This window comes from Enhydra lutris, unplaced genomic scaffold (genome assembly GCF_002288905.1).
Source record: "Enhydra lutris kenyoni isolate GAN:26980312 unplaced genomic scaffold, ASM228890v2 scaffoldscaffold7, whole genome shotgun sequence".
Classification (NCBI taxonomy): Eukaryota; Metazoa; Chordata; class Mammalia; order Carnivora; family Mustelidae; genus Enhydra; species Enhydra lutris.
In genome coordinates, this window is record NW_019154091.1 from 40,866,646 (window position 1) to 41,010,824 (window position 144,179).

At 39.1% G+C, this 144,179-nt stretch overlaps 2 protein-coding genes and 1 long non-coding RNA gene across 4 annotated transcripts; 1 reads left to right on the top strand and 2 right to left on the bottom strand.

The window, feature by feature from the left end:
* Positions 1-14,653: 14,653 nt before the first annotated feature.
* Positions 14,654-94,381, bottom strand: LOC111142267 (guanylate cyclase 2C). 2 transcript variants are annotated; one of them, XM_022495319.1, is made up of 28 exons: positions 93,421-94,381; positions 82,839-83,003; positions 76,986-77,098; positions 75,151-75,215; positions 72,254-72,469; positions 71,058-71,179; positions 68,918-69,014; positions 66,380-66,497; positions 64,825-64,960; positions 61,332-61,417; positions 59,092-59,203; positions 49,773-49,854; positions 46,777-46,882; positions 43,459-43,521; positions 42,839-42,910; positions 42,236-42,340; positions 37,498-37,584; positions 36,243-36,375; positions 33,676-33,813; positions 32,823-32,911; positions 31,116-31,207; positions 28,018-28,176; positions 24,793-24,985; positions 22,914-23,088; positions 20,353-20,451; positions 18,643-18,737; positions 16,487-16,563; positions 14,654-15,260 (listed from the first exon to the last, which is right to left on the bottom strand). In XM_022495319.1, the coding sequence occupies exons 1-28, from the start codon at positions 93,452-93,454 to the stop codon at positions 15,083-15,085; spliced, it is 3,207 nt and encodes a 1,068-aa protein (XP_022351027.1). In that variant the 5' UTR covers positions 93,455-94,381; the 3' UTR covers positions 14,654-15,082. The 2 variants fall into 2 exon arrangements, with proteins under 2 accessions (XP_022351027.1, XP_022351028.1); XM_022495320.1 differs by lacking the exon at positions 93,421-94,381 and having other exon boundaries at positions 82,839-83,174.
* Positions 32,444-34,453, top strand: LOC111142268. The gene is made up of 3 exons (XR_002640256.1): positions 32,444-32,508; positions 32,853-33,075; positions 34,383-34,453. It is a non-coding gene; the product is annotated as an uncharacterized LOC111142268 (long non-coding RNA).
* Positions 94,382-142,659: 48,278 nt separating the features above from the next.
* Positions 142,660-142,971, bottom strand: LOC111142192 (histone H4). The gene has a single exon (XM_022495204.1). It carries the CDS (start codon positions 142,969-142,971, stop codon positions 142,660-142,662), a length of 312 nt encoding a protein of 103 aa, XP_022350912.1.
* Positions 142,972-144,179: the final 1,208 nt, after the last annotated feature.

A 144,179-nucleotide genomic window follows, 5' to 3' on the forward strand; every position in this document is an offset into this window, starting at 1 on the left:
TACAGGCAGGCAACCTCAGTTTACTCAGATCTCATCAAGGAGGTCCTGCCTGGCCACCTTCCCCAAAATAGCACTCTTCTAGGGCATGTCAGCCCTTTTCTTCCTTCCTCCCTCCCTCCCTCTCTTCCTTTCTTCCTTCCTTCCTTTCTTTTTAAAGATTTATTTATTTGAGAGAGAGAGAGCACAGGGGCACAGAGGAAGGGCAGAGGGAGAGAATCTCAAGCTGACTCCATGCTAAGCACAGAGCCTGACATGGGGCTCGAACCCAGGACATTGAGATCATGACCTGAGTTGAAACCAAGAGCCAGATACTTAACCAACTGTGCCACTCAGGCTCTCCTCCCTGCTTTATTTTCTCTTCACTACTTAGCACCATCTGATAGATCATTTATACAGGCATGGATGTATTTTTTGTCTCCTTCACCTTTCCCTCCAGCATATAAACTCCCATAGAGCAGAGAAACTATCTTGTTCGTTTATTTGTTCTGTGCTTTATTTCCTCTGCTGTATCTCTAGTGCCTGTAATAGTGCTTGACTTATAATAAGTGCTCAGCAAACACTTATTGCATATACAAAAGAATGTATTTTCTCTCCTGATTGTCAGGGGTTCTGGCAGGAAATGGGTAGTACATGTAAATCAGTCAAAGAGATTACTGAAGGTGTGGGCATGATGTAGGGTAAATGCAAGGTCAAGGAACCCAGGATTAATCACAGCAGAGGCTCCATGATCGCCCCAGATCTGAAGGAATGAGAGGAGAAAGCTGTGTGGAGAGGAGACAGAAGCCGCAGTCTTGGCACTCCAAACTCCTCTAGGCTTGCCTACATGATTTCGGGACTTGATACAAAGTGAAAATTCAGGGCTACTAAACCCACAATGGGATTGTATTTAGAAACAGAGCTTTTAAAGAGGAAATTAAGGTTAAATGAGGTCATAAGCTTTTAAAGTTTAGAGATCAAACTGATGGTTTCCAGAGGGAAGGTGGGTGAAGGGGATGGGTTAAACAGGTGATGGTGATTAAGGAGGGCACTTGTTTCGATGAGCATGGGGTGTTGTCTCTAAGTGTCAAATCACTAAATTCCACATCTAAAACTAATATTACACTGTATGTTAACTAGCTGGAATTCAAATAAAAACTTGAAAAAAAAGAAAAGAAAATTAGGGCTCCTTTTTCAAAAATTATTAAAGATTTTAAGCCAGTGATGATAGAACATTAACCCAAGCATGAGGCTCTGGTAACAGGGGACCCTGTGTGATAACACAGGTTACATGGCCATGAAGTTGCCTCTACTCTTCTCCCTCCTTCCAATTTCCCATTGGCCAAATCCAACTCCGAATCCAGAATGCAAGGAAGCGTATTTGCTGAGTGCCTGATTCCTGGGGACACAGAGCTGAGTAAAAAAGGGTGAAATTTGGATTTGGGGAGCAGGCAAAAGATATCCAGCCCAGATAAGTATAGAAAATATGTACCTCTATAACCTTCTATGTCTGAGTGACAGAGGGTGAAGAAGGTATAAGACACTTTGGGATTAGTCAAGGATGATTACATATAGGCACATTTCCAGTATGACTAAGAAATAAATACAAATACCAAATAAGTAGTATTGAGAAGGAAAGTACGTAATAACCCCAAGGTTTCAATTGCATCATTGGCTTTGGGGTCTGGACAACCTCTGACCCAATACTGGCCTTGACTTTTAGTAACTATATAATCATAAGAAAAATCTCTCATTTTTATTGCTCCAGGGTCTGTAAGGCAGGGCTGACAATTACTTCAGAATTTATTGTGGACTAAATTAAAGGAGATGCCCAGCATCCAGTAGGTGTTCAGTAAATGTCAGAGAATAGAAGAAAGCTGGGGTCACAGACAGAAATGGATGAGTTGGGAAAAGGTCTTTCTAGTTTTGTGGATTTCTGGAAAAAGGGAAAAGTTTGAGAATCTGATGGTTAGGTGGTTTTCTGTAAAGACATCATAGATGGCCACTTTTGCCGAGTATAGCCATTTTTCAGAGAATGCTGTTTGATTTCCCTGCTGGGCTTGACAGAAAGGATAGAGACTTTGCAGGCAGGCAGATGTGATTTCAAATCCTGTCTCCACCAATGAACAGTGCCAAGTTGTGTTAAGTCTTCTGAGCGAGAGGTTTCTGTTACAAAATGAAGTATCACTATAAGGATTTATGAGATGATGTTGATAGTGTGCCAAATAAATGCTCAAATTTCTATCTGGTCTGCCACTCTTTTTTAGTTGAACTGGACTTAGGAATCATTTCTTTTGCCCTTTTCCTCTAGAGTTTAAGCAGTCCCCATCTCCAGCAGCCAGCTCTGTGGTCTTTTCTGTGGGCTTCACTCTTGTCCCCTGGGCCTTCCTGGTCACAGAAGTCTCAGCAGGAGAGTGGAGAGAGGAAGAAAAGAACAAGAATCTGCATTCACTTCTGTAGGAAAACTCTAGCTCCTCACTGGCTTTCACTCAGACTTTTGTTGAAACTTCTCTGCCCTGGGAATGAAGAGAGCAAAAGAGGAAGCTTTGTGCCTCCCTTCAGAGACTGTAAGAATTGAACAGAATGTGTCTGCAGTAGGTTGAACATTGCCCTCCCCCACTCTCCTCCCTGCAAGATATCCCCATAGCCTGCCAATGTGACCTTATTTGGCAAATGAACCTTGGCAGATATAATTAAATTAAAGATCTCTAGATGAGATCATTCTAGATACTCTGGGTGATCCCTAAATCCAATGGCAAGTGTCTTTATAAGAGACACAGAAGGGACAGACATACAGAGAAGAGAAGGCCATGGGCATATGGAGGCAGGGATTGAAGCCATGGAGGCCATCCACAGCTAGAAGAGATAGGAAGGATTTGAAAGAGGCATGACCAGACACCACCTTGACTTCATACTTCTGGATTCCAGAACTCCAAGAGAATAGATTTCTATTGTGTTAAGCCATTGAGTTTGTGGATATTTGTTACAAGCAGCTCTAGGAATCAGTACAGTATCCAATCAACACCAATCATAATGAGTACACATACTACTAACAATAGCTGCTCTGTATTGAGCATGAATGGAAGTTTCTGGAAGCTGCAAGTGAGAAGCTGGCTTCTCATGATATTCCTAACCTGTCCACTTTCAGCAAGCCTGACTGTGGTATGATTAAAAAATCTATTTTGTCTTTGGCCCTGTTCCTGGCTGAGAATTTCCTGAGGAAACCCTGAGAATTTTCTGAGTGGTAAGAGTGGTGTTTTTTTGTATGCTCATGAGTTGGCCTCTGAGTAGTGCTGGGATGAGGGCCAGATCTTACTGCTGAGAGATTAGTCCAATGGCTAAGGATTTGGTCAACCATGTCTACATAATGGAACCTCCACAAAAATCCCTAAACAAGGTCGGGGGCGGTTTGAGAGTTTCTGAGTGAAACTGAACCCATTAAAGTGCTGTGGGGTGGCACATCTGGAGAGGCAGGGAAGCTCTGCACCCCCCCCCCCACACACACCTTGCTTTACACCTCTCTTCATGGACTGTTCTTGAGTTGTTGCCTGTATAGTAAACTGGTAATCATTCAGTAAAACATCTTGCTGAATTCTGAGAGTTATTCTAGCAAATCATGGAAACTGAGGAAGGGGTTGTTGGGAGCCCTGATTTATGGTGTGTCTGTCAGAAGGATGAGTGGTCCTCTGGGACATGTGACTGGTGCCCAGAGTGGGGACAGTCCTGTGAGGACTGAGCTTTCACCCCATCAGGTCCGTGCTGACCCTGGGTACGTAGAGTCAGAAGGGAATTGAGTTGTTGGTCACGTAGTTGGTATCAGAGGATTGGTTGTTGGGGTTAGAAAAGACATCATATATCTGGTGTGGGGAAGACAAAACTCCCATGTTGACTTTTGTTTTATTTTTCTTTTTTGCTTTTAACAAAAGTATTATAACAATTTTTCCAGGGTATGGATAACTAATAGGTCATAGTTTTATTGGTCTTCTTTGATTTACTAGAAAACTGGGCATTCCTGCTTCACTTGAGCTGATCCTCAGCTTAGGATCCTTCTCTTAGGAACTTGTCACGGGAGGCGTGTCAGCTCTCTGTGCCTCCCTTGGAAAACCCAGCATTGCTGCCCCTTCTAGTTCACTGTTTCTGTGTTTTGGCTTTTAATATTGTGGAGGTCGGCTCCTGGTAAATCATCTATGTGCGCTTTTCTTCAGGCCTGCCCAGAGGCCATTACAAAGGCTCAGGGGAATGCTGCCCTCTCTACGCCAACCTGGGTGCCCGACCCGTGCACTGCATCGCTGGAGGGAGGTGGAGGCAAGGACCGGGCTGTCCTGTTCTTTGCCTACTATCATTCCTAGCCCTGGTGACTTCATTTCCAGGTATCTTGATCTGAGGCCTTGGCCAGAAGCCCTCCTCCAATGCCTCTGGGGAGGCCTCCTTACCTGCAGGAGGAGGAGAAAGAAGTCCTTAAGGTACTTTCCTCCACTCTAATTCAGTCCCCAGTACTTTTCCACTCCTGGTCATTCTCCCTCACCTCTGCTTGACCCTGAAGTCTGTAGAATGGCCAGAGCCTTTTTTCTGGGGCTCCTCAGCAGTGAGAAATCCCACATCTGTGGGGATCCACTGACCCTCAACTGGTATGCTGTTCCATGGGTGAAAATGGACAGGTGGGGTGGCAGAGTTTTCTCTGGTTTAGGACTTGTGCTCATACCATCGCTGGAAGTGGTCAGAGCTTTAATTCCTTCTCTTTTGGCTTGTTGCTCTAATCAGCCACCCCGGAAACAGGCAACTCAGCTGTCTTTTTCACCCCAGCCCAATTCCAGAGAAATCTCAATTCACTGTAATCCAAACGATAGTTAAAAATCAAATCTACTAACCCACGGTTTCCTTTCATCAAACATACGTGAAGTGCCTACTGTTTTCCAGGCACTGTGCTGGGCTCTGTGATGCAGTGATGACTGGACCATAGTCCCTGCCTTTGAGGAGGAGGAGTTCATGGTCCAAAGGGCCCTAAAAGATAAACAGTTCATTTCAACAGTGTGGTAAGTGCTTTAGGGGCACAGAGGATGGCAGGCAGATGTCGGCAGTGGGGGCAATTTCCACCTATCCCTAGTAATTAAAAGGACACAAATAAGGTGACAGGAGAAAAAACAAGTTTAGTTTAATTTTGTATGTATGGGGCCTCAAAGATATGACATTCAAGGTGTTTATATGCCTTTTATTTTTTTTTTTAAAGATTTTATTTATTTATTTGACAGAGAGAAATCACAAGTAGGCAGAGAGGCAGGCAGAGAGAGAGGAGGAAGCAGGCTCCCTGCTGAGCAGAAAGCCCGATGTGGGGCTTGAACCCAGGACCTGGGATCATGACCTGAGCCAAAGGCAGCAGCTCAACCCACTGAGCCACCCAGGCGCCCGTTTATATGCCTTTTACACAAAGAAACACTAAATTTGTTAAGTTGGTCAGACAAAGATCAATATCATATGATTTCACTCATATGTAGAATTTAAGAAACAAAACAGATGAACATGGGGAAGGGAGGGAAAAATAAAAAAAGATGAGATCAGAGAGGGAGACAAACCATAAGAGACTCTTAAGCATAGGAAACAAACTGGGGGCTGCTTGGAGGGGAGAGGGTTGGGGATAGGGTAACTGGGTGATGGGCATTAAGGAAGGCACGTGATGTAATGAGCACTGGGTGTTATATGCAACTGATGAATCACTAAATTCTACACCTGAAACTAATAATACGCTGTATGTTAGCTAACTTGAATTTAAGTTAAAGAGGAAAAAAGAAAAAGAAAAAAGAACCAGTAAATTTGTGGAGAACTATAAGACAAAAACCTCAGCTTGAGTAATAATGAAGAAACTAAGCAGATTTTGTTTACACACACTTTTCCGCTCCGAATTCCCTATCTCTGGTGATAAAAATGTTTCTCTCTACCTCCCAGGGCAGCGAGGCTTCCTTTCTCAGGAGACACTTATTTTCTGCTTTAAGGGGGACAGAGCAGGAGAGTCAGAGTGTCCTTGCACTGGCTGTTTCTCTATAACTTTCATTCAAAAGAACCAATTTGCCCAAGTGGCATATTCAGGGGTGGACTGCCCTGAACCCCAAAACACGGAAAGGAAGGGGAGGTGTCATAGAGCCCTGTAAGAGGAGGTCGTACATGAGGCAAATCTCAAAGGGTAAGTGAAGAATGTGGGAGAGATGTGAAAACAGAAGACCCCGCTAATTAGACAACAATGGCTAACAGACCAGAGGGTCCCCTCCCGTCAAGAGAAAAAAAAGTAAAATTTTAATCGGGCAGAATGACTGTGGGGACCAAAACCAGTCCGCACAGCTTGAGATGACAAATTTCACAAAATTCAGCAAAATTCCTGGAAGGACCCCCTACAACACATCTTATCATGCTCCCGGTGGCTGCCACATCCTGAGACCGCCCCCAGAAATAGCAGGCTGTGTCCTGCTCGTCACTGTGCTCCTCAAGTCTGGCACGTGAGTCTGACCAATGTCGTTAAATGGCACAGACTTTGTTGGTTTTGCTGTTTAATTCTGAGCCCAAACCTTCCCTTTTGGAGAATACCTTTTTTTTTTTTTTTTAAGATTTTATTTATTTATTTGACAGAGAGAGAGAGAGAGAGAGACAAGGAGAGAGGGAACACAAGCAGGGGGAACGGGAGAGGGAGAAGCAGGCTTCCCCTCAGAGCCAGGAGCCGGATGCAGGGCTCAATCCCAGGACCCTAGGATCATAACCCCAGCTGAAAGCAGACTCTTAGGACTGAGCCATGCAGGCGCCCCCTGTATACCTTTCGGTTTGCAGCTGAGGGCTGTGTCTTTCCACATTTGCAAACTCCATGGCAATAAAACTTGCCCTTGCTTCTGACCAAATCTGCATTTCAGGGAGTTTTGTTGGCAGGTCCCTGGGCAGTGGAATCAGCATAAGCAAAATCATTATCCATATCAGCAATGAAATCACCAACCTGTGTTACTGATTGCCTCCTACGAATCATTCATGGATGGGTTTTCTGTCTAGGTTTAGTTTTTTGTTTTTCTTGGAACACCATAGCTTCCTCCTCACTGGGACGCTCACAGCCCAGTGAGTGGTAATGTAGGGCACACACACAGGAAAATGAAACGGATAATCTTGGAGAACTTGGAGCAGTGTGAAGAGGCAGCCATGTTTAGGGAGATCATACTTCTGAGATGCCCACGACAGAGGCCTCTGGTCTGTCAGGGTGACTGGAATAGGGCTTCTGGCAAACACTCCTTAAAGGCATAGGCCCGGCAACCTGACACTGTGGTGTTTTGCTGAAACGGGTCTCTGTTGTGACAGTCCGGGAATCATTCTGCAGTCTCCTAGTTTGTGGCCTGTAAGCCCACTTTCTGTGCTCTTCCAGAGATGGGGGAAGTCCATCATGTGAGGAACCCTGCTCTCTATCCCTTTTGTTCCCAAGCTGAGTGGGTGACTGGGAAGTCTAGGATCTCTCTAGAAGCTGCAAAAGGTTTTCGTGCGATCCTACTCTTACAAAACATACCTTTTTCCACAAACCACAAGATCTGATTTATTCGTTTTCAAAGAAATATAGAACTCACAGTGATAACTCATGTTTTTGGTAATAAACATAAATTGTGAAGTCATGCATTGGCCCAACAAGAGGCCGTGAGCTCTAGCTACCCTGGGGTTGGGTTAATCCACCAAACAATTTGATATTGGAATAATCTCCACAAGGTTAAATTGCAAATATTTATAGGAACAGGATAAAATGTATTTTCACTGGGATAGGATTGTATGGTATATGTGTAAGCACGTGCATAAAGCCTTATATTCTATAGAAGTACAGAAAAAAGGTCATGGCATGTTGAAAACAACATGCCATGTAGATACAAAGTCATTCTCCATGAATTCTAGACTGGAAATTCTTACCTTTCTGGAATGGTTAACTTATCACCACGTAATGGAACAAGGTCATTTTCAGACCACATCATCCAACAACCGACTTATCATCTGCTGGCTGAATAAAAATGCATGGGACTCGGCACAAAAGTCTCAATTTCCCACATTAGTTTTGTAATTGTTTTTCTTTTCAGTTAACCAAAACAAAAGCTATATGGTCATTAAGAGATGCTCTCAGACAGGAATGTATTAGTACAATAACAGCTTTTTTCATAAAAGTGAAAATCCTCTTTGAATTTCCTTTGGTTGGCAAAAACAGGTGTGGATATAGGAAGTCTTTAGTAAAAGCAAATGGCATTAGCTCGAACTTTCAGAAAGCCGGGAATCCCTGTACTCTTGTTTCTTGTTTTTAACTCAGACATTATCTGACTTCCTACTAAGACAGATGGAAAGCTAGTTCGCCTACAAAACTGTCTTGTTCTCTTGCCTCCTCCTGTTATTAGTGGGATCGGGGCCTGTATTGGTCACCACTGTAACTTCCAATATATATCATTTCTGAGTCCTCCAACCTAAGAAAGAATTTCTTATAAGCTAATTTTCTTTGGGTTTCCCTCTTCCCTCTGACTTTTTTCATAGAATTGATGAAATATTTTGTAGAATGTCCCCCCATTTGATTTTGTCTAATGTTTTCTCATGATTAGCTTGAGTTTATATTTTAGGGAAGGATATCACAAGTGTGATGGGACCCTCTCAATGTATCATATCAGGGACATATGATGTTAATGTGTCTTAGTACTGGTGAAGTTAGTCATAATTATCTGGTTGAGGTGGTATCTGAGGCTTTTCTGCTTTAGATCCTAGTTTTTCCTTTGTACTAAATATTTGAGGGGAGATACCTTGCAACTATGCAAATATTGTTTTTCTTTAAATTTTCACCCATCAATTTTAGCAGTAATTGGTAGATGTTGCCTGAAACAATTATTACTCTGGTGTTCTAGTCATTCTCATTTTTCTTCATTTCTTCTACATTTATTAATTGGATTCTCCTCTAAGGAAAGATTGTCTCTTCTGCATAGTTTATTTAAACACATATTTATAGCAGTATGGAAACATGGATATTTACTTTATTCTTTAAGTTATAATCAAAACTTCTAATTTTTTAAATGTTAGATTTCTTCCAAGTTTGGCTATTGTGAGTTCCTTCAGGTTGGTTGCTATTTCATTTTGAGATGCCCACAACTACTTCTCCTCCTCCTTCTTCTCCTTCTCCTTCTTCTTTTATGTCCTCTGAGCACTTCATTACTTTCTGGCAACACAAAATCCTCCAGGCTTATTTTGTATTTTTCCTGCCCTTGCCGTGAAATCAATCACTTCTCCAAGGATCCCTGATCGCTTTTGTGAATGGGGTATACAATCTGTAATCTGGACACTAGTTATGTTCATTGCTGTCGGGACATCACCACTTCTAGGTCCTAGCAGTGGGTCAATATATAGACACATACATCTATCTTTATCTATCGTGGTCTCTCTGTCTTAAAAATCAACATGATTACTCATAGTGATACCTCTGATCTAATCTAACCCCTTAAGTTTACCTCTTTATTTGTAACTTTTTTATCTGAATGTGAAACCTGTTGTTCATGTCTAAAATATATTTCCTTATTTATCCAACTTTAATATCTGTTCAAAGGAGTTTCAAAATTTCTAACCCATGCTTTTCTAAGAAACAAACTGATCAACTAGACCACAATGTTTTGTACAGTTGTTTTGTTTTTAGCCTTACAACATCCACTTGCAACGCTGTTTTCCAAAGTTACTTCTGTCAGCATTTTTCTTTACCCCTTCTTTAGTGAGATTATGCCATTCTGTAGAACACATTCGTTTGTCACTGTCTGCATTCCATCTTGGGTTCAATCTGCATCTGGTTGCATTTTATAAAAAAATGCTCACAGTGAAAGTCTTTTCTTTGTACAATACAGTCCTAGCATTTTGATAAATGCACAGAATCATGTATTTACAACAGGACAGTTATATCACTCCCCTCAAACCCCCCCGCCACACCCCAGTTCATTTGTTCTATCCTTTTGTAGTCACATCTCCCCTCCACACAATTGGCAACCATTTTCTCTTTACCAGAATAGCATATGAATGAAATCTTATAATATAGCATCTTTTGGGTCTGGCTTCTTTCACTCAGGAAGTTGCATTTAAGATTCATCCATGTTGTCATGTGAAACAGTAGTTCATTATTTTTTTATTGCTGGGTAGTATTTCATTGAGTGGCTTTCTTGATCTGTCCACCTACTGAAAAAATCTCAGTTGTTTCCAGTTTTGGTGCTTATGAATAAAGCTAATATAAACATTCAGAAACATGTATTTATGTGAATGTAGTTTTCATTTCATTTGTATAATTACAAATCAGGAGTGGGATTGTTGGACCCTATGGTAAATGTTTAACTTTATAAAACCCACCAAACTATTTTCAAAAGTTTCTGTACCATTTTATGTTGCCAACAATGTGTGAGTTTCATTTGTTTTGCATCCTTGTCAGCACTTGATATTGTCAGATTTTTAATTTTAGCTATTTAAATAGTGTGTTGTATTATCTCATTGTGACTTTAATTATCTTTTACTAATGACTAATGATGTTTTACATCTTTTCATATACTTTTTGCATTTATATATCTCCTTTGGTGCAAAGTCAAAAAGCAAATCAGAATAAAGCTAAATCTACACTGTACAACAGGAAACTAAAAACATGAAGGTAAACACAAAAATGGTTTTAAAACAATTAAAAATAGGAAAAAAAGTATTTGACTTTTTTATATTGCATTTCCAGTATTCATCATTTCTTTTTAAAAATCCAAATTTCTATCTGGTACCATATGCATTTAACATGCATTGTAGAGTAGGTCTATTGGCAATAAATTCTCATGTTCTTTTTTTGAGAAAGTCTCTGTTCTTTATTCAGGTTTTTTTTTTTTTTTTTTGGGCTGGGTATAAAATTCTATTTTTCTTTCTTCAGCCCTTTAAAGATGTCATTTTGTTATCTTTTAGTTTGCAGAGTTTTAGAAGAGAAGTTGGCTATAATTTTTAACTCTGTTATTTTGTGTGTAATGTGTGTCTTCCTCCTCACCCCCTCACCCCCTCACCAATCCCAGACTACCTTTACATTTTTTTCTTCGTTCTCAGCAGTTTGAATATACAGGTAGATTAGGGCATTTATTCTATTTGGTGTTCTTTGTGATTTTTGGATCTGTGATTTGGTGTCTGCCATTACATTTGGTCCATTTTCAATCATTATTTTTTTCAAATGTTTCTTCTGTATAGTTCTATATTTAGGATTCCATTTACATACCTGAGGCCATTTAATATTATCTCACAGTTCTTAGTAGTTCTGTTGTGTTTATTTTTTCTCTTTGGCTAGTTTGCAGAATTTCTTTAGTGCTACCTTCAAGTACAACGATTCTTTCCTCAGCAAGTCTAGTAGCTTCATTAAAGACATTCTTTTTCTTTGTCACTATGCTTATTTGTAGTATTTCCATTTGATTCTTTCCTATTGCTTCCAACTGTGTGCTGAATTGCCCATCTGAACTTACATGTTGCCCATGTTTTCAGAGTTTTTACATACTAATTATAGTTGTCTAAAATTCCCCATTAGATAGTTTCAACTCCTATGTCATGTGTATATCTGGGTGTCTCTTGAGAGAGTGAATGGACCCTCTTGCTCTCTCACTTAATCTATAATTTCCTTTCTTTTCCCTGAAAAAGAATGTCACCCAGTTTTTGGCATTCTAAAGTGATGCTATCAAATTAGTAATGACTAGTGATTTGTGACTCTTAAGCACTCTAAAAATGAATTGAGATTTTCTATAACTGTAAAATATACACAAAGGCTTACCACAAAAAATGAAAAATATCTAATAATTTTATATTGATTTCATGCAGAAATGATAACACTTTGAATATACTGGTTTAATTAAATATATTATTAACGTAGGTTACGTGTTTCTTTTTAAAAAACGTGACCACTAGAACATTTAAATTGCATATGTAAAAGGAGATCTAGATAAATGGCAAGACATACCACGTTCATAAATTGGAAGACTCAACATAGCCAAGATGTCAATTCTCCCCAAACTGACATACTGGTTTGGTGCAAATGATATCAAAACCCTAGCAAGTCTTATTAGAGCTGTATATAAGTTTATACTAAAACTTACATGGAAAGGCAAAAAAAAAAAACTATAATAGCTGAAACAATTTTGCAAAAGAAGGATAAAGTGGGATGAAGCGCTTCACCTGATTTTAAGATTTATTATACAGCTACAATATCAAGACTATGTGGCATGGGAGGAGGGATAAATGTGTAGATTCATGGCATAACATAGAAAACCCAGAAACAGAAGCCCTCAAGTATATACAGCTGATTTTAATAAAGTTGTGAAGCAGTTTTCTTGACTGGTAAAAGTTGAAAAAGGCTGGGTCTGACTTGCCTTCTTTTGTAGAGTGGAGGGGAGTAAGAGACTCTGTTGCAATGTTGTTCTGTGGGTCTTGGGGTCCCTAACAAGTCTGTTTTCCTCTTCCCATGCTCTTTCGTTCTCCTTTGCTTGTGTCTTGTATTGCATCACGGACTTACAGTTGTACCAAGAGGGGAAGATCAGGGAGAAATGAGTCTATGCCATCTTGTCTGGACCAGAGGCCCTCCTGTACTCTTCTTCTAACTTCCTATGACTTTATTATTTTTTCAAAATAAAAAGCTAATAAATGTCCATATGAGGCTGACATAGTTCTATTGGGCTGCACTGAGTGGGTTCCATTGACTGGTTAATGTAACTCCCAGCTGAGTCCTTTAAAACTGCTATGGAAATTATTGTCTTCTCTCCCTCCTCTACTTCTGGCATCTTCTTTCAGTGGGATATTATGTCAAAGACCTTATGTCAACATAGTTTCTATTTTCTATTTCTATTTTCTCTGCCATTCTGAGGATTTAAAAATATTTACAAAGTCATTTCTTGCTTGATCATGGCCTAGATCTATCTGGTCACCTGACCTATAGATCAGCAGATCAGCCTTTTATGATGTGAGATTAACTTTGAGGGAAATCTTTTTCCTGCTTGAGGTCTGAGGAAGTAAGAGCTGCTCAAGTTTTTTCCTTTATTTTTATCCCAGATATCAGTTTTTGAACAGTTATGCGTGTATATATATATATTTTTTTTTTTTTAAAGATTTTATTTATTTATTTATTTGACAAACAGAGATCACAAGTAGGCAGAGAGGCAGGCAGAGGCGTTGGGGTGGGGGGAAGCAGGCTCCCTGATGAGCAGAGAGCCCCATGCGGGGCTCGATCCCAGGACCCTGGGATCATGACCTGAGCCAAAGGCAGAGGCTTAACCCACTGAGTCACCCAGGCGCCCTGCATCTATATTTTATATATTTAAAAATCACTCATATTTAATTGAAATTGAAGTTTAAAATCTTGAGTATTTGTTTCTTTAGTTGTCTCCTCTATAATTTGTTATGTTCACTGTTTTCTAGGGGATTATAAAAAAGGAAAATAAGGTAAAATTGCCTTTTTCATTTAAATCGTAATTCCTTTCTTGATACTGGATATTTGGTACTAAACAGGAAAAAACACATAGCTATTAATTTAGTTGTATTATTACTTCAATATATTTTTTGAAGATTTTATTTATTTATTTGACAGACAGAGATCACAAGTAGGCAGAGAGGCAGGCAGAGAGAGAGGGAAGCAGGCTCCCTGCTGAGCAGAAAGCCCAATGTGGGGCTCGATCCCAGGACTCTGGGATCAAGACTTGAGCCGAAGGTAGAGGCTTTAACCCACTGAGCCACCCAGGTGCCCCTACTTCAATATTTTTAAGTCAGATCTTGCATGTCTCAAGAGGAGTATATATCAAAGGTATAAAAAATTGATTCTAGGATTTCCTGTATTCCTCTTAAATTTAGTTCTTGTTTCTACCCAGTACTTCCCCTTGTACTTTTTTCACATAGAATTCTTGGGTCACAAACTTTCTGAGCTATCTTGCACGTATGCAAACAATTCTTGCTTTATAAGCCTATTTCTTTGGAATTGTGAAGCCACTGCAGAGACGCCAAGGCAGAAATCACAAACTTCCAGTTTCCAGGTAAGGACTCTTGCCGCATATGAAGGGCTAACCCTATACATCAGGAGATAATTTATTATTTTTGATTTTACCCTTTTCCAGGTGAAGGAGAAAATATTGCCTGTTTCCTGATCTCTGGTGTGGTTTTTGTGGTAGAGGCGGGGCAAGAGTTATGTGGTCAAAACAGTTTCCTTCAGATAAGCGACAGAAGTGTTACATGAGCCACAGAAGTGTTACATTCTTGCCTTTCTGATTCTAATCTACTTCACACCAGCTGCCCTTTGCCATTCCCCCTGAGATTTCAAGCAAATGAGTCATGCTGGGATGCCATAAGAAGGGGGGGCAGAAGATGGCCGCTGGATGGCAGGAAGGGGATATTTGCAGAGTTTCAAGTATTTGTCTTTTCTAGTAAATAAGATTTGACCTTTATGTTAGATTGGAGACAGATGTAGGCCCTGCCTCCCATAATAGAAGGCTAGACATAAAATCTTCTTGTGTGTAGCGGGCGATACTGAACATCCAGTTTCTTAGCCCTGAACGACACTGCTAGCTTTGCCTCGCCTCCGTGCTGGGGGCTGTCATCCATTGTCCAGTGAGCACAAGATGGTGGCCGGCGAAGATGGAAAATGGCTGGGTTGCTGGAAACACACACAGACTCGGTACCTTTTTAACTTTTATTCTTGCCTACCATAGAGCATATTTTCTGCAAAAATTATGAGTTAAATATAATTTAATGGAGATAGGGTATTTAAAATATAATCGTGACAATTTAAAAACGCTCATGAATACAGAAGGAAAAAGAGCCAGCCAGTAAACCAAACAAAACCAAAACCAAACAAATGGGAGTAAGAACACAATCTCTTCAGTTTAGAGACAGTCCATCTATTCTTCTTTCCCAGGGGGCAGCTCCCCAGAGCCACTGTTGAGATCAGACTTCAGAGTAAAAGGTAATTTTTGCACCGCGTGTGTACATCTGATTCACAGAAGCCAGTCTGTGTTCCCGCCCTGGCAGCCAAGGCCAAGCCAAGCGCATCACAGTCTGCCGCTGCTTGGAGGTCTCTGGGACACTTGAGGCCACCGCCTTAGTGCAGCTGTGCTTAATTCGCTTGGTTGCTCTCCTTGTCGGTCGTGTTCAGCTGCAAGTACTCCAGAGTGCCCCGTTTGTAGCTGGCCACCCGTGTGGGTTTTCGGCTTCTTATCCCCGCCGCCTGCCTTTTCTGTAAAGAGTTCGCGAGCATGTCGGAAAATTCGGCTTGCAAGCGCTGCTGATTCTCCCTGGGAAGAGAGTGGGGAGGGAAAACGGAACTTCTCAGCAATTCATACAGACTATTTCGTCCTTCCAGAACAATCAGTTCCGTTTACCAAATACTTATTTGAGTGCTTAGTCCGCACTAACCACGGGAAGCCCAGAGAATAGAGAAAGAGCCTTGCTTTTGATGGGCTTATAAGAGCTGTCATCCCTGCTCTGTGCATTTGTGGAAAAAGCAGGATACATTTCAAACAGAAAATTCTATTTCACCTTAGGTGAGCCTGGTGATGGGTACTAAGGAGGGCACGTATTGCAGGGAGCACTGGGTGTGGTGAATAAACAATGAATCTTAGAACACTGAAAAAATTAAAATTCTATTTCAATTTCAAAGTGGAATGACACGCTGCTCGGCTTTGGAAGAGCGGTTACGTTTCCACGTGCCACTGCAGGGAGGGCAAACAACGCCAGGACAATAGCGGTGGGGCCCTGCAACCCAACCCTGAGGACTTGGTCCCACACATTCTGGGGTGTGGATCTTGTCTGGGGAGGCCTCTGAAGGGATGGAGGGTTTTAAGAGTTTGGAGCGGACCTGGGGGCTCCAATAAGGGGCCAGCTCCCCTGTGGCCCGGGGAAGATCTGGCTTGTTTCGGCTTCCCTAGAGGCTTGCCATATCTGGGTCCAGCATCTGAGAATCTGCAAGCCAGGGTCTCTCGACCATATCAAGAGCCACCCCAACAGTCATGGGACTGATTGCAACAACCAAATGCGCAATGGGGTGACCCTCCTGGTCACCATGAAGAGAACTGAAACCTGTTCGTTAGACCTGAAACTTGCCCTTCCTCATCTGTGGGAGAACACAGCGTCCATGTAATCACCCAGAACCACAGGCCTGGCGGGGAGGCAGGGGAGGGAAGGTCCTGTTTCCATCAGGCAGCCTAGCAGAAAGCTGCCGGCAGGGGTCCAGTTGCAGAGTGCCTCTTGGCCACCAGAACGCCCTCCTCTGGTCTGAACCAGATCTGCGGGAGGTGAGCCGTCCGCTCTCCTCCATTCTGAGCGTGCCTGGAACACCCAACTTCTGGCAGCCAGAGAAGGGAGGTTTCTAGACTTCTCATGTAAGTAATCCCTGGCCGTGTATTTGATGTATCATTGCCACTGGCGGAGCACTTGCCACCAGTTATGGCTGTACACAGCAGGGATAATAAAGCCAAGACTTCCACTGCCCTGTCCCGCCCTGCCACACCCAGCAGCTTACACAGTAGGAGGGGTCGGCAGGTTGTACTCCTGGCCCTTCACCCCCGTCAGCCAGTAGGTAGTCTCAGTTCCTCTTCCCTGGGGAGACAAGAAAGGTGGGCGCCATGGAGGTCAGTGAGATAGGTCTGTTCTAGCCCACAGCGCTGACAAACATCCATTTCCAAGAGACCCCTCACTTCCCTGTTTCTCATGAGTGTCCACACTTCAGCGGAACCGTTCTTTTTTTTTTTTTTTTTTTAAAGATTTTATTTATTTATTTGACAGACAGAGATCACAAGTAGGCAGAGAGGCAGGCAGAGAGAGGAGGAAGGAAGCAGATTCCCTGCTGAGCAGAGAGCCCGATGTGGGGCTCGATCCCAGGACCCTGGGATCATGACCTGAGCCGAAGGCAGAGGCTTAACCCACTGAGCCACCCAGGTGCCCCCAGAACCCATGTTCTGATGAGATTTGCATTCCCTCCAGACACATCTTTCTTTCCAAGTGTCTTTTTAAAAATACATCTCTCGTTCCCCAGATGTATTTTTTTTTCAAAATACAGTTTTCTTTTTTCCCCCAAAAATATTTCAAAGTGTCGTTATAGCAACATCAAAAGAACTCTAAATGAAAAAAGAAGAAAATTTGTGTCCAATCCTGCTTCACTAAGACATCCAATTGGTTTTCATCACCCACTTTTTCTTTGAGCCCTTTTTGCCACAAGATTTCATGACAAACCTTCTGCCAATTTCCCCACCTTAAGCATGTAAATTACAAACACGTGTTCATCCTAAGACATGTTTATTAAGTGACATTTGCTGGACCCATCTGGAGACTATAAAATGAATGGAAATGTATTGGAAATCCTGTTTTCGCTAAAGCTTGTATTTGAAAAGGAGATGGGAAGGCTATATATTTAAAAAAATCACTCTTCTTTAAAGGTTTATTTGTTTGAGAGAGAATGAGAGTGCATGCACGGTAGGGAGAGGGAGAGAAAGAATCCCAAGCAGACTATAGCGTGGAATCTGATGGGGGAATTGATCTCACGACTCTGAGATCATGACCTAAGCCTAAACCAAGAGTCAGACACTCAACTGATTGAGCCACTCGGGTGCCCTTTAAAACCGGTAGTTGGCTGGCTGGGTTTGGACTGCAGTCATCCACACACCACTCTTATGCTGGGGGGAATGCTCTGTGCAGAAGTGTACTGATAGTGAGTGTGATATGAGGGCACGTCTACACGAAAGGAGGCTTTTCCAAGTTGTGGTCACATTGTAAAGGCCAGAAGCACTGTGGCTTCTGGAGACAGATCATCTTCCGATCAGTAGTTGGCTTCAGACCATTTGTGAAAGGACTCGAACGACCTTTGAAAAGCAGCCCAAGAGCCAACTGGAGAAACTTGGAGATCAACAGCCTGGGGAAGAGAGACTGTGATTCTCCATCCTTGGCATGCTTCCTGATCACCTCGAATACTCACTAAAAATCTAGTTTCCTGATCTACACCCACAGAGGGTCTTTCTCAGCAAGCGTGGGGCTGCAGGTGGCAATCACAGGTCCAAAGCTTCTGAATGGTAAAGCAACCCCTGGAGAGGTGGTTTTAGAGAGAAGCAGCAGTGATAATAAGGAAGTGAGGGAGGCATGGGAGCTTTGGCTTAAGTTAAATAAGTCCCCAGGCACCTAAGCGGTGCAGCGGGTTGAGCGTCCGACTCTTGGTTTCACCTCAGGTCATGATCTCAGGTGGTTGGGCTCGTGCTCAATGCAGAGTCTGCTTGAGTTTCTCTCTCCCTCTCCTTCTGCTCCTCACCCTCCTCCCCGGGCTCTCTCTCTCTCAAATAAATAAATAAATCTTAAATAAGTAAATAAATAAATAAGTTCCATCCCAGACCTTAGCTCTCGGCTTTGCGGGAAGACATGGAAGCAAAACTTGGAGGTATGTGAAAGAAATGGTGGTAGCATTTTATAACATATCAGTGTTAGTTCAAAATATGAAAAAAGCTCTGAGTTTGCATTCTTCTGGGGGTGGCTTCTCCTACAGGGGGTAATGGGCGATCACCACAGGGAGTGCAGAAAAGGATTCTTCATCTTTTTGCTCCTTGACATTATTGACCATGGGATGTCCCGTCTCCAAGGAGGGGACCCACAAGTGAGTGCTTTTTCTGGGTCCCCTCCCTGTGGACCCCTTACCTTTAAGTATGTTTCCCCTCTCACTTCGTACAGGAACTGGCATTCGGTTCTCTTCAGGATGGCTATTGTGGAGCCGCTCACATGAATTCTCAAGGCTGGAAATGCAAAACAGTCAATGAAAATCTCCATTTTGAAGTCTATTCTAGGAACACATTTGTTTCCACTTGATTCAGGACAGGTGTTACAGGAGTTCTTGACAGCTGAGATATTTTGGTGAAAGGGCCCTTAAAAATATGACCTGTGAGACAAATACTATCACACATGGGATGAAAGAGGACCTGGCATTGCTTTTTGGGGTCCTGAGTGAAGAGGCTCCCGCAGGTCATGCTCGAAAGATTCTCCCTCCTGCTCAGAGGGGTGCCTCCTGAGTCTTGGTTTGGATTTAGTTTGTGGTGCTGAGCTTGACAGCTGCAATTTGGTTTTGGGTCCCTGTTGTGAAAGTTCTAATTAGCAGCTTAAGTGTTGGCAGCAAGATGGAGATTCAGGAGAGAGTGACAGGGTCATGACTTTTTTAGGTGTTACTCTTTTGAGGTACTGCCATCCTTCTGACAAGCGGTTGGTGGAGTCACTGACATTCATGGCCCACCATCGGTATACCGCCGTTCCCACCGTGCGGGCCGCAAACAATGACAATAGTAAGGATAATGGCGGTCCTATATTACACGCCTGCCATGTATCTGAGGATTACTAAATGCTTAAAATACATCATGCCAACTCCTTCCGGAGACCCTTCCAGCAAGACTGGTATCCCATCCTCTATTTATTCCTTCTACCTTCTGATGCCTAGAAAGATGAGTAACTACTCCCCCACCCCCGGCTTATACAGAGAGTGATCTGTACAGTTATAATGGTAACCCAAATCTGTCCTTTCCTTTATACCATGACTTTCCTGTACAAACCAGTAAGAGCTTGTCAGTAGACTGCCAAGATACCACTCTCGCACCTGTGTTTTTGTTAGCCCCGCCTACCAAAGCTTGCTTTCTCTCTTATCTAGATCTCTGTTACTATCATGGTCTCCAATATTTATTGAGCATTGGGGCGCCTGGGTGGCTCAGTGGGTTAAGCCTCTGCCTTCCGCTCAGGTCATGATCCCAGAGTCCTGGGATCGAGCTCCACATCGGGCTCCTTTCCCATTTTCCCCTCTCTGTCTGCCTGCCTCTCTGCCTGCTTGTGATCTCTGTTAAATAAATAAAATCTTTTTTAAAAAAATTTATTGAGCATCTACTACATGGAGCTCATGGTGCCTCCACTCTGTCAGGTGAATGCAATAAAGGCTTCTGCATATAATAAATACTTATATTTTCCTTTACTAAAGCCAATTCTCAGGAAAACAAAAGAGGAATAGGAAAGCAAGCCAGTGTAAGCTCCATATCTAGTCCACTGAATTTTTTTTTAACTTACATGGATTTATGCTAAATATCATGACTATTCCAGGTAGAGCATGCCTGAATGCATTGCAAATGAACCAAAACGAACAGAAATAGTCTACTAATGAGCTAAAAAGGAAGAACACAGAAATTCTCAGGCAGTGGCAACAACGAAAGCAAATGTTGCAGGAACTGGACTGACTGAGGCCCATGTCTAGTCCATGTGGAAGGTGACTCTTCATCTCACTAGTTCTTTGTAGCTCCTTATTGTGCATTTTATGTTATAGTTCCCCTCTCCTGCAAGACACAATCCTCCTCTACGAAAAGTGATCTCCTTTCTTACGGAGGCCCGTGGATTCCATCCTCGAGGCTGTGTTGACGGTGTCTCCAAATAGGCAATAACGAGGCATCTTGATCCCCACGACTCCAGCGGCGCAGGGCCCTGAAATGCACAGAAAGCAGGAAGTGGCGGCAGAAGCAATCATGGTGTGGAGTTAAGGTGGGGAAGCCTTTTCTCAGCGTCACAGTGCTGAATCCTTCATTCTATGGGGTGTGAAAAGTGAGCTGTGACTTTTGTTAAATGGATATATTCAATGAGGAAAGCATTGTTACAGCAAGACAAGCTTCTAGAAGATATTTTGCTACAGACAGCACAGAAAACTACATTTGCACAAAATAGGAAGGCATCCAGAGCTCCAGGCTGCTAAGGTGGGAAGTCCTTCGTAATATGTTTAATAGGAGGTTCTCGGGGAGGATGAAAACTCTCCCGCGGCTGGCCTACTGTGCCAGGCCACACAGCTCTGAGCTCTTAACGGCTGGAGACCATGCTTCACTCAAAGGCTCAGGGGCCACATTTTGTTTAATTTACTCAGACTAGCATTCTCAGACTGGCGACACAATGATGGGAGACCCAGAAGACGAGGACTTGCATTATTGTCCCCGGGCACTTCATGCACCACGGTGTGAATGCAGACGGATTGCAGAGCCTGCGGCATAAGGGCTTTCTTACAAGAACCCAGAAACCAAGGCGAGACCGGGCCGAGCAGCATACTGGGTATGGAAGAAGGGTAGTTACCCAAGTATTTGTGTGGAGTGACCTAATGTGAGGAGTGACAGATTTTAGACGTTAAAGAGTAACTCAGAAATTGCAAAACCGGTTTTGGATAAAGGGAACTTGATTTTCTAGTTGGCTTATTGGGTTTTGACCTACATGAGTTTCTTTGTAGGTTTATCCTATAGATTCTCTGTGATTATGAACATTGAAAAAAAAAAATCAAAATACCGGATCTTCCTTTGAGTGTCGAGCCCTTTGTTAGGTTCAATGCAAAACAACACAAAACAACCGAACAAGAGCAACGAGAAACAAAAGCAACGGAAGCCTATGGAAGGGAAGGGGCAGGAGAGGCAGCGACTAATTCAAATCTCTGATCTATGCCTGAGGTCCGCTAGGTCCAATTACGCTGTCTCTTTACTCTAACATGGGAGTGAAGCCGGGAAGGGCCAGGTGGCAGAAGATTCCTGCAGAAGTCTTGCCTTCAACTATCAATATTTAACTGCCACCTCTTAATTTCTGAGGGCTAACCCCCTCCAGGTATGTGTGCCTAATATCTCTGCTCACTCCAGCTCAATGTGGTGAAACTGAGGCCCTGGTAGTCGCCTCACGGTTGCGTTGGTCACAGTGGGAAAGAAATGGGGCCAGAACCCAGAGCTCCGTCCTCCATGACTCGGCTCAGTCACTGAGCTGCTGGCCCTCCATCCAGGCCTGGCAATCTGTGATAGGTCAGAAAAGGGACAGCCTGCTTTTGCTGGCTGGGGAAATGACCAAGAAGTCCCCTCATGTATATATGGAGACATCTCTGATATATAGCTGTGGACATGATTGTGGCAGAAATTTTTAACTTCTATTTACTTTTACTTTGAGAATCTCCTGGATCATTATCAAATCAGTAAGTGTTTACTGCCAGGCTCTCTGCCAGGCATTGTAGACAGAGAATGACTTTTGCAATGCAGTTGTCTGGTCCTTGCCACACAGCCTGGAGTGATCTTGGGTTTTCTGTATTTTGAGTCTTCTGTGAGCCATGGAAGGCAGAAAAAAAGCAATGACAGGATAGTGTAGGGAGATGTGATTTAATTTAACACAAGGAAAGGCTGTCTAATAATTATCATTAGTAATGGAGTGAGTTGACTTTGGAAACAGTGAGTTTTCAGGGAATCCTGGGATTATTCCAAAGATAAGTATTACTTGTCTTGGAACCTCTAAAAATAAGTTGTGCCTTATAAAGGATTACTCTAGATGACTTCCGAGTTCCTTTCCAACTTCATTTTTCTATAACGTTTGTAGCTCATTTTCTCAAATCTCTACGTTCTAGGGTCAGTATCTTTCATGGCCTTTGAAGTGATCCGTGTATTTTCTGTACCATAGATGGGGGTAGGGAGGACATAAATGCCCTTTCATTGTAGGAATTTTACCCCCCTTTTTTTTTCCTTGTAGATAATCCAATCCGTGAAAGATACTATATTAGTGTAATGGGGAAAACAAAACAAAACAATAACAATAACAGACGTTGGGGGCAGGGGAGAGGGAAGGAGGGGAGAGGAAATAAATTAAATAGTAAATATAGGGACTTAAGTAGGAGGAAGTCTGGAGGCTGTCATTTTAGTCTGTGGTTGGTGTTTATCATTCCAGGAGCCAAAGGTTGCTACAGAATGTGTTGTTCCCTAGAACTCTGGAAGGAGGTTCGAATTATGTCAGGATGTGTAATGGGATGTCATATTTGGCAGGCAGATTCAAGAGGAAACTGCATGGGAAAATCGATCACATCTGGAGACCCTTTATCCTTTCTGATTTAGTTGGTTCACAGAGGTTCATATGATTCCCATTTGGTACCCTGTTTAACTCCGTACCAGAGTGAACTCCAATGCGAATCCATATGGGGAGGCCGGGAAGATGCTCCAGCTGGAAGGTCCCCATGAAGCTGAGGATGTCCAAGGCCATCTTGGCAATGTCGATTGCATGCCGGTTGCCATTCCTCTTGGGTAAACCACTGGCCACCATGTAGGCATCGCCAATGGTTTCCACCTGTGGAAATAGTTGCTCGTTAGTGGTCCTACCCCTTCGAAAGGCAGAAGAAATAAAAAACAAGCAGTTGATGGCACATCAAAACAAAAGCTTTTGAGAACTCAGTGTGAGCACAGCCCCATACTACTTTTCTGGGGACTAGCCCAAGAGCAGGTCTCTGCTAATTTCTTTATGGTTTTATAGTCTAGTTAAATGAATGGTAAAGCAGCTATAAAATATTTTGACCTATGAGAGTACTTCATAATAATATAAACCATCTAGATGTGGTGACACTTTTATAATGTTTACATAGTCTGAATGGTTGTATATAATTTCAGGAACATTTGTAAGTACCAGAAAAGTCACCTTTAACACTGAACATTTTTTCTCATGTCCTATTTGAATAATTGTAGGCTCCTTCAAGATGTAATGTACATTCTCTCTCTCTTTTTTAATTAATTATTTATTTATTTATTTTAAACATTTTATTTATTCATTTGACAGAGATCACAAGTAGGCAGAGAGGCAGGCAGAGAGAGAGAGAGCAGAATCAGGCTCCCTGCTGAGCAGAGAGCCCAATGTGGGGCTCAATCTCAGGATCCTGAGATCATGACCCGAGCTAAAGGCAGAGGCTTAATCCACTGAACCACCCAGGCGCCCCTGTAATGTATGTTCTTACAGTATAGCGATTTCAAGCCCTTTCATGGTAAGTAAATTTGTATCAACAGTATCCTATAAACGTTCTTTGATAAATGACCTCTCGTTTAAGTTTATTTTCATAATCATATAGTTCATGTTTGTTGGTAGTCAACTTCTCTCTGCCAACCATCTCTAAAACGCATAACCATTTCCTATCCAACAAGAACTATTGTTCATATGCCTTTCTGACCTACATAGGGCGAAGACAGTGCTAAGACAAACCCTAAAAGGGACATCTTCTCTGTGGGTAATAGGCATTATGACAGACTGTTACATGAGTGACCTCTAAACTTTACTTGAGCTTATAGTATTTCAGGCATATTGTTTATCTCAATAGCTTTCACAATAACCCACTGAGTTAGGTGTTATGATCATCCCATTCTACAGATAGGGAAGCTGAAACTTGACAAGGTTCAATGTATTTTATGAGGTCACACGGGTAGGGCCAGTTGGGATTTGAATGAATAGCGCTAAGTTACTTGTTCCACAAGCTCTGCTCCTTTTCCAACATGAAAACGTGGGAATTCAATTCTCCTTTACTCTTCTCAGACATTATGAGCTGAAAATGTGTCTGCACTCTAGTCAGAGTACTGAACTTACAGAACGTTCTCCCTGTTCTTCTTTAGTCTTCTATGAATGCTGCTTGCTATTTCAACAACAGATTCCTATTCTACTTTATAACTCCAGTGTCTTCTCTGCTTCCTTGGCAATCAGTCTACACACTGTCCATTTTTTTTAAAAAGATGATTTGGGAGAATGCCATCTTCTCTCTGTTTAGTACCCAAAGTTCATTCCTGATGAACTTTATGTTGTTTCTTTCAAACTGCTTCTTAAAATCACAAGGGCATTTTGACTTCTGACCCTTGTAACTCTTTTTTACTTCCATGCATCTTTAGCTTCAGATTCAACCATGAATTCATGAAATCTTAAATTAGGACAAGATCTGAATAATAATAGGAACCAACCAACTTTGGCTGTTGGCCAGGGGTAGTACAACCATTTCAGCCTGTTAGGTGAAGTGGTTACCTTGTACACATCATGGTGATCAAGAATGTGGTCAAAACTCTTGTAGATGTCATTGAGCATGTCCACCACTTCCATGGGTGTGCTGTATTTGCAGATGGTGGTGAAGCCTACAATGTCACTGAAGTAGATTGTCACTTCCTCATACAATTCAGGCTCCACAATTCCCTTCTCCTTCAGAGACTTTACCACTAGCCTAGATGAGAAAGGGGAAAAAATGACTTCGACTTCAGTAATTTTTTTTTTAATCTTACATAAATCTTTGAGACAGTAGTAACAACCCACAAGGAATTCTAGAATTGGGGTGGGGGTGACCAGGAAGCAAAGACTGGTTGCACATACTGACTGTGGCAATATATTACTTACACACACATATGATACGCGCATTTGAACTCAGAGGAATATATGCAGGTTTAGCATCAACTTGGTACTTGATTATTAACTCTAATAAGCATGTTAATATAACTCTAGCACAGATATAACCCTCATATGTATACACACTTGCCCACTTTTTGCCACTCTATTGACAGTCAGCTTCTTCTAGATGTAGCTCTACATTGAGAAGCTGAGGAGAGTGTGTCATTAATGTAAGAGTTTGAATTACTGCAGCTGTCAGACCTGACTTTTTTCTTTAAAAATTTTTAAAAAGATTTTATTTATTTGAGAGAGTGAGTGAGACAGAGCATGAGAGGGTGGAAGTTCAGAGGGAGAAGCAGACTCCCCATGGAGCTGGGATCCCGATGCGGGGCTTGATCCCGAGACTCTGGGATCATGGCCTGAGCCACCCAGGCACCCCAGACCTGACTTTTTTCATTAGAGCCAAGTTTTGCCTCCCAGGCATATTTTACATGGTACTGTTTAATATCACCATAAAGGAACAATGCATTTAAAAATTAACTTTGATATATTCTGAGCAAGAACTTATTTGATATATTTTTTGAGCTAGATTTGGGTCCTTTAAAAAGCAAAGTCAGTTACCATGTCAACAAGTTAAAATTATGGTAAAACTGCAGAGGTCAGATAAAAACAACTTAGAATATCTTTGTTGCAGAAATCAAAGGAGTAGTATATCAGACTCAGAATTCAGAGAGAACCACAAAGAAGGAATTCCACACCATACTTTTTTGACATGCCAAGTTGTCCTTTCATTGAGAAAATGGGTGGGGCCAACATGAGGCTTGCTGCTCCCTGTCTGCCCTTAGGATCTCTCTGTAAAGGATCCAAGTATGGAACCACTAGAATCAGAACATGGCTGCTGGGAGGTGCCATGGTCACTGAGATCACTGAGGCTTAAAAATAAAGTATGACGCTCACAAGGCCTCACAGCCACTAAGGGCAGAGCCAGTATTCAGTAACATCCCGCCTTTCGGTCTTTTTACTGCAGGGCATCTCCTCCACAACCCAGACCTTGGGTATTCATGGAGACAAGGAAGATCTGGAGGTATGCTGATTGTATTGAAGGAGGCATGTCTGCCATTCTCCCAGAAAACAGTTCATTAACTACAAGGACATGTAATACTCGTGGTGAGAACCTCCAAAGCATCGAGGGAAGTCTTTTCAATTGGTGCAATGATAAAGCCTGGGACCTTTGAGAAACATCCCTGTGATGTGGTTGGTTTGATTCTCAGGGCACTTCTGGGGTGGTGGTTCTTGACCTGCCCAGTATAAGGGTACAAATTTTTTGAAGGCTACATAAACGTTATGATAAAATTGGATATTTCACCTTCTTTACCCTTCCTATTACTGCTTATATCTGAAAAGTCATATGGCTTGGAAACTGGCACATTACCCAGAGAGAGAAACTAATGTTGGGGGATAAATGGAAGAGCAGTGACTCAACCTGGCGAGCTTTGGTAACAGGCTGTTGCTGATGTAAGCAGATTAGCGAACACAGTGGATGTCTTGGAGAGGCCCCCCCACAAGAAGAAAAAACTTCTATTTTACCATCTCAAAAGCCAAGGGGCACTGTTTAAATAAGTTAAATAAGTGTTTAAGTAGTATCTGGTTCCTACATCCTGTCTTTGTTTATTTGCAATTTTGCCATAAATATTTCTTTTTGATTCTTATAGTTACTGTTGGTGTATGTTTTAGTTTTCTTGTACAAATATACATGCTTTTTACATGTACATTTTTTACAAGTGACTTGCACTGGAGGCACAGCGTATTGCAGGTGTTGATGAGAAACGTGTTATATAACCTTTGACAATCCAATGAAAACATCTACCCACGGAGATGAAAAGTAGAACACAGGGAATACAGTTAGTACTGTGATAATACTGTTATATGGTGACAGACGGTAATTAAACTCACTGCAGTGAGCACTGAGAAATGTATAGAATCATCAAATTACTATGTTGTACACCTGAAACTAATAGAACAATGTCTGTCAACTGTACTCAATAATTAAAACAAATAAAACATCTACCATCTAGTAGTCGAAGTGGCACATTACACCAGGAGTAAGATTAAAAGTCTGAGGTGGCGAGCCAGCTGTTACGAATCCTTTGAGTATCATTATTGGTTAAGACCACTGAGGATGACACCCTGGGAAGGCAGCCAGATTATCTGGATGTTGTTTTTTGTCACCACTCAGCAGGAAAGGCCGGGCTAGGAATTCTGCATCATACAACTAGCATTTATGAAGCTCTGATAGAAACTGCCATCTCTGATGGGAATATTAAGGGCTCCAGCCTATGCTCCGGGTACCACTCCCAGCCTGCTCCTTGGCACTCTGGGGACACAAGGATTCTGCGATAGGCTCCCTTAGGGCACGGATGACTGAACAAAGCATGTGTGTGTCTCCTACTTCTTCACTCAGGTTTGCCAAAGAGAAACTGTCTCTTTATTTAGAAGACAGTTCCCATGGACTCAAAATCATTCCTTTTGTAACGCAGAGTTTGTATTCCAAATGAAGCATGGGTTCAGAATAAAATAATAATTAACACAAGTTAAATACAAAAGTCAGACATCTCACCAACTGAGCCACCCAGGTGTCCCTCTTCTAGATATTTAGAGTACAAACCAGACCAAGTTTTAACAAAGTATTTTTTTTTAAGCTCAGTAATTTGCTAAAACTTGGTCTGGTTTGTGGAAAAGGGAATGATCCTATATACATATAAAGGAAAAAACAATACTAGACAAAGATGCTGATGCTTTCTTTCTGCTGGAGGGAACAAGGCAGACCTGCGGAATCCTGTGAAACTTACCAGGCAGGAGGACTTGCCTTACCTTGGGAGCAACATAAAATTAAGTCTGTCAGCTCTGTCCCTCTCTGCCTTGTACAGCTGGGTCCTTTCCTCCACCAAGTGTTCCAGATTCCGAGAATAGAGCTGGAGACGTCGGATTAAAGTGTCCATATAACTTTCACTTTTCTGGTCGTGAAATAGGCTGTATACGGTAATAGATAAAGAGCATAAACATCCAGTAACAAAGTGGGAAAATATGATACGACAGTTAATGAAAGAAAAAAAATAAAAATGGCCAACACACATTTAACAAAATTAACCTCTGGAAAAATTAAATAGAAATAGATGTAAGTTTTTTTTTTTTTTTTTTTTTTTTTTTTAAAGAAAACCAAATGTTAGAACAATGGTAATCAATGGAGGTAAGGAGGTAAAACATACACTATGACCTTTCTGGAGGGACGGCCTGGCAAAATGTGTCATGAACTTAAAAAGGACACACACTGATCAGTCCACCAGTGCTACTTCTAGGAACTATCCAAAGGAAGCAACAGGAATGTGCTGAGAAGTAACTACAAGAGAAGCTGGAGCATTCTTTATAATAACAAACATATTAAGGAAAAAAGTTGATAAAATGGCAAAAATGATTGTTTTTAACTTCTGAAAACCAGTGGTCATCTACTGACAAATGGGTGATGTTTCTTCTTTCTTGTTTGCTTATACCTGTTTTCTGAAATTTTAATAATTTACAGTACAGGGAGAACATTTTTTTTTTTTTTTGAAGGTTCTAGCAGTGGTAAATGCAACGATAAGAGAAGGATCAAGAAAAGCAAAGCCGAGGGGTGCCTGGATGGCTCAGTCAGTTAAGCACCTGCCTCAGCTTGGGGTGTGATACTGGGGTCCTTGCATGGAGCCCTGCATTGGGCTCCCTGCCTCACCGGAAGCCTGCTGCTTCTCTCTCTCCTTCTGCTGTTCCTCCTGCTTATGCGCTCTCTCCCTCACTTCCTCTCTCCTTCTGTCAAGTAAATAAATAAAATATTTAGAAACAAAAACAACAACAACAACAACAACTCTGAGCCTTCTATTACCTCCTTAGAACAGAGAGCCGGGCTCCCACAGCGAAAAACCCAACTCGAATGATTTGTTAGGCCAAGGAGAAAGACCAGACGCCAGCTTTTGGCAACGCCCGGTGGGTCTCGGTGCAGGGCTTGTCAGGATGTACATTGAGCGCCCGCAGCATTGTTCAGGATCGAGATAATGTTTATAACATAAATGGTGCCATTGAATGGGCTGAATAAACCCTACCACTGACTATTACAGCAACAATTCTAAGTTACCACTTCCAAGCTCAAGGAGAAGATAGCCTCCGTCATAATCCCCTGGGTGGGGAGGGATGTTTGTTAAAAATTCGATGTTTCTGAGTCCTACCACAGACCTAAATGACTGGAAACCACTAAGCTTGGGATTGTGAAATGGTGTTTTTTAACAAGTTCCCCAGGGGTCCTTCCTTGAGGCCAGTATAGCATCTAGTTTGGTGAGGGAGCAGGTGTAAAGGATGAAGATAGATTACCATCCTTCGTGATGAATTGATTCAATTAAAACAGTTTTCTCAACCTTGACTGCATATTTTAATCACTGGAGGAGCTATTAATACTCCTGATGCCAGCCTGCTCCCCAGAGCAATGACATCAGACTCTCTGGGGCAGGACTCTGGCACTGGTTTCTCAACCCCCCCCCACCAACCCACCCCAGGCCATCTCGGTGTGCAGCCAGTTTTGAGAACCACCCTATTCAAGGCCAAGTACTGGGGGCCCAGTTTATCTTCATGAGTTTACATTTCATCTGTCACACATACAGTCCCATTTGATCTTAGTAAAAGGTCTGTGAAGAAATGAAAAATGGGCAAGAATTACATCATTTATTATTTTCTGCTCCTTTCACACAAATGAAAGATTAGATGTACCAATCAATGACCACCCTTCCATGATTTCACTCGACCTCATCTCAGACCTGGGCTTTTCGGCTCATTAAGTATCTGAATCATTGACTTAATGACAACTATGGAGAATTAGAGCTGGAAGGAATTGCCGAAATCGTCCTATTAAAATACAGTTTTACTAATAAGAAAACTGACATCCAGTTAGGGTAAGCATTTTGCTCAATGTCCCACAGTAAGCTACTACTAGATCCTAGTCTAGAAATCAGAACTACTCTTACTTCACAGTTATTTTTCTCACTCTGCACTGTATATAACTGAAACATGGAAAATCTAGAATTGAACCTTACTGGGTAACTGTGTGCTTTTTTGTTTTTGTTTTTGTTTTGGATCCTGAATTATAATCTGATTCAGGGCACAAGTCTTAAGTACCAAAGGCCAAAGTTGCTGATTTTAAGATCTTAAGAAACTTCTTGAGCTTAAGAATTATTCAATGGCTTTGCAGATTCATAGGACTCATGCCGGTCTTCTAAATACCAATTACCTGCAGAAGGGTCAGGGAACTTATTTACATTTAAAGATTTTACTTATTTATGAGAGAGAGCATGAGCACACGAGTAGGGGGGAGAGGCTAAAGGGAGAAGCAGACACATTTCTGAGCACAGAGCCAGACAGGTTGGGGGGAGGGGAGGGCTTTATCCCAGGCCCCTGGGATAAAGACCTGAGCCAAAGGCAGATGCCTAACCAATTGAGCCACCCAGGTGCCCCAGGGAACTATATTTTTAACAGACATATTTATGATCAGTCAGAATTTATTTTTTAATCAGGCAAGAGCTGCTCTCGAGTATTTAACTTTTCAAGTGATTATTCCATAAGAAAATGGTCTGTCTGTCCCCATCTCCTTGTATTTTTTTTTTAAGATTTTATTATTTATTTCACACAGAGAGAGAGAGAGAGAGCAAAAGAGGGAACACAAGCAGGGGGAGTGGGAGAGGGGGAAGCAGGGACTCAATCCCAGGACCCTGGAATCATGACCTGAGACACTTAATGACTGAGCCACTCAGGCGCCATCCTTTTTTTTTTTGAGCAGGTGTTGTGGCCTGAGACTTTTCATTAGAACAGGCATTCCAATCTAAGGTGCCACTGAATGCCAAATCTTATTAGAAAAATCTGAAATTAGTAAGGAAATGTGAAAGTTCCCGTAATACCCAAATATCTTGGCCAGTGTAGACTCAATTTTCTTGAAATCTGGTCTCTTCTCTGGATCTTCCTCCCAGCAGTTTTTTACAAGTAGATAGACCTGAAAGAAAGAAGGGGTGGACTGGCTTAGGGGGCAGCATCCAATCCTACTGTCTTCCCTCCATGGGAGTAGTTGATGCAGGGAATATTTGCAAAACAACTCAGCTCTGACAATGAGGATGAGATTTCTGAGTTCCCCTGAGTCTGTCTCTGTCCCGCCCCCCCCCCGCACCACCTTGCCTCACTGTTCTAATGGAACGAATGGAAGGAGGCATTTCCCCCCTGAAAGGACATGTGACAAAACTACAGATCTCTCAGCAAGAACTACAAAATGGCTATTTTCCCACTAGAGTGATCTAGTTCAGGTGTTAAACAGACACACATCCTAAATTAATGAAAAATGTGATTTGGACAAGGCTAGATTATTGGGAGAGACAAAATGCTTTACAGATGTTTGCAAGGTTTCTGTTGCCAAGGACAATAAATTGTTGGGGTTAGTGGGTACGTGGCAGTGATTCTTACAGGAGGCTCTTCCACAAGGGTTTCCAACCAGAGGTACCAGCGGAATCATGTGGGAAGGTTTCCAATTTCTTATGCCCAGACCCTGCCTCAGGAGATTCTGATTTCCAGTAGTTCTTCCGTGTCTGAGTCAACCATGGTCTGGAATCAGATGACCCTCTTTCTGACCTATCAGCAGGGTCAACAGTAACCTAACAATACCTCACCACGTCTGTGTCATTCACTTCACTCTGGCTCATCACGTGTCACTTTATCATCTCATGTCAACACAAGAAGGTTGAGTACAGTATAAAAGAATATTTTTGAGAGAGAGAGAGAGACCGTAGTCACATACCTTCTGTTTCACTATATTGTTACAATTATTCTATAATTATTGTTGTTAATCTCTTACTCTGCCTGATTTATAAACTAAACTTTAGCATAGGTATGTATTTGTAGGGAAAAAAAAGAACAGTATTTATAGGACTCAGTGTTATCTGTGGTTTCAGGCATCCACTGGGGGTCTTGGAATGTATCCTGTTTCTAGATGCTAACATACCATTTGTAAATCAGTAGGTAGGATTTACAAGCCTAATAAGGGTGTCACACGGACATCTTGATCTTTTAGGTCCTAAAAATTGAGAATGTGATACGGGCTTCAGGAGCCAGCTCTTTCTTGAGTTGGGAGAGGTGAGAAAGTACGTGGGGAGCGTGACAGGCTGATAATAATGGTACCCAAAGGGAATGTCCCAGATCTGGCTTCTGGAGCCTGAGAATGTCACCTTATTTGGAACAGGGATTTTTGAAGATCTGATGAAGTAATGGACCTTGAGATGGGAACCTTACTGTGGAGTATCTTGGGAGGTACGTGCAATCCCATGAATCCTTGTCCACGGGGGAAGTGGAGGGAGATTAGACCAAAGAAGAGATAAGATTGTAACCATGGAGGCAGAGATTGGAGTGTTGGGGCCACATACCAAGGAATGTCAGTAGCCCCCAGAAGCTCCTGAAAGAAGAAAGGAATGGAATCTCCTCTAGAACTTCTGGAGGAAGTATGACCCATTTCAGACCTCTGGTCTCCAGAACTATTAGGCAATAAATCTTGGTTGTTTTAACCCACTGAGTTGCTGGCAATTTATTAGAGCAGCCCAGAAACTCGTGTAGGGGGAGGCACTCACTTCCAGTTCTTTTTCCTCTGCCGTTTCTAGGAATAGATCTGGGCGGAAGGGCTTTCCTCCGTAGGCATTCTCCACTCTGAAAATCTTCTCTGATGGGATGAGAATAATTGAAATTACAAGAAAGAATGCAGCATGAAAACACTGTAGCAGCAGCCAGACTGAGTTGGTCCCAGCCCCACTCCACAGCCATGGGTGCCCAGGGTGAAGGTCACAGAGCCAAGGCCAGCACTCCAAAGGATGACTGTGCCACCAGGTAAAAGGGTGCGATGTCCACTTATACCTGGGAGGTTAGCTTAAGTTAAGGTTACTAAGCCGTTAAAATGTAACTCAGATACCACTACCTTTAGCAGTTTTCCTCTGAGACCCTAGCCCTCCCTCCCTCCATCCCTTAGACACCCGCCCTCCAGGAGTCAAGACCTGGGACGTAATTGCTCAGTAAGCAAGGACTGGATGAAAGCGAGGAAGCATTTGCCCCTGTGCTGAGAGGACACGTACAAAAACTATAGATCTCCTCTCAGTAGGAACTACAACACTTATGTCCCACTAGAGTGATCTAGTTCAGGTGTTAAACAGACACACGTCTTTTGTTAGACTCGGAAGGGAAGGGGGCGGGGACTATAAACAGAGCTTTAACTGACAATAATAATACTGCCGGTGACAACACCTGGCATGTTATGCTCTTCCGAGCGCTCTAACATTCACACTGTCAACCCCTCCGTAGCCCTGTGCCATGTGCAGGGCGGATATGCCATCAGTTCTGCAGATGAGGGGACTGAGCTGTGATCACAAAGAGGTGAGGTCAGCCTGGAATGCAGGCTCCCCGAGAGCACAGATGAATGAGTCTGACTCCTACCGTTCTGGTCCCGGCAGCTCAATGTGTAGAAGGTTTCTCTCCGCAGGATGATCTCCTGGGCAATGATCCCGTAGCTGTACACGTCTCCTTTCTGGGAGATGTTGGCTTGGCGGAGGTGCTCCGGGGCTGTCCACAGGTCTGTGCATTCAGCATTGAGATTGCAAAGTCGAGGGAGATCAGTGGCCCATAGGTCTCCAACCCGCTTTTGTTCTTGAAGTCTCTATAACATGTACCCTGAATCCGAGTGGCCTTGAATTTATATGTCCCAAACTTTGGAGGAGTTTATGCTAATGCTGGTGACAGTGGTGGGGCGGGGGACACACACCCTTGCCTTTTAAGTGAACTATGAAATGTCAGGATTTGGGTGAGGTCACGTAGCAACGTCTTCCCTAAAACTTCTGGGATCAAAGTGCTGAAAACCCTCCAGCCTACCTAGAGCAGCTCCTGGTGTACAGGAAGTGCTCGGGAAATATATGTAGAACGAGAGTGGTAGAATATGAGCAGCTGAGGATTTAATAGCTTTTGGGACGTATGGCATACATCTATGAAAACCTTCATAAATAAAAAATATATAAATTTATATATTTTTATTGTAAAATATAAAATGCATTTATATATTTTGTGTCAGGTAAAAATATTATGTTTAATATATATGAATGCATGTTTAAACACATTTAAATAAAGAGCCTATCACTGATATTTTGCAGATGGGACCTATTGGCAGCCTCTAAATCCGCCATTGCTCACAGATGTGTTTTTCTGGATTCCCAAGGTATCCTTTAAAAAATAATTCATGCAATTTGGGTGCCTGGGTGGCTCAGTTGGTTAAGTGTTTGCCTTCGGCTCAGATTATGATCCCAGGGTTCGGGAATCGAGACCCGAATCGGGCTCCCTGTTCAGCCAGGAGTCTGCTTCTCCCTCTGACCCCCTGCCCCACGCGTGCTCTCTCTTTTTCTCAGAAAAATAAAAAAAATTAAGACAAAATAATGCATACGATTTTCTCACATTTTGTGCCTGCTACTTCTGAACACTTCCCATGTAGTTTACTTCATACCAGTGAAGCGCTTCTTTGTTCCATGGTTGGTTCCTACAGACACTTGGGTTTTGAACCCTATTACATAGCTTATTTAGTAACAATAAGGGCATACCATTAACTTTCCTCCATCCCATGTAAATTTTTTAGGATCACCTAGCTAGCTCCTTCTAAACTTCTTGCGATTCCTGTCTTCAGCGGTTTCAGTGAAAAGAATCTATGGACCCATGTTGTGAGGTGCAGCGGCACGCCTGAGCTGAAGCAGGTTTTCCTCATTTGGTTTGCCATCTAAATGTTCATTACCTTTTTGAATTTATGTCTTCTTAATTTAGGTGACTTGTGATTCCTATACGATTGATCCTAATGGTTTGGGGTCATAGAAAAGGTAAGCAGATCTACGTGTTAAAATTTCAGGTAACCAACAGCACAGACAGGTAGGTATAACTGGTTGGTGTTCAAGAGAAGAGCATTTGACCAGCAATTCATCTGATTTTGTGTTGTGGTGAGTCCCTAATGAAGGAGATTTGCTCCTCCACATGTAGGTATTTATCAAGGATTTACTGGATTGAGTCCAATGTCATGCTTGATGTGACTGAAGAACTAGGAGAATTGTAATTTTTCTTTCATTTATTTGTTTTTTAAAATTAATTTATTTTCATTTATTTATTTTAAGTGGGCTCCATGCCCAATGTGGAGCCCAGTGTGGGGCTTGAACTCCCGACCCTGAGACCAAGAACTGAGCTGAGTTCAAGAGTTGTACGCTTAACCAACTGAGCCACCCAGGTGCCCCATGATTTTTCTTTTATGAAGAGAAAACTGAAGGATTGCCAAAGAAAATTAGAAACAGAATTTAAGTTTTGGATCTAGGTGGTATTTTAAGGCATTATATATGAGTGCTAGATTTCTGAGGCTATTTGAACCTGAGTTATAGTAAAAAATGGATAAATGTTCAACATGAAAGACCCTATAAACACTGCAAATCACTTTTCTTTGTGTTACTTTTTTTGATGCTTATTACAACCCAGAAAGGGATAGGTAAGAATAATTTTACTAGTAAGAGAGTTTTTCTCCTTATCATTATAATTTCTTATCATTATCACAGATAAATGAATGAGAGTTTGGAAATAGGTCTTCGGCCTTGAATTCTGTCTTCCTGGGCAAATATCTTGGGCTCTTGGAGCCTCAATTCTGTCTTCTACAAAGGAAGAGGGTTAGAGTGCTTGACTTCTATGTCTCTTAAGACTCTAACCTTGTCTATTTTTTCACCAAGTTCTGCTTCCACAGCCAGTAATTTCTTGGTGATTTCCTCCCTGATAATCAAGAACCACACAGATGAAGGAAACCCACAGAGAGGGTTTGCTCGACTCAAGAAGGACTTGTTGGAAACTGACAAGGGTGACGTGCTGGGGGACCAGCCAGCTCTTTCCTCCTGTGGCTCCAAGTCTTTATTTTCTGACCAGCATCACCACACCCTTACATGGACTTGTGAAAATTTTTTTCAGGGAAACCAGTAAAAATGTCATTCATTACAGACCTTTTTTGGGAGGCAAAATGGAATTGCAGCCAAAATCAGTGATCTTCACCACCATTCTACTGTCTACCACACAGTTGGTGGACTTCAGGCGGCCATGGACTTCGGTCTTACTAGAGTGCAGGTATGACATACCCTGTAATTTTTCGGATGACAGGGAGACAGATAGGACACTCTTCAGCTTCTTGATTATTTAAAGAAAGAAGTGACATTCTGAAACCATTTCAGCATGCCGATAGAATCACATGACCAGATTTTAAATTTAGTTCCATTAATTTTACTTTAAAAATACTAATTCCTTAATATTTGCCCCAGCATTGCATCTTAAGAGGCAACTGACTGTGGTTAAATGGTTACATCTAATATGAAACAAAGTGTTGATCCTAATTTTTTTTTTTTTTTAAGTGTTTCTGCTGACCACTTACTCCATCTGTGATCTTGGGTGTATCTCTGGTCTTCTACTTCAGTTAAAAAAATATGAATAATACAGCCTTGCCTTTCTGAAAGGATGAGCTAGGCTTGTTATGTTTTAAAATATAATTGGTCTCATTCTATTTTGAAAGAGTCTGTTTCCTTCAGTTATGAAAGGGGAAGGCCTCCCCTCCACCCCACCCTAGGTTTTCGGGCTGCAGTGTTTCCCTCTGGTGGCCAGATGTGTCCTTGCAGAAATTGGTTTTCAGCCTGGATCACAGGAATGAAAAGTGGCAAAGAGGGTGGGGATTCTATAATGTTTTAAAAAATGGATTCTGATCCTAGATGACTTTCAGGCGATTTAAGACTGTATCAAACAGGTCAATCTTGGGACGGATTTTTCTTCATTCTTGAATGAGGTCCTGGTCACTGCTATCCACTTTCTTTTTCATATCTTATCTGGGAATATTCATGTTCAAAGTCATTATTGCCTTATGCAAGAGGGTTGCCTGCCCTTAATAGATTTCTTGTAAAAAGTTGAAGATTGGTGTCTTGCATGTAGCTTAATATGATTTTGCTTTCTAGGAAGTCTAAGAAAATTTGTGCCCCAAACTCAGAGAAGAAAAAATATGAACATAAAAAGTAGAGCTTGTGTATAGAACATTTACTTGTAAATATGAAGCACATGCATTATTTACAAAATCCTCAAAACAACCCTCTGACATAGGTTCTATTTTTATTATCATTTTACAGGTTAAGAAACCAATGCTCAGAGAGTTTGAAAGCCCGCTAGATCTGTTTTCCTTTTTCATTTTCATAAATGCCTTCATGTTTGCAGGTCTCTTACCTTAGCAATATCATACAAGACCGAGATCTTAAACTCCCAATCCATGAATGTACCATCGGGGTACGAGATGGTGTCATTTAAAACTTCCTGAACGACAGAAAAAGAAAAGAAGTTGTCGCAAGGAGGGATACTGTGGAGAGACGATTAGAGGTTAATAATCTAATCACGGGGACCTGGGGCTCAGAAACAAACTGAAAAAACTCTGTCACCCTGGGTTTCTTAAAATGTATTTCTTTTCTTCCCTACGAAACATCGGGCAGCTCTCACAGCAATGAAATGAGCAGGAGATACCCCGAGTATCCCAAATCCTGGTTCTTCTACCTGCCAGGGGTAAAGGAATGAGCAGACACCTGCCTGGAACGTGGGTTGTTGGTCCAATTTGCAGGTGGCTGGGCTGCAGGGTCTTGCTCACTGAAATTCCACTAGTGTGTTTCAACCAGGAATTGCTATTCAGGAATCCCTTCCTTAGGCTTATGTTTTATGATCAGTTGCATCCATTAGCTTACAGCCCTAAGTTTTCTTTACATTTACCAGGTCCCCTGTCAATAAGAGTGAGATCTTATATTTTGCATGCATTGTTTCACCTAGAATTTTGCACTCACCATTTTAATATGATGACGGTTCTATCAAGATAAAGGGTTTTAGCAAAGCCAGTAACTATTCTTCACAGTAAAACTTGAACAGCTGAACAATAGCTCCATCTGACCTTTAGTTTTAACTCAGGCGTTGCACCAATAATTTCCAAAGAAGGGGCCAAAGTCATTAATCATGTCAGATAAGGCTGCCTTGGCTGTGGGTTCCAGGCCTGGCTAAGGGAGGGAAATTAGGAGCAGACAGACTCTAAAGTAATTCTTTCCCTTAGCACCTGACATATTTTGTATATTTATTTATTATCTCTTCTCCCTATGAAAATGTAAACTCTGTGATAATCTTTGCTCTGCAATATCTAGACCAACGTCTGGCATGAATAGATGGCTCATAACTATTTGTTGCCTAAATGAATCAATTGTTCCTAGCAAGGTTAGCCAACGTGTTGTTGTATATTTATGAGATGGGAAGCACATTGTCTAGGGAGAGACTGGTCCATTTGTTTTCTTATAAAAATAGGTTTGGATGGGATTTGCCATGGATGGAAGCCTAAAGGGATTATGTCAGGGAGGGAACTATAAAATTTGCATTGGCACAGCCTTTGCTTTGAGATTCAAGACACAAAGGAGTCACTTCCTAGAGAAGGGTCTGCTGTCTGCTCCCAACATGAGTTAGCAATGCCAGAAGGGGGCCTAGGACCGCTCAGGTAATAGTCGTTTCCTACTTTAGGGCAGAGTGCCGAAAAACACTACCTAAATATTGACTGGGCATTTTAGGGATTAAAAGGCCAAATGAAACCCTTGACTAAGCCCTGTGAATTGGTATTCTAAAATTTCATCTCACAGAAATCAAATGAATCAGTTTTGGTCTAGCCCTCCTATGAACATTTCTATAGATGGTCGCTGACTTACAATGGTTCAACTTAACAATTCTTCTAGTTCGTAACAGTGGTGTGAAAGTGATATGTATCCAGTAGAGAACATACTCCAGATTTTGAATCTGGATCATTTCCCCTGGGCTGGCGATTCATGATGCTGGGCAGTGCGCCCCCAGCCAGCCACTTGATCACGGGGTAAATAACTAATACACTTACAACCGTTCTCTGCTCATAAAGCCCTCCCGTTTCTCATTTTCAGTACAGTGTTCAGTACATTACATGAGATAGTCAACTCTTTATCATGAACAGGCTTTGTGTTAGAAGACTTTGCCCAGCTATAGGCTAATAATGTAAGCATTCTGAACACATTTAAGGTTGGCCAGGCTAAGCTACACTGTTTGTTTGTTTAGATGTATTAAATGCATTTTTGACTTGAGATATTTTCAACTTAGGATGGTTTTATGGGGATGTAACCCATTGTAAATCAAGGAAGCTCTATAATTTTGAAAGACTTGAAGCTGTTATTATTAGGAATGTATGTTTATTTTATATCAGCATCAACTTAAATAATAATTTTCAGCACTGATTAAAATCATCATATGAGTTTTCCATGACCTTTTGATAATGATGTATTATATTAATATTTTTTCTTTCATAGAATTAACCATATCTGACTATATTATGCTTTTTATACCCAACTGGCTTAGAGTTACTAGTATTTTATTTATAACTTTTCCACCTAATTTCATAAATGTGGTTAGTCTTTAATCATATTTTACCATCAACTTTATGTTAGCCTTGTTGAATATTAAATGAATTTAGAAGATGTTCATTTTTCATTTAACATTGGAATAGTATTTATGTGGACAACAAGAATTATTTTTTGAAGTTTTAAAGAATTAAGTTGAATCTGGTATTATCTATAATGGAAATTATAATTTCTTGTATCTTTTTTTTTTTTTTTTTTTTTTGGTTAAAGAGAGGTAGACTGTCATGTGCAGCGCTTCATTTGTTTGGAGGTTCTAGTAGGGAGTGCAGCTACTTGTAAACCCTTGGCCGGAGGATGGTCCTCTCCTCTATCGGGGAAGGTTGTCGTCCTCTCTGATGGAGCGTGCAGCTTTGGGGGGGATGCACATGGAGTGGTAAGGAAGGAAGGGGACAACTGTCTAGCCAGCCAGATCAGCTGAATCAACCCTGGTGATCAATGGGGTGACAGATGTCACAGCCAGATGGCCCTCACATCCTCTTGTATTATTATTGTCCTAAAGTTTTTAGTTTTTGAGTCAAATTTCCATGATTATTTATATTGCTTCTGAAATTTTTCTTTTTTTTAAAGATTTCATAATTTAATAGCCATGAAATAATCTTTCACAACTGAAAATACCTTTTTTTCATAGCTTTATTTTTTATTCCCATTTTCGTTTAAAAATTTTAATTAGAAGTAGGAGACGCTTTTATGGGCTTTTTTTCAAAGTTCTTATTTAAATTCCAATTAGTTAACAAATAGTGTAATATTAGTTTCAGGTATAGAATTTACTGATTCAACATTTACATATAACACCCAGTGCTCATCAAAACAAGTGCCTTCCTTAATCCACATCACCCATTTAACCCATCCCCACCCACCTCCCATCTGGTAACCATCAGCTGGTTCTCTACAAAGTCTTATTTTAAAAATAATCCATTTTTAAACTGGATTATTAGGTTTTTGGGTGTTGAGTTTTGTAAGTTCTTTATAGATTTTGGATACTAGCCCTTTATCGGAGATGTCATTTGTAAGTATCTTCTCCCATTCCATAGGTTGCCTTTAGTTTTGCTGCTTGCTCCCTTCACTGTGCAGAAGCTTTTTATTTTGATGAAGTCCCAATAGTTTATTTTTGCTTTTGATTCCCTTGCCTCAGGAGACGTGTCTATTAAGAAGTTGTTGGGGCCAATGTCAAAGCTTTTATGTTTTATATTTAAAAAACCTCATGAAAGTACTTTAAAATTCTTTTTAATAATAGTTAAACTTTGTAAGTTTCCTTTCCTTGGGCCATAGTTATTCTTCTAAATTTTGCATTGAATAGATTATTTTTTAAGGAGAAAATAGCATTTAGGGCTATTATTTTTTTTCTTGAGGGTAGTTTTGAGTTTATGCCACACATTTTGAAAGCTACTCTTCTTTTTTTTGAATTGAATCAAAGCTTATTTAAAAAAATTCTAAGTGACTAATTTTAAAATTTTATTATTTAAAAATTATATTGTATTGTGACTATTTGGACCTCTTTGAAGTTGCTGCTGCCCCGGTTCTTAGTATTTTGGCTTTGTTGTAGGGCAGACAATGAGGTTACTTTTAATTAAGACAATTAGGAAACTATGTCTGAATGTAGCTCAAAGGCAGTGACCACACATCCTTGCTTGCCTGGATCCAGTTACAGTTTTTATCTGCTGTTCCAACATAATTGCTATAGTATCCCTTTCCTTCTCAAAGTATTCTGATAAACTATATGGTCACCCTACTCAAAGGTATTTAGAAGGCTGAAAGCTCTTGTAACATATGCCTAGAATGTGCTCAAGGTGAGGTGCAAATATTTCCATGCTCTTTGATCCAATTATCCTGGATTCCTTTCTGCTCCTGCCCATTTCCCCATTCCAGTCCTGTTTCTGCTTGAAACCTGACTTTGTTTCTTGTATGTAAATGGTTCTCATGTATTCCTGCCCTTCTGAACTACCCAGCGATTTGATATTCCTAGCTTGAAGCTTTGTTCTTCCCAAGAACTTGGTTCAGCCCTGTCTTACTTGTTCTTTCTGCTTTGGACTTGCTCAGCCAGAACGCCTGACCACATCTGGCAACTGCTGGGCCACCCTTAATCCCTCCCAAAGGAGAGAAAGGTGGGAATTTAGACTGTAGCAGAACCAGGACTTATGGACAAGTCTCCAGTGCTTATCTGATGCTATCATAATGACTATCCATTTTTCTCTTAATATAAAAGCAAGTTTGCAAGTAAAATAAAATGAATTTAGAGGTACTCACTTTCCCACATCTATTCTCCGGCTTTTCAATCTACACTCCTATTTTTGGCTTGGTTTTTGTGTTTTGTATTTTGGTACAGATGTAATAAGACTGGTTGAGGAAGTCTAAGTGATCTAATTGGAAAGCATATGGACCTACCACTTTTTCCTAATAATTCTCTGATATTCTTTCACTGGGTAAACAATTTAACATTTCTACTCAATACTGTTTTTCCCATATGGCTGGCCAGTTAGGAAACAGGAAATGATCACGGTTCTTACCCGGAGGGATCCTCTCTCGCAGTATTCGATCACCCCGTAGATCATGGTATCAAGCTTCACTGTGCCGTAGAACTTGGTGAGGTTGTAATAGTCAATCTGAAGCAACTAAGGTAATGTGTTTAATTATAAAGCAAGTCAGCCAGAGAGCAGGGCCACGGTAAGAATTAATACACTAATAAGACATGCACGCCATGCTTCAGGTCTTTGGGAAGACATACTGTTCCTGGTATATTGGAATGTCAGCACATTCCTCATGGACACTATGTCTTCCTCAACAGTTTTTATTTTATCAGCAAGGAGACTGGAAGATAAACCTTTGACAACGCTCTAATAATATCAGGGCCATTTTCAAGGACATGCTAGTAGATTTCTAATATGTTTTACACCAGTAAACACCACTCTTCAACTTCTGTTGGCTGAATTTTCAACAAGGAGAAGTAGAGTCTCTTCCATTTCTTGGTCTGAGGGTTTTTTTTTTTTTTTTTTTTTTTTTTTTTTAAATTCCATCCCCCATAGCATCTGTATCCACCAGGGATTTGAGTGCTCGGGAAAGATGGAGTGAAGCTATTTCTCATTTAAGAATTTCAAGTAAGGGACACATACCTTGTTCAATTCTATCTTCTGTTTCTCAGTGAAATTGCCATCGTTGTGCTTGAAATCCTTTAGAATGACTCGCTGCAAAGATCATTTGAATTAAGGAGATAATGTTGTAGCATGACCACGTACATGCATATTATAGTAATTTGTTGTGCGTCTATCTTCCCCTCATACTGCAAGCTCTGGAGAGCAAGGACATGATTTTATTGATATTTACATCCTGGGTGCTTAGCCCCTGGCATAGGCTCAGGTCTGCATGTTTCTTTAAGAACAGGTAAATGAAGAAGGATGGCCCAGGGAGGAAGGAAGATACAAAACCCCCTTATAGGATTATATCCCCACTGTGGCAAGCCACGGTGTCATCCTATGGTGGTTTGGGCAATTCTCTTTTTCCTTCCTACTCTCTACCCCTCTTAAAAATTCTATTTGTCCTTCAGTTTGTCCAGGACTATGAGTTTTGTAACTGTGAAGCTCAGTCCTGCCCATCCCTGTGAAAAGTTCCAGGAACAACCCCGTGGGTCAACCTGCGCCATTACACGGTCAGTGTCAGGGACCAGGGCAACAATGAGCAGAAGGCCTGGAACACAGCCTGACTGAGAGTTTAGAGAAGCAGAGGAGACTGTCACCTTTTTGTCGTATTTGCACTGTCGGAGTCTCTGAATTGTATCTCGTCTCTTGTCATCATCGATCTGGCACAAGAAAAGACTGATTATTATACAAACTTCCTATCTTGTCCCATCTACTGCGAAGGCAGAGAAAGAGGCTCTGCTTGGTGGGTTGTTGGTTCACAGTGTGCTGGGCAGGCTCCCAGCATCACTGTGACAATTGCCTTGTGTTTCCCTGTCACTACTCACCTTCCCTCCCCACCAGGGTCTTCCCTCCAGATATCTACCTCTCCTGGCCCATTCTGCTGGGAATCATAGTCTGTGGCTACAGACAGGTGCTCCCAGGGGAGCCTGTTGAGCCCTTGAGTTTCAAACTTACACCTCAGGGCCCAATTAGCAATGCAAGTAAGGACACTGGTTGGGGTGCCTCAGGGGGCAGCCATCAGCTCTGGGTTTAGCCTAGAGTTGCCCGATCACCTGATTTGTCAAAAGAAGCTAGTAATATGGATTTTCCTATGCCATTTCCCAAATTTTTATATTTGGCAATTAATTTTAAAAGACGTTAAATAGTGACTGAAACAAGATACAGACACACACACACACACACACACACACGCACACACACACACATGCACACACACACATACACACACATACATGCACACACACATGCACACACACACGCACACACATGCACACACATGCGCACACACACATGCACACACACATGCACACACACATTGCGCGCACACACACATGCACACACACATGCGCGCACACACACATGCACACACACGCACACACACATGCACACACACATGCACACACACACATGCACACACACACATGCACACACACACACACATGCACACACACACATGCACACACACACACACACACACACACACACACCACTGCAGGCTAGATGTGGCTCTTGGTCTGCCAGACTTCTGGTGTCAAGGCAGAAAACAAGATTGAGAACTACTGCATCTTATAATTTGGTTCTCATAGAAACCTGTGATGTATTATGATATTGGTTCAAACTTACCCCGCGGGACCTTTTGAAACGGGAGCAAGATAAACTATATCAAATTCCAAGCATGTAGCCTGGCACAGTGCTGATTCATAAATGCCAGATGTCTTCTCTTCCTCGTCTCATTTTACTAATGGGCCACGTGCAGGTTAAATGACAGTGTCACATACGGGCACGTTAAAATCCCAGCTTGCTGCCTTGTCTCATATTCTTTTTTCTGGGCCCTCGATTAGGTCATTTAAACCATTTGAACCTCAGTACTTTCTCTGGGAAATTCTAACTGACATGGGTATTGGGCATCAAACACAACAACGTTTGTGAATTTTTTTGGCAAATTTCAGTATTTTATCCTCAAATGAGTTATCTTCATCATTGTTTTCATCTGTCACTCTTCCCTTTGACCTTCCTGACTTCTCTCTGTGTCTGGCTGCTTTGGTTTTCTGTCCCTTTCTGAACTCGTACAGGGATGTAGTCTTTCTCATCCCGTCCCTTGGTCTTGTTTCCTTATCTCTGCTTTCAGCGTGCACCTGGGACTTGAACCGCTTCCTGTCTGGTGGTGTGGCATTTCCCCTCTGGCTGACCTTCTTGGGCTTTCTCCCTGTTCCACTTGACTCACAGCACTGGAAAACCTCTCCTGACAGCTCGTCCTTGTCCACCTGCTTCCCATCTTGCCTGAAACTCAGAGTGACCGTGACTCCCCATGCCCCGAATCACCTCTTGGGTCTTAAGCTTATTGCCCCAAAGACTCTCTTAGGCAGGTGAGTGGCTAATCTGATGAATTAATGCATACAAGTTCTGTAATGTCTGATGAGGGATGGATGGGTTCTATGTCTAGGAATATCTACATTTGAAGAAAACAGAGACACAGTATTTTAGGCTTCATTGAAAAGAACAAATATGAAACGTGGGCTTTGAGGCAGCAGGGGAGGCTCGTGAGGAGGGGAGGCATGGCTGGATGTGTGCGGAGGTGGGCCACGTGGGAGCCCATCCTGGTCTCACACCAGAGGTGGAGGAGCACTCACTCCTTCTAGAGGTCTCCTTCCTGCTTCTGGGGGGTACTGCCAGTTCATCACTTAGGTCTAGAAATTCTCCCTCGGGGAGTCCAATAATGTTACGGTCATTTGTACCTTTCTATGAATTACTGCAGGATGGATTTTATCCTGATGCTTGCCTGAGGTAGAGGGGTCTTTGCAAATAGGAGTTTTATGTGTGAGGTTCCCAGCGCCACAGAGGGTCATTCAGAACAGAGCATTATTGGCGACAAGGGAGGTCTAGTCCAGGTACAGCATGAGGGGTTCCTAGTTCTTAGAGCATGACCTGTAGGGGACGGATGGAGTGCCAGGAGCTAAGCACACACTCGACCCAGGCTGCAATTTTACTTTTGCTGATTTTAGGCAGGGAGGCAACTCAAGTCACACTCTCCTGTTGACTTGGCCCTGGGCTGGGGAACCCCACTATGCCCTTCATGTGGAGGTTCTGGGTCTCCTTCTTCTCTTAGTGTGTTTTGGTATAAAAACTCTGTAAGAATATGGTGAATGGTAGGTTTTAGGATCTTAGACTTCACAGTTAGACACACTAGGTTCAAACTATGACCACGTTCCCCAGGTTCTAACCCTGTTACCTCACAGGGCTCGGGGGAAGACAAAACGGGCCTAAGAAGGGTTCAGTAAGTGTCCACTCTTATTATTTGCAGTAATCCTGTTCATAAGCTGTGTGTGACCCTGCACTGCTTTCTAACCCCACATCCTTTGGTTTCCTCATCAGCAAAGTCATGATAAAGTTTAACTCGTGAATTCCTTGCGGTAAGCACCGCAGGGCTCCAGCACTGGCTGCCCTGAAGGCGAGTGATTACTCCTGGCTGCTGTTGTATGTCCTGGCTGAGGGAGATGCAGGCAAATGTCAGCAGAGGCCTTTTTCTTCCACAGCCAGCAAGATAAGCCATACATCCTTAGCGTGGGCAGAGTCGCAGCCAAGGCTTAGGGGAGCGCAAAAGCTCTGTACGTTTCTACATTGCTTCCATGACAAATGCACACCATATGCATTTCCCTTCTGGGTCAGAGGCAAAGAGGAAGTAACACACCAAATCTCGGCCTCCATGAAGGGTTCATTGGATCCACCAGCTGACATTTAGGGCACTGGAGGATCAAAGGGAAGACGGGAAGTTGAGAATCAGAAAATGTCTAAGTCTTAGATTCTCAAGCAAATAATCCCTGCTTGGCCCATTTCTTACTGTGCTACCAGTCTTGTCAAATACCTGGCAAGTTGCACCAGCCCTAGAATTCCTCAACAGGTGAGGTTTGCCTTACCTTCAGGCTAATTTGGTTGGTCTCATTGGTCTCCAGAGGAAAGATATTTTCAGGAGGAATGTGGGACCATTTTTTCTGACGAAGTTCATGTTCTTTTTTATATTTTCTATGAAAGGAACAGAACCAGTCAATAGGTATTTATTAACATTCATGTCATTTAGCTTCTGGACACTAAGAGAAATTTAGAACCCTGATTTTCTCAGGTAGATATGTGGTGAGAGTTGTTAGCCCAATGGTATGACTCCATGTTCTCCAAACTGGTGAATGCGGACCATTAGGTCAGCTGTAAGGATTTCTGATGATGGTTTATTTTTTTCTTCCTTCCTTCCTTCCTTCCTTTCTTTTATTTCTTTTCTTTCCATTTCATTTCATTGTCTTAGTCCTTCACTAAGGCAGCCCTTCACTATTATAAAGAATCTGAACAGATGATATAGAAAGAGTAAGGAAAAAACAGACACAATTCAAGACTGGTAAGCTTGAAAAGCAAATATGTTAATTTTTAAGCCACCAGAGAATACACTAAATTCCTAAACAAGCCTGTTCTTTTTATGCATTTATGCCTTTAAAAAACAAGTATATGAAGAAAATAGAAAAGCACGGAGAAAATGTAACATGTATTTCAGTATTCAAAATGTCACTGTTTTACGTGTTTCCCCAGATAGTACAGATAAAGCAGAATTCTTGGGTTATAAGAAACACTTACAACTTTGCAGATATTGTCAAACTGTTTCCCAAAGTGGTTATACCACTTCCCAGCCTTTCAACATGAGAATTCCCATTTCTTCCAGATTCTTAACATTTGGTAATATCAAACTTTTTTTTTTTTTTTTTTACCATTATGATGTATGTGAGATGGTGTTTATTGTTTTGGGTTTCATTTTTTTTTTTTATTATAGAGAGATTCAATATCTTTTCAAATACTTTCTAGCTACTTTATAGAATATATAGTTATATAAATTCATTCAAAATTTTGCCCATATGTCATAATTTCATGAGTTCCCTATATATTCTACAAAACAGATCCTTAGTCCTTTTGAGTTGCAAGTATTTTCTTTTAGTTTATTGCTCATTTTAACTTTGTTGTATAGAACATTTAGTTTTTATTGTGGCCACATTTATTTTGTTTCATTTATGACTTTTATTTTTTATCTTAACTGAGAAACATTTTCCCACTTGAGATCATAAAGTCTTTTTCTATTAATGTCCTCTTAGTTTTGAAGTTTGAATTTCACCTTTAAGTCTTTATTCCATTTATAATCCATATGGAATGAATTCTATATTTGTGTATGGTTTCAGGTAGGATTTTAATTTCATTTTTTCCATGTTGCAGGCTTACTATGCCAACATCATTTCCCGATTGACTTGTAATGTCACCCCTAGCATATTCCAAATTCTCATGCTTGCTGTGTCTGCTTCTGGAATCTGAATTGGCCTGTTTGTCTTTGAGTTTATCTTTGCTTGTTTGCTTATCGTTATTTGACAAACTTCTACCTACTCACCTTCTTAGGTCATTCATGATGCCCTTCTTAATGGATTCTAAGCAGAAATGACTATTTTCTTTCTATGCTTCCATCTAACGCTGAGTATTCCTCTATTAATCACATATAAAACAGCATATCATTGACCAATGATTATGATCCTGGAGCCAAGAAGGCTTTTGGCCTTAAAGGCTCTCATCTCTTCATTCCAAGAGACTCCACATTCCAAGAGTCATGTGTCATTCATACTGGAACAGAGGTTGCCATAAATCATTCACTACTTTCCTTATTTAAGCAGTTGTAATGGAAAACTCTAAGGATAACATGTATCTACCAGATTTCCTTGTGGACACACCATTGGGAAGCCCTGTCTCTGCCTGTTTCCATCTGTTACTGTCTCTCACCTTTGATTTCCTCCCTACCTTAACCTGACACTCATTTGGACTTGGTTTCTGAAGGAAAACAGCTGCATCTCTGACCTTGCTCTTGACTGGCTTTATTCTCCTCAAATTTTGGTTTCTGGTTATCTTCAACTAAATGGCCATCATACACAGTATATGTGTATATACAGCTCAAATTTGGGGTAAGCAGTTACAGCAGTCAAGTTCTGCCTTCAGACTGAACAGAACAATCGACTTCCTTTCCTGGAGAAACCGTTACCTGACATATAATAGACTGGACTCTCTCGTGAGACAGTACAGTGCTACACAGATCAAAGTGTGTGATGCGAAGAGAAAAATTGTTGTCCGGTACAGTTAGGAAATGGAGGTGATCCTGACAATATAACAGGATGGAAAGTTTTATGAATTTAACATACACAGATTAGTGTAGTGTGGCATTCACTCATTCATTTATATGTTCAACAAATATTTCTGAGTATACACTATGCCTCTAACACTGTGCTGGGCATTTCCTCTGTCCAAATTGAGTAGAACAACCATGAAACTGAGGGTCAGAAGGCTTGAGTGCTAGTTTTGGTCCTACAGCTACCTGGTGATGTGATTCCAGACAAGCCATTTGGTTTTCTGGGTCTCTTTCCCCATGCTACAATGGGAGGTTTGAAGTAGATGATTTCTGGACTTTTCCAGCCTGAACACTAAATAATATAGAGATTGAAATTTCCCACAACATACCAATAAGACAGCAGAAGAGCTATTTCCACCTATAGGATGCCTATTGTATGGTAGTCACTATCCACAGCTTATTTCAAGTTCTCACAACAGTTCGGATGAGGATACTGAAGTTAAGTAACATGTGATAATACACTAAAACCCCACCACTAGTAAGTCACAGAACTGAGACAGATATGAGTTCAGGTGTCTCGAACTGATCCATTCAATACTACTTTGCCCTTGGTGTGGTCTTTGATGCAGAATGCCTTCATGATCTTAGATCTATCTAGACACCTTCTTGTGAATGTACATTATCCTTGAATGACATCAGACTTCTGCATCTCCCTGCCCTCCCCCACCCCAACCCACTCTCTGGACACAGCAAGACAAAGAGGGTGGTGGGTACCTCAGCACCAGAAGAGCAATGAGCAGGAGCAGAACCACAGCTCCTGTGAGAGTGAAGACTGCAATCAACAGGACTTGAGGGCCTGTGGCAGAAAAGACAGTGAAAAATGCATTAGTAAGGAAACACATTGAAAGGAATAAGGAAACACATAAGGAAACACATGAAAAACATTTCAAAGATTCTAGATGTATAATCTAATTTGAAGAAGGGAGAAGGAGAGAACTTCGAAAAAAAAAACCTCATCTTTTACAAATCTCTTCTTTGGTAATATAGGTCCTGTATCTGTGGTCTCTGAGGAAAACTACCTGGATTATGCTAGGGAAAGTGGTTTAATGTCAACAGTCTTTAGAGTCTGCACACTGTGTCTCTTATGGGAATCACCAAAGGTTACAAGAACATGAAATAGTTTCCAGTATGTAAATAATTTTGGTGGAAACCCACCTGATGTCCTTGAAACCAATATACCTAAGAAGAATTCACAGAGGAAGAAAGAGTCAACTATGTTTTTAAAAGATTTTATATATTTATTTGAGAGGGAGAGAGAGAGAGAGAGAGGAAGAGAGAGACTCTGCAAGCGGTGGGAGGGAGAAAGGAGAAAGGAGAAAGACAAGCAGACTCCACTTGCTGAGCGTGGAGACTGACGCAGGGCTTGATCTCACAATCCTGAGTCGTGAATCAATCTGTCTGAATCATGACCTGAGTCTGAATCATGACCTGAGTCGAAATCAAGAGTCGGACACTTAACTGACTGAGCCACCCGAGGCCCCAGAGTCAACTATTTTTTAATACCAAGCACAATCAGAGGAAAAGACAGTCACTGTGGAATATTAAAAGTCAGTGTTGCCTGCTGGTTCTTCCCAAGGGCTCCTGGGTCATTGACAGAAGTCAATGAAGGATGTAAGTGATTTAATTTATTAAAGCACACATATGCAGGTGGAGTTGTAAAGGTGAAGGAATTTAAGAGACTGACAGAAAGGCAAGTGGAATTCAGGAAAATGGGGATCCAACCCAAGGAAGCATTGAATCAGAAACTGAAAACGCAGAGGAAGAGGGCTAAACTGAGAAGGACAGCAACAGTAAAACTGTACAAGAAAGTCATGGTTCATATATGCCACAATGGATTCTGGTTAGAATAGGAAGTGAGTCCAAGAAGGAAAAATGGAATGGATTCTAAGCAATAGAGTCTTATTTCGCTTTATATAAATAATAATGATGAAAATGTTACTAATTTTCAACTTATAGAATCAACTTATAGGTAAATGACAGAGCGTTTATATGGTTACCAAATAAATATTATCGGCTATGACAAATTAAAGAAAAATACAGGAGAATCTGGGAGGTAGGAAGGACGTAGTAGGAAGGATAGAGATAGTAATACCTTCCTCTTACCAAACTGGGAAGCAAGAAGCTTTTATTTTATTTTTTAAAGATTTTATTTATTTATCTGAGAGAGAACAAGTGGAGGGAGAAGGGCAGAGGGAGAGGAACAAGCAGATTCCCCATTGAGCAGGGAGCCCAACATGGGGCTTGGTCCCAGGACCCTGGGATCATACCCTGAGCTGAAGGCAGATGCTTAACCGACTGAGCCACCCAGGAGCTCCATGAAGTTTTTTATATAGTTTGGTAGAACAATACTAGAAGCTTATGCATATTAACTAAAATTACAAAGGTACCCAACAAATGTACTGACAAATATAACTATATTGAGAAAAGGTTAGAAAAGAAGTAGGGCTGGTGAAGATGAACTAAATCTTTTATCAATACAAGAAATAAACAGATAAGATCCAAAGCTTATGAATCATGAATATATGCATATTATTTAGAAATATGCAATTATGAATATATGCATACTATTATGCATATGAATTATGAATATATGCATATTATTTAGAAATATGCAACAAACTAAAGGCAGAAGTGACTCAGAGACCGGATCTGACAAAGGAGGGACCAGGCACACTCACATTCCATTATGAACATTTTTTTTTTTTTTAAAGATTTTATTTATTTATTTGACAGAGAGAAATCACAAGTAGGCAGAGAGGCAGGCAGAGAGAGAGGAGGAAGCAGGCTCCCTGTTGAGCAGAAAGCCCGACGTGGGGCTTGAATCCAGGACCTGGGATCACGACCTGAGCCGAAGGCAGCGGCTTAACCCACTGAGCCACCCAGGCGCCCCCATTATGAACATTTTTACTATTGGATTTTAACAGCACATGTATGAATTTTCTTCACTAAAAATGTCTCCATGCTTTCTATAAGGGGTAACTTGGAAGGATTTATGCTTTGATAACTAACACAGCCCTTGGTCTCTGCTTCTTATCTTGTTTTCTGCTAAGGGGATTTTTTTTTTTTATTATTATTACCTTACGTTGGTCACCATACCAGTACATCGTTAGTTTTTGATGTAGTGTTCCAAGATTCATTGTTTACATATAACAACCAGTGCTCCATTCAATATGTGCCCTCCTTAATACCCCAACCAGGGTCACCCAGCTCCCCACCCACCTCCCCTCTAAAACCCTCAGTTTGTTTCTTGGAGTCCACAGTCTCTCACGGTTTGTCTCCCCCTCTGATTCCCCCCTTCACTTTTCCCTTCCTTCTCCTAATGTCCTTCATGCTATTCCTTATGTTCCACATGTAAGTGGAACCATATGATAATTGACTTTCTCTGCTTGACTTATTTCACTTAGCATAATCTCCTCTAGTCCTGTCCATGTTGATACAGAAGTTGGTTATTCATCCTTTCTGATGGAGGCATAATATTCCATGGTATATATGGACCATATCTTCTTTATCCACTTGCTTGTTGAAGAGCATCTTAGCTCTTCCCACAGTTTGGCTATTGTGGATATTGCTGCTATGAACATTGGGGTGCATGTAGCCCTTCTTTTCACTACATCTATATCTTTGGGGTAAATGCCCAGTAGTGCAATTGCCGGGTCATAGGGTAGCTCTATTTTTAATTTTTTGAGGAATCTCCACACTGTTTTCTGAAGTGGCTATACCAACTTGCATTCCCACCAACAGTGTAAGAGTGTTAAGGGGGAAATTTTTAACAGTGAAGATGTGAGCTCTGGATTTCTCTTCTCATCACGCAGAAACAGATTAGTATTTTGCATTTGAATGGGCATATCTGATGGTGCGAATTCTGTTTATTACTGTAATCATCACTCCTATCACCCCCCGCCACCAATGCTATTACCACCACTCTCAAGGTTGGTGTGAGAAATAAATTTCTACTCATCAGCAATTCTACTCATCAGTCTACTGAAATGACACATCCCCTAGACTACAGTGTGAATTGGCAGAACTGGAGGACTTCTGACTGCTGGGTCCTCCTGCATCTCAATTCATATCTGCCCCCGACAGCACGAACATCTCGTCACACTAAATATACTTATGATATTTAAATATACTGTATACTATTTAAATATAATGGTTGTTAATTCAACATATTTTTCAGCTTTGCTTGGTCAAGTCACAGTGGGACATTAGTTCAAAGGTTAAGCTTCAGCTGCCTTCTGGTGGCTGCTATGGTTATCACAGTCTATTTAATTAGATTGACAGTGATGGTAAAATGAGTTTATAAAACCAGGTCATACAATCTGATAGTTGGAAAGAATCTTGGAATCAGTTAACAAATCTCCTGATCTGAAGAAGGAAGAAACTCACACTTAGAGAAGTAAATTGATTAAAATTAATACAGTGTGACTATGTGTTGAGTAGAAACTCAGGATTTATAGTTATTGTCCTTCCTTCCTTCGTCCCTTCGAAGGCACTTTGTTGGGCATATGTGAATAAAGAATAGACCCAAAACCACAATGAGATACCACTTCACACCAGTCAGAATGGCTAAAATTAACCAGTCCGGAACAACAAATGTTGGCGAGGATGTGCAGAGAGGGGAACCTCCTACACTGTTGGTGGGAAGCAAACAGTATGGAAGTTCCCCAAGAAGTTAAAAATAGAGCTACCCTACAACCCAGCAACTGTACTACTAGGTATTTATCTCAAAGATACAAATGTAGTGATCTGAAGGGGCACCTGCACCACAATGTTTATAGAAGAAATTTCCACAATAGCCAAACTGTGGGAAGAGCCGAGATGTCCATCAACAGGTGAATGGCTAAAGAAGATGTGGTATATATACACAATGGAATATTACTCAGCCATCAAAAAGAATGAAATCTTAACCATTTACATCGATATGGATGGAACTGGATGGTATTATGCTGAGTGAAATAAGTCAATCAGAGGTAGATAATTATATCGTTTCACTCATATGCAGAATTTAAAAAACAGAACAGGATCATAGGGGAAGAGAGGAAAAATGGAATGGGAAGAAATCAGAGAGGGAGACAAACCATGAGAGACTCTTAATCATAGGAAACAAACTGAGGGTTGTTGTAGGGGAGGTGGGTGGGCATATGGGATAACTGGGTAATGGGCATTGAGGAGGGCACGTGATGTGATGAGCACCAGGTGTTAAACATGCAAAGTGATGACTCACTAAACTCTACAACTGAAACTAATGATGTTCTATATGTTGGCTAAGTGAATTTAAATAAAAAAAAAAGATTAGACCCTACATTTAAACAGTGTAGGGTTTAAAAAATGTGTAAACAAGTGAGTATGATATAAATTCTATGTTAGAAGTCTGGTGGGATGTAAGCGAGATCAATAGCCTCCTGGGATGCTGAGGAACGTAGAAAAATGAAATTTAAGTTAAATGTTGAAGATGAGCAGCTTCTCATCTTCAGGGGGAGTGATACATTTTAATCAGAGAGATTAGTATCACTAAGGGCACAGGGGCATGAAATTGCAAGACTCTTCACCCTCCCTTTTTTTAAGAAGTAGGTAGAAATTGAAGGAATGGGAAAGGGATTTCAGGTAAGAAGAAAGATAAGGCTAGAGAAGAGGGAAGATTAATGGACATTTTGTGCTATAATAAGCCACTTGGACTTTATGGTTAAAGGGGAGCTGCCAATTGAGTGTTAGCAAAATGTAACAACATGACTGGATCCACGCTTTCATTCTGGTGGCAATGTTGGTTGGACGGGAGGTAGACAGGAAGCAGAACTGAAGCAGGAAGTCAGGTGGATGTTATTGTAACCCAGGAGGCAGATGATGATGGTGTGGATGAGGAACAGGAACAAATGTACCTTGTCCATTGCTGTGTCCCAGGTGCTTCGAACACTGAATGGCACTAGTAAATCTTTGTAGAATGAATGAAATAACAGTGATGATGTTATCTCAGATGAACATTCTGTTACTTAGGGGGCAGTTGTGTATCCAGATAAAAGACCAGAGGAATATCTTATTGGTATACTATTTGAAAGATTGAGTTACTTTATTTTTAAAGTTTAAAATTAAATGTAGGAATAGCTGAGTAATGAAAAGCTCTGGCTAAATGAATTTTCTGGTTAAATGAGGATGAAGTGAAGTTGCTCAGAATGATACAATGTCCCTGTAATAAGAATAATATAATGTGAATATTTAATGTGATCTCTTTGGGGTAAATAAGGAGAGCTCTCTCAAAAATTACTTTTTGAAGGGTGTCTGGGTGGCTCAGTGGGTTAAGTGTCTGCCTTTGGCTCAGGTCATGATCCCAGGGTCCTGGTATGGAGCCTCACATCGGGCTCCCTGCTCAGTGGGGAGTTTGCTTCTTCCTCTCCACACCTACCCACTCATGTTCTCTCTTGCTCAAATAAATACATAAAATATTTTTTAAAATTGCTTTTTGAGAAGTTGAGCATTTTACAAAGAACAGATCATTCTACTGAATAAAAAATACCTAAAAACTCTTAAAGAAATACATTAAAAATACAAACTAATATTGTCACTATAATAAGGGAACATAAAAAATAAAAAAATAATAAAATAGCAAAAAAAAAAAAAAGAAAAAGTCCCAACCAACCAACCAAGCAATGAACCAAACAAACAAGAAATACAAGAAAATAAGAAATATAAGAAAAAAATAATTGTAATTCCAAAAGTTACAAAAGAAAAAAGCAGAGAGTTGCAGAAACCCATGAGAAAAGAGATATGTTTCAAAAGTAAGTTTGGTTTAAACTTACAAATCTTGCAGTTGGTTCTAGAGATAATTTAAAATAAAAAGCTTGTTAATGAAAAGAAGTCAACTTTAAAAGGCAATGATAGTATTGTTTTTCTTTTTCAAGATTGCTTTGGATATTGGGAGTCTTTTGTGGGCCCATACAAATTTTAAGATTGGTCTAGATCTGGAAAAATGCTGTTTGTATTTTGATAGGGATTGACTTAAATGTGTAGATTGCTTCGGATAGTATGGACATTTTAATAATATTTGTTCTTCCAATACATAACCATGGAACATCTTTTCATTTCTTTGTGTCGTCTTCAATTTCATCAATGTTTTACAGTTTTCAGAGTACAGGTCTTTCACCTCTTTGGTTAGGTTTATTCCTAGGTATCTTATTATTTGGAATAGGATTAAAGACCTAAAGATGAGACCTGAAACCACAAAAGTCCTAGAAGAGAACAGAGGCAGTAACTTCTTTGACATCAGTCATGCAATTTCTTTATAGGTATGTCTCCTCAGGCAAGGGAAACAAAAGCAAAAGCAAGTTCTTGGGACTACATAAAAATAAAAGGCTCTGCAGAGCGAAGGAAACAATCAACAAAACTAAAAGGCAATCTACAGAAAGGGAGAAGATATTTGCCAATGACATATCCAATAAAATGTTAGGATCCAAAATACATTGAGAACTTAGAAAACACTGAAACGACAATCCAGTTAAAAATGGGCAGAAGTGGCACCTGGGCAGCTCAGTGGGTTAAGCCTCTGCCTTCGGCTCAGGCTGTGGTCTTAGGGTCCTGGGATGGAGCCCTGCATCAGGCTCTCTGCTCAGCAGGGAGCCTGCTTCCCCCCCTCCACCTTCTGCCTGCCTCTCTGCCTATTTGTGATGTCTCTCTCTGTCAAATAAATAAATAAAATATTTTTAAAATATTTAAAAATGGGCAGAAGACATGAACAGACATATATTATTATAATTATTATATGTAATATATATTTTATATATACATTTATATATGTATATTATATATTATATGTATATATGTATATGTATAGATATATGTAAATTATATAATATATAAAAATTTACATATAAACATATAACAGCATAGTATATTATAATTAACATAACTATAAAATATAATTAATAAATATATATTTATATATGTCACATCTTTATATGAAATGGAATATTAGTCAGCCATAAAAAAGAATGAAATCTTGCTATTGGCAATGACATGGATGGAGTTAGAGAGTATAGAGAGTTAGAGAGTTAGAGAGCATAATGCTAAGCGAAAGAAGAGAAAAAGAAATACTATATTATTTCACTCATATGTGGAATTTAAGAAACAAAATCAACAAGCCAAGGGGACAGAGAGAAAGAGAGAGAGAAAGCAAGAAAGAAACTCTTAATTATAGAGAACAATCTTATGGTTATCAGAGGAGAGGGAGATGTGGGCATGGGTGAAATAGGTGATGGGGATGAAGGAGGACAGTTGCTGTGATGAGCACAGGGGGATGTATGGAAGTGCTGAATCACTATACTGAACACCTCAAACTAATTAACACTGTATGTTAACTAACCAGAATTAAAATAAAAACTTGAAAAATGATAACAGTAAACTTGAAATCAGCTCAGGATTGCTTATTGTTTAGAAGAGTGGGAACCTCACTTCCCACCTCCTCCTTGCTTCTTTGCTTTAGCCAACTGCTCATGGCTACTGAATAAAAATACAAGAATCATTTTTAACCATATTTGACTCATGGGATGCAAGAGGACTGAAAACATAGTAAGTGTGTCAAACACATTAACACAATCAAGTGCATCAAATCAGAACTTTTCTCTTTATATCATATCAGCCTCAGTTTCTGGCTACAGACCAGGACTGGGAGAGAAATAGTTCTAGTTTATTTTTTAATATTTAAAAGTGGTAAATTAATATACTCATTATGGAAAAACTTGGAAAATTAAGAAAAACATAAAATAGCAAAAAAAGAAAAGAAAAGTCCCAACCAACCAACCAATGAACCAAACAAACAAACAAATACTAAATATTTCTAGGATCCTATTACTCAGAAGCAACCACTGTTAACATTTTAGAATATTTCTTTACAGTCTATTTCTAACATTGTTTTTACAAAGTCAGAATCTCATTAAATAAAAAGTTGTTTATTTTCCTGTTAATTTACCTTATAAGTTTTCCTATGTCATTTAAAATTCTTTGTAAATAATTATTTTAATTGGCTTATGATATTCTATTTTGGATATATCATCATTTGCTAAATAGTTTTGTTAATGTTTCTTCCTTTTTTTTTTTTTGCATCTTTGGGCATAAATATTTGTCCAAATTTTAACTTTTTTTCTCAAGAAATAGATTAGTAACATGAAATTACTTACTATTCATTGTCATAAGCCTTGGCTAAGCCAGATTTTCCTGAGACATTGTTGTCCAGGACATACCTGGCTGGTCCTGTCCAGTGATGGCAAATGTTAGGTGGTTGCATCGGTAGTCGCATGGGTGAAGTCCTGCTCATGGTAGGGCTTTCCATGACATGACAGGAACTCATTTTAAGTAGGTGGGTAGCCATCATGATAACCCAAGTATGCATCCGATGAGGAAATCGGGGAGACTTTTGAAGCCATGCTCACTGATGACCAATAGCTAATGGCATCTTGTGTTCTTTGCTGAAATATGTATACTTTGAGTTTATTGCGATAAAATGGAATAAGTGGTATTAAGAATACATGTCTCAGGGTGCCTGGGTGGCTCAGTGGGTTAAGCCTCTGCCTTCGGCTCAGGTCATGATCTCAGGGTCCTGGGATCGAGCCCCACATCGGGCTCTCTGCTCAGTAGGGAGCCTGCTTTCTCCTCTCTCTCTGCCTGCCTCTCTGCCTACTTGTGATCTCTCTGTCAAATAAATAAAATCTTTACAAAAAAAAAGAAAGAATACATGTCTTTGTGTTCATTTTGCCAACTGTCAAGTTTAATTTTCTATAGGATAAATTTTGTTGGTAGGTAGGGCATGTATTAAAGAGAGGTATAGCTAAATTAGATTAGGGATATTTTCAGTGTTTAATCAGAAAGGTAATATTCATTAGGCAGGGAAGTAAAGTCCACATTTTACAAACTTGGCAAATCTAATTTAGACAACAAACAAAACAAATGAAAACATAAAAACGCGTGCTAATTGCATAAACCATTGAATGTACTTACCTTACCTGAAGAGCAACTTCATGGAAACAAAATTCACTAAAGGATATCTTACCCTGGCCTGGGAGATCATTAGGAAGTTTGTGGTTCATCCAGATGAACATGGGGTTGTTAGCCACTGGGGTAGTCTTATTTATATGGGTGTCATAGCTCAAGAGAACCCTGTACTGTGTCAGGGCATGAAAAAGAAGAAGGATGAGCAGAAAAAGACATTTTAGAACGACTTCTGATGAGATGGTCCTGCCCAATGACACTTGAATTTCATAGTAACAATTCTCAGCGAAACAAAGTAATGTTTAGCAGCCAGGAGCTAGCTAGTTAGCAACTATTTATTAGTTCACAGCATGAAAGTAGAGTTAAGCTTCAGGTGGGTCAATTATTTTTGTTTCTTTACAATCGTATGCTACTTTATGCTCATACCAGTAACTCCTACCCAACATGGATTCCTTGGGTCTTTAGAGAACTAGTTCAAGTCTCTCATATTACAAAAAAGTTTAAATAGAGACCAAAAGAAATTAAATAGTTAGCTCCAAGTCACAAGATAAGTGAAGTACCAATATTTTTCACAATATTAAGTTGCTACTGAAAATAGTATCTTGAGAAAATGCACTACAGCTAAAATCCATTCATTACCCATTTTGGCATATCAAGAGGCTCTGAAATAATTCATGTTTAAATTTGTCAATTACATAATTTTCAAATCTCTTCTATCCTTTTGCTCTAATGTGCTATCTTGTATGTGATACTAATTAGGTTTCTGAAATAAAAGTTTTCTTTTTCAGCAATCTGCTGATGGGATATATTAGTACATCCTTTTATTGCTGCTGCATATAATGACCATTGTTCTAAATTCAACACCATTCCCTCAAAACTTCCTGGATAAAAGTTTTCCATCTTTAGAAATATACTTTTAACTTGAGAGCATGATCTATAATTGCATATACTAAGTGTAGTAAATATCCTAATATTAGAGGGTAGTACATTGATCTCTATTGAGACTTCCTCTGGATACAGAATAACTTATTCATATCCCTGTGTTTTGAGAACGAATCCCTGGTTTCCCTACATATACATATAATACAGCACAATTGATGGCATTAAATCATCAAAAAATTCAACTACATTTGCCTTCATTGAAAAATTCAGCTAGATTTTCCTTCAGACAGAATGAGTGCACAGAACATTTTTCATACTGAAGAGCAGTTATGAGGCTGATGTGGGATCTTTCTACATGCATTTGCTTCTCTCCAAGAGCATCATCCCAGACATAAATAACTTAAAGAAGAGTATAGTTCTCTTTATAGTTACTATAATAACAGGAGCATTGATGAGACTTTATTTTAAAGTATTCCCATGAAGTGTATGTGAAATAGAGCATTAAATTCAAGGTTTTTATAGTAACTGAAAACTACGGAGTACTTTTCTGAAACGTTGCCCCCAAATTTCTGGTTTAACTTTCTCAATCTAGACATCTTCCCTCTCCTTTCCACATTTTCCATTACAGATATTTTTTAAGAAAGTGGGTCAATATATGCACTAAATATATGACTTAAAGATGTGATAATGACATCGGAAAATCACATGAAAAAATGAATAATTTTTTCTCTTAGATTCCTAGTTATGTCAAGACATGATGTCTTAAAAAAAAACTTTCTACTGACCATTTGGTTGGCAGAACAGGGGCTTTCATACTTTGTGATGGGCACAACTTTGGGTGACATAGAGACAGGTGTTTTATTTTTAAATTAAAAGCTGATCAGTCATCAACTATATGGCATATAAGAAGCCAAGCACTGGAGGCATAGAGAAGTAAGACCCATTCCTTTCCTTAAAGAACCTATATGTAGGTGAGGAGAAAAGAGATAACGTGAATAAGAGCATGACATCATAGGACTGTTTATATGTGTCAGAAAGATGCAAAATTAATGATTTTCATGAGTTCAGATGGAGAGAATAAGAATGTTTCTTTGTAATTTTTAGCTGTGGAAATGAATAAACAATTCTTAGAAAAGCACAGTCATCCTCTCATTGGTATCCCATCAATAGTCTGGTCTTTATATCAATGTATTCTGGGTGGGTATTTTATATAGCCAATAGAGTGTAGACATTCTAAATAAGGTATGGGTCAAAATGTTTAAAGGATACAGTCCTAAGTAGGTCATAATTGTGACTGAAATAAATAACTTGCAGATTTTAAACACAACTTCTCTGATTCCTTTGCTATAACTCGCCTTGTAGTTATCCTTCTTCATCTAGTCCCTTCACCCCAAGTTCCTGATAAGAAGTTAGACATACTTTGTTGGTTTCCACAGAAGTATACAGAAGCACCATAGTGTTGTCAATATCCCCACAGTCGTCCAAAGTCACAGGACCTGCATGCCCTAGGGCAAAATCAGAAAAAGCTGGAGTTATCCTTTGACTTTTTGACTGAAAAACGAGTTAGATCCTTACACTGTGTATAGAATAGGTTCAGATTGCTCTATTTTACTGAAAAACTATGTTAGTGAGCTAATCAGAAGGAACATTCATTGGCTCTTGGCCCTGAGATCTCTGATGGATATTTTTAAGAGACATGCTATTTAGTATTTAGTTAGAAGAGAACATTTTTGCATTGCAGTTAGGATGAAAATATAATCAGCCAGTTAAATCTAATTAGTGAAAAAGTTTTTGCTAAGAATATTTACTAAACCAGTAAAAATTCTCCATTTACCATGTGATTTCTAGGATTATTAGAATCAAATTATTAGAATTCAAATATCTAGTTGTCAACAAAGTATTACAAGGCAGACAAAGAAACATGAAAGTCTTGCCCAATCAAAAGAAAAAGGAATAAACCAAGAGAAACTATCCCTGAAAAAGACCTGATGGTGGATCTAATGGACAAAGGCTTTAAAACTATCTTAAAGATGCTCAAAGAACTAAAAGAGGACATACATAAAGTCAGGAAAATGACGTAAGAACAAAAGGGAAATATCAATAAAGAGAAGGAAAACCAGAGGAAATTCTAGAACTGAAAAGTACAATAGCTGAAATGAAAAACTCACTAAGGAGATTCAAAGGCAGATCTGAGCAGGTAGAAGAAAGAATCAGTGAACTTAAAGATAGGACAATGGAAATTATCAAATCTGAGGAAGAGAAAAAAAGTGAAGTGAACAGAGCCCGTGTAACACCATCAAGCAGAACACCATATGTGCTGAGGAAGTCGAAGAAGAAGAAGAAGAAGAAGAAGAAGAAGAAGAAGAAGAAGAAGAAGCAGCAGCAGAAGAAGAAGAACCAGCAGAAGAAGAAGAAGAAGAGAAAGGGGTAAAGAGAATATCTCAAGAAATAATGGCCCAAAATTTTCAAATTTGATGAAACAAACACTTTCATCCAAGAATTCTTTATCAAACGAATCTGTCAAAAATGAGGGGGAAACTAAGACATTCTGAGATAAGCAAAAGCTGAGTTTGTAACCACCAGAACCTGCCCTGGGAGAAATGTTAAAGGTTGCCCTATAGGTTGAAGTGAAAGAACACTGGACAATAACTTGAAGCCAAACGAGGAAATAAAGATCTCAGTAAAGGCAGATACAGGGGCCATTATAACATCTAGCATTAATACAACAATAGTCTTTAATTCCACTTTTTGCTTTCTACATGATTTAGGAGATGAATATGTTTTTTAAAACTATTCTAAAAACTACCACTATTGTAACTTTGGTTTGTAACTCTACTTTTTTGATATAATTTAAGAGACTAGTGTTTAAAACATCATGAGTTATGTTTTTGGACACACACGTATAAAGATGTAATTTTGCATCAATTTGCGTCAACGTCAGAAGAAGGTGGGTATGGAAGTATTAAAGGAGTAGAGGTTTTGGATATTATTGAAGTTAAACTGGTATAAAGTCAAATTAGAATGTAATAACCTTAGGGTGTTAACTATAATATCCATAGTAACTACAAAGAAAATGGTTGAAGAGTATAAACAACACAATAAGACAGGAATTCAAACATTCCACTACAAAATAAATCAACTACCCATAAAAGAAGACAATAATGCAGATAATCAGAGACAAAAAAAGCTCTAAGACAACAAACAACAAAGAGCAAAATGATAAAAGTAAATCTCCACTATCAGTAATTACTTTAAATATAAAATAGATTAAATTCTCCAAGGATAGAGACTAGGGAATATCTTAAAAAAATAATTCTATATAATATCTATAAGAGATGCATTTTAGATTCAAAATCACAAATAGGATGAAAGAGAAAGGATGGAAAAGGATATTCTATGCAAATAGTAACTGAAAGAGAGTGACAGAAACAGAGTAGTATATTCATATGCTAATATCAGACAAACTAGACTTGTACCAAAAAAAAAACAACAAAAAAAACAAACCTATAAAGTATTTCTGCAGACAATTGGAGAAGATAAAAATAAATGGAAACCTCCATGTTTCCATTTTGCTCCATATTGTTGGAAGACAATATCGTTAAGAAGTCTGTATTACCCAAAGCAGTCTACAGATTTAATACAATCCCTGTCAAATAATGATTTTTTTCTTTGCAGAAATAGGAAAAGCCATCTTAAAATTCATATGGAATCTCAAAAGACCCTAAATAGTCAAGACAATCTTGAAAAAGAAGAACAAAGCTGAAGGACTAAGTTCTTAATTTCAGAACTTGCTACAAAGCTACAGTAATCAAAACAGTATGGTACTGGCATAAAGTCAGATGTGTATACAAATGGAATAGAATAGGATGTCCAGAAATCAACCCTTACATATATGGTCAGGTGATTTTCGCTAAGAGTGACAAGACCATTCACTGGGAGAAAAGAGAATCTTTAACAAATGGTGCTGGAAAAATTGGATATCCATATAGCTCAAAATGCATCCATGACCTAATTGTAAACCTACAAGTATAAAACTCTTAGAAGAAAACACATAACAAAGCTTTTTGACGCTGGATTTGGCCCTGATTTCTTGGATATGATACTAAAGGCACAAGCAACCAATGAAAAAATAGCCAAATTGGACTTTGTGAAGATTTAAAAACTTTGTGCATGAAGACATTATCAACAGTGTAAAAAGGCAACTCACAAAATAGGAGAAAATATTTGCAAATCATATATCTCATTGGCTATTCATACCCAGACAAAAGCCAAACAAGTCAACAAGTCAAAAAGGGGCAAAGTCTTGAAGAGATATTTTCTAAAGAACACACACAAATGGCCTATAAGCACATGAACAGGTGCTTGATATCACTATTCAATAGCAATTAGGGAGAGGCAATTTAAAATTACAGTAAGCAAACTTCACACTCAGAACATGTGTTGGGAACTTTGGGGTAATATTGTTATGAGAGGTTTTGGTAGTTTGAGAGTAATACAGGGTCCCAGATCCCTAAAGGATAGAAAGGAGATATGGAAGGACCAAAATCAAACTGCAGAGATTTCTCTTCTTGCTAGTCTCTAAGCACAGTCAGGACATCACTGTCCAAGATGACTTGTGATGAGTTTGTTCATAAGTACAAAGTCCAGGCCATATGCTCTTTCTTTAGTATTGAAAGATTCTGATATCCTGAAGCATAAACTGGGGTCCAGATATCAATAATAGCAACCCTCAAATGTATGCAATGTTGTTTATATCCAAGTAAATTCCAAGTTTAGCTATTGATCTATCTATGGCCAACCCTCCTCTTTGCTTCCCAAAGTCTGTCCATAAAGCCTGAATTTCTTCAGCTTTCTGCAGAAAGTGTTAGTTAAGTTTTGTTGCTGTTGTTGTCTGCTTTTAGGAAACCAGTACCTTCAAAAGTGAGGTTCCTGAAAGCCTGAGCAAATTTGGGGGTGGTAATAGCTTCTCCATTTTCAAGATATGTCTTCAGCACATGTCCAAATAGCAAGATTCCATTCAAGTAGGCAAGAGCAAAGTTATTTTTTGCCTGAATTGGAAAGAAAAATCTTAAAATGAGTTCCCCAAAAGAGATTCTGGTCTTGAGCCTGGAGCAAAACATTCTTGGGGTCAGCAGAGTAACTGGAAAGGTAAAGGGATATTAGGAGAATGGTAGGGGTGAAATTAAAGAAGTCTTTAGGAAACTATGTCCTTGAGCCAAGGCTCTTTTATTAGCCCTGCGTCAAAATTCTGCCTTTCCTTGGCAATCAATAAAACTGGAACACTGTCTTTAGGGAAGTAACTAAAAGAAATTGTATTTTCTTCCCATGATCCTGAAATCTTTCATTTTAATGAGGAAGAACAGCATGAAGCACTGTCATAATTCTTGTGAGATTTTATATAGAAAAAATGTTTGCTTGTAGTGTAATGTTTTCACAAAAAGTAAAAGAGAACAACAGTAAAAACAACTTTTGCCCTTCAGCACCCTGAATGGGGCAGGAAGGGAGTTGACTGGATAATATCATTGAACTTGCTTTGAAGACAGTTCTCGACAGTTGCATGGTGGTTATCATAGAGTTGGGCTGGGGATTAAAAGTCTTATGCCCCCGAGACCAAGTAAATTCTGTCAGCTTGGGCATTTTAGACTGCCCACCTGTGAAGAATGACACTTTTGCCAGAGCCTAGCAGCTGGGCAAGTGATATTGGAATATTACACCCAGAAATATATTTGTTAGAAATATAAAAAGAAAAAAAAGAAAACGTCTCTCATTGGTTTCAATGTTTTTGCTGAAATCATCTTTTCATGAAACCAAAAGAACCCATTTAAGATCCAACCCCAGAAGTGGTTTCAGCTCCTAATTTTGGTAGGGTTGTAAAACAGAGGGTTTAGAACTGCTAGTCCAGGAAAAAACTGTGAGACTCCCTACGGTACCCAACTTCCCCTATAGCTCTTTGGGCCTGGTCTGTGGCTTGCCATCCCAAGGTTGTTGATGGTCCTCAACATCTCTTTCTCTTCCTTTCTCTTCCCAGTCCAAACCTGCTCTCAGCTGACACTGAGAGCAGAATATATCTGATGAATTTGTTCACACTATAGGTGCAGTGACTGACAAGGCCCAAGGCGGTATTAGGGTCAGGGGCTCCTGCATTATAATAAGGTGGCCAGGATTTAATGTCCAGTTAAATGTTCTACCCTCCTTCAATTAACAGGATTTCTTCCTGTCTTCCCACAGTGTCACTTCCATTCTGATGTAACAATTGTTATAATTGTTGTGTTGGTCCAGAGCCCAGCACAGTGACCTATGGTAAGAGCTTTAATATCAGTAATCTTGCACATAGTTGATCTCAGTTAAAATTTGTTGAGTGAATGGGAGTAAAAAAAAAAAAAATTGCTACTTTAGAATTTGGGTCTTACATAGGAGAATAATATCTTACCCTTGACAAAGAAAAGAGTAGTACTCATGAAACTTACCTGTGATAAACCCCTGGAGAAAGAGCTAATGGAGGTGAAATTCCCAGGAGGCAATGTCAGGACAAGGACATTTTTCATATAGTCGGGGGCTGTGACATTTTCCGTGAAGTAATGGTTACTGTAATAAAAAGCACAATTTCCTCATGAAAACTAGGTTCCTCCAAAAATCATACGGAGCTTCTACAACTCCCACAAACTATAGCATCAGCCTTGAAATAGTTGAAAACATTTTTTTTTCTAGTATCCTGGACAACTGTCTGCCTCCCCAGATAGGGTTTCTGATGTATGATGTGCTAGGCTGGGTCAGAGGGCTGTGCTTGCTTCACACCCACAAGTGGGAAGGAAGATCAGAACATAGAGACTTCTTCGAGGGAGGTTTTTTGAGCTCTGGACATGTGAGCTAGTGCTTGCTTTCAAGGCTTACTGACTTTTAGTTTATATGTGGAAACTTTCTTTTATGTGCTCATAATATCCCAGATATACTGGGATAGGATACAGAGAAATTTTATGAATTAAATTTATGGTGAAACATGAGTATGAAAAGACTAAACATTTTCTCTAATGCTGTAAGCTCTTTGATGTTAGTGTATGGTTGTGTATCCCCAATCCTAGGCAATAGTTGGCCCACCCTGGACCGTCAATACGGTCTAAGATTGTGTTGCAATTCTAAACTTCCAAATCATTTGAGTGTTTTAATATGCAAGAATCTGACATGTTTGAACTTCTATAACTAGGATAACCATCATTTACTATGCAAACAATAGGTGAACACATCTATGCTCTGGGGACTAGGTTGAATATTTTGCTCATATTATCACATCTAATCCTAAAAGCCCTCCTATGAAGTGGGCCTCTTTATTCTCGTTTTACAAAAGAGAAGTTTTAATCTCAAGATTCTAAGTAATACCCAAGAGTTAAATGAACTCCAGATGGACAGTTTAAAAAAAAATTGTTTAACTGAGGTGTGATTTTGGGAAACCCAAGAAATAAAAGAAATTAATCAACTGTCCAGAAAAAAAAAAAAAAAGAGTCAAATGACCCGAAGTGTGAGAATTAGAATTCGAAACCCAGTTAATGTCAATTTTCAAATGAATCTCACGATCTTCCCCAAACATACCCAAGTGTCCTTTGAGAACAGTGACAAAGGGATGCCAACACTTTGTCAGCTGGTTGAGAATTTGCTAAAAGTAAGATAACACCAACCCGGCTATATCAAGGACTCCTTCCAGAGGGCAAAGCAACTATTGAAAGAAGCTGTCAATGTGACTGTAGGAATGAAATATCAACAACTTTGCCCTCTTTCCTGTATTTTGCAGCTAAAGTTGATTGATTAGATTATCTTTATGAACAACTAGTAATCAAATAGGCCTGCAGTTCCTATGCTTCATTCCTCTTAACACTGAGACAAGCACATACAGTGTGGGTGAGATGACTAGGCAAATAAGGGAGATATCAGTGCAGTAACAGTATCCAGTCTGAGTACAGACAGGTAATGATTAATGATGTGGTCAGATAAGTGAGATCATATGATCTAGTTAATGGGGCAAGGGGCACAGATGCACCAGAGACACCTTCTATAAACTTACTCTGACTTAGACACTAACTTTCTTGGCATGGTTTGTTGGCTCTCCAACCATATTAGAAGATGAGTGGTAAAATATAACACTGTTAATTATACTCTAATTTAAAAAATAAAAATTGAAATATAAGGAAAGGAAGAATGAAAGAAAGAAAGAAAATGAAGGAAGGAATGAACAAACGAAAATGGGAGAGGTTTGTATTCTCCAGAATTTTCTCTCCTTAGTTCCAGAGAATTACAGAGGATAAAATCACCACTGTGGCTGTACCACAGATGGCAAAAAAGCAAATTCTTTTTTTTTTTTTTTGAAGATTTTTTTTCTTTATTTGACAGAGAGATAGAGAGAGAGTATATAAGTAGACAGGGTGGCAGGCAGAGGGAGAGGGAGAAGCAGGCTCCAGGCTGAGCAGGGAGACTGATGTGGTGCCTGATTCCAGAACCCCAGGATCATGACCTGAGCTGAAGGGAGATGCTTAACCAACTGAGCCACCCAGGTGCCCCAACAGCAAACTCATTTAACTAGAACTTTCTTCTTACCAAAGGTGGCAAAGGAAAAATCATCTAGGATCAAAGGTCATTAGCAATAGAAGGCAGAGATATGGTCCACATTCTCAAAAATAATGCTACTGGGTTATTAGTTGATTTATCACTGCCTGGAAAAATACCTTACAATCAGGCTGGAGACCAGGGTCTGTGTAGATGAATGGACATGTGGGTTTAATGGGTCATTACACTTCTGTTTTAGACATGATAGTGATGTCAAAGGTATAGATGTCTGCTAAGGCTACAGTTAATTAAATCAATATGACAGTGTGTTGAAAGAATAAAACATTGATTAAAATATTATCATACTGACCCCCATGCGAATCTGTGAGAAGCAAGAGAAAAGAGAATGCATCTTCTGGAAATCCTGGGAGTCTTTCTGAAAAGAGGAGAGTTCTTTCCCATATTGTACCTACTTGAATAGATCCACTAGAATAATGACAATGTCTTCAGCCACTGCCCGGTCCCCCCTGAGGTTGCCAATGATGCTTGGTGAACCACACATAACAATCACTGGAGGAGAGAGAACAAGACAGGGAGGGAAATACACAATGGTCTATATACAAACAGGTGGGAACCAGTTATCTGAATCTGAACCCAGTATGTGCATGCTACATTTATGTTTTAAGATTAACATCAATTCTTCAATTACTCTGTCTTCCGATTTTTGTTTTGTTTTGTTTACCGGCGTAGAGTCAGAGTAGAGCTGTAAAGGATCTTAAAGAGAATCCTCTGGTCCATTCCCTTAATTTTATTGATTTAAGGAGACTGGAAGCCAAGATGTCAGAGGGTTAAAAAATGAGTCGATGGCAGAGCTCTAATTGTCAAGTTTATGAATCTGGTTCAGTGTTTATTCCATTTTACCAGGTTGGACTAGTTACAAAAACTATTTCATTCATAAGTGAAGTACACCTCAGCAACTGTGAAAAAAATATAGTTGAGTGAGAGAATTTACGTAGTGCTCCTAAGCAACTTTCTTTGGGCTTTGTTTATAGCTGCTGCTGCTTCTTTTTCTTTTTAAAAGATTTTATTTATCTATTTGACAGAGAGAAAGATAGTGAGAGAGGGGACACAAGCAGGGGGAGATGGAGAGGGAGAAGCAGGCTTCCCACTGAGCAGGAAACCCGACATGGGGCTCAATCCCAGGACTCTGGGATCATGACCTGAGCCGAAGGCAGATGCTTAACTGACTGAGCCACCCAGGCACCCCTGTTTATAGCTTCTTAACTCAGAACTCAGTCTTAGGGATTCAGTGTCAGAGTCCAATCTGATTCTGTGAGCTTTACCACTCTTTGCCACCAGATTTCCTGAATGTGTGACTATGAGAAAGAGGAGTTGGGGGACACTTCACTGGATCTTTTTATTTTTTTAAAGATTTTATTTATTTATTTATCTGAGAGAGTGAGAGTGAGTTTTGCCACTCTTGGCCACCAGATTTCCCAAATGTGTGACTATGAGAAAGAGGAGTTGGGGGACACTTCATTGGATCTTTTTATTTTTTAAAATTTTTTAATTTTTAAAAAGATTTTATTTATTTATTTGAAAGAGAGAGAGTGAGAGAGAGCATGAGAGGGGAGAAGGTCAGAGGGAGAAGCAGACTCCCCACAGAGCTGGGAGCTGGATGAGGGACTTGATCCTGGGACTCTGGGATCATGACCTGAGGTGAAGGCAGTGGCTTAACCAACTGAGCCACCCATGTGCCCACTGGATCTTTTTATATACTATGTTGTCCAGTTGAATTGTAAACACCTTAGGGACATGAATACTTCTTTTAAGGGGCATTTATGCTTCTTTTTCTCCCACATCTTGGCAATGTTTTGCACATGGAATTTTCTTTTTTGTTGTTGTTGCTGTTGTTGTACATGGAAGATTCTCAATATGGCAAAAGCTTAATAATGACAGCAGATGATGATTTGAGTCCTACTAGGAATTCCTGCCAAGCAAGCACCTTCCCTTGTAGGAAAGGTCCGCAATTGATTCCTTTGCTCCTGATATATTCTTATTTGTAAAGATAATTTTTGGAAAGTGAAACAAAATAAGGATGATTTTATCCCATACTTGACCTGTAACTGGGAGATCCCCGGGCCCGTAAGTACAGGGACAGAGGAAAGTGAGATGATCTGCTAACCTTATAATTTTAATTGAGGCCAGATATCAAAAAACATATCCTCTTGGTCATCATGGGACCAGGGTTCAGAATATGTGAGGATTAGTCACAAATCCAATAACAGATGGCACTGAGGTCAACTTAAAAAGCAGTTTATCGATGGTGGGTCATGATGTCATTTTGGCTTATAAAGGCTAGGCTTTCATTATTACTTTCACATTATATTTAATTACCTTCCTCCTTTCTCTCATAGGATAAGGTTTTAATTAACAGGAGGAACAGTATGGTGGAGTTGCATGCAACTCGAGATCTCCTCAAGTGAACAAAATGTATGGAGGTAACGACGGCAGCATTATTATCTACAGTGGTAGATCTGTCAAAACCACTCATAAAGTGAGTGGTAGTTGTGAGGAAGAAGTTGGCAAAAAATTATCTCCATGTCTCCTTACCATTGCTTTTCCGGTTCTGGTTCGTTAAGATATCCTGAAACTGGTCATTTCCCCTCAGCATTTCCTTGAGGCTGAGTTCCTGAGAAAAATAGGACACTCCAGCCTCCAGAGCATTGAGGTACCTAAGCAGATAAAAGACAAACTCTAAGAAACCAGCTTAGTTTCTTCATGGCCTCCAATGTTGTTTGCTCATGGTTTACAGATCTCTCCTGGAACTTGTTCATCTAAAATTCATTCACTATCAACACAACAGACGATATACAATATGGTATCAATGGTCTGGATTGCGGACATGTAGTTTAGTATAAGTATGGAGAAGTTTTAGGGAATCTTCATGTATCTATACAAATGGTAGATATTTGGCAGGTCCCTTATAATGGCTTCCTGCTATGTGCAGGAGGAAGGCCGCTCTGCTCTATAAACCCCATTATCACAGACAAGTTGAAACCCATTGAGTCTATAGTACGAAAATTCAGAGTTGATAGAAATCTTTTATCCTCCCAGGGAAATGGACTTTCCCGGGTTCTAAGTTCACCCCAAAGTTTCTAGAACAAGGCCTTAGGGTTGGTTCTTGCGATTCCCTAGTTGTGTGTTCCCAGTGGTACCCTTAGTCTTTCGCATACTTGGGTGGAGAGAGTGCGGAGCTAAGCAGCAGCCTGGTGGTGCTATGGTAATCCAACCAGAAGATTCTTTCTGCCACCTCTGCTAGAGCTATGTGAATCTAGTAATTTTATTGTAGCCATGGTGCCCAATGTCCCGTTCTCCTTCTGGCCCACTCAGTCCTCTGAAAAACTATGCGAAAACTATTTCTAACCAGTGGTAGGTAGTGGCAGATGCATATTCTCTGGTATTATATCTTGGACCGTAATGTGAAAGCAGTAACCACTGGTTTTCATGGTCCTTATGTGCAAAATGGAGGTTATAGTACTTGTTCTCTTTTCTCTAGAGGATTTACTGTAGGGAGTCCACAAACGTAATGTGAACGTACTTGGAAAAGCAGAGTGTTGCAAATATCATACATGCTGATTACATTTATAGTTTCCTTTGACCCCTTTGCTTTCATGTGTGTAAGAAGGTGGGCTAGTGTCCATTCCGAGTGCTTTTATAGATGGAAGGAGCATCTGATAATAACCAGCCAGGATTCTGTGGCTTCTCTCCACAGCAAGGGCCAGAAGCATATTAAAGGTCTTGCTTACCAGAAACAGTCCTCGGTCTCGGTGCCATTCTTGAAAACATATGCAGTGTTCCAGGAGAAATCTTTGAATGGCAAATGATTGGCCTTCCAAAAGTTAACCAAGAAGTACAACAGCTTCCTAGCTGGAGACATCAGCCTGGTTAAAGTCTCTTTATAGTCACATGACAAGCCAAAACTCCCAGCTGAAATCATGGGATAGGTCAAATCTGTGTCAAGGCTATGCCAAGAGGTGAGAAAGAAACCAATGTCAGGATTAACGTAAGCAGCACAAATGCGATTCCTCTTTAACCTGTTTCAGCCTGTGATTGGTAATAAATGGTAAGAATAAAATAGGGTCTTCAAGCAGCTTTCTCCCTTAAAGAGGTGTCCCTCCCACACAGGTAGATTTTAAAACAATATTTATCAAGCAATGTATTGTGTTTTAAGAAACTCTGGGTATTTTCATGTATACATGGTGGCTTGGTTACTTCAATTTATTCTGAAACGAGTTGTCATAACATCTAGGCTGGGACATATGCCTTTGGGGAGTAGGGCTAAGGAACCAGAGCATGGCCACCACAACTACCACAGATGTTCTAAAGACCAAAAGATGTCCTCCATATTTCTCCCTCCATGCACTGCCTCACTTCTGGCTCTTCTACGGACTACTTTGAGAAACACATCACCTGATGACTTTACAATTTCCCTTCCCTGTTTAATACATGGATCTTCTTGTGGTTCTTACTCACCCATTGGGTTCTGGATTAAATATCTCTTTATCCACGAGAACGTTTCACTGATACCTGAAGTGGGTATGTGTTTAATATCTGTCTCTTCCTCTAGACTGCAAGCTCCATGAAAGCGGGGATCATGGCTGGCTTGCTCACCTCCATATCTCCAGTCTTTTGGGGTCCTATGTAGGCCCTCAATGCACACTTGATAAAGGAAGCGAAGCAATATCCCCTTTTCCATCTCGAGCCCTGCACTGAAGGGTTTCACTAGGTGTCCTGCTTGCATCTCAGACGCCCCTTGTTCACAGTCAAATGGACCTTTTATTTTTATTTCTCAAAACTGCTTTTTATCCTTATTTCCCTATTTCTTTTAGTGTTTTTTGTCTGCTTTCCATCCCTCATTCCAACATCCAGTTGTCAAATGCTATTGATTCTACCCTTAAATATCTTTAAAGACCATCCTTTCTTTCCATGTCAACTGCTTTCATGCTAGTTCTACCCTCCTCCTCCCCTCATGACTTTCCCGTCTGTGTCTCCTGTGGGCTCTGGTCTTTCCTTGTGCACTGTGGGCCCCTATTCATCCCAAAGTTGAGCCGCTGCTTATGGCTCTTCCCTGCACAATCTTAATTGTTTCTGATGCAAATCTAATTAAATATACTCCCCTCACCTGGAACTCATGACCTCCCAAATACAGCCCTACTTCATGTTTCTGGTTTTCTCTACTTCATGTTTCTTATTATTCCTCTGCTCATCTCTTGCACTCCAGTAAATACATGAAATTTCTGTACCTCTCTGCTTCTTTGCTCTTATACGTACTTCTCCCTCTGCCTGGATGGGATGCTTAACCGCTCATTTCTACCCATTAACATTTCACCTGTTCTTCAACACTCAACTCATACACCATCTCCTGCATGAAGTCCTTTTTTCTCTCTTGAGCTTCACTTTTCCAACCAGAGGAGGCTCTTTCCTTCTGTCCACCCCAGAGCAGCCTGTGTTTCTTTGGTGGAGTGTGGTGTTGTACTCTGCCTTGTACTGGTCCCCTGGGCTCTTGTCACCTTCTCTATTTCACTGGGCAGGGGCTGTGTTTTACTTAATGCTCTCTACTCCGACAAAACCGAAATGCTTCTTTGCATATGGGAGGTCCTCACAAATAGTGAATCAATTTTCCTGCTCCTCCTTTCCTTCCGAGCGCATTCACGGCATATCCTTAAGTGGTTGGATAAGACAACAATTGGGAATGAGTGCAAGGAAGACTAAGAGCCTGAATTTGCCTGTATTTTGGTTTAGAAGATGAGCTGAGAAAGGGCTTCTGTGGTGTTTCTGTGGCACGTGGTGGGTCTGAACACCCGAGTGTGTTTGTCCAGCTGAGAGGACATGTCAGAAGCAGACTTCACGACAGAAACTTCAGAAACTTAATTTTACTTTTTCCAGAATCTATTGCAAGGGCAGCGTAATTTTCTCCGTGTAGACAAAGGTGATCCTTGATTCAGGGGAAGACTGAACAGATGAAAGAAAGGCATGGGAGAGGGATTTTGATTTGGGGAAGAACAAAATGTTTTGTGTTGATGAGAATTACACTGAGTGAAATGAAAGGAAAGGATGAGGGCGATTTTCCCAAAGGCAGAGAAATATTTTTATTGTGGCATTAATATATAGGCAGCTTTTCCCCCCTAAGCTGATAAGGGCGCTGGGCAAGGTGCCTTCTTATATTAAGTATATAATCCTCAGTGCTGTGAAGTCAGTACCTTGCTACTTCACTTATTCCTCTGGCCTAAGGAGGAGAACAGACCCCTGCTAATGCTCCGGGTACAGCACTTTTCCTGTGTTTCCACACACTGTGCTCACACCTTAACGAAGATGCCCCTTTATTAAACTCCTCGGATTGTCCAAGTTCATTGTCTTCTCTGTCTCCTGCAGGACTCTAATATTTTACCTGTCCCATGTTGCCTCTCAGGCTCAGATGTTAGTAACTGGACCTGAACAGCTATGGTCATTCACCCCACAGTAAGCAAAGGTCGAGTTACCTGGAAAAGTATTTTGCTACAGAGAAGTAGCAAAACGCGAGGGCCCCAACACCCCTCATGGCTCTGCCTTGACCAGCTGCTATTTGATTAATCACTTAAATTGGTATCATGGCCTGACTTCAACTTATGGTGGCATTAAAGCAACAACCAACCAAATTACTTACTACATCTGGAAGGTAGAGTATGTACATGAGGGCCCCATGAGGACACAGCCCATTTGTTTGTTTTTCTGTAGGGAAAAAAAAAAAGAAAAGAAAAAGGAAAAATGAATCTCTAAAATGAAAACAATGGGGGCGCCTGGGTGTCTCAGTTGGTTAAGCGCCTGCCTTCGGCTCAGGTCATGATCCTGGGGGTCCTGGGATCAAGTCCAGCATCGGGCTCCCTGCTTAGTGGGGAGTCTGCTTCTCCCTCCCCATCCCCCACTACCTTCTCTCTCTCTCTTCTCTCTCAAAAAAATAAATAGAAGCTTTAAAAAAATTAAAAATAAAATGAAAACAATGACCAAATGGATAGGAAAGAAATGGTAAGGGAAAAAGGCCCCAGAAAATTTGAAAGTGAGCCTGTCAAGAAAGGAGCAACACACGGTGCCTTGAGGTGGGCAAGGGGTGCTAAGGGGTAGAGAAGTCTGAGGAAGCGATGATGCTGTGGGTGGAAGGAAGGAGATTTTGTTGGAGGTGAACTTGGATTCTTCGTCAAAAGGAGAACGCAGAGTGGGGGAGGACTGACTGTAACATGAGCAGTGTCTATGGGCCGGATTGTGGGCAGGCTAGACTTGCAGGGGCTTTGGGGGAAGAGGGCAAGTTGCAGTTTTAAGGAGAGCTACAAAACAGGGCTAAAGAGAACGAAGTGCAATGTGACCAGCCGGGTGATTACAGACGGCATCTCGTACTATTTCTCAAAAGGAACATGATTAGGAACATGCCATCCCTGGCTTTAGGAAACCAGGATACACCTCTGTCCATAGAGATAAAGGGATGGAGGACACAACTCGTGGCATCATAACGTGGAGTTTGTAAACTCCCCTTCCTCATTCCCGGCCCTCTCAAGACTGAGAATGACTGCTGTCGTCAGTGTCTCTTCCTGACATGAGCCGACCTGTCTGGTCAGGGTCATGCTACTGATAAAACTTTTGTGTGGTTCTATGCCTACAATTCTGCTTCTAGGAGAGCCTTGTCTTGGGCTTCTGTGGTAAAAAGGCTGCTTGCACACCTACTTGCCTTTCGAGAGCTTGGAATATTCTTTCACTCCAGAAAGCCCTGGCTGGGATTGGGAGCTGGGAGGAGGAATTAGGCAAGAAGCTCTCCCTTTCTTTTTTTTTTTTTTTTAAGATTTTATTTATTTATTTATTTATTCATTCATTTGACAGAGAGAGATCACAAGTAAGCAGAGAGGCAGGCAGAGAGAGAGAGGGAAGCAGGCTTCCTACCGAGCAGAGAGCCAGATGCGGGGCTCTATCCCAGGACCCTGAGATCATGACCCAAGCGGAAGGCAGACGCTTAACCCACTGAGTCACCCAGGCGCCCCTCCCTTTCTATTTCTACCTTTTAACATTACTGTTACTATTTTAAAATTCAGGTTTCAGATTCAGCCCTGAAGCCATTAACCTGTGGCCCCATGTAGGGTGACAACTTGAAACAGAGATCTCTGGTGTAGGACTTTGAAATACCTCAGGCACTTCCTGAGGGACACACAAGAAAACCAGTTAATGCCAACATTTAAAATTTTAAAATGTTTTGAAGACACTTAAAAGAATTCCCCTCCGTAATATTGAAAGTGCACAAATAGAACATAGAAAGTTCTCCCCACTTTCCTGGACTCCCAGAAGGCCCTCATCACTTGGAAACATATGGGGCTGAAGTCAGATTACCCTCTCTCCAAAACACTCAGCTATGCGACTAGAGGTGACATACAAGAGGCTCATGGACAAGTGCTCAAGTTCCACACTGTGACTTTGGTGTGCCGAGAGGCGTGAGCTCTACCTACAAAAGTGTTTACTTACAGAAATTTCCCTGAGTAGGTCAAGGCCTTCACAGGTGCTACTCCGGCAGTCATTTGACTTATAAATCACACTATCCGAATAGATGAATGTAGCATTCACAGTCACATTTATGCCTGTTTCCAGAAATGAGGGAAAAGAGAAAATGTGTTATTTTTCCGTAGTTTGTAGCCATGACGTTTACTTTTTTACCAGTTGATCCTGGGAAAAAATGGATATTCCTCTTCAGGCCCAAGAATATTATATATAAGAATAAATTTTATATTACTTCCTCTCACTTCTTTCCTCTGTCTCATTTCTGTCTGTCTCTCTCAACAGCCCTATTGAGGTACAATTTACCCTCCATAAAAATCGCCCATTTAAAGTGTACAGTTCTATGATTTTTAGTAAGTGTGTATATTTGTGCAACCATCCCACAATCTGGTTTTATGACATTTTCATTCTGTTCATGGCTCTCTTCTTTTCACGCTTGTAGTCCCAGCAAGTTTCTTCTGCACATCTGCAGAGTTTTAGGACAGCAAAGATACAGACAGTCTGATATCTGTTCTTTCATGTTCCCAAAGTGCTGATTCTGTTTGCTGCCAATGTGCACACTGGCGAAATGTGTCCATCAGGGTCTAGGGTCTTTGGATAATGGGTCATCTTCAGATAAGGGCAAGAGCACTGAGGATGATATACCTTATTGCTAGATTGCTAGAAATTCTCTCTTGGAAGGGAATAAAAAGACAGCACAACCATATGATCAAGGTCTGTCTCTTCCATTTCGTTTCCTCCAAATAAAAAAAATATTCAGGACAGATGTGTGATTCCTAAGCAGTGGCATCCTTCATTTGGCCAAGCATTTACACAGGAAGTCTGGAAACCTCAGTCGCTCGTCACACTGCTGGTTGAAGGATGCGTGACTTTCTTTGTGTTCTTGCACAAGCCATCTGAATTTCTCTAACTGGGTGCCTTCATACATAAAATGGGATTAAAACCATAACTGTCAAACATAATAATTTTGATACCTCTACAAGAGTAAAACACATCAACAACAGAAAAGGCTGTTGTTCTTCTGAACGTCCAAGTAACAGTGTTTTTCAAGACTGAGAATGAAATAGTCTTCGCACTCTTTAGCTGCCTCAGAGGTGTGTCTGTCAACTAGGGAGCATTTTACCTCTTGCCTTTTTGGGGGAAGGAGGGTTGATTCAAGAACACGTGTCCTGATACTTTGTTCAGTAAGAGAGCTAAATAAGAGTTGGCAGTAGGTCTAGTCAAATAGAAGAGGTCCATGCAAGAAGACCAGTCAGAGAAAATAAAAAGAAGAGGTGGGGCCAGCGATGGATATAAGAGCAATTAATACCTGAATGTGGCCCCTTGCCAGCCATAAGACAGAACACTTTGTACCCTTTTTGTTATTTAATTCTCACGGCAGTAGGGAGACTATAGAGTATATGAAGCCGGGAGGATAGTATAAGTGAGGCTGTGGGGGGCCCAGGAGAAAAAGAGAGTACATGTTGGGACCAGTGGAAAATAGTACCAGAGATGGTCTTAGAAAGCAGCGGGAGGAGTCAGGGGGTGGAGTGGAGGCCAGCACAGAGTCACACAACACAAACAGGGCTTGGGAAGATGGCCACACCCACAGCTGTTGAAGTCTAAGATAGCTCTTCCTCCTCCTCCCCCAGGAGGGCTCTGCTCCCTCCTGCCACCAGGAGGGGCATTGAAGATGACCCACTTCAAAATCCAGTAGTCCAGGCAGCCTGTGGCAGACAAGTATAAATCCTGCAGGGGATCTAGAAGAAGGGGTGCCAACATCTATTGAGTGTGACCTCAGGCAACTGACTTCAACTCTGGGGCCCCAGTTCCTCATCCATTTATAGATAGAACAGAACGGGGCAATCTCCGTTACTACATGCCTAGCATTGGGCTCTGGATTTTTGCATGCATTATTTCAATCCTTAAGCCTCCCCTAAATCATAGGAGGTCAGTTAAAATTCCTAATTTAAAAATGAGAAAATGAAGGTCTAGAGAGGTAGATTGACTTGCTTAGGGTTACACAGCTGGGGTTTTGAACCTAGGACTGTCTGATTCTAGAATCAGACATATTGTAAAACGGTAGTTTACAATGTGTGGGCCACAGACCCCAGAGGTACCTTGAGAGTCTTTCAGGAGGTCAAAGCTAGCCTAAGTAAATTAAGACATCTTTGTTTTTTCCACTCTTCTCTCATGAGCATATAGTAGAGTTTTGAAAGCCTACATGATATTAACTGTATTATAACAACAGATTAAATGCAGAAGCAGATATGAGAATCTAGCCATTTTCTATGAAGCCTGACATTAAAGATGTACAAAAATGTAAATTGATACAATTTTTACTACCTATTTTTATTTTTTGGCTTGAGAAATAGAGGTTTTCTTTAGTAAATTTTATTTATGTGAACAGATAAGGTGTTTGTAATTATTTTAAATTAATTAATAAGCAAATATTTAAACCATTTCTCAGTCTTAATTTCCAATATAGTAAACGTCGGTAAATGTAACTATATATACAGAACTCTACAGAGCCTGCAATTATTTTGAAGAGTATAAAGAGGTCTTGAGACCAAAAAATTTGAGAGCCATTTCTGTAGAACATACGTTGCATGCTGCTGTCTCTCAAAAATTTATGGTTATGTGAACTGTTTCTGCTTTTGTTTTTTAATTGGGTAGGGGAAGGTGAAGATCCCTTTCCTTTTATCTTCCCAAATCCCAACTGATTTCTCAAGAAAACATGGAAAATTTTCAGACAATGTAATGACTTCAAATCAAAGCTTAACTTAAAATAAACAGTTCCCCCAAGTGCTGTTCCTCATCTTTATCCTGCCTGCACCTCCACCCCACCAGGATACCTCTGTCCTGGGAAGATGAGTGGAATGCTATAGAATACAGAGAATCCTTTCTCCCTACCTAGGGCTTTGAGGATGGGGTTGGACCACAGTGAATCTGAATATAGGTGCTGGAGTCTAGGAAAGGGACCCCTCAGAGCATGAGACCATTTGGCAGGTATGAATGAGATGTGCTTAGTCATGGAACATACATCCTTGAGGAGCTGATGTCCTTAAGTTGAAGGAATCCCTTTTTTTCAATGTTTTCCACCAAATCCTATCTATTCTTCAAAACCTACAGGAGTTTCCTAAGTACTAGGAAAAAAATATTGTTTTCTTCCATTTGGACATCACCCACATTTGGATCCTTAATATTTTCTGCAATTTAGCTCTTTAAGTGTAGTCTTAGACTTAGAATTAGAATTTCTAAGAAGACTTAGAATTTCCCCCAGATAGTAATGCTCAGTGTGTTTAGAACATGAATCTATCTTTCCATTACAACCTGCACTTCTTGAGTTTCCTATGCATGAACACCCATCTAACAAAATGCATCATCATGTGCAAAAATCTGGGCATCGTTGTTTATCCCCCAACCAAATTCTCCACTTGTTTAATTTATTCAACCACCTCACCATGCCTAATTCTATTTGGTAAAGGAGATGAGTGGAACTTAGAATAAACAACCCAATAAAGCGTTTATAATTACTAGTGATTGATAGATCAGGAATTCAAATTCAGGTTATATGAGTCCAGACAGGTTATATGAGTCCAGAGATCAGATCTTAACACTACACTACACTGTATATTTTATACCCTGGTAACTTGTTCAAGTAACAGCAGCAACAACACGACAGCAATAACACAACATTAATGTCCTCAACCAAAACAATAGTGACAACGATGAAACAACTGCTACTCTCTGAGTTCTTGGTATGTTTCAGTCTGTGTATTAGGTACTTTATACGAATTTCCTCATTTAATTCATACCATAGCCAACTACCGTTTATTGTGATTTCAAACAATAAGGGGACTGAGGTTCAGAAAACTTAATTTGCTCCAGGTTGCTGGTGATAAACAGTTGGTTAAAAAGCTGGAATACGAACCAAGCTCTGATTCCAAATCTCTGCTTCTAACTACAGTGTTCCACTGCCTTATTTTAATGGAAAGTTAGTTCATGATGGCTAACGATCTTAGGGTGGCAATACAATATGCTCTTTGGAACCAGACAGATACGGGTTGGAATCTCATTTCCAATAGGCAATCCGTATGACTTCAGCAAAGTTATTAAACCTCCACTGTGAAACTGTGCCAATAATGCCAATCTTACAGAACTGTGATGACTAAAGAGATTATATATCTGACCTAATACACAACAGATACTCAATAAAGAAGGAAACCAAGGCTCAGAGAGACTAAGGGAAATTGCTCGTCCAGGGTCACAAAGCAAGAAAACTCTAGGACAGTGACTCCAATCCATGTTCTCAGATTTCAGATCAAATACTCCTTCCATGACGCCACAGTCTTGGTAAATAAAGAGCTTTAATTAAATGACATTATAGTTCCATTACAGCTCTAGATCAGATCTATCTATCTACACCAGAATTGGTCTCAGGCAAGTCAAAGAAATGTATATTGCACAGCAAAAAGCTTTCACACATATGTGATGTATACCTCTTGCTTTTATTACCATAGAATTTTATTGCATTTTTAGTGGTTATTCAAATCTCACTTATGACAACTTCTCAGAACATACACGTCCAGTCTAGGAACAGCAATGTATAGCATGAGGGCTTAAATACCTTCCATACACTATGTAAAGTCATTGGCAGAGGTACCAAATAACATATAACATATACCTTGTGTTAGCCACATGGCATTACCACAAGGTAATGAAACCATGCAGCTTGGGCACTAGAAAAGAGCTGATTACCACAGAATTTTAAATGGAGGAAATGAAGACATATCCTCTTTAGAACTACAAATAAACATTAAGATGTATGATCTAGTCATTGACTCAGTAATTATACTTTTGGCAATCTAGTCTCAAGAATAGAAAAAAATATACATAGATGTGTGTGTGTGTGTGTGTGTGTGTGTGTGTGTGTGTGTGTTTATTATAATATTTTAAAATAATCATGAAAATTTAAAAACAATAGGAAATCATACAGTAGGGAATAATTAGATGGTTTGGGAAGGTATTGACTCCGAGGAATATTCTATATCCGCTCACATGATGTGATGAAGATTCACGTGAAGATTACGCAGCTTTAGGAAAGTCACTTGCAGAATAATGTGACATAAAATCAGAAGGATAGAAGATTGTTTCTATACCATAGTGATACCAACCATGTTCTTAAAAAACAAGAAACTAAGAGGCATATATTAACAGACGCTGGAAATGAAGTATCCAGGTGGCTGAAAATTATCAGGCATGATTTTTTCCCTTTATGTATTTTATCTGATGTTATAAAGTTTATTTTAATAACTACTAGACACAATAAAGAACTGCAACACTGAATTTGGTTGCAAATTTGATTGTGTCTTATAATAACAGCCAACAGAGATGTAAGAGTGAACAGATGGATTAAAAACCCCAGAAAAAGAGTCCATGTCTGTACGAATTTAACTCTCTTAATTCATCTTCTTGACTGTAAGCCTGTAAAGTCTCAGGTCCAGACCAAATACGGTCTCTGAGCAGCTGCGGAAAGGAACACAATACCCTCCTGAAACTGAGCCATCAATCGAGTTTTGTCTGGGGCAGTTCACTGCTGTGAACATCTGCAATTCCCTGGGTTGGGGCCATTCCAAGAGCAGGGTGGATTATGATGGAGCACAATGCGGTAGGACCTAAATCCTTCTCTTCGAGAACCTACTGCCTTGAAACAGAAAGGGGTTGTGGGGCCAGCCTTAGAGGAGAGTGGGTGATCAGGCAAATGGAAGGTCTTGGCTAAGCAACCCTTTGACCCCAGAGGTGGTAACAGGGAGGAGGTGGACTCTTTGACCATGTTCTTACCAGCAGTAAGCAGACGCTGTTTCACTATTTCCACTCCCTCATCCACCGCTTGTCTCAAGTTATCCAAGGACTCTGGGAAGGCTGAGTTGTTCATCATCAGGACGCTGATCTCGTAGCTGCCATTGTTGCAGTTCTGACTGATCTGGGAGGCCCAGAACGTCAGCCCTGGACGGAGGAGCAGTGACCACAAAGCTAAGCCCAATAGTGTCATCTTCGTGCCCTTGCTTACCTCAGAACCATACTCCTTGGGCTCACTTGTTTTACTCTGTGCCTTTAGGGAGGCAGGGACTCCAGCTGGGCAGCCTCTAGCTGGGTCCTTTGGTCCACTCTTCCCCACGCTCCTTTCTGGTCATGCCCCACTGTCACGTGGACTATGGAATACAGCCTCCCTGCCAGCAATTAGGAGCTACATTATGATAGGAGATAAACCAAAGTTCACTTTGTGTGTTTGTTCACAGAAAGGCCAGAGTTATAAACAGGGAGATTGCCTGGGCCTCACCCAATAAAAATACATCAATTTGTGACACATCACTGGGAAGAGGAAAAAGGGGAAGTGAGAAGTCTAGTATGTACATAAAAAGATGTGTACAATGAAAAATAAGGGTCAAAGGGCTTAAAGGAAAGCACAAATATCATGGACTATTGGTGTTTAGGTTATATCTGCACACTGGAACTGAATCCTTAACTAGGAAGAACTGCGTTTCAATCACTGGTCAGCAACTGTTTACTGAGACTTGACTGGGTGCTGGGCGTTAGCTAGGCACTAGGTATACAGCTATAGGTGGTGTGGGTACTTTAATGTCTTCATGGAACATGCATTCTGGTGGTGAAGACACATATTAAATAAATAATTGTGAATAAACTCAACTGTGAAAAAAAGGGCAGAGTGCTCTGGGGCACAGGGCAGATTAGCAGTGTATTCTAGAAAGTCAAGGATGTTTTCCTGAGAAGGATGAACAGGAGTTAGCTCAATGGAAAGAGGAGGAGCATGTGGAGGGCAGGGGGACAGCGTGTGCAAAGGCCCAGAAGTGGGAAGTAACATGGATGTCTGAGGAACTGAAAGAAATACAGCATGGTTGGAGTAGAGAGAGCTAGGAGTCTAGGGGCAATAAAGGTTCTCAGTGGAGGGGCACCTGGGTGGCTCAGTGGGTTAAAGCCTCTGCCTTTGGCTCAGGTCATGATCCCAGGGTCCTGGGATTGAGCCCCACATTGGGCTCTCTGCTCAGCAGGGAGCCTGCTTCCTCTTCCTCTCTCTCTGCCTGCCTCTCTGCCTACTTGTGATCTCTGTCTGTCAAATAAATAAATAAAATCTTTAAAAAAAAAAAAGAAAGAAAAGGTTCTCAGTGGAGTAGACAGGGGTAGGCCATAGGGTTTCCTATAACCCATTAAGGATCTGGAACTTCACCCTAAGGGTCAAGAAAGGAACATGATCCGACAAATTTTGTAAAGACCTCTTAGGCTGCCATGACAAGAATGACCTAGAGACAGTGGGGACATGGAGTAAATTAGGGCAGTGTTTCTGTGGTCCAAATGCGAGGTAAAGGAGACCTGGATGAGGGCAATGGCAGTGGAGATGGGTTCAAGAGATATCTAAAAGATGCAGACAAGCCATAAGAGACCCTTAATCTCAGGAAGCAAACTGAGGGTTGCTGGAGTGGAGGGGGTGGGTGATGGGGTGGGTGGGTGATGGACACTGGGGAGGGTATGTGTTATGGTGAGCCGTGTGTATCGTGTAAGACTGATGAATCACAGACCTGTACCCCTGAAACAGATAATACATTATATGTTAATAATATAAAGATACCATAAATTAAAAAAAAAAAACTAACTAAATTTAAACTAACACAAGCTGAGGAAAAAAATAAGTATCTAAAATGTATATGAAATAGTTTTAAAGATTCTCTCAATATGTATTTTCACTGTTTCAAAAAATAAAATGTGTTAAATATGAAAACTATAGGCAATTTCTTTAGTGTGAATAAAAAGATTTCCTACAAAAGGAAAAAAAAAAAGAGATATCTAAGAAGTAAAATAGATGAGACTTGGTATTAATTGGATGTGGGAGCATTAGAAAGAGGAAGGAGTCAAGAGTGGCCCCGATAAGCTCAGCTGGGTAGGTGGGAAAGCTGTTAAGCAAGCTCTAGGATTCTGGAAGAGGAGCAGGTTTAAGGAAGAAGATCATGACATCTGTTTTTGGACATGCTGATTTTAAGGAACCTGTGCAGATGTGGAGTAGCCTAGAGTTTTGGGAAGAGGACCTGAATCTAAATGGAGGTTTGGAAATATAGTCAGAAATGTAGTACAATTGACAAAATAATGTCATTATTTACACCATTGACTTGATGACCACTCAAGCCAAGTTTATGTTTCAAACTTAAAGCAAGTAACATCAACAAGATGGAGGGCTAGGAAGCCCCAGCTTTCATCCCTCCACGAAAACAAATTAACAACTGCCCACAGATGAAAATAGCTCTGGGAAGGCTTTGGGAGTGCAATGAAGAAGCTGCAGCAACCCAGTGGAACAAAAAAATCAAGATGGCCCCATAGGAAAACACAAGCATTTTATGTGTGTCATTCCATCCTCCCGTGTGGCCCTGCTCCACACCAAGAGGGATCCCCTTGGCCATGACGTTTTACTTCAGGGAAAGGAGAGCAAGAGGACCCAAGCAGCCTTTGCCACTGGGAGAAAACCTGCAGTTTTCATAATCAAGGACCTGTGCGGTGTTTGCTGACACTAACTCCAGCTGACAGAGATGCCTGAAGTACACACTGCTGTGTCTCCTTTGAGAAGGAGCTGTTGGTGCACCCTCATTGGGACCGGAACCACTGCACCACCCTCCCCAGTGCCTTGGTGCCTGCACCACAGACCCCAGGACCCAGAGGGATCTCATTTGCCAGGACCCTGTGGGGTAGAAGGAGAGCAAGAGAAGGCTAACGGAACTTGCTGCTGTAGTTTTGGTATCAAGGATTCTTGCAGTCTTCACAGACCTCAGCTGACTAAACTGCCTGTTTTTAATGAGTACATGCTATAAAAAGAAGCACTCATGATAAGAACACAAAATGTAGGGATAGGAGAGTAAAAGTATAAAATTTTGCATGCAATTAAAGTCAATAAATACAAAAAAAAAAAAATAAGAGCAAATCGCTACAAAAAAATCATCACATAGCAAAGAAGAAAAGAGTGGAAGAGAGGTACAAAACAGGAGCAAAACAACAGAAAACAAAGAAGGAAATGGCAATAATAAATCCTCTCATATCAGTAATTACTTTTTATTTTGTTTGTTTCAGGTTTTTAAATTCTAGTTAGTTTAACATATAGTATATAATATTGGTTGAAGGAGTAGAATTTAGTGATTAGCTTAAATATAACATGTGCTCATCACCACAGGTGTCCTCCTTAATCCCCATCACCCATTTAGCCCATCCCCCACCGATCCAGCCACCCTCAGTTTGTTCTTAATAGTTAAGAATCTCTTAGGTCTGCCTCCCTCTATTAAGAAAACAAAAGGCACAAGTGCCTGATTGAACAGATCAAAAAACCCCACCAATATTCATCGACAATGTACAAGAGATTCACTTTAGATTTAAAGACACAGATAGGCTGAAAGTGAAGAATAGGAAAAGATATTCCATGCAAATGGTAACCAAGAAAAAGAAGGGGGCTATACTTACATCAAACAAATTATACAAAGAAGGACATTATACAATGATAAAAGGGTTAATTCAATAGGAAAGTATAATAATTATAAACACATGCACTCAACACAAGAGCACTTACATATATACAGCAAATACCAACACACCTGAAAGAAAAACTCAACAATTGACAAATTGACAACAATCTAATAGCAGCAAGGGACTTCAATATTCCACTTACAATAATGGATAGAATACCAAGACAAAAAAAATCAATGAAAAAACAGCTGATTTGAACAATACTACAGACCAAATGGACATACACCAACTTTCCGTCCAATAGCAAAGAATACATGTTTCTTAAGTGTACAAAGCTCATTTTCTAGGATATATCAATGTTACGTCGAAAAAACAAGTCTTAACAATTTCAAGAAGATTAAAACCATTCCAAGAATTTTTTTCTGACCACAGTGGAATAAAGCTAGATGTCAATAACAGCAAAAATTAAATAAAATAAAATTTTAAAAAGAGAATAAGTAAATAATGGAAAATTCATGAATGTGTGAAAACGAAACAACACATTCTAAAACAACCCTTGGGTAAAAGTGGTAATCAAAAGAACTTAAAGAGTATCTTGAGACAAATAAAAAAGAAAACCAAACCCATACCAAAACTTATGGGATGGAGCAGAAGCAGTATTAAGGGGGAAATTTATACCAATAGACATTTACATTAAGAAAGATCTCAAATAGGGGCGCCTGGGTGGCTCAGTGGGTTAAGCCGCTGCCTTCGGCTCAGGTCGTGATCTCGGAGTCCTGGGATCGAGCCCCGCATCGGGCTCTCTGCTCTCTAGGGGAGCCTGCTTCCTCCTCTCTCTCTCTGCCTGCCTCTCTGCCTGCTTGTGATCTCTCTGTCAAATAAATAAAATCTTAAAAAAAAAAAAAAAAAAAAAAAGAAAGATCTCAAATAAACAATCTAATTTTATACATCGAAAAACTAGAAGAACAAACTAAACCCAAATTTAGCAGACAGAAGGAAGTGATAAAAATTAGAGGAGAAATAAGTCAAACAGGGAATAGAAAAAAATCAACAAAACTAATAATTGGTTTTTTGCAAAGATAAAACTGACAAACCCTTAACTAAGGAACAAAGAGAAAATGCATATAAATAAAGAAAGAAGTGAAAGAGTTGACATTACAATGGATGTCTCAGAAATAAAAAGAATCAGAAGGGACAATTATAAGCAGTTATACACACTAATAAACTGGGTAACCTAGAAGAGTTGCATAAGTTTCTAGAAACATACAACCTACCAAAACTGAATGAAGAAAAAATGAAAAGCATGAAACAAATAACAAATAAGGAGATTGAATCAGTAATTGAAAACCTCAACAAAGAAGTCCAGGACCAGGTGTCTTCATGCATAAATTCCACCAAGTATTCAAAGAAGAATATCAATCCTTCTTAAAGTCAAATACAGAAAAAGAGAGAACACTTCCAAACTCATTTTATGAAGTTAGCATCATGTTAATACCAAAACCAGATAAAGAGATCAGAAAAGAAAATTATAGACAGCATTCCTGACGAACACACATGAAAAATCCTCAATAAAATATTAGCAAACTGAATTCAATAGCACATTGAAAGGACCATACATCATGATCAAGTGAAATTTCTCTCTCATATGGAGGGATAGTTCAATATATTCAAATCAATGTGATTTACCACATTACCAAATAAAAGGGAAAAAAAACCATGATCATCTCCCTAGATTAAGAAAGAGCATATGACAAAGTCCACTGATTCATGATTACAATTCTTGGGGCTCCTGGGGGGCTTAGTCAGTAGGACATGTGACTCTTGATCTCAGGGATGTGAATTCAAGCCCCACCGCTCCATAGTCCCACACTGGGTATAGAGTTTACTTAAAAAAAAGTACATGATTAAAATTCTCAATAGAAAAGTGTAAAGGAAACTTACCTCAACACAATAAAGGCTATCAATGAAAATCTCACAGCTAAAATAACAGGGAAAACCTGAAATCTTTCCCTTGAAGATCTGGTAACAAGGCAAGGATGCCCACTCTTGCTACTTTTTTTCAAAATAGCACTGGAAGTCCTAGCCAGAGCAATCAGGCAAGAAAAAGAAAAGACATCCATAAAAGAAAAACTCCTATTTCTCCTTTACTCTCACACTACACCCATATTCTGACCCCAGGTATGTGGTCTTTCCCCACACCAAGTAATCCTCCCGCATTGCAGGGCCTACAGGGAGAATGGACTTCCTTAGGACATGACTTGAGAGAGATCCTGAGAGTGATGATGAGAAGTCAGTCTTCAGGCCTTTGGGATAGGACAGTGATTGCCTGATGTAACACTCTGGTTACCCTGATTTAGCCTAGCTTGTTCTACTGTTCATCCCAGGTAGATTAAGAAATGCATTCTGGGTACTCAATTAACCAAAACTTAGTAGAAGGGATTAGTAAAACTGAATGGTACTAGTTGTGATTCTCAACATTTTATAGTAGATAGGAACCTGAAGGAAGGGCTCGTTCTGGAAATGTACTCAATTATTGAAAACAAGCACAACTTATGCTTCTCTTACCAGAAGCAGAGGGGAGAAAGAGATGGGTAACCAGAAAAAGGTAGGGTTATGGGAGGATATTCATGTAACAATAAATGAGGGAGAACAACCAGTATTTTGGCACTCAACAGGGGTTGACCAAAAGGGATGGAGAGTACCATAGCTGGCTGGTGTTTGCCTCAAAGAAACAGAGGTTGGTTTAAAAAAAAAATTGTTAAATTATGAAGTAGATAATTCATATTAAGACATAGTCTGTAATGAATATATACAAATTAAAAAATTAAAAAGTGAACACTCATGTACCTAGTTTAAGATACACCATGTCACCAGGGCCTTTGCACCTGTGTGTACCCCATCCCTAAGGTGGGTACCTCTCCTGATCCCAGCATAGCCAGGAGTTTGAGGGAAGAGCCCATAAGGAGATCAAGATATTGAGGCATTTGTTGACCACGGCATATTAGTATGGGGATGAAGCATGCTGGAGAAGTTGGGACACGAAAGGCCCATGTTGGTGGGATGGTTGATGTGGAATAGGGCAGCTTTAGTCATGGTGTCTTCTGAAGTCTCTGACTTCACCGAACTTAGCTTTGATTTAGATTGAAGGTGCTAGGATTATTTTATGGGTGGGGCAGGTGGTGGTGGGTGACTGGCAGAGGTCAGAAGGTCAGGTCAGGAATGGGTGTTCCTTGGAGGCTTAGTGGATGTCAGGAAGACTGGAACACCAGGCTGCAAAGAGGCACATGGCCATCCCAGCGCGGATTAACCTCTGCTACAGGCAACGGTTTTATGTTGTGCATCTGGCGGCCAAGCTGGAACCCAGCAGTGGCTTTCTAACTTGTTGCTCTTGCCGCTTCCCATGGTAGGAGAAAGAGCAGACTTTTTGCTTTGGTTCATTTGGTCTAGAAATGAATGAAAGCCATGTCTAGGGTGGAGAAAATGAGGTAGATAACTGCCCGGTGCTTTTAATTCAGATATGAAAACAGGTACATGTGGTTCTGGGAATACTCTGATTACAGCATGTAACCAGGAAAAGATTTCCAAACGGGAAGACCAAGATAACAGCTCTTCCCGGATCCTAAAACCACTAGCACGTAGATCATAATTAAAGGGAGGCAGGTTTGCTCGGAGCGTTTCAAGGGTCAGAAGCAAATAATAAAACACTGGGGCTGGCAGAGTTAAAGACACACTCCATCGGGAAACAAAACCTCTCAAAGACAGGAGAAAAGAAGGGAAACGACTCCATACGGGAAGGGATAACTGAATAAGCTGCTTGCACGTGGCACTCTCTGTTTCTACTTTGGGTCTCTCTTACAGGCTTCCTGCTAAGCCCACCTTCTCACCTTCGGGGCTGGAGGAGCCCAGCACCTCCGCACTCCACGGCAGTCCGAGGCCTCCTCCGTCTTGTTAGCTCAGCGGAGAGGCAAAAATGAGGTTTTCGAAAGGAATTTTACCAACTAAGGCAACTAAAACATGACCATTTTTTAAGTAAGTAGAACATTAGAAGTTCTGATCTGAATTTATTGAGAAGAAATGGCAACAGTGACATATTTCTTTTCTTTTTTTTTTTTTTTAAGTTTTAGTTATTGATTTGACAGAGAGAGAGAGAGAGAGCACAAGCAGGCAGAGGGGCAGGCAAAGGGAGAAGCAGGCTCCCTGCTGAGCAGAGAGCCCGATGTGGGGCTGGTGATCTAGGATCATGAGCTGAGCCCAAGGCAGACACTTAACTGACTGAGCCACCCACGCGCCCCAGTGACGTATTTCTCACCTGATGACCAAATAGACTCACGAGATTAACTGAAACACACACTGATGCCAGGAGCCAGAAGTCACAAATGATTCTGCTCCCTGTAGTGAAGTTGTTTGTTTAGTAAGGGTCCCTTGCATTTGGGTCTAAATTTGCCAAGTTTACTTATGAAGTTATATCCTCAATTAAATGTTATATAATCTGATACAAATAGCTATGAAAAATGTTGGAAATCTTAAAAGCAATTTACTAAGAAAATTGCTGTGGCAAGATTGCTATAAAACACTGGGGAATAACATAAAAAAAAAAACTAAAAATAATCTGCCCTTACAGAATTCATCAACTGTCTTCAAACAGCAAACACTAAAAATCTGAAGCAAATACCCTAGGGGTTTGGTTTACTTAAGAAAGCTGATTCAGAGCTCCAATCAGGGGGACTCCTGCTCCAAGAGAAGTCCTTGGCCTAATGTTAACCAACTGGAGAATAAGTGAACATGAATATGCTTTGACATAAAATTAAAAATGTAAGGTGTAAATATATACTTTTAAATGATTCCTGCCTTCACTGATTTTTTTTTTTTTTCCTGCAAAGCACTTCCTGGTCTTGTTCACATAGGATAACATAATGCCAAGATGGATTAGGTAGCAAAAAGGCTAAGAGGTTTTGCTGAGTACTCAAGTGGTTTTGGATATGTTAAGCCTTGGGAATTAGAGGGGAATACAAATTGCTTTCTTTTCTTTTTTTTTTTTTTAAGATTTTATTTATTTATTGACAGACAGAGATCACAAGTAGGCAGAGAGGCAGGCAGAGAGAGAGGAGGAAGCAGGCTCCCTGCTGAGCAGAGAGCCTGATGCGGGGCTCGATCCCAGGACCCTGAAATTATGACCTGAGCTGAAGGCAGAGGCTTTAAACCACTGAGCCACCCAGGCGCCCCACAAATAGCTTTCTATAATAAAATGCAGAAAATTTGAATTTCCCAGCGCCAATCCAGGAAAAAGGGAGTAAGGAGGAGAGATGGGAAGAGGAACAAGAAGAATGGCTCGCAGCTGGAAGTGATATAGAAAAAAATGGCCAGTGAGAAAGGCCTAGTGGGATGAGGCTAAAGACTTTTAAGAACAAAGATGTATAACATAAACAGAAGTTGCTTGTGTTTTCCTTGAAGACAAGATGCCTCACTTTATCCATGCAGCTGACTCTCTCTGAGCGTTCTCTTATTGTTTTCAACATTATAGTAGCAAGACCAAATGTCTCCCTTTGTGATCACTGTATGCTAGTGGGAATCTAAAACTGAAAACCCAAAACTTCAGTCAAGTCTGTGCCATCCACCGCTTGTCTACTTTGTGGGAATTACGGAAAGGTGCTTGGATCTGCATCCAGACTGACAGGGTAAGAACAGAAACAGGACAGCTGGGTGATTTGCCAATGCAGGAATCTGAAGTCAGAGATGATCACGATAACTCAAGACTTCAGGATTTAACGCAACACTGGGGACGATTTTTAGACTTTCTACTAGAATGGAATGAGATTCAGAGGAACCTTATCTAGGTCACAAGGTAGGGTGATCCCTGAATCACTATCACAGACCAGGGCTGCATCTCCCAAGTTAGCACCAGAGCTTGAGATGGGTCAGGCTGACAAGTTCATTTCTTTTCCTTATCAGAGTCCTTTCCTGAGGTCTTCCCCCTTCCCCATCCTAAGAGAAACTCTTTTTAATCCTTGAGCAATGTTTCCTCTCCCACCTTCCCGAGCCCATGTTGTACAGTATTCCTTGGTGCTCAGGTAGGGCTGGCGTAGGTGATCGTTACACACTTGCCAGCAGTAGTTAGGAATCTGTTAAATTTTCTCGTGACTCTTGGGTTGGCTCCTCCCTCCAGGTGGCTGTGTTTGTATACTATGAACGGGACGTAAATGTTGGAGTCAGTAGTAGTAGTGTTTCTCAGCTGTAACAACATTGTCTACCTTCCAGAAACGGCTTGATTTGTCTTCTCTTACCTCAAACACAACAGACAAAAAAAGGCACAGTCCATTTCCTAGGCTGCCAAAGAGAGGTTAGTTGGGCTGATGTGTCAGTCCTGAAAAAGGAACTCTGTATTTTCCTATAGAGAAGTCAGGTATTACTCTTGTTTTTCCTCCCTGGGGTGGCTGAGGGATTACTTTCTCATTGTTATATGGGTTAAAATAATAGTTTGGGAAAGAAGGAAAGAAGACAGTGATCAGTTCCCTGAAGTATGAACTCCTCAGAAACAGAGATGGTTTTATTTATTGATGCTCCCTTAGCAGGTGGTTGGAAAGGCAGGAAAAGCATTTAAAGAACAGAATGGTATATCTGAGGTAAAGAAGAGCTTCTTTGAGTTCCAGGAAGTAGTTTGATATTCTTAAACAAAACCCCCCAAAACCCACAAAACTTGGGGCTGGATTTTGAATCTTGTTTTGGCTATTTCCTAAACCTATGAGCTCAGGCAGATAACCTAAATTTGCTGATCTTTATTTTTCTCATTTCTAAAATAAATTAAATTTCTCTTCTAACCAATAAGCCTAGTGGGGTCCCTTGTTGGAATCTGGACATGGATCACTGTGCCAGATGACTGATGGGATCTGCCCAAACAATATCCACTTACCTGGTATTGAAGAGCCACGTTGGGGGTAATTCATTCTCAGGGACACTGCCCATCACTGAACCATAGAGCTCAGTGGCCATATTACTCAAATCTGATTCTGCACCAGCCCATAAATACATGTTTTAGTTCAGGGGAGAAAAAGGCCTGGAATGAAAAAGTGAAAGAGCAATGTGACAGTTAGCAGAATATTCAGCCCGAGTTATCATTTCCTAGCAGCCCTGTAATAGACTCCATCACATAATGGAGAGGGATGCTATTCCATACTTGGCCAAAGATGGACACACCGCTCTGGCACTCTGGGGATCCCAGATGGTTGTGTCAGGGCCTGCTGGAGCTGTGGCAGCACCCAGATGGGGACTTCTGTGTATTAGCAAATTGCACCTGCCAAGGCCAGGACCCACCAGGAACCCTCATGCATTGTGTGCCTGTAGCAATACGCAGCATAAGTAGGCTTACTGGACAATATGCAAGGCATGCCCAGCAATTTTCAGAAACATGGGAGCAACAATAAGTAAAAATTAACTTACTACTGTTGCTGTGAACTTTGCAGATTCCAGTGTGGAGAAGTTTAGGTTAAATAAATTAGAAAATGGTATTATAAAGTGCTTATCACACACTAGGTCCTCAACAGCTGTTGGTTATTGTTATTCCAAATGCCCTTCTCTAAACAGCAGAACTGATTAATCTTCCCTTTGTGTCACTTCTGTGCACAGCAGGTATTTCTTTTCTCACTTCAATTAAAATTGTATTTAACTGAACTTAACTGAAATATTTAAGCACATGCCAGCTTGACTATATTAGAAAAAAGATATATGATAGTGGAAAGAAATTTCAGTTGTGTCCAAGAAATGATGATACGCCTAGATGTGGTTTAGAAATTATCCCTAAAGCAAATATTTGGAAATAGACTACGTTTATGTAGATAGACTTCTTTATTGCCTGAAGTATATTTACAGTGAACCAGGATATATCTGAAAGAAAGAAACAAGTTCTGAAATGTAGAGTGGTAGATATTTCTTTTCATGTTACATAGGAGGAAAAATTAATTTGTTAAATGTTTAAAATTTGGCAAAATTTGAAGGATTTGTTCATCAACAAATGCCTGATGAAATAGGACTGGATTCAAAGTGGTAAGAAGATCAGAGGGGAAAAATTCTTCTTAATGCTTTAAGATTGCAAAAATCAGTTGCCCCTGGGGCGCCTGGGTGGCTCAGTGGGTTAAAGCCTCTGCCTTTGGCTCCGGTCATGATCTCAGGGTCCTGGGATGGAGCCCCACATTGGGCTCTCTGCTCGGCGAGGAGCCTGCTTCCTCTTTCCTCCCTCTCTCTCTCTGCCTGCCTCTCTGCCTACTTGTGATCTCTGTCAAATAAATTAAAAAAAAAAAAAATCAGTTGCCCAAAGACACAACATATCAAGTGTACTAAATGGAAGCACATCACACACATAAGATTTTTCTTTTGAAACTTGAAAGAAGTTTTATAGTTTTGCTATTGGAATAAAATATAAAATATCAGTTTTGACTTTACAGTTATTTTATTTTTGTATTTCAGAGCCAAGATTCTTTTCTCTCCGGTCTCAAACATCTTTATAGGCTTTTAAATTCTCAGAGATCTAGACAGTGATTAAATGACCCTGATAAGTAAGGGTGTAAAATAGACATGAGAAAAAAGCCAAGCCCATTTACAGCCATCACCCACAACATCCCAGTGAAATAAGCAAGAGTGTGTGAGGTGTTTCCCAGAGAAGCAGAAACTGAGTCAACAAAACAAAGTACAAAGCTGTAGATTTGTCTGGAAAGAAAATACAACCACACTGACGATGGGAATGTGGGACTATGAGAATTCTTGGGACAATTTTAGAGTGAGAGCTTTAAGGGTAGATGGAAACATAAACATGAAATTAGCAGGAATAGTAACGATGAGGCAAGAGGTTTAGATTTTATTATGAGGAAATGGAATTCAGTCAAGTTTCTGGTGTCCGTCTTCTTGGTGTTATTTATTGTCATGTAATGTGTGTGGTGCTGCTGATGGAAACTTGAGTTTAACTTTAAAAAGGGAGTCAGAGATGACAGCAGTTGAGATACAAGTTTCAAATTCTCCCTGTTCAAATTGAGGGATTCCTAAAACGGTATATGCAGATGAAGAACAAGAAATTCCCCAGTGGAACATGTGAAAAGCATAGTGAAGGATGGAGAGGGTTGAGGACCTAGGATAGAAGCTCCGGAAAGATGAACAGAAGAAAAGGGTGAAAATAGGGGTCAGGGGACAGAGCTGGACTTCATCAAACCAGCTTTGCCTCATTTCCCGATTAAGTGTTCACTTAAAAGATTTCTCTATGTGAGGCAGACAACAAATAGCATATCTATATTTAACATAGAAATTATTGGGCTTGAATAAAAGAACCTGAAAAATCATGGGAGGGTCACTGAAATATAAGAGGGAGGAAGCTTAAGTGGCTAAGAATTAACACATTCCTTTCACTGAGCACCTACTGGGCACTTGCTACTCCAACTGTCCTGTTTATAGTCATTATTTAATTGACACACCAACCATATTTTGGAGATTTATTATCTTTATTTTGTGGAGGAAGGAAGCTCTTTGGGTCCAAGATTACACATATGCTAAGTGATAGAGCCAGAATTTGGATGGATTTTGCCACACTCCACAGGCAAGGGTCTTTCTCCTCTGAGCCTATTAATGGAGACTGGAGGTTGGGAGCTGACTGCGGGGCAAGAAATTACACCAACTCAAATAACAAAGAAAGAATTTAGAATTTAGTCAAATTGTGGAAGCAGCCAAAGTATCCATCAATAGATAAATGGATACATAAATATATATTTTATATATATTATATATTATAATATATATATGGTATATCTATAAAATACAATTTTATATAGGAAAAATAAAATATTATTCAGTCATAAAAAAGAATGAAATTTTGCCATTTGCAGAAGACCTAGAGAGTAAAATGCTAAGTGAAATAAGTCAGAGAAAGACAAATGCCATATGATTTCATTCATATATGGAATCTTAAAAAAATATTTATTTATTTATTTTGGAGAGAATTTGGGGAAGGGAGAGAGAGAATCTCAAGCAGTCAGCACTGAGCATGGAGCCTCACTCGGGGTTCTGTCTCACGACCCTGAGATCACGACTTGAGCCGAAACCAAGAGTCAGATACTTATCTGATTGAGCCACCACATATGTGGAATTTAAGAAACAAAACAAACAATAAAGAAACACACTAAAAAACAGACTCCTAAATATAAGAATCTATTTTTTTTAAAAGATTTTGTTTATTTGACACAAAGAGAGAGAGAGACAGAGAGAGCACATGCAGGGGTAGTAGCAGGCAGAGGGAGAGGGAGAAGCAGGCTTGCCACTGGGCAGGGAGCCCGATGTAGGGCTCTATCCCGGGACCCTGAGATCATGACCTGAGCCAAAGGCAGATACTTAACCAACTGAACCACCCAGGTACCCCCAGACTCTTAAATATAAATAACAAACTGGTGGTTACCGAAGGGGAGGTAGGTGGGAGGAGGTAGGATGGATGAAAAGAGGAAAAGGGGATTAAGAGTACACTTACCTTGATGAACACTTAGAAATGCATAGAATTGCTGAATCACTGTATTGTATACCTGAAACTAATATAACTCTGTTTGTTAATTATATTAGAAAATAAAATTAAAAAAAGAAAATATAAACAAGTTTGTTATTTAATTATAAATAATAACTTTAAACCCATTCTTTTTTTTTTTTTTTTTTTTTTTTTAAGATTTTATTTATTTATTTGACAGAGAGATCACAAGTAGGGAGAGAGGCAGGCAGAGAGAGAGGAGGAAGCAGGCTCCCTGCCGAGCAGAGAGCCCGATGCGGGGCTCGATCCCAGGACTCTGAGATCATGACCCGAGCCGAAGGCAGTGGCTTAACCCACTGAGCCACCCAGGCGCCCCCCCATTCTTTTTTTTTTTAAAGATTTTATTTATTTATTTGAGAGAGAGAGTGAGTGAGAGAGAGAGCATGAGAGGCGAGAAGGTCAGAGGGAGAAGCAGGCTCCCTGTGATGCTTGGAGCCCGATGTGGGACTCGATCCCGGAACTCTGGGATCATGATGGTAGCTGAAGGCAGTGGCCCAACCAACTGAGTCACCCAGGCGATCAACCCATTACATTTTAGCATCAATATATTTTTATGGAAAAAACTGTATTTTCTAAAACCAAAAAAAGTTGATGGGAATTATGGCATTGTTTTATATTTTTGCAAATCTTTTAATAGAAGACAGCTGGATTCATTTTTTCTTTTTTATAAGCAACAGAAATTTATTTCTTGGAGTGCCTGGGTGGCTCAGTCAGTTAAGCAACCAGGGTCCTTGGGATCCAGCTTCACATTGGGCTTCCGGCTCAGTGGGGACTCTGCTTCTCCCTCATCCTCTGCCTCCTCTCTGCTCATGTTCTCTCTCTTGCCCTCTCTCAAATAAATGAATAAAATCTTTTTAAAAAAGTTATATTAAGAGTCTTTTTAGAAGTTTAAAGAAATTTTCACAAGCTATACAATTTTAGGGTGACAGGACTCTGAAGACCTGTCTGACTTCCATTAATCTTGTCAAGAATTCATCTGTCGAATCATGATTCTTCTTTTTTTTTTAGACTTTATTTATTTATTTGAGAGAGAGAGAGCAAAAGCAGAGGGAGAAGCAGTGGTAGGGGGAGAGGGAAAGGGAAAGAATCTCCAGCAGACTTTATGTTGAGCCCCTTGTGGGGCTCATTCCCAAATCCCACCACCCTGAGATCATGATCTGAGCCTAAACCAAGAGTTGGATGTCCAACCAACTGAGTCACCCAAGCATCCCACTCATGATTCTTTTTTAAATTTTCTTTCTAAAGGTTTTTAAAAACCGTCTTTTTGTCTTTCGGGTTCTACAGTTCTACCACAAAGTTCCAGGCTATTCCTTTTTATTTCTCTATTTGGGATTCACTGATAATTCTGATTATGAGCATTGGTTTCTTTGATCATTCCTGGATTGTCCTAACTAGTAGCTCTTCAAATATTCTCATTCTCTCTATTCTTCCTTGTTTTAAAAGTTCTATTAGAGGTATACCTTCTTATTTTAGTTTCTATAGTTCTTAATACCACTCTCATATTGTTTTATTTTTCCATATCTGTATTGCATTCTGGGTAATTTATTCAAATTCATCTTATAGCTCTCCAAATCTTTTTTCAGCTATGCCAAAGACATGCTTAATCTGTACATTAAGAGTTTAACTTTAGGAGCTGTAATTTTTAATTTCTCTAAGGTTTAGCTTTTTTCTCCTAATTTACTAAATAAGTTTTGGCAGTTTATCATGTTTTTAAACCCCTCTTTTACTTTTTTTTTCTTTTTAAAGATTTTATGTATTTATTTGACAAAGAGAGCACAAGTAGTGGAAGCAGCAGGCAGAGAGGGAGAAGCAGGCTCCCCGCTGAGCAGGGAACTCACTCAGCACAGGGCTTGATCCCAGGACCCTGAGTCAAAATGGCCACTTAACGACTAAGCCACCCAGGCACCCCTCAAACCCCTTTTATTAGAAAAATAAAACTTACTACTCTTGTAGTGTGTGTGCAGAATCTGGAGTGCTATCCCCTATTTCATTCTTGATACTAGTAATTTGTCTTTTCTCTTCTTTTCTTTATGAGTCTTGCTAGAGTTTTATCAATTTTATTGATCTTTTCAATAATTTTTGTTACCTTGATTTCTGTACTATTCTGTTGTTTTTAATTTCATTCATTTATTGCTCTTATTCTTGTTTTTTTTTTTCATCCACCTGCTTTGAATTTACTTTGCTCTTCTTTTTCCATGTGAAAGCTTTTTCACTGGAGACTTCCCCTCTTTTCTAATGTATTCATTTAATCTTATAAGTTTCCTTTTAGTAATGCTTTACTATATCCCATAAATTGATATATTTTCATTTTTTAACAATTCAATGCATTTTTTTAATTTCCTTGAGGTTTCCATTTTGAGATAGAACCATGTAGAAGTGTATTGTTTAGTTTTCAAGTGTTTGGAGATTTTCTTGTTTTCTTTCTGCTATTGATTTTTAGTTTGATTCCGTAACGGTCAGAAAAAATACTCTGTATGATTTAAATTTTAAAAAGTATTTTGAAGTTTGTCTAATGGCCCATGAACACTTGAAAATAATGTGTTTGTTGTTGTTGTTGTTGGGTGGTATGTTCTATAAATGTTGATAAGATCTTGTTGTTTGATGGTGCTATTGACTTGCATATCTTTGCTAATTTTCTGTCTAGTTGTTCTAACAATTATTGAAGGACGGATGTTGAAGTTTCTAGTTATGATTGTTTTCCATTTCCTTTCCATTTTTTTTTTTGCTGTACATATTTTTCAGCTTATTATGTGGTGCAAACACATTTAGCATTAATATGTCTTCTTGGTGGATTAGCACTTTTATCATTATACTACATTCCTCTGGCACTGGCAGGGTTTTTTGTTTTTTGTTTTTTTTGGCTCTGAAGTTTACTTTATCTGATATTAATATAATCCTTTATGGTTTCTTTTAATTAGTGTTTGTGTGATAGAAATGTTTGCATCCTTTTACTTTCAACCTAACTACACCTTTACACTTAAAATGAGTTTCTTTTAGATATCACAGACCTATTTTCAGGTCTACTCTGCCCAGATTACTTTTAATTTGTTTATTTGGACCATTTACTTTTGATGTAATTACTGGTATGTTGGGGCTCATGTCTGCCATTTTTTGTGTTTGTTTTTTACTTATTCTGCTTTCATTTTTTGTGTTTTATTTTTCTTGTCTTCCTGTGGGTTTCTTGAAAGTTTTGTGGAATTCTATTTTGGTTTTTCTATAGTTTTTATCTCTATGTATAACTTTTTTTCAGGTTGCTCTAGGTATTACCTACAAATAACTTACCATAGTTTACTAATGTAACTGTTTGACAAGTTCAAGTGAGTAACAAAAACTCACTCCCACTTACAATTCTTTTAGCCTCCCCCATTCATAATATAATTGTCTTAAATATTTACTTTACATATATATTTGGAACCAAATTACATAGTGTTATAATTTTTGTTTCAACCATCAAACATAGTTTAGGAAACCTAAAAGAAAAAACTCTATTGTAATTATTCATATTTTTGCTTACCATATTCTCTCTTCCCATGTGATATTTCATGATTCCTTCAATTGTTTTAAGTTTAAAGAACTTCTGGAGTCATTATTTTAGAATGGGTCTGCTGGTGACAAATTCTACTACTGTTCCTTAATTTGAGAATGTCTTGAGTTCTCCTTCATTCCTAAGTGTATTTTCGCTAGAATTCTGGGTTGTCCGTTCTTTTTTTTCAGCACTTGAAAGTTGTGCCACTTTCTTCTGGCTTTCATAATTCCTGATGTGAAATTGTGCTGTCTTTGGAATTTTCTCCTGAATACAGGGTGTCATTTCTCTCTCACTGTTTTAAAGAATTTTTGTCTTTCAGTGTTCAGGAGTTTGACTTCAATGTGCCTGGATAGAATTCTTTTTTGGTTAACCTCTTTAAAGTTCACTCAGCTTATTAAATTTTGGTTTATGTCTTTTGCCAAATTTGAGAAGTTTCAGACATTATTTCTTTGAATACTTTTTCAGTTCTCCTTTTTCTTTTCCTTTTGGGATTCTAATGACAAGAATGTTGGATTTTTGCTATATTCCTACAAGTTCCTGAGGTTCTGTTTGTTTTTCTTGTCTATTGTCTTTCTGTTATTCAGACTGGGTGTTTCTATTGATCTGTCTTCAAGATCATTGATCCTTTCCTTCGTCCTCTACGTTTTGCTTTTCTGCCTACCCACTGAATATTTTATTTAAGTTAATGTATTTTTAGTTCTGGATTTTACATTTGGTTCTTTCAGCAGGCCTTATTTTTTAAGAGCAATTTTAGGTTCACAGAAAAATTGAGCAGAAAATACAACTTCCCATCTGTCCATAGCCCCTCCACCTCACCACATGCAGTCTTCTCCATTATCAACATCACACCAAAGTGGTACATTTGTTACAAGTGATGAACCTAACTTACACATTATTATTACTCAAAATCTATTGTTTAAGTTAGGGTTCACTCTTGATGTTATACATTCTATAGGTTTGGACAAATGTACAGTGACAGGTATCCACCAATATAGTAGCATACAGAATAATTTCACTGTCCTCAAAAAGTCATCTGTGCAGTTCTTTTTTATACCTTCTGTTTCTTTGATAAAGTTTTATTTTTAAATTTGTTTCAAGTGTGTTCATAATTTTACATGAAGTATTATGGTGGCTGCTTTAAAATACTGGACAGATGATTCTAACATCTCTATCCTTTCAGTGTTGGCATCTATTGATTATCTTTTTCATTCAGTTTGAGATCATTCTGGTTCTTGGTATGGTGTGATTTTTCTCCTGAAATTTGAACATTTGGGTATTATGAGACACTGGATTTTATTGAGACTTCTGTTTTATCTGGCTTCCTTAAACATCACTCTGGCAGGGAAAGGGAGAAACACAGCCGTATTACTCCTCAGTGGTGGTAGAAGTCTAGGTGTTCACTCATGCCTCCTGATAGCCTGACAAAGGTGGAAATCTAGATTCCGTACTCGATTTTTTGGGTTTTTTTGGTGGCAGGAGTGAGGTGAGGTTATAGTTTTTCTATGATATTTTGGCTGGAATAGAGCGCTTACCGTCTAAAAATGTTCTGTCTTGCTAGGCTGCCCTTTCCTGGCCTCCAGCTACAGAGAGCACTTTTTTTGGCACTTGTTTTGTTTGTACTGTTAGGGTTTCCAAATTGCCAGCTTCTTAAGTTCCATGTCTGGATATATAAGCCAAAAATAAACCAAAAACCAAATAACAATAAAAGGGAAATGTTCTACACTTCTGGGTAATTACATTACTCACTCAAATTATGAATTGCTATGTTTCTCCAAATGGATCTTTTCTAAAAAGTCAATAAAGTAATATGAGTATATGGTATTAAATCAAACAGGAAAAAAAAATCTTATGATGTCCCTACATTTCAGTCCCACTTGACATAGGAAATTTTAAGTTCCAACTCACTATGTTGTAAATTGAAAATATTATTGCCTCTTTCATTGCCTCTATGGTTCCTGCATATCTTTCATTCCAACAGTGTGAAAGTGATATTGTCGAGATTGCTAACATGTATCATATGCCCTGCAAAAACAAAGAAAAAGAGCTCACCGTGTGACTAGCATAGCAATCTAGATTCTCCTATCAATTTTATATGAAGCCACCTGCCTTATGGACACAAATAGGAATATCTATATTCCTCACATTGTTCAAATTTAAGACATGTGAAAAGGTAAATTTTATGGCTGAATAGAGTTGACATACCTCGCTTACATCTAGAGCTGGTAGAAGAGTCAATTACTAAAGGAGAGGTTTAGATCTTGTTAGCACAATGAAGTGTGGTCTTCTATGCAGAAGGACTAAAATGAGTTAATTTTAAGTTCTTTATTTTAGTAATTTTAAATTAAAAGTCAATGTATAAATTCAAAACTGTTTAGAGCAGCATCTATGGATGAAAAAGTAAAAATAACTTTCACCCCTTCCTTAATATCACCACTCTTCTCAAAGTAGCAATGACTACCAGTTAAACTTTTTCTGATCTTTTAATATTTACATTTAGGTAATTTTCTGTTTACCTTATTTCCCCTTTCTACCCTTAATTCCTTTTCTACTTATGTCAAAAAACTTTTTTTCCCAGAAGGAACAATACCATATCCAAAACTCGACAGAATATTTTTTTTAAGATTTTTCTTTATTCGACAGACAGAGATCACAAGTAGGCAGAGAGGCAGGCACAGAGAAAGATGGAAGCAGGCTCCCCGCTGTGCAGAGAGCCCAATGTGGGGCTCCATCCCAGGACCCTGAGATCATGACCTGAGCCGAAGGCAGAGGCTTAACCCACTGAGCCACCCAGGCACCCATGACAGAATATTTATATAGCAAGCAGATATACTAGATGGATGCTACCTTTGCATGTATCAATATTCAAGTTACAACAAATTATTTTTATTCAGTGGTATCTTAAATCATTTTGATGTGTACTAGAAAATGAATTGACCTTCCAAAATAATGGATCAGTCTTTTAAAAAAAAGTTCATAGCTAAAAAAGGAAAATAAAAATGACTGAAAAAAATGTTCTAAGTAAAGCCAAATAGACAAGTGGACAATAAGCAACATATCTTTTTGCTATTTGTGATTTAGTTTTAGCAAAACAACATTATCAGTCCCCCTAAATTTTGTAAAAATATAATTTATAGTTCTTTTGGTAATTAATTTATCAATTCTGTTCAGTTTTATAGTTTTTAAGTAAGAAGTGTGAGCACAGAAAGTAAATATATCTCGTTGTTAGCATTTATTTGAGTAACAAGAACATAAAAAACAAACTAATGCAGGGAATCTGTGAAGAATTTTTCCCTTCACTCAAATTTGAGAAGTCCTAGGTTGATGTAATCTTTTATAGACACAAAAAGACAAATGGAAGAGGGTCCCCTGGGTGGCTCAGTTGGTTGAGTGTGACACTTGATTTCAGCTTAGGTCATAATCTCAGGGTCACGGGATCTCAGAATCATGGGATTAGGCCCTGTGATGGGCTCAGTGCCGGAGTCCGCTTGAGATTCTCCCTCTCCCCTTCCCCCTGCTCTTCCATCTGCTCAAGTGCATGTGTGTGTAGGCACACTCTTTCTCTCTCAATAAAAATCTAAATAAAAGTCTAAAAAAAAAAAAAGAAAGACAGGTGGAAAATACAAAAAAAGAAAAAATACTGAATGAATGAGATAGCTGAGGAAATGGACAGTGAAGAGAAATGCAAAAATACTCTTAGAACCTCTTACACTGTTGGTGGGAATGCAAGTTGGTACAGCCACTTTGGAGAACAGTGTGGAGATTCCTTAAGAAATTAAAAATAGAGCTTCCCTATGACCCTGCATTGCACTACTGGGTATTTACCCCAAAGATACAGATGTAGTGAAAAGAAGGACCATCTGTACCCCAATGTTTATAGCAGCAATGGCCACGGTCGCCAAACTGTGGAAAGAACCAAGATGCCCTTCAACGGACGAATGGATAAGGAAGATGTGGTCCATATACACTATGGAGTATTATGCCTCCATCAGAAAGGATGAATACCCAACTTCTGTATCAACATGGACAGGACTGGAAGAGATTATGCTGAGTGAAATAAGTCAAGCAAAGAGAGTCAATTATCATATGGTTTCACTTATTTGTGGAGCATAACAAATAATATGGAGGACATGGGGAGATGGAAAGGAGAAGGGAGTTGAGGGAAATTGGAAGGGGAGATGAATCATGAGAGACTATGGACTCTGAAAAACAATCTGAGGGTTTTGAAGGGCCGGGGGTGAGAGGTTGGGGGAGCCAGGTGGTGGGTATTATGGAGGGCACGTATTGCATGGAGCACTGGGTGTGGTGCATAAACAATGAATTCTGTTACGCTGAAGAGAAATAAATAAAAAAAAAATTCTGCTAAGTGAAACAAGTCAGATACAAAAGAAAAAAAAATGTCCAGCAGTTAATGTAATCACTATCCATCCTATATTGCTTCTTCATATATGTGAAATAGAAATTGGAAATAGGTAGGATCATTTCTAAATAAAAAAAAATACTCTTAGGAAGATTATGAGGTCAGGGTAACAGCATCATTAAACATTTCAATTTCCATTTTATTTAATATGAAGAACATTGTCCTCCCTCTTACATTTCATGATGTAATGGAATAACTGAATAAATTAATAAAATGCCCTATTAGGAAAATGTACGTAACACCCACGGGTTCATATAGCTTTTGATATAGACAAAACTGGGGATGGGCCAAAGACTTGCATTTCACACAAAGTGAGGATATGTTTCTTACCTGGAATGCTGACAATCACATATCTTCCTCTGATTCTCCCACATCTAAGAGATTCTAATAACCTACAGAGTGAATGATGCCAAATCAGAAGAGAAAAAAAAATTTAATTTCAGGCTTGATATTGTTAGTATGATCAAAAAAATTACATAACTTAAATTAGAAATCAATGAAGGTTCAAAGATATATCTTGAAATCAGATGTTCTGTTCTTTCTTTATCTGGTAGTTGGAAAGCAATGACTTAATTCATAAAAAATTATTGTTTATGGTAATCTTACAGTCATTATCAGTTCTGGCATCAATATCTTCACTTTCCTCCAGCTACATTTTATAAGTGAGGCCCATCATTTCTTTTGTAAGTTATTTTACTAAGGAAAAAAATCATTATTATTCAACATCTTTCTATGCATATATAAATTATTTCTATGAAATTGTCAGATGTTATTTTGTAGCATGAATTTTCACATAATACAGTTAATAATGAACATATAGTTGATTCCATACCCCCAATAAACATCCTTTTGGAATTGGGTGATTATATTAAGTGTATAGAATAATCTATAAAAATTTATATGCTTATAGTATCTATATTAAAGTACAGCACAGATGTTTTTGAACATGATCAAGGTATGTCATTTAACATATTCAAGTCATTCAAGTATTTGAGAAGTCCTAGATTGGCAGCATTTTTAGTTATGTTCCTCCCTAAATTTAATTTAAAGAAAATACATGTTTAATATATTTTGTAAGAATTTTCTCCCTAGCATTAAAACCTTTTTGTTGCTGTTGAAAATGGGATTTTTTATTATACTATCATTATATGTTCCAACTGATTATTATTTATATACATAAATATATTACTTTTTGTATTTTAATTTTTTTAAAGATTTTATTTATTAATTTGACAGAGAGAGACAAAGTGAAAGGGAGAGCAGCAGGCTTCCTGCTGAGCAGAGGGTCTGATGTGAGGCTTGATCCCAGGACCCTGGGATCATGACTTGAGCCAAATGCAGATGCTTAATGACTAAGCCACCCAGGCACCCCTGTATTTTAATTTTTAACAAGTCACAATATTGAATTATCTTACTGTTTCTAGTCGTTTTTAACTTGAGTCCTTTGGTTTTGTAGATTTACAATGATATAATCTGGAAAAATACTTTTCCCTCTTCCTTGAAGAATTTTATGTCTCTAATTTATTTTACTTGGCTAACTGCACAGGCTAGTAATTTCAAACACCAATCATCACCACTGCTGATTTAAGTAATATGTATTTTGTTTTGATTTTCTTCCTAGTATTTAAACTTTAGACAAAGAAAAATTTAAAAGCAGCATGAGAAAAAAAAAAATTCCTCACATACAAGGGAATGCCCATAAGGCTTTCAGTGGATTTCTCAGCAGAAACCTTTCAGGTCAGGAAAGATTGAGATGATATATTCAAAGTTCTGAAAGAAAAAAAAAAAAAAAAAGCTGCCAAAATAGAATAGCTTACATAGCAAAATGGTCCTTCAGAAATGAAGGAGAGAGAAAGATATTCTGAAACAAGCAAAAAAAAAAAGGGAGTTTATGACCCTTAGACCAGTCTTATAAGAAATGCCAAAAGGAGTCTTTAAAGCTGCAATATGAAACACACTGTTAAAGTAAGAATAATGTCAAAATTTAGAATACTCTAATCCTGAATATGATGGTGTGTTAATCACCTAACTCTAGTATAAAAGTCAAAAACAAAAGTATTAAAAATAACTGACTATAATAATTTGTTAATGGATATACAATATAAAAAGATGCAAATTGTGACAAAAAATGTAAAATATGAAGGGGGAGTAAAAAGGTAGAATTTTTGTAAGTAATCAAAGTTATTATTAGCTTAAAATAGGCTCTTATATCTATGTTATGATATTAAAATGTTACGTAAGCCTCATAATAACCACAAAGCAAAAATATACAGTAGATACTCAAAAGATAAAGAGAAGGTAGTCAAAACATACTACTACATAAAATCATCATTGTAACCGTCCTTCAGAACAACGTATTTCTTAAAATATAACCCATAATAAATTATACTAGTTACCAAGCATGCTTAAAGATAGCCTTAAGAAAAACATGTACTAGCTACAGGCCTCTAGGGGAGAGGATGATATACGTCCTTGAAGCCAAGCAGCTGGGAACACTTGGTTCGCTCATGGTGGAATGCCGCATGCTTCATTTTTCCGATATCTCCCCTTCCTCAGAGAGCACCTGCAGTTAGTCAGACAATCCCTTTTGTTTGGGCTTGCTCAACTGCAGGTCATATACTATGTGATCTGACATATTTTGCCTGTCTTCTTACTTATCTACAAGACTCATGGTCAATGTGTAACCTACTTCGGCTTCTTTGCTGGTTGTTACCTACTTTCCAATAAATATGAGACTGAAGGGTTGTTCGGGGGACAGTCTTTTCTACTGTCACCTCCCCCCCCCTTTCTTTTGCAGCTGACTTGTTTGTGCCTCATTCTTCTCCCATGTGCTGTCAGGAAACGGCACATCGAATCACAAAGAATGATAGGAAGAGAAGAAAAAAGAAACAAGGGAACTGGAAAACAGCCAGAAAACAACTAATAAGATGACATTAGTAAGTCCTTACTTATCAATAATTACTTTAAGTGTAAATGGGTTGGTTTCTCTAATCAAAAGGCACAGCATGACTAAAAAAATTGTAACAACAAAGAAAAGACCAACTATATTCTGCCTATAAGAGACTCATTTCAGCTTTAAAAACACACAGACTCAAAGTGATGGAAAAAGATATTCCATATAAATAGAAACCAAAACAGAACAGAGGCAGTTATATTTCTATCAGACAAGATAAACTTCAGGTGACTCTGCCAAGAGATAAAAGAGTCACTGTATAATGATAAAGGGGTCAATTCATCAAGAGGACTTAACAACTATAAACATATATGCACACAACATTGGAACACCTAAATATATTAAGCAAATGCCAACAGATTTGAAGGGAGAAATAGCCAATAATACAATAATAGTAGGGGACTTCAGTATCCCACTTTAAGAATGGATGGATCATCTAGACAGAAAATCAATAAGGAAACTTTGGACTTGAACTATACTTTAGATCAAAGGGACCTACAACACAAATATAGAAGACTCCATCCAGCATTCCCCAGGATAGATCATATTAGGTCACAAAACACATCTTAGCAAATTTAAAAAGATTCAAATCATACCAAGTGTCTTCTCCAACCACAACAGTATGAAACCAGAAATAGAGAACATAAAGAAAACTGGAAAATTCATAAATATGTATAATTTAAACAACACACTCCCGAGCAACCAATGGGACAAAGAAGAAATAAAAAGTAAATCATAAATATCTTGAATCAAATGAAAATGGAAGCACTACATATCAAAACTTACAGATGCAGCAAAAGCTCATCTAAGAGTGAAGTTTATAGTAATAGATGCCTATATTAAAAAAAAGAGAGATCTCAAATCAACAACCTAACTTTACACTTCTAGAAACTAGAAAAAAAGGAACTAAGCCCAAAGTTAGCAGAAGGAAGGAAATAACAAAGATTAAAAAAAAAAATAGAAAAGGTCAATGAAATTAAGAGGTGGGGTTTTTTTTTTTTTGAAAAGATAAACAAAATCAACAATTTTAGCTACACTGAATAAGGAAAGACTGAAATGATATTAAAAAGAGGAGGTGTTACAACTGATACTGCAGAAATAAAAAGGATTTTAAGAGACTACTATGAGGCACCTGGGTGGCTCAGTTGGTTAAGTGACTGCCTTCGGCTCAGGTCATGATCCTGGAGTCCTGGGATCGAGTCCCACATGGGGCTCCCTGCTCAGCAGAGTCCACTTCTCCCTCTGACCTTCTCCCCTCTCATGCTCGCTCTCTCTCTCTCTCAAATAAATAAAATCTTTAAAAAAAAAAAGAGAGAGAGAGAGAGACTACTATGAACATTACATACCAACAAATTGGATAACCTAAAAGGATAAATTACTAGAAACATACACCCTAATAAGACCAAATCAGAAGAAATAGAAAATCTGAATAGTAGTAACCAAAAACCTCCCAAGAAAGAAAAGCCCAGGATCAGGTGATTTTCACTGGTGAATTCTACCAAACACTTAAAAATGAATACCAACCTTCAAACTCTTCCAAAAAATTGAAGAGGAGGGAACACACTCAAACTCATATTACAAAGCCAGAATTACCCTGATACCAAAGCCAGATAAGGATACTACAAGAAAAGCAAACTATATGCTAATATCCCTGGTGAATACAGAGGCAATATTTTTCAACAAAATACTAACAAAACAACAGTATATTAAAAGGATCACATACCCCATGATCAAGTGAGATTTATCCCTGACATGCAAGGATAGTTCAACACATCAAATCAATAAATATTATACTAATACAGTGAAAGATAAAAAATCATCTTATGCTCATCTCAACAGATGCAGAAAAAGCATTTGACAAAATTCAACATCTTTTCAGGATTAAAATTGTCAATAGATTTAGTTCACAAAGAACATATCTCAATGTAATAAAGGCCATATATGACAAGCTTATAGTAACATCATATTCAGTGGTGAAAGCTGAAAGATCTTCTAACATCAGGAACAAGACAAATGTGCCTACTTTCACCACTCTTATGCAACATAGTATTGGGATTCCTAGCCAGAGCAATTAGGTAAGAAACAGAATTAAAAGGCACCCAAGCTTTAAATTTTATTTTGTTTCAACACCAATTACATATTTGTATGCCTCCTATACTCCTAGTTTCAGAAAAAGTAGCTAGCTACTTTCTTCCTTGTATACTTTGGACTTACTGCCATTGTAGTTCCTTCATATTGTGTGTGTGTGTGTGTGTGTGTGTGTGTGTGTGTGTGTGTGTGTAATCTCCTTCTTCAGGGTCTTCCTGGCATCCTCAGAACTGAGTTCCAAAGGGCTTCCAGCACATTCTGCTGACCTGTGACCAATCCTTCACAAAACCCCAGAAGATTTATTCTCCTGCTAATGATCATAGTCACTTATCTTCCCTTCATGCCTCCACAGCTGAAAGCCTTTGTATCCCCAGGACCCAGGAAAGAAATGGTTGGAAGGTAAAACTGCATTGTCACCATGGATAATCCTTAAATGATTATTCTGGCCTGGATTATTTGTTTATGCTGTTTGATGATATTAATTAGTAATTGTTTTTCCTTTGCCATTTCCAGTATGATTCTTTTATTTCATCTCAATTTACTCATTAGGCACAGCGATATATACCCATGTCCTCTGTCAAAAATATGGTTCAATGCAGAGTACTCTCTTAAAATAGTTATTGGTTGTGTTTTTCCAGCAAGTTCATAGGCCATCATATATTTTAAAGAAAATTCTACTCATCTGTAATCCTTTTCTCCCTTACTTACAGATTTATAAAGACTTCACTGCAAAATAACTAACTGATAGTCAACTAATTACTTAGGAAATTTCTGCACTTTTAATTTTATTTATTGAATTTCCAGAATGCGTAGCCATTACTCATTTAGTCCTTGAAAGTTTAACCTGTTTTCAAAGTCAATTTTTAAACTTCCCTGAAAAAGTCAGTAACTGATATTATCAGACACAGTTGTTGCCAAATCTTTCTGCTATATACCACTGACAGTTCTTATACTTTTATATCTTTGATTTTTTACACATTAACTTTTTGCCATTAATGAAAGCTAGACAAAAAAGAATGCTTTACTCAGCTTTATAGCCTCTGTTACTAAGACAGTCTCTTATTTTTTAAGATTTTATTTATTTATTTGAGAGAAAGAGTGAGAGAGAGAGAGAGAGAGAGAAAGGAGCAGGGGGAGGGTCAGAGAGAGAGGGAGAAACAGGCTCCCTGATGAGCAGGAAGCCCAATGCAGAACTCAATCCCAGGATTCTAGGATCATGACCTGAGCTGAAGGTAGACGCTTAACTGACTGAGCTACCCAGGCTCCCCAAAAAACTTACTTTTTAAATCATGAGATCTAGTACATTAAGACATATAATGCCTAAAACCTTGCAAATTTACCTTCTCCATAAATATTCAAATAGAAGCTACTTGTTATTTCTTGGAGATAGGATAGAAAATATCACTTCATTATAAATCCTGCTAAACTAGAAAAACTGTAAGGATCTATATAACTTTAAAATTTAAAGATTTTTCAGATTCAATTTTATTTTTTATTTCAATGTTTAAATTTTAAATTGTCTTCAGTTTCTTTTTAGGTCAGTCATTGTAACTATTAAGTAATTGTGTTGATTGATTTTTCATGTGAATCAACTGTGTTCTTTAATATGTAATTTTTAAAAAATACAAAAAATCGTTCCTAAATGAAGTTTTGGAAATCTTGAGAGTCATACACACTATCTTGATATTTCAAAGTAGATTAATAAATTTTCAAATAATTTAACAACAACAAAAAAAGAGAATTCTTTGATGAGGCTGTATTTCCAAATCTTGGTATTTACCAAACAATACCAGATTCATTATAAAATTCTGCTGTGTGCACACATCTGCCTCTTTGATATTTGACAAAGTATAAGCCTATACCCAATAAAGACTGTTGAGAAGTTGAGAACTCATCAAGAGGTCTATGAACCGGTTCCTACTTAAGAGAGTTACATATTCCATGTACAAGGTTATGAATTTTAATCTTGAAACCAGACTGCCTAGTTCAATTCTTGGCTATACTACATCTATCATCTAGATGACCTTGGCTAAATTATGAATCTTTATGTCTAAGGGTCATAGATGTAAAATAAATTGATACTACCCACTTTATAAGGTTATAGAGGGGATTAAATAAGTTAAGATTTGTAAAGTACTAATAACAGTGTCTTGCACATAAATACCATAGTAAGTGTTTTTTATTAAAAATATAATTAAAAAATAAAACTTCCTGTTTGATACTAATGAAAAATTCATCAGCAGAAATTTTTAATGTAATCGGAGTCAGAGCAATTGTTTTGCTCACTTAGATCTTATTTCACACTATCTTTATTTCACCCTATTAATTAAGAACAGTTAACAAAGAGATCTGCGTGGAAGACAGCTACCAATTTGATGAGCAAGATGCCATAGGATGGTTCTACCTGAATCAAAGGGTTAAATTTTATCAAGCAATCTGTGTGTTCCCTGAAATAATCATGCTATTTCTTTACAGAAAATGATGGATTAGGTTTTTAAAGATTGAATTGCAGAACTTACTAAAACTTTTCAAAATTTAATTAGTCAAAATGTCCAAACTTAACCATTCACCTGGCTGCAAATGACCTCTTTCCTCTTAAAACTGGAGAGGAGAAGTGAGTTGGGGGAAATCTGATGGGGAGATGAACCATGAGAGACTGTGGACTCTGAGAAATAAACTGAGGGTTTTGGAGGGGTGGGGGTGGGGGGTTGGGTGAGGATGGTGGTGGGTATTAAGAAGGGCACGTATTGCATGGAGCACTGGGTGTAGTGCATAAACAATGAATTTTGGAACACTGAAAAAAAAATTAAAAAAAAATAAAGCTGGCAGTCAGCATCTATCTAGTAGAGATAAACTTTGGCAGAAAATGTATTTAATATCATAATCAATATCAACAAATGTTAATATATTTTAAAATATTTTAACCATAATTTTTAAAAGCTGTTTATGACTGTTTATATTCATTGTACAAAACTGGAAAAAAATATAGAAGGAGTGAAAACTTCACCCTAATATTACTCCTCAGAAAAAAATAAACTTTAACATTTGGTAGATTTTTATGTATTTTTTTTCCTATGCATATTTTTATCAGTTGAGATCACACTCTGTGCTCCATTGTCCATATGGCCTTTTTCATCTGAAATTATAATCTGGTTATTAATACTAATGATAGGAATTTTTGTAACTATTAAACTAATGTAGTTTTTTCTATGAAGCACTGTATTTTATCATTTTCATTAATGTAACACTTAAATTGTCTTTTTTTTTCTTTTTAAAATACTGCTGCAGAAAAATTATACTGTGTGGAAAGTTTTTTTTTTTTTTTTAAGATTTTATTTATTTATTTGAGAACAAGAGCAATAGAGAGTGTACAGCAAGGGGGAAGGGCAAAGGAAGAGGGAGAAGCAGACTCCCTGCTGAGCAGGGACCCAGTCTCAGGGTCTCAGGGACCCATCCCAGTAACCTGATATCATGATCTGAGCCAAAGACAGATGCTTCCGACTGAGCCACCCAAGCACCCTGTGTGGGGAGTTTTCTACCTGTATTTTGGATCCTTTCCCCACAGCAGATCCCTGAATGCAGAATAGTTAAGCCTTACGATGCTTATTTCAAATGTTAGTTGTGACTCAGCTAAATAGATTTCATGTCATATGATTGATATTTAAATTGTTTCTAATTAGAACCTAAAAATACAGCTAATAGTTTTAATTGTTATTTCAGCTTTGATATGTGAATTTTGTCCTCTTTCTACTTAAGAATTCAGCTTCTCAGGTTGGAAGTAGATACATTCACAAATCTAGTCAGACTTAATACCTGTTTTTAAATTATGTAGGAGAATCAGATTTTATATTTCTACAAGTTTCTATTAATTTTTCGAAGGCACCTTAAAGAGAAGCCTAACTCATGCCAGGATGTGAAGAAAAAAGGTGAAATGGATGATTTGGGTTCCCAAATGTTTTCACTTGAATTATTTGGATAGATTACAGTATTGATAGGGAAGTCAATAACTATAAAGATTATGGGGAAGATAAACAACATTGTCCTTACCTTTATATTCACAATCAACAATACATTTCTTTTTTAAGATTTAAAAAGTGAGCATGGGAGCAGGGCGAGGGGCAGGGGGGGTGGGCAAAGGAGGGAAGCAAACTCCCCGCTGAGCACAGAACCCCATGGGGATGGGTGGGAGTGAGGGGTTCCATTCCACCACCCTGAGATCATGACCTGAAAAAGCAAGAGCATTGAGGATGCTTAACTGACTCAGCCACCCAGGCACCCCCAAAGGATTTCTTAAAAGTATGCTCTCTTAACTGGAGTAACCAGCTTGGGCTTTGATTATATGAATGATTATATGAATGACTGCATCCACTTTGGCCCTAAAGTGGGATTTATGCAAGACTTCATATTCAACAAAAATGGGAAATGGTAAGAGTAATAAATTTGGACCATAAAAATGTTCCAATCTGGCTTCTGTTAATCGGTGCGAAACCAGAGAATTCACAGATGAGATGGTGACAGCTGTTCCCACCTATTGCTAAGCAGCCAATAAAAGTTCCAAAAATGTGTTTCATTCTCATCTCAGAGCCCCCCTTTGAAAGAAGAGTAAGAACTGATGTGGAATCTACTGGTGAGGTAACTACTTAACAACTTTCATCAGTTTCTATTTAAATTAGCAAAAGTGTGGCTCTGTCTCTAACTTGGTCAAATCTACAAGCTGTTTGGAACAGAAATCAAAACTTCTGACTAGAAGTTTAAAAAAAGGTAAAGAGCAAAACATGTTCCTTAAGAATTCAAGAAATTGAGGAAGGAACTGAAATATTTATGAAACATGATTCATTTGAAATATGAGGAGTATAGGTATTGTTTATGGGTACAACTTTGGAGTGGATAAGTTTATAAGCCCCAGAGAAGGCTCCATATAATGAATATGGACAACAATGCTGTATTATAATCCTCAAACTTGCTAAGAGACTGGCACTTAAGTATTCCAACCGCTAAAGAAAAGGATAAGTATGGAACATGACTGAGGTGCTAATTATCACCATAGTGGCAATCATGTTAAAATATATAAATGAATTAACATGTTGTGTATCTTAAATTTACACAAAGTTATATGTCCAAATATATTTGTATCAAATGGCATTTTTGAAAAAAAGAAAAGAAAATGGAGAAGAATAATTCCATTAGTAGAGGAAGAAAGCAAGTGATAGAGGGGAAAGGATGAAGAAGTGGTAGAAGGAATATTCTTTGCCAGCCCCTAACCAAGAGGATAAGATTCAAATTCCATCCATGCGAAGTGAGCTTTTGTCACTGACTTGAAAGTGTTCCTTAATGAATTCCTAAAACTGCAAGTCAAAACAACACTTACATGGGAAACATACTGTGGTAAAGTCATTTTGACAACAACAAACATTTGAGTCAAAAGTAATGTCAAGCTGCTCTATAAACTTCACATGCTGTCGAAGGGAAACACAAGAAGATTGCCATTCCTACATAAATTTGCAACATACATTTTTCTGAGCTCAAATTACAGTCCTAGATAGCATTTTTTTCTGACCTTGATGTAGGTGCAAAGGCTATTTCCATACTTCAAATTCCATTTAATTATGCAGTTGAGGAATGTCCACCTATACTTCAATTGGAAGTAGTAATTAAACTGCAATGTAGTGACAGGCTGCAAGGTCAAAAATGCCACCCAAACGAGTAATACGCTCAACTGAAATCATATGCGTGTGAGTTAACGCCCATACTTGGCAGTACCTACGTGAAAAGCAAATTTTCAGAATTAAAATACATAAAATCTTGAAACACATTAACAGATGAACATTTGTAATTTATTTTGATGAGAATATCAACTTTGGAATCCCAAATAAGCAGAAGGTTATCTTCCTGGCTTCAGAATTCCATTTTTCTCCTAGTAGATCTATACTACCAAAATATTTTAGTCAATTATTATTAGCTTTTGAAATTCATTAATCAAAATTGTGGAAATTTATTTTCCCTCTTTTTATATAAATATTTATGTAATATCCTTGGCTTTGACTCTTATCCAGCTATTACAGCCTGAAGTATGTACTATCTGGACCTTCATAGAAGTTTGTCAATCCCTGACATAAAATATTATCAATATATTGTAGTTCTCTTATCAAGTATGTGCTTTGGGGTACCTGATTGACTCAGTCAGTAGAGCATGTGACTTTTGGTCTCAGGGTCATGAGTTCAAGCTCCATGTTGGGCGTGGAGACTACTTAAAAAAAAAAAAAGTATTTGCACTGATTGTAGTATTAAACATGAACATATTGCCAAATGAGTCATTGTTAAGAGACTAAGTTCTAGTGATGATTTTTCTATGCTCCTTGTATTTCTATGAATATTTTATGCAGAAAGCAGGAGTTACATTTATAGCTATTTAAATTTTATTTAATAAACATTTACTATTCTAAATGATAAAATTATTTTTTCTATTAAGAAGTAAGTATATACAAATTTTTACATTAAAAATGAAGGCATAATATTGATACAGGATAGGATAGAGATAAAGAAGCTTAAACAACTAGGACAGTAGAGAATAAAAGACACTTGAAAATATTGCAAATTTTATGATAAATGGAAATTATATTTTGCTGTGGTACAGCAAAACCAAAAATCTATCTTTCGTGTTAAGAAAAATAAAGTTTAAGGGTACATGGGTGGTTCAGTTGGTTAATTATCTGCCTTTGGCTCAGGTCATGATCTCCAGGTCCTGGAATCCAGCCCTGGGTCAGGTTCCCCACTCAGCAAGCAGGGAGTCTGATTCTCTCTCTCCCTCTACCCCTCCCTCTTGCTCTTTCTCTCTCTCTCTCTCTCAAATATTAAATAAAATCTTCAAAAAAAAGTTTATAATATTATGAGACATTTTCAGCAAATACATAGTGAATCTGATAAGTTATCTCCATCAAAAGTTTAAAAAGAATTGATAAAATTCGTTAGCTAGGACTAGAATTAAACGTGCAAAAAACATTTTTTAAAAATAATTTTAAAATAATCTGAGCTTTTAACCATTAAATTAAGCTTGGTTCTTACACAAAAAATAATTTTTAGGTGGAGAAATGGGAAAATACATTATTATTTCAATTATGAAAATTTGGTAGAAAATTATGAGAAAAAGACTTTAAAAAGGTATTTCACAAAAAGTGAAAGATTTCAATAAAGCTACCAAACAACTGCCCGTGGAATGCAAAACCTTTCTATAACATCAAGGATCAATGGATTCAAACTTGGGAAAACTGCAAGAACTTGTCCTTAGCCTCTTGCCTGTAGATGAGCCATGGAATGTAGAATCACCGCCAAAGTAACATTGGATATGTACTTCTCAAGGACAGCCATATTTGTGTAGAAATGTTGTTAATTCATGGTCTAGCAAATAGAACGAGGAGCATAGCTATTTTTGAATTTCATATGTCAGCCAAAGAATTTTAGATATGGAATATTATTTTCTATCACAACAGAGAGTCTCCAACTCTCTTAAGCCAAAAGTACTGGTTTAATGAAATTAAAAAAAGAAAACATGTTTCCCTTCCTGCTTTGTTTCCATCTGTGATGCAGACTGAAAATGCATACGCCCCGGTATTCTGAAGTAAACTATGAACACTGCCATAGCATTTACTGCATTTAAAGTCATTCAGGGAATATGTGCAAATGCTATGAGCCACCAGAATTTTTTGGAATTACTGAAAGAAACAGAAGACAATGAATTTAATCATCTTGTGTTCTTTGCCACTCTTGGTTGAACTGTGGAAGAGTTGCACAAAGATTAGCTGCATTGTTAATTCCAATTCAATATTTTAAAAGAAAAAGGAATGCTTGGCAAATACTCACAATTAATCACAATTTCCCCCACAATTTTCTAAATAATATATTTCTAGATGGAGAGATGTACATTAAAGATTTATTTTTGAATATTCTATTAGTTCTGTCTTTAAATATTCCAAAAGATTAAGTACTTAGATGTGTTGGGAATGGCAGGGATGAATTCCCTAGTGGAATATAAATTTGGTACATTATAAAGTGGTCATATAACTTTTATCATCATGCCTTCAGGTTTCCTTTTTTTTCCCCCAAAGAAAGAGAGAGAGAGCCTGTGAGCACACAGGGGTAGGAGTAGGAGGGGCAGAGGGAGAGAGAGAATATTAAGGTCTGTGCTGGGCATAGAGCCAGACACAGGACTTGATCTCACAATCCTGAGATCATGACCTGAGCCAAAATCAAGAGTCAGATGCTTAACCAAATGAACTACCCAGGTGCCTCTGCTTTTTGACTTTTCAGTAAGCCTTTGTACAAAGCTTTTTCTTTCTTTTTTAAAATTTCATGGGAAGAAAAAAACCCAATTGTACTGTATCGAGCACCCTCATCTTAGACCTGCGCAGATTTCATGGCTCTACTTCTAATCAGCCCAACAACTGCATGGTCATAGTACCTCCACCAACTCCACTGATAAGCAACAAGTCATCTTTTTGTTGTTGTTGTTGTTTTTGTTAAAAAGGAATTTTTTTAATAATTTATTTTTATTTTTTTTTATTTTCAGCATAACAGTATTCCTTGTTTTTGCACCACACCCAGTGCTCCATGCAATCCGTGCCCTCTAATACCCACCACTTTGTTCCCCCAACCTCCTACCCCCCGCCCCTTCAAACCCTCAGATTGTTTTTTGGAGTCCATAGTCTCTCATGGTTCACCTCCCCTTCCCATTTCCCCCAACTCCCTTCTCCTCTCCAACTCCCCTTGTCCTCCATGTTGTTTGTTATGCTCCACAAATAAGTGAAACCATATGATAATTGACTCTCTCTGCTTGACTTATTTCACTCAGCATAATCTCTTCCAACAAGTCATCTTTTAATATTTCTTGAAACCTAGCTGTTTTATAGGAAATTTCTTGGATCAATATGCATCAGCAGGATTCTTCATTATTTAGCAATGCCCCATTAAGTTCTGTTTCACTTAGGTGAGAAGATAGGTCAGTGTTAAAGAAGACTTTCATTTAGCTTCACCTGAGTAAAAGCAAAGCATACTCACATACACACCTAAATCAAATCAGGAAAGAATGCTCTCTTCTGACCACACATACCTGTCCTCATCGGACTACCATAATAGCAAGATGTTCTTTTGTATTGCATTAAGCCCCTGAATGTTTGGGATTTGTTCAGTATCAACATTTGTAACAGAAAATATTGTTCACAGTTATGATTGATCATAAAGGTCAGTTTGGAGGAAGAAGATATCTGCTAACTTAGAAAGTGTATTTATGAATAATATTACCCAGGTAAACCAGATAAAAGAAGACAAAGAGAAGATGGATAGAATGCTGAAAAACACTTGCATTTAAAAGGATAAGCAAGGAAATAGAGATAGCAAAGGAAATTGCCCAAAAGTAAAGGTTACAAACATGGTTGTGAAAGACAAAAGATTAAAGTTCCCAGAAAAAGACAGCTGTTAACTGTGCAAAATGCTATAGAGAGAGCAAACCAAAATATTCTGTTCCTCTGCCTCTTGGGCACACATATTCTTCCTTTCTCCATAATCACACAGCCAAATAGAAAGATAAGATTTTTGATGTGACCCCCTGAAATGGCCCACCTTTCCCTTTCTATTTTTAAAGATTAAATGTTTACTATGAAACTTGAAGTCAACCGCAAGAAAAAATATGGAAAGACCACAAATTCAAGGAAGTTAAAAAACATCCTACTAAGGAATGGAATGGGTTAACCAGGAAATTAAAGAAGAATTTTTAAAAAGATATGGAAGCAAATGAAAATGAAAACACAACAGTACAAAATCTTTGGGGTTCAGCAAAGGTGGTCCTAAGAGGGGAGTATATTGCAGTACAGGCCCACCTCAAGAAGCAGGAAAAGTCTCAAATATACAACCTAACCTTACATTTAAAGGAGATAGAGAAAAAACTTCAAATAAAGCCCAAACCCAGTAGGAGAAGGGAAATAAAGATTAGAGCAGCAATAAATTATAAAGAAACTTAAAAAAACAACAGTAGAGCAGATGAGTTAAACTAGGAACTGGTTCTTTGAAACAGTTTAACAAAACTTTCTTTAAAAAAAAAATCTTTAACAAAAAAATCTTTAAAAAAAAAAAATCTTTAACAAAACTGATAAATCCCTGGTCAGACTTATAAAAAGGAAAAGAGAAAGGACCCAAATAAATAAAATCATGAATGAAAACAGAGAGAGCATAACCAACACCACAGAAATACAGTCAACTATAAGAGAATATTGTGAGCAATTATATGCCAACAGATTAGGCAATTTGGAAGAAATGGATAAATTCCTAGAAACATATAAACTACCAAAACTGAATCAGAAAGAAATTAAAAATCTGAATAGACCTAAAACCAGCAAAGAAATTGAATCAGTACTCAAAAATCTCCCAACAAACAAGACTCCAGGGCCAGATGGCTTCCCAGGGGAATTCTACCAAACATCTAAAGAAAAATTAATACTTATTCTTCTGAAACTCTCTCACAAAACAGAAATGGAAGGAAAACTTCCAAACTCATTCCATGAGGCCAGCATTATTACCTTGATTCCAAAATCAAAGATCCCACTAAAAAGGAGAATTATCATATGGTTTCACTTACTTATGGATCATAAGGAATAACATAGAGGATACTGGGAGTAAGAAAGGAGAAGTGACTTGGGGGAAATCGGAGGGGGAGATGAACCATGAGAGACTGTGGACACTGAGAAACAAACTAAGGGTTTTGGAGGGGAGGAAGATGGGGGGATGGGTGAGCCTGGTGGTGGGTATTAAGGAAGGCACGTATTACATGGAGCACTGGGTGTGGCGCATAAACAATGAATCTTGGAACAATGAAAAAAAATTAAATTAAATTTAAAAAATAAAATAAAAAGTTCGTTTGAATTTAAAAAAAAGGAATTACAGACCATTATCCCTGATGAACATGGATACAAAAATTCTCAACAAGATACTAACTAATCAAATCCAACAGTACATTAAAAGAATCATTCACCACAATCAAGCGGGATTTATTCCGTGCTGCAGGGGTGGTTCAACAGTCACAAATCAGTCAATCAACGTGATACAGCACATTAATAAAAGAAAGGTAAGAACAATATGGACCTCTCAATAGATGCAGAAAAAGCATTTGACAAAATACAGCATCCATTCTTGATAAAAACCCTCAAGAGGGATGCCTGGTGGCACAGTTGCTTAACTATCTGACTCTTGGTTTTGGCTCAGGTTGTGATCTCAGGGTCGTGAGATTGCACTCTCAGGGTCGGGTTCTGCACTCAGTGTGGAGTCTGCTTGGAGTTTCTCTCTCCCTCTCCCTCTGTCCCTCCCTCCACTCAAATACATAAATAAATAAATAAATAAATAATTAAAACAACAACTATAAAAAGCCTCAAGAAAGTAGGGGTATTAGGAAAATATCTCAATATCATAAAGGTCATATACAAAGACCCAAAACTAGTATCATCCTCAATGGGGAAAACCTGACAGCTTTTCCCCTAAGGTCAGGAACAAAACAGTGATGTCCACTCTCACCACTGTGGTTAAACATAATACTCGAAGCCCTAGCCTCAGCAATCAGACAACAAAAAGAAACAAAAGGCATCCCAATCAGCAATAAGAAGTTAAGTATTCATTCTTTACAGGTCACATGATACTCTAATGTAGAAAATCTGAAAGATTACACCAAAAAATTGGTAGAACTGATACAGGAATTCAGGAAAGGTGCAGGACATAAAGTCAATGCACAGAAGTCTGTTGCATTTCTATACAACAGTAATGAAGCAGCAGAAAGAGAATTTAAGTAATCAATCCCACTTATAATTGCACCAAACCCAGTAAGATAACTAGGAATAAACCTAACCAAAGAGGTAAAAGACCTGAACTCTGAAATCAACAGAAAACTTATTTAAGAAATTGAGGAAGACACAAAGAAATGAAAAACCATTTCATGTTTATGGACTAGAAGAACAAATATTGTTAAAACATCTATAGTATCCATCTATAGTATCCAAAGCAATCTACACAGTCAATGCAATCCCTATCAAAATAACACCAGCACTTTTCACAGAGCTAGAACAAATAATTCTAAAATGTGTATGGAACCAGAAAAGACCCAAAATAGCCAAGTCATGTTGAAAAAGAAAATCAAAGCTGGAGGCATCATAATTCTGGACTTCAAGCTGTATTACAAAGCTATAGTCATTAAGACAGTATGGTACTGGTACAAAAACAGACACATAGATCAATGGGACAAAATAGAGAACCCAGGAATGGACCCACAACTGTATGGTCAATTAATCTTCAACAAAGCAGGAAAGAATATCCAACCCATCTGTTCAACAAATGGTGTTGGGAAAATTAAACAGCCACATGCAGAAGAATGAAACCAAACCACCTTCTTACTCCATACACAAAAATAAATTCAAAAGGATGAAAGGCCTAAATGTGAGATAGGAATCCATCAAAATTCTAGAGGCAAACACAGGCAACAACCTCTTTGACCTTGGCCCCAGCAACTTTTTTTTTTTTTAAAGACTTTATTTATTTATTTGACACAGAGAGAGATCACAAGTAGGCAGAGAGACAGTCAGAAAGAGAGGAGGAAGCAGGTTCCCTGCTGATCAGAGAGCCCGATGTGGGCCTCGATCCCAGGACCCTGGGACCATGACCTGAGCCGAAGGTAGAGGCTTTAACCCACTGAGCCACCCAGGCGCCCGGCCCCAGCAACTTCTTACTAGACATGTCTCTAGAGGCAAGGGAAACAAAAGCAAAAATGAACTATTGGAACCTCATCAGGATAAAAAGCTTCTGCACAGCAATGGAAACAATCAACAAAACCAAAAGTCAACCACTGGAAAGGGACAATATATTTGCAAATGACATACTGGATAAAGGGCTAGTATCAATAAAGAACTTATTAAGTCAATCAGAGAAAGAAAATTATCACATGACCTCCCTGATATGAGGAAGTTGAGAGGTAATGTGGGGGGTTTGGGGGTAGGAAAAGAATAAATGAAACAAGATGGCATTGGGAGGGAGACAAGCCATAATAGACTCTTAATCTCACAAAACAAACTGAGGGTTGCCAGGGTGGGTAGGAGGGGTAGGGAGAGGGAGGCAGGGTTATGGACACTGGGGAAGGTATATGCTATGGTGAGTACTGTGAAGTGTGTAAACCTGACGAGTCATAGACCTGTACCCCTGGGGCTAATAATACATTATATGTTAATAAACAACAACAACAAAAAAAACAAAAACCAAAAAACAAAAAGCTTATCAAACACCCCCAAATTTAAAAATCTAGTTAAGAAATGGGCAGAACACATGAACAGGCATTTCTCCAAAGACATACAAATGGCTAACAGACATATGAAAAAATTCTCAACATCACTCATCATCAGTGAAATACAAATCAAAAACACAATGAGATACCACCTCACATCAGTCAGAATGGCTAAAATTAACAAGTCAGGAAACAATAGATGTTAGTGAGAAGGTGAAGAAAGGGGAGCCCTCTTACACTCTTGATGGAATGCAACCTGGTGCAGCTACTCTGGAAAGCAGTATGAGGTTCCTCAAAAAGTTAAAAATAGAACTACCCTATGACTCAGCAATTGCACTACTAGGTATTTATCCAAAGGATACAAACATAGTGATTGGGAGAGGCACATGCACCCCAATGTTTATAGCAACAATGTCCACAATAGCCAAACTATGGAAAAAGCCCAAATGTCCATTGAATGATGAATGGATAAAGATGTGGTACACATATATAATGGAATATTACTCAACCATCAAAAAGAATGAAATCTTGCCATTTGTAAGGATGTGGATAGAACTAGAGTGTATTATGCTAAGTGAAATAAATCAGAGAAAGACAAATGCCATTTCACTCATATTTGGAATTTAAGAAACAAAACAGATGAACATAGGGGAAGGGAAGGAGAAATAAAATAAGATAGAAACAGAGAGGGAGGCAAAGCATAAAAGACTGTTAACTAAAGGGAACAAACAGGGTTGCTGGAAGGAAGGTGGGTTTGAGGTTGGGGTAACTGGGTGATGGGCATAAAGGAGGGTACTTGTAATGAGCACTGGTTGTTATATGCAAATGATGAATCATTAAATTCTACCCCTGAAACTAACACTACACTATATATATATATTAACTAACTTGAATTTAAATAAAATCTTGAAAGAAAAATAAATAAAGATAAATGTTCAAAGATCCCACACCTACACAAATCAAACAAACACATAATTTGCTATCTGGAGGGGCAAATATTATTATTGAATTCTGAGTTTAAAACATTAATGAGTATTTATTTTATAATGTTCACATAACTCAATATCATGTCTTAGGCTTTTAGTTAAAACCTGTGTAATTTTTAAATGTTTCTTTCATTAATCAAGAAAACTTCTAAATCATTCTAAAAGTATGTTCAACTTTTGGTTTTGTTGAAAACTAAAATAAAAAGGAAAAGGAGAGTTGGGAAAATAAAGCTGAAAATACTGACATACCAGTGATCGTATTTCTAATATATGGAATGATTCTTTAAAGCAATTTCAGGGCACCTGGATGGCTTAGTCGGTTGGGTGGCTGCCTTGGGCTCAGGTCATGATCCCAGGACCCTGGCATCGAGTCCTGCTTCGGGCTCCCTGCTCAGCAGGGAGCCTGCTTCTCCCTGTCCTCCTTGCTCCTACTCTCTCACACTATCTCCGTCTGCCTCTCTTTCAAATAGATAATAAATAAAATCTTAAAAAAAAAATTTCAAAAACACTAACATTCCTATTGGAAATAAAAGATAGTAAAACCAAAAATTCACAAAAAAAGAAAATCCAAATGACCTATCAAGATATGAAAGAGTAATCAATCTTTTTAAAATAATTCCTTTCAAAATAATTCTAGTTTCAAAATAATTAATCCAACAAATACTTATTGAGACATATTTTGCAGCTTTTTCAGATGAAAAATCAAAATACCACTTTCAGGTAAAAAAAAAAATGGTAGTTTTAAAAATATGACTATTCAGGGTTGATAAGAGAGTGGAGAAATGAACACTCTACTATCTAAATGGGGGAATTTCCGAAAGGTATAATATTTCTCCATGGCAGGTTAGCCACATATTTCAAAAGTTGGGCATTTTCTTTCACCTAGAAATTCTACCTCTAGGAATATATATTCAAGTAAATAATCAGAGATGTTCATTGGATTTATGTGCAATAATATTTATTGTGGCATTATTTATAGCAGCTCCCAAGGAAACAAGCAAAATGTCAAGCAATGAGAAATTGGTTAAATAAATCATCGTACGTTTATACAATAACTAATAAAAGTCATGTTGTGGGAAAATAGTTAATGACACGGAAAATATTTTTGGCATGCTGACAAGTTTAAAAAGCAAATATTAAAATAATACATATACTCTCAACCTGATTTTCTGACTGCTTATAAATGTTTGAATGTTCTCCTAAATATAAACAAATATAGTTACATGTGAATATAATCTTTACATATAATACTATAACATAAACTAAAATGTTGACAGTGATGACCACTGAGGGCAGGGTTTAGGAGAGTCTTTAAAAATTTGTTTCCTCGTGATTTTTCTATATATTCTGTTGTTTCCCTATGAAATATGCACTGCTTTTATAATAACAAAAAGTTACAAAATTGGATTTTTAAAATTAGGGCCTTGATAACCTGAGAGTCATTTCAGTACGGTATGAGGGTGGAAGATTTTTAAATTTGGGTAAGTAGTGAGTGTGAATTGAAGAAGTGAAGGCAATGCACCTCGGAACAGCTGACATTCAAGTGCAAGAGGGGATCCAAGGATAGATTTAGGGGGAGGTCAAGATGAGGTCAAAGAAAATATATATTCTAGTTATATATATATGTATGTATATATATATATATAATATAGTATTATTAGTAGTAATTATACACACACACACACACATACACACATATATGTTACTAGGATAAAGAGAAAAAGTCTGTGGAGATAAATGTTTGTACACAGATTATGGACCTCTAGAGATGTAGTGTCTCCTTATCCAAAAAAATGGCATTTTTTTTACCTGAAAGTGGTATTTTGCTTTTTCATCTGAACTGAAAAGAAAAGGAAGAATGCAAAATAGTGTGCTAACATACAGTAAAACACATGTAAATATGATGACATGTTAGGTTGTAATAGCCAAGAGTCTCAGAGAGACAGAACTGATAGAATGTATATGTACACACACACACGAAGAAAAATTTATTTTAAGAAACTGGCTTTCATGATTATGCAGACTGACAAGTTCAAAATCTTCAGGGTGGGCCAGCGAACTGGAGACGCGAGAAGAGCTGATGTTTCAGTTCAAGTTCAAAGACCAGTCTGTGGGCAGAATTCATTCTTGCTCTGGGAAGGGCAGCCTTTGTTACCATTAAGACCTTCAAATGATTGCCCACATTATGCGCAAGTCCACTGATTTAAATGCTAATCTCATCAACAAAAAATCACCCTCACAGAAACATCCAAAGTACCACTTGGCCAAATTTCCTGGCCCCATCAAGGTGACACATAAAGTTAATCATCACAGAAGTACTATGAAAAATACAATAGTTCTGCTGGGTAGCAAGACTGTGAGTTTCTCTTAATACTGTCTTTAATTTTGTTACCTTAAAGGTTAACTATAATTTTTTCACAATTAAGTCATACACGCTATTCAAAATTCAGAAGGACTTCAACTTGTATAATGCCTTGTCTTCAACCATATAAGAGATAATTATACTATCTATATGCTATCATTGACTCCTAAAATTTTTATCAAACATCAGTATGTAATAACATTCCTGACCTAATTTGAATATGTCCCATCAACATTTCACGGAGTCGTCATATGTAGTTACACATATATAAGCACATGCAACACTGGTATAAATATGTGCCATTCGTGTCTTTTGGGAAGCAGAAGTCAAGCAGCCTGCTGTAGCCAGAGTGTGACTTACCAATCGGCTGTGGCAACTTGAACAATTTTTCAAGGGACATGAGTCTGACAAACTACAAGAAACAAGAGGGACACTTGCACACAAGCCTTAATGAGGTGTTTTAAGGAACAGACGGAATAACAGATTTTGCTTTGAAAATATAAAGAGGTCCAAAAAGAAGTAAGTATTTGTCCAGGGGCTTAGGGATAAAGAGGAATCAAAAAGATGTTAAAGAGGAACTTAACTGTAATCTCTCTCTGCTTGAGTCACTCATAAGCTAGTCAGAACTCCCAAACCAGAGTCAGACAATGTCATCCCTTATAACTGACATTAAATCCTGAGAGGTATTTTTTTTTAAATATGTGGGTTTTTTTTTTTTAAAGATTTTTCATTTATTTATTTGACAGAGAGAGAGAGATACAAGTAGGCAGAGAGGCAGGCAGGGTGGGGGGAAGCAGGCTCCCCGCTGAGCAGAGAGCCCGATGCGGGGCTTGATCCCAGGACCCTGAGACCATGACCTGAGCAGAAGGCAGAGGCTTAACCCACTGAGCCACTCAGGCGCCCTTAAATCTGTGGGTTTTTAAAAAAAAATATTTTGTTTATTTGTCAGAGAGAGAGAAAGCACAGGCACAAGCAGGGGAAGTGGCAGGCAGAGGGGGAAGCAGGCTCCTTGAGCAGGAAGCCTGATGCAGGACTTGATCCAGAACACTGGGATATGACCTGAGCTAGAAGCAGATGCTTAACTGTCTGAGCTACTCAGGCATCCCAATCCTGAGAGGTATTATTGCCATGTTATATAGATGTAGAAAATGACACTTGAGATTTGTTAAGGAACTTACCCAAAGCAAATACATGTGGCATGATGCTTACTGGAACTTTCCTGTGCCCCACAATTGGTGAAAAGGGACCCCAATGCATTCCAGGTTTTTTATAGTGGGAAGAAAAGTGGAAGTACAAGCCATCCCCTCCCACTCCAAATCTATTGAGCCTTCTCATAGCCAGTCATGGAGGAAGGGAAAGTTGTTTTTTATTCTTTTTTAAAGATGATTTATTTCAGAGAGAGAGAGAGAGAGAGAGAGAAAGAGGAAACGCACTAGCAAGAGGGGCATAGGGAGAGAATCTCAAGCAGACTCCACATTGAGCACAGAGCCTGGCACAGGGCTGGATCTCACCACCATGAGACCATGACCTGAGTCCAAACCAAGAGTCAGCTGCTTAACTAACTATGCCATCCAGGCGCCCCAGAAAGGAAAGTTTTTTATACTGAGTAAGAGATTGAAGCTTTAAATAGATTTGACTTTTAATAACTGGGAGTGACGAAGAAGTAATGGAATCTTTTCAAGATATCATGAAATGAAAAGATAGAGAATGGATGAAGTTTTCACATTTATCTCCTGAATTGAGAACATTCAACAAACCAGTTACATTTTGGGGGTGGGAAATGGAGCAGTTATCCAGGATCTTTCAAGAATCTCCACATGGACATAAATATGTATCCTGGGTTCATCAAAAAATTCTAGACGGAAAATATTTAAAGCTGTATGTATTATGAACAGAAATTACCTGTGGATTATAGTATTTATGAGGACGTCAGAAGATATTGGGTGAATCTTCTTTTGTTGTCCCAGTATTGATAACTAGGGCCCCAGCCATGGCTAAAGAGGCATCACGTACCTCAAATTCCAAAGCATCATCGCGATCAGACATTGCCATTCCAGGCTTACTAAAAAGGAGGCCACCTTAGCTCCACCACCACAAGCCACTGGTTCAGTGGGGAGAGAGGGATAATCACTGTTATGCACTTTCAGTCTGGAGAGGCGTTTTACAGCTCTTTCTTCCTCCTTCCTTAGGGGAGCCTGCAAGAAGGGAATTAATCTCCTGTTCTGGACAGACATCTGCACAGGCAATCAACTTATGTTCTGCCTGCAGCTACCAAAGCAGGAGAAAAGAGAATGGACACAGATGGTAAGGTTGACAGAAGGGATGGCCACAACTTGAAACTTGACCTGATTATCTTCTTTCTCTAACAACTGAATTTAGAAACCACTGCAAAAATTTTACTTCATTATATATTTAAGCAAGATTATTCCCCTGCAGAATTTAAATGTGAATGATTACGTTTAGAATCCTTATCTCCCTTCTGAGTTTTCCCCTATAATTTGGGGACTCTTCTTTTTTTTTTTTTTAAGATTTAATTTATTTATTTGACAGAGAGAGACAGCAAGAGGGAACACAAACAGGGGGAGTGGGAGAGGGAGAAGCAAGTTTCCTGCTAAGCAGGAGTCCAGCATGAGACTTGATTCCAGGACCCTGTGATCATGACCTGAGTGGAAGGCAGATGCTTAAGGACTAAGCCACCAGGTGCTCCCAGGGACTTTTTTTTTCAAAGGGACGGCTGGCATATCTACTTGAGGAAACTAAGTCTGTTCACATTCTTACCCCTTACATGTGAAATGTAAGCTAGGCAAGAAATACAGACAAAGCTATTTTGGTAAGGTATATATAACCTATAGATAGTATCATATATAATAGAGTCCAGTAATGTGAGGGATATATTCTTCCCACTTGTAATATACACATACATATGTATGGATATATGTACTATAGGACCTTTCCATTAATCCTCTAGTCACGGCATGCCTGGGTGGCTCAGCTGGTTGAGCAACTAACTCTTGATTTTGGCCCAGGTGTGATCTCAGGGTCATGGAATCGAGCCCTGCGTCAGACTCCCTGCCCAGTGGGGAGTCTGCCCCCACTCACTCATGCTCTCTTTCTCAAATAAATAAATTTGTTTAGAAAAAAATCTTCTGGTCATATTATGTTTGTGAAATTCATTTCTAACTGAAAATTTTTTAAAATACTGATTTAATTATGAAAATATTCTTGTAGAAAACGTAACAATATTTAAAGATGAAAATTTTAAAAATCATAAACCTCAGGGACTCCTGGGTGGCTCAGTTGGTTAAGCATCTACTTTCAGCTCAGGTCAGGATCCCACGGTCCTGGGATCAAGTACCACATCAGTCTCCCTGCTCAGTGGGGACCTTGCTTCTTCCTCTGCCTCTGCTGATCCCCCCTGCTTATACACTCTGTCTGTCTCTCTCTCCCTCTGACAAATAAATAAAATCTTAAAAAAAATCATAAACCTCTACCCATTAAAAACTACTTAACATGTTGGTAAAGGGAAAGACTGATTGTACTATTTTACTATATCAATATTATGCAGTTTTATATCCCACTTTGAAATTCTTACTTATATACATATTTGTGCTTATGAATAAAAGACGTGAAAATAAATGTTTATGAATGTAGAATACTATCTATAGCAATAATAGCTCTGGGGTGGTAACATAAGATGCATGAAAAATAATAGGTTTCTAGGTCAAAAAAGAGACCTTAGAAATCGAGTGATATTTAAAATATTTAACAAATGGCTATGAGAAAATCATTGACCAATCAGAACTGACATCAGACACAAACAACTGGTTTGTCTCCACACTCATGTGTCTGTGTTACTCATGCACAAGAGAAGACAAAAGCCTTGAGAAGCCAAATAATCAAAGGTCACACTGATATTTGTCAACAAAACTATGATTACCATCTAAGACTAATTTCCCAACCAGGGTTTTTCCTACTACATCAAGTTGTTTCCCTATATGAAAGCTTTTTGAAATATATAAGGTGCTATTTAGGTACATTCTAATTAATATTATGAACATGGAAATTAGTATCCAGGCTCCAAGGTGCTATTAGGCAAAGCAGTGTACATGTTTTTAAGAAAGTGTTTTTCATAAAGAAATCTGAAAATCCATATGGCTTTTATTATAGGTATATTATATACACCTAATATATAGTATATATTATTATATAGCTATAATTTATTTATTCTGTATTCTATAATTATTTATAATAAATTTATAATCATTTATAATTACATATAAATTATATACATATATAAATTATATACATATATGTATTCTGTAATTATTTATAATAAATTTATAATCATTTATAATTACATATAAATTATATACATATATAAATTATATACATATATAAATTATATACATATATAAATTATTTATAATAAATAATTATGTTCTATAATTATTTATTCTATATTCTATAATTTATTCTATATAAATTCTTGTTGAAGGCGATACTCTTCAACTTTTTGTACACATTTAGTATTGCATAGTAATGTTATGTAAAATTTCAATTATAACTGGTCATGTCATGAATAAAATACATTTTTCAAAGTTCTCTGTAAATTCATCTTGACTTAATATTTAAGTCAAATATTTAAAGATTTAAATATTAAATCTTTAAATAGTTAAAAAATATTTAGCAAACTCTTTCTTTCCTTTCTAATTAAATACAAGCTAATTCATTCTTATACGTACCTGTGAATTTTTCCACTTGCAAGTATAGTGCAGGGGTTTATTTACTGTATTGCCAGAATACCTAACCTGATAGGAGCAAACCTGATGCATTTTCAGGTAACAGTTCAAAGACTGTATTCATTGGACAAAGTTGATCGAACCCTGCTTTGTACAGAGCATTCTGCTAGGTGCTCAGTATAAAGAGGAAACAAAGTTAGGTCATCCTTGTCCAACTGGAGCTTAAGGTCTAGGACATTAAAAAACAAACTAACTAGCTGACAGCAAAACTCTGAAATACTATGCACATTGCCTAAAGTATCAGAGCTTTAGAGAACTTTCATCACAAACATTCTCCAGTCAACATCATTCTAGAAGGACACATGTTCCAGTCATTTAATATTATCTTCCCAGGCAAATGCATAATAATTGTCCCTCTGCAAAACTATTAGAAAACACTGTAAAGGAAGTAGGAGGTGCTATCTGGGGGAGTTGAGTGGTAAATACTTCCTGTGTTTGTTGATGAATTTATCAAACAGAAGTGGACGTTTGAAACCATAAGGGGAATACTGTTGGGAGAGCTCTATGAGAGTTGTCACGGACTCTACTCTTTTGAAATTGAGTCAATTCCACCATCGTTTAATGGTATTGTAAAGAGTAGTTTATTTTCTATTAACTAGGGTAACCAGGGAGAGCACTGATAGCCTTAGTTAGGTGCTTTTCTTTATGGTCCATAACACTGTTTCTCCTCTTCATACTATCTGACACACTGCATTATATTTTCTCACTTCCTTGTTTGTATCTCCCACTAACTAGACTTATATTCTGTGAAGGCAGCCAACATTTGTTTTGTTCACCATTGTGTATCATTATTTCTTCAATACCTAATGTGGTCTGGCACAGATTAAGGGCTTGGTATGTATTTACTCAATGAATGGATGGATGGACAGTATTGCGTGGACTCTGACTCCCAAGAGAATAGGGAACATACATGTATCCCCAGCATCTAGCATGTTACCTGGAACTTCATAGGTATTCCATAAAAGTTCCAACTTGAAATGATAGAGTTGTTCAAGCTCCTTCAGATCAAAGATTTCGAGGTTGCTGGAACCTAACAGTACATGTTATCAGTTTCCAGGTAGTTGAGCAAGTACATTGTCCTACAAAAGATAAAAGTCAGAGCAAACTTAAGTTAAGGTCTGTGATAACAGTTTTTTGAAACTGTGAGATAAAGCTATATCTGGTGTTAAAAACAAAAGTTTAAATCTGCCTCAGTTCTCTTCATTTCATGAAATCTGGATGGGGAAAAATTACTCCCAAAGATTTATGGTTTTCCATCTAACAGATCTTTTTGCAATTTCATTCTCCTGCATATAAATATTCTGTATATTAAATGAACAATAAAAGGCTAACATAATTTTCAGTTGAAGGTCACACTGCAGGGTTGTTAAAGGAAAACACAAACTTTAACAGTTATACCGGGAAGAATTTCATATAGAATAGCTCAAGACAAACATGTACATTTAAGAAGCTTGCGTTTTCTTATTTTAAGGAACGAAATCAGTATAAATTATATCTAAATTAACTAGTCTCTCTGTGAGGCCATTTACTCTTTGTGCTGCTTAAATTATTGCATATATATGTTCTGCACTCCCCTCTCCTTTATTTTACTGAAAAGATAATGAATACTGTAAATTCAAAGCACATGGCCCATGCCCACAATTCCCCCCACCCCACTTTTCTCCCCTCCCTTCCTCCCTTTCTTCCCTTCCTTCCCCCTCTTTCTTTCTATTTAGGGAGTGTGTGTGCATAAGCACATGCGATTGGGAGTGGAGGAGGAGCAGAGGGAGGGACAGAATCTTAACCAGGTTCCATGCCCAGTACAGAGCCTGAGGTGGGACTCGATCTCACTACCCTGAGATCATGACCCAAACTGAAATCAAGAGTCGGATGCTCAACTGACTAAGCCACCCAGGCGCCCCTCAATACACTTTCTTATTAACAGAATCTTATTTTTTGTTCAAGTATCAAGTGTCCCTGAGCAAGACAATAGATAGGATGCCTTATAGCTCCAGATGTAAATCTTAATTAGGATAAGAAAAACGACTCAATTCCCTTTATCTATGATTGACTTAATCTTTGACAATAAATGAAAATATTCCTCCCTTACCCCCTTTTCACATATTCATTACTTCAAGGATTACTTATTGAGTGCTTACTATGTACCAGATTAAATCAGTGAAACTCTGGTTGCAGATTTTATAGCTGCCCCATCCCAAGCGTTTGATATAACCAAAACTCTGTTAACTAGGGACTCCATGAAGTAATGAAACACTTAGCTGAATGATTTTTTTAAAGATTTTATTTTATTTGTCAGACAGAGAGAGAGAGAGCATAAGTAGGGGGATCAGCTGGCAGAGGGAAAAGCAAGCTCCTGATACAGGACTCGATCCCAGGACCCCTGGATCATGACCTCAACCAAAGGCAGATGCTTAACTAATTATTTCTTTTTAAGCAGGCCCCACTCCCAGCATGCAGCTCAATACAAGACTTGAACTCAAGACCCTGAGATTAAGGGGCGCCTGGGTGGCTCAGTGGGTTAAAGCCTCTGCCTTCGGCTCAGGTCATGATCTCAGGGTCCTGGGATTGAGCCCCGCATCGGGCTCTCTGCAAATTATATACATATATAAATTATTTATAATAAATAATTATGTTCTATAATTATTTATTCTATATTCTATAATTTATTCTATATAAATTCTTGTTGAAGGCGATACTCTTCAACTTTTTGTACACATTTAGTATTGCATAGTAATGTTATGTAAAATTTCAATTATAACTGGTCATGTCATGAATAAAATACATTTTTCAAAGTTCTCTGTAAATTCATCTTGACTTAATATTTAAGTCAAATATTTAAAGATTTAAATATTAAATCTTTAAATAGTTAAAAAATATTTAGCAAACTCTTTCTTTCCTTTCTAATTAAATACAAGCTAATTCATTCTTATACGTACCTGTGAATTTTTCCACTTGCAAGTATAGTGCAGGGGTTTATTTACTGTATTGCCAGAATACCTAACCTGATAGGAGCAAACCTGATGCATTTTCAGGTAACAGTTCAAAGACTGTATTCATTGGACAAAGTTGATCGAACCCTGCTTTGTACAGAGCATTCTGCTAGGTGCTCAGTATAAAGAGGAAACAAAGTTAGGTCATCCTTGTCCAACTGGAGCTTAAGGTCTAGGACATTAAAAAACAAACTAACTAGCTGACAGCAAAACTCTGAAATACTATGCACATTGCCTAAAGTATCAGAGCTTTAGAGAACTTTCATCACAAACATTCTCCAGTCAACATCATTCTAGAAGGACACATGTTCCAGTCATTTAATATTATCTTCCCAGGCAAATGCATAATAATTGTCCCTCTGCAAAACTATTAGAAAACACTGTAAAGGAAGTAGGAGGTGCTATCTGGGGGAGTTGAGTGGTAAATACTTCCTGTGTTTGTTGATGAATTTATCAAACAGAAGTGGACGTTTGAAACCATAAGGGGAATACTGTTGGGAGAGCTCTATGAGAGTTGTCACGGACTCTACTCTTTTGAAATTGAGTCAATTCCACCATCGTTTAATGGTATTGTAAAGAGTAGTTTATTTTCTATTAACTAGGGTAACCAGGGAGAGCACTGATAGCCTTAGTTAGGTGCTTTTCTTTATGGTCCATAACACTGTTTCTCCTCTTCATACTATCTGACACACTGCATTATATTTTCTCACTTCCTTGTTTGTATCTCCCACTAACTAGACTTATATTCTGTGAAGGCAGCCAACATTTGTTTTGTTCACCATTGTGTATCATTATTTCTTCAATACCTAATGTGGTCTGGCACAGATTAAGGGCTTGGTATGTATTTACTCAATGAATGGATGGATGGACAGTATTGCGTGGACTCTGACTCCCAAGAGAATAGGGAACATACATGTATCCCCAGCATCTAGCATGTTACCTGGAACTTCATAGGTATTCCATAAAAGTTCCAACTTGAAATGATAGAGTTGTTCAAGCTCCTTCAGATCAAAGATTTCGAGGTTGCTGGAACCTAACAGTACATGTTATCAGTTTCCAGGTAGTTGAGCAAGTACATTGTCCTACAAAAGATAAAAGTCAGAGCAAACTTAAGTTAAGGTCTGTGATAACAGTTTTTTGAAACTGTGAGATAAAGCTATATCTGGTGTTAAAAACAAAAGTTTAAATCTGCCTCAGTTCTCTTCATTTCATGAAATCTGGATGGGGAAAAATTACTCCCAAAGATTTATGGTTTTCCATCTAACAGATCTTTTTGCAATTTCATTCTCCTGCATATAAATATTCTGTATATTAAATGAACAATAAAAGGCTAACATAATTTTCAGTTGAAGGTCACACTGCAGGGTTGTTAAAGGAAAACACAAACTTTAACAGTTATACCGGGAAGAATTTCATATAGAATAGCTCAAGACAAACATGTACATTTAAGAAGCTTGCGTTTTCTTATTTTAAGGAACGAAATCAGTATAAATTATATCTAAATTAACTAGTCTCTCTGTGAGGCCATTTACTCTTTGTGCTGCTTAAATTATTGCATATATATGTTCTGCACTCCCCTCTCCTTTATTTTACTGAAAAGATAATGAATACTGTAAATTCAAAGCACATGGCCCATGCCCACAATTCCCCCCACCCCACTTTTCTCCCCTCCCTTCCTCCCTTTCTTCCCTTCCTTCCCCCTCTTTCTTTCTATTTAGGGAGTGTGTGTGCATAAGCACATGCGATTGGGAGTGGAGGAGGAGCAGAGGGAGGGACAGAATCTTAACCAGGTTCCATGCCCAGTACAGAGCCTGAGGTGGGACTCGATCTCACTACCCTGAGATCATGACCCAAACTGAAATCAAGAGTCGGATGCTCAACTGACTAAGCCACCCAGGCGCCCCTCAATACACTTTCTTATTAACAGAATCTTATTTTTTGTTCAAGTATCAAGTGTCCCTGAGCAAGACAATAGATAGGATGCCTTATAGCTCCAGATGTAAATCTTAATTAGGATAAGAAAAACGACTCAATTCCCTTTATCTATGATTGACTTAATCTTTGACAATAAATGAAAATATTCCTCCCTTACCCCCTTTTCACATATTCATTACTTCAAGGATTACTTATTGAGTGCTTACTATGTACCAGATTAAATCAGTGAAACTCTGGTTGCAGATTTTATAGCTGCCCCATCCCAAGCGTTTGATATAACCAAAACTCTGTTAACTAGGGACTCCATGAAGTAATGAAACACTTAGCTGAATGATTTTTTTAAAGATTTTATTTTATTTGTCAGACAGAGAGAGAGAGAGCATAAGTAGGGGGATCAGCTGGCAGAGGGAAAAGCAAGCTCCTGATACAGGACTCGATCCCAGGACCCCTGGATCATGACCTCAACCAAAGGCAGATGCTTAACTAATTATTTCTTTTTAAGCAGGCCCCACTCCCAGCATGCAGCTCAATACAAGACTTGAACTCAAGACCCTGAGATTAAGGGGCGCCTGGGTGGCTCAGTGGGTTAAAGCCTCTGCCTTCGGCTCAGGTCATGATCTCAGGGTCCTGGGATTGAGCCCCGCATCGGGCTCTCTGCTCTGCAAGGAGCCTGCTTCCCTCTCTCTCTCTGCCTGCCTCTCTGCCTACTTGTGACCTCTCTCTGTCAAATAAATAAATAAAATCTTTAAAAAAAAAAAAAAAAGACCCTGAGATTAAGACCTGAGCTGATCAAGAGTCAGACACCTAACTGACTAAGCCACACAGGTGTCCCCTGAATGATTCTTTGTAGAATGATCTTGAAAAAAATTACTCATCTTGGGTAGGAGAAATAAAGCCATGCGATGCCTAACAAAACTCTGTACCAAATAATTTAAGTTTATTTTTCTAATGTTGTAAGCCAAATTGTTCTTATAATTTTATTGCCCCTGAATTATAGGTGTAGCTTTTTATACATTACCTAAATAATCAAAATAGTTAAAATGGGGAGTCATTTTAATTAGTGTATTAAGAATTAGAAATTTTTAATTTTTTAATTTTAATGTTTTTAATTTTTAAGAATTAGAAATATTTTAATTAGTGTATTAAGGGCTGCAGATGCCAAACAGCACTTGAGGTAAGGTTCATACAAATTTTATGTTCATAAAAATTTAACTAATTGAAATTCAACTTAATTGATACGTAAGGGACCAAAAAAGGGGGGGTGTCAAAATAGTTATTCATATTGATTAAAGGTATAGCCCATAGAGAAAGTATGGCGGTCATACCAAAAATACCAAATCACACATGACCAAATTATATGAAATAAATATTATTTAAAATGAGGATAAATTGACAGAAACAAAAATATAGCAGGAGGCAACACAATATCATCAGGTACAATATACACTGAGTATACAAAAACAGAGATCCAGATTGTATTTTTGGAATATAATTAATAATTAACAATGTTGAACAGGGGCTCCTGGGTGGCTCAGTCAGTTAAGCCTCTGCCTTTGACTCAGGTCATGATCCCAGAGTCCTCGGATGGGGTGTTTTTTTGTTCTTTTTTTTTTTTTTAAGATTTTCTTTATTTATTTGACAGAGATCACAAGTAGGCAGAAAGACAGGTAGAGACGGGTAAGAGTGGGGGGAGCAGGCTCCCTGCTTAGTAGAAAGCCCAATGCACAGCTCAATCCCAGGACCCTGAGATCATGACCTGAGCCAAAGGCAGAGGCTTAACCCACTAAGCCACCCAAGCACCCCCAAAAAATTCAAGTTTTTAAAAGGATAAATTGACTAATTTTTTTCTTTGAAGAAGCTAATATATGCCAGACTTCTGAAAAATATAACCAGAAGACAACACAAAATTCAAAATAAGAAAGGTAGACAAGGTTTTTAATATTAGAATATGATATGTGTATAATTTTCTAATTTTTTAATAAAATATATAGCTTTATAGGAAACAAATTACGAAAACTAACTCAAGAAAAAGTAGAAAGTCTAAATAGACAAAAGTAAAAATGTGAAAGAATCAGAAAATGTAACCAAAACAAAACTTTCAGGGCAGGACTTCAAGGCAAATAGTTTACTAATTCAAGGATCAGCTAACTGTTATGGTATATAATCTTTTCAGAAAATAGAAATGTTTGGAAAACAACTCAATTTACTTTGTTACCATATTATCAAATATACAAATAGACAATTTTCCCAAAACATTAATAAGTGCCTGTGTCTATTCAAATTCTAGATCAGAGAGCTATTTGAGGGGTACAGATCTGAGTGATTCCTGCTCTCAAGGAGTTCAGAGACTGGTGAGGGAAGACATATAAAATCAAATGTTATTGTTAGCAAAATCCACTGCAAGTAGTTTGGCAAACTACACAGTCTGAATGAACTTTCTAGCACAAATGTTGCATTACAGTGGTCCCAGGAAAATCTTCAAAGGGCAAAAAATTAAAAAATAGAGAAATTACAACTGAAAGCAAGGGATAAGCAAGCATAAAATTTAGGACGGTAAATAATAAGTCTTGGGGCTCCTATAAGGATGTGAAGTGGGATCTAAGACTCTCCCATCAAGCCGAGATACTCTCGAGGGGTCAGAAGTTGATAGAAGCATCTGGCCCAAAGGCGAAGCAACTGTCAATTTTCTTTGGAGGGCAACATGCTCCATTAGTTCCTCAGGGCTCCCACAGATGGTAATCGAGCATGTATTAGTTCAGAATAAAAATTCGCCAAATGAAGGCTTAAGTTTTCATGTGTGTCAGCAGAAGAACCAAACACTGGATGTAGACCACCCTAAGTTTATATTGTGTTTATCAGTTCATTCTGATTGCCAAATCCGATTTCACCATAATATAACTCATCCACTTTCTTGTCAACATGCATTTGGCTTCTTTGTTTTTGCTACTTTGAACAGTTTTTTTTTTTTTTTTTAAAGACTTCATTTATTCATTGTGAGAGAGAGACAGACAGAGAGAATGAGCTGGGGGTGGGGCGTAGAGTGGAGAGGGAGAAGCAGACTCCCTGCTGAGCTGGGAGCCTGATGTGGGTTCAATCCCAGGACCTGGAGATCATGACCTAAACTGAAGGCAGATGCTTAACCATCTGAGCCACCCAAGTGCCCAGCTACTCTGAACAGTTCTAAGGTAAACCTTAGCAAACATGGGTCCTCATATATGTGGGCAATAATCTCCCTTAGGTAAACACCCAGAAGTGGAACTGCTGGGTCAGCATCTATGTGCATCTATCTTTAAGTTTACAAGATAATGACAACCTTTTTGTTTCAAAAATAGTTGAATGTGTATTCTTACTAGCAATTTAAGAGATTTCGTGCAGCACTTGCTATTGTCACTTTGTTTTTACCAATCTAGCGAGTGCACAATTACATTTCATTGTGGTCTTGGTTTGATCGACTGATTGATCGACTAATCAAGCTGAACATCTCTTTTTGTACTTATTGGCCATGTTGCTCCCCTCTCTCTTGTCTACTTTTGTATTGGTTTGGACTTGGTTTCAGTTTTTATCCAACTGTTGACCCAGTCCATTGCACTATTCTGGGACCACAGGACAAATTAAACATCCAACATTAGGAGGTCCCCAGTACAGCATGCCTGGAAACTACTGTGGCATTTGTTCACGATGTTTGTTCTCTAAACTTGGTGTGACCTCCCCTTCTCCGATGGACCTTCAGCTCAGAACAACTACCATCTGATCTTTGAAGATAGCCCAAATCTGACAAAAATCTGTTCTGTACACCAATAGCACTTAAATCATAGGCCTCCATTAGGATAAACCACATGTGTACAACAACCCAGATGATGTTATCCTCCCTCTCTACTTGGAAAACAGAAGCTTCTCGATAGCAGGGACTATGCTTATTTATCTCAGAATCTTCAAGAGTTAACGTAGTTGGAACAAATGAGGCATTAAATGTTCAAAAATCAGAAGAGATGACTTTGCTAATTTCAAAAGTGTTCCATTCACACTGTTAAGAGAGAGCCATTACCAAGATTTAAATTCTTTAACAAACATTTGTAGTAAGGCATTAGTCAATCAGTCAATCTCAGTTCCAATTTCAGATACATTATTGTGTTCTCAATCATGTGACCCAGTTTAGGTTTGGAAAACATGATTACTTTAGGACTGGATACTACTACCATGGGACTTAAACAGACAAATATAAATATTTCCTGTGCTCAAATAAGTTGGTTACAATTTATAAGCAGCATAAAACATGAACAAAAATAGCTATGTTATAAGGGCGGATATAAATTGTATTATGCAGCTAGGAAGAATTGAGGCCGTCACCAAAAATACAAGCTAAATAAATAAATAAATAAAACAACCAATTCCTTGTAAAATAAATACTTAAGGAATAGATATATTGAACTGCCATATAAATACTTATTTCCATGCTCCACTGGGGTCCTAATCTTCATCCTTAAATTTTAAAAAGGATTTTACTTATTTATTTGAGAGAGAAAGAAAGCACAAGAGGTCGAGGAGGGGCAGAGGGAGAGGGAGAAACTCCCAGCTGAGCGGGGAGCTGGATGGGGTGCTCAGTCCCAAGACCCCCAGATCATGACCTGAGCCAAAGGCAGACACTTAACCCACTGAGCCACCCAGAAATCCCCTCAATAATTTGATTCATATTAGATTGGAGATTTGATAGGTACATTATCCATCTATTCAAATTCACACTCAACAAATAGAGAGGCACAAAGGTGTGCCAGATTTTGCTCTCTTAAGTCACTTTTTGCACTTCGATTAAAGAAAGTAGAGCTTCTGGGACTCAGTGCCCTAAAAATTTAATTAATACCGGAATCACCAACACACTTCAGTCTTTAAGGACTAGAGAGAAGTACTTACAACTAAAATATCAGAAAGTAGGGCCAAGAGGCCTCTATGGCAGAAGCAGAGTCATAAATGGGTTAAGGTCAAAGGGTGAGGGATCCAACAGGGTTGGGATCAAATCCTGCCTCCAGTTCGTACACCCCCGCCCCCCCATTATCAGTTTCCTCATCTGTAAAACAGTAATAACAATACTTCATAAATTTGCCGGAAAATCAAACGCAGTAACCGAACACAAAGTGCCAAAGCGCCTGACTCCCAATAAACAGTATAATGCCAGCCTCCGCTAAGGAACACTAGAAATGTTTCAAACTCGGTCTCAAGCTCGGTTCCCGCGGCGCCCCACGGGCGGCCCCTGCAGGACCGCACCGCGCCGGGTCCCCCTGTGTCCCGCCACCTGGGCAAAGCGCCCTCAAACTTGGCCGTGCCTGGCTCCGGGTGCCAGGCCGCCGCGCTGAAATCACGGAGCAGGAAGACCCGCGACCACACAGCTTTCTGGCCCACGCCATTTGCGCGGAATTTATTAGAACGCGGCCCTCCACTCATCTCCCTCCTCCAGCCGCACCGGCAGCTCAGAGAAGGGCCTTTACTCCTAAGCCAGGGCTTATCTCCCGGCTGCTACCGGGTCACACGACACTGACTCCTGAGCAGCAGCAGGATGCTGCCCCGCGCGCCTGGCCGCACTGCAGGCACCTCCGTGGTCAGCGAAAGTTCGAGCAACCCTGCCAGGTACTCGGGCCGGGACGCCCACCCGCCAGGTGTTGCGCATACCCAGTAGAGCCGCGGCCGCGAGCTAGGCCCCGCCTTCGAAATCGCCCGCGCTCTGCCGCCTCCAATAGGCGTCGGGACTTGGTCCCCTCCTACTCAGACGTCAGCAAAGAAAGAAAATACTCACACTCTGCGGCACTCCGGAGCGCCACTAGGACAGCACCTAGCGCTTTCGCGCCATCCCACTCCCGCGTTCTCCGGGGACCGGTCTACCGTGGGGAGCGGCCCCCTCTGACGCGCGGCCCTCCGAGCCAATCGGAGGCAGTACCAGCCAGCCCTAATTTGCATAGAAGCTTCTCCATATAGGCTTGGGGACAGAAGGCCGGGTTGCTTAGTAGCCGTTCGCTCTTACACACATCTCTTACTGCACAAGGAACCCGAAATCAAGACGAAAGCCCAGTTTCTATGCCCCAAGCCCGCCACCCGCAGACCGGAGCCACCCGCCAGGGCAGGGCTTCCTCGGACCCCTTTATCCGCACCTAGGTCCCATTCACACGGTATATAAAGTGTTGGCTCTTTTCTTGACGTTCTGGGGGCCCTTAAAAGGGCCTTTATGAGTTCGAAATGAAGCCGCAGAAACTGCTCAGCCGCCGAAGCCGTACAAGGTGCGGCCCTGGCGTTTCAGCGCGTACACCACGTCCATGGCGGTGACCGTCTTGCGCTTGGCGTGCTCGGTGTAAGTCACCGCATCGCGGATCACGTTCTCCAGAAAGACTTTTAGGACTCCCCGGGTCTCCTCATAGATGAGCCCAGAAATGCGCTTGACACCACCTCGGCGGGCGAGCCGGCGGATGGCAGGCTTCGTGATGCCCTGGATGTTATCCCGGAGGACTTTCCGGTGCCGCTTGGCGCCTCCCTTTCCCAGCCCTTTGCCACCTTTCCCGCGACCAGACATCTTCTTAATACAGGGCGAGATCCAAACCTCAGAACAAGCAGGTACAGACGCTAGGCGTGGAGACCAGGGCTTATATGTCCTGTTGCGGACCTGTTTGAAAACCTCAAGAAAATGGGCGGAGCTCTAGGCCTCAGGAGGCTTTTGTCTTTCCTCCAATGGTGAGTGAAGGAGCCTTAATCAGAACAAGACAGATTTTTGTTGTTTGCTTTCTTGGAAATACTTTTTATTTTCGCCATAAAATTGAGGAAAGAGTCAATGGAATTTATACTGCGTTTTCTCAGTGCTCAGTACAAATCCCCTCCCTCCTTCCCATCTCCCCTCACCCCCATATCGCGCGCGCGAATTTTAATTGTTTATTTTTCAAAAGGAATGCTTCCTTTAACAATACCATTCCTAGACTAATAGGAAAATAAATAGTAACCAGAAATGCGTTACATCTTGTTATATTTCAAAGCAGTTGTTTTACACCTTTTCTTCTTCAGTCACTAGTGGGGGGAGAGGACATTTTAAATAATAGCTCTTTTTTTCTCTTTCGTGACGCCTCGCAAAGAAAGAATTAAAATTCTTCCACAAAGTCTAACCTTACCCCTTCCTCCCGTCTCCCAGACTTTTCCCTTTCAGAGGTTCTTGCCTCATGTAGCACTCCCAACCCGGCGTATCTTTGCTTTTCAACCAAATAATTATTTCTATGGTTTTTTAGTTGAAATATCGTAAATTTCTTCTTATTGCATTCAAACCTGAGGTTCTCACATCTCCCACTTAGAAATTCAAAGTTCTTAAAATATGAGATGCCACGACGGTAGCTTTAAAAGGTGATTTGTACTGCAAATCGCCCATCAGGAGGCTCTCAATCCTTTCTTGAGAATCCCTGAACAAGAATGAAACTTTCAGTAATGTCACTGCTCTAGAATGCAGGACTGTCTCTCTTCCCAAACGGTTTATTGCAATAAAAAGTAACAGTATTTAGAGGATGATTCAAAATTCTTATTTTAGTAAATTGTGCTCCCTGTCCCGAATCTTCAAAGATAAGCCTTTCCAGGAAAAGCTTTATAGTAAATATCTGTCTGTGTCTAAATGCTTATAATTTACCCATTCTTACCCATTTGCATAACACAGAAAGTACTTTTTATTGTTAAAGATAAATTAAAAGTGCCCTCAGAAGGGTGCCTGGGTCTCTCAGTCAGTTAAGCCTCCCACTCTTGTTTTCA

Excerpts from the sequence above, each read along its gene's own strand:
- LOC111142267 (XM_022495320.1), bottom strand. The coding sequence starts at position 83,049 with ATGACACTATTGGGCTTAGCTTTGTGGTCACTGCTCCTCCGTCCAGGG. Across the intron at positions 24,986-28,017 it reads AATTTTATGTTGCTCCCAAG|GCTAGTGGTAAAGTCTCTGA; the intron begins GTAAGGCAAGTC and ends TTTCTCATCTAG. Across the intron at positions 18,738-20,352 it reads GATGGAATCCACGGGCCTCC|CCTTGAGAATTCATGTGAGC; the intron begins GTAAGAAAGGAG and ends TTGCATTTCCAG.
- LOC111142192 (XM_022495204.1), bottom strand. The coding sequence starts at position 142,971 with ATGTCTGGTCGCGGGAAAGGTGGCAAAGGGCTGGGAAAGGGAGGCGCC.